The sequence below is a fragment of the Mesoplodon densirostris genome, chromosome 16 (assembly GCF_025265405.1).
Source record: "Mesoplodon densirostris isolate mMesDen1 chromosome 16, mMesDen1 primary haplotype, whole genome shotgun sequence".
Lineage (NCBI taxonomy): Eukaryota > Metazoa > Chordata > Mammalia > Artiodactyla > Ziphiidae > Mesoplodon > Mesoplodon densirostris.
In genome coordinates this window covers 76848749-76992927 of record NC_082676.1, presented here as the reverse complement: position 1 = coordinate 76992927, position 144179 = coordinate 76848749, and the positions used below count along the sequence as shown (strand labels likewise).

Sequence of the window (144179 nt, the reverse complement as noted above, 5' to 3'; positions counted from 1 at the left end):
CAGGAAAGACTTCATAGAATAGGAGGATTTGAGATGCCTTTGAAGAAATGGGTGGGATTTAAATAGGCAGTAAGGAGAAAGGATGAGAATTCCATGTGAAAGAAGACATGAACTATTTTCCAGAGATTTGAGATGCAAAAAGTATGAGTATCTCTTAATAAGTAGGGCATTGCAGTACATTTTCAGGCCTTTCCTTGAACACAAGGATATTTTCCATATCTGTTTCCTTCATAGGTTATCCCAGTACCTGGCATAGAACAGAAATTAAATAAATGTCAGGTGGATTATTAGATGAGTGGATGGATGAATGGATGGATGGATGGATGAATGGATCAAAGGATGGATGAGTGCATAGGTGATACAGACTCATGGATCCAGATACTTTCTGTTTAAACAACATTGGATTCTGATGCGTTATAACCATAAAGATAATTCTTCACCTAGGGGATCAAAAACTGACTTAGTTTTGACCTACACAGGAAAGAACCTTTTAAAAAAGACTATACAAATTTTTTCATTGTACTAAAACATACACATTAAATTTACCGTCTTAAACATTTGTAAGTCTATACCCACCAAATAGTAATTACCCCACCTCCCTCCCTCTACCAGCTCACCTTTTTACTTTCTGTTTCTATGATTTTGACTATTTTAGATAATTCATATGAGTGGAATTATACAGTATTTGTCCTAAAAAGACTATAAGAAATTTAAACCTCCTTTTATGCTATTTTGAAAGGAGCAGTTATTGGAAGACATTCTATCAATACCTTGGAAGCTAAAGTTCCCTGCTGCGCAGTTCAAAACTAGATTGAGAAACAAGAGCTGATTATTAACTTCTCAGTCTGATCTTTATGTTTATTCAGTAGGAAAAATGATAATTATTCTTATTATATAAATGAGGTAAGTCAAAATATCATATTTTATCAATTCGAAGATACTCATTTTCCCCCACATTTTAATATTCCTGAAACAAAGATGTGTCTTATAATCAGTGGTGTTTTCACATTGCATCGTAGTTTAATTGGCAGCATTTTTTTCTTTCCTGATGTCATTTTTTACTGGTGTATTTTACAAGCATTTGTATCGTAGAGCTATGAAATAAGATAAATGATTAGCTCAGAACCTCACACCCCATCCATAGTGAGACGGGGATTGGAACTAAGGTTTCCTGAGATTTAAAGTAATGTTTTAATGGCTAGTAACATTTCCACTAGAAAATGGAGCCTTTCCCAGATTACTTTTATGCCATACCACATAAATTTAAGGAAACTATCATTCACCTCTAGATGGCTCCCATTTGATGTTAAAAGGGAAGAAATAATGAGTTTCAGAGACACTCTCTTAGGACAAGTTTCTTGCAGCTGGGACCTTACCTAATGATGTGAGACATAGCAAAAAACAATACAAGAATGTCTCAAACATTGCATTGGACATCTTCCACTAAAAAATAATTTATCAGAAATTCAAATTTAACTGGGCATCCTGAATATAATCTTGCAACCCTAACCTCACCTAATCTTTGAAAGAAGGGAGATCAATGGACTGGCTTTGACTTTCCACAAGATTCTCAGCAAGGGGAGCTGGGTGGGGAGATGTGAGATGATCCAGTTCATCAGGAATAGAAGCCCTCTGGACAGTGTCTGATCCAGGATCTTGGGAGCTCCCTTGATTCATCTCCTAAGATTCATGTTGGAAGTGTACCAAACCCTCAATTTGGCTGAATGCCAAATGACCTAGTGTTAAAATAAATAATAGGCTGAAGCCAAATATTGTCAACTTACGATGAAGTTCTATGGCAGGTTGTTTTCTTTAAAAACTTGAAGCCTAAATGGAATTAAATAGCAAAATAAAAATAAATATAGGTTTTGAAGGGTATTTTGTTTAATGCCATGAATGATAATAACCTAATAATTATGCAAAGACTACAAATATGATTTATATATAGTCTCTATTATTCTGCTTTCCATTCTTATCTAAAATTGTACAAACATTTGTTGGCTTAAGAAGGATAATGTGTTCTTCCTAAGTTATCTAACAGAGGCATTCTTGCTTAATATTCCTATTAAGCTGATTTTTTTCTTTAATGATTTAACTATTGGAAAGTTTTTAATCATTAATATTTTACATAAAATTAACACCACAATGGTTAATTATAATAGCATTTTATTCTTTCAGCAATAAATACAAATTCCAACCGAGTGATAGAAATTTAGCACATAAAGCTCACAGGGAGATTTTTATTCAACAGTATATCTAGATGATTACTTCAATTTGAAAATATGCAGATGTTAACAACAAATTCAAAAGAATAACATGTCTGTTTTATTTCACTGATTTTTTAAACGTAAAGTGTGGCCCTGCATCAGCAGCATCACCTGGGAGGAATGTGCAGGATTTCAGGTCCACACTAGACTTACAAAATCAGGATCTGAGGGTGGGGCTGCGTTTAACAAGCCCTCCATATGATTCCAATGCACAATGAAGTTTGAAATACTCTGGCCTTGAAAACCAATCTCCTGGCCACTGCCGGTATCTCAGACTCATCTCAGACCTAGGGAATTAGAATCTGCATCTCAACAAGATGCTGAAGTGATTTGTGTGCACATTAAAGCCTGAGCCACACTCTTTTAGAGTTTTAGTTTTAAAATATACCAAAACAGGACTTCCCTGGTGGCACAGTAGCTAAGAATCTGCCTGCCAATGCAGGGGACATGGGTTTGAGCCCTGGTCCGGGAAGATCCCACATGCCGTGGAGCAACTAAGCCTGTGCACCACAACTACTGAGCCTACGCTCTAGAGCCCGTGAGCCACAACTGCTGAGCCCACATGTCACAACAAACGAAACCCGCGCACCTAGGCCCATGCTCTGCAACAAAAGAAGCCCCTGCTCGCCGCAGCTAGAGAAAGCCTGAGCACAGCAACAAAGACCCAACGCAGCCAAAAATAAATAAATTAAAATTTAAAAATAAAATAAAATATACCAAAACTGAAAGTTGTGTTTCATCATGTCTCTAACCAGTTGATGCTGATGAAAACCCAGTGACTTTGAGTGGTCCATGTGCCCAGACTGACAACTAGACTGGATTCAAGACTTTCCTTATCAGTGAAATGTGGGGATTATTTCAACCAATGGTGAGCATATGTCAATATCATTCTATCCTTTTGTTCTATCCACAGTGTTCCTTTTCAATCCTTAATTAGCATAACCACCTCAAAAACCCTCTTACCTCCTGTCTAGTCCTTAGCCCTGGTTTTGTTACACAGTGATAACTAACTTATACAGTGTCCCTTAAAATAGCTTTATCAAAGTCATTATAAAGGCATACCCCCAAAATGTCTTGGGAGATGGTATATAAAGGTCTTCCAATTTGTGAAGAGGCTTCTTTTAAGCAGGATTCCCAGCTCTGGCTTGTAGTCAAATCACCCAGTAGCTTTAAAAATTCTGATATCCAAGGAGCCCTCCAGGCAAATCTGAATCTCCGGGGGTGAGATGCAGGCATTAACCTTTTTCTAAAAGCTGCCCCAAGTAGAGAACCAGCCATCTAAAGTTTGATGGAAAAAAAATTTTTTTTTAAATAAAGTTTGGTTGAATTACTGTACCTCCTCTATGCAACATGGCCTGTGCAGCTAAGCTTCATGTTTTGGAAGTTCAAGCAAATGAAACACAGAGGTTTCTCACTTTGGGAAGTCTCATAATCTCTTTATTATCACACAGAGGAGCCTTTTAAGTGGGAGGCAAGTAGGCTCTACCAAGACCATCACACTAAAAAACCCTCTCAATTGGGAAATTCACTAAATGCATTTGCAGAACTGAGTTTTTATCCCCTGCTTCAGACATATTAAAACGGGCACATCAAAAGTTTGCTGTAATAATCATATGTTATTCTCCCTTCTTCCTAATCGTGTGACTCCTTCCAAATGTGTTGAGTTGCATCCCATATCCACTTCCTTATCTTTTCAGTAGAAAAAAGATCTGAAATGTAAGGGCCAGAGTCCTGTAGTCAGTCCAGAATTAACATTTAAGTTTGAATTCCAAGTTAAATATTGGTTCTGATCTCTCAACTTAATATAGTCTTTTGGGAGAAAATATCCATTTTTAACAACTCTTCTGGCCATAAGACTATTGTTTAAATTTAACCTCAATCCCTCTAGTAACTGAACAAGTTCATTTCTACTCTTGGAGAGGACTTCTTGTTTACAGCTCCACAATCCCAGGTATGCTTTGGAACTGAAAATTTTTGGAGTGTAGAAAGGTAATGCGGTGCATATATGGCATACTGTATTACATCTCCAGGGAGGTCTAAAGCAGCTTCCTGTAACAAACACATTTAAATCTCTGCAATGAAACATAAAAATTCACAGTAAGAGATAAATAGACATTATAAACAGTTTTATGTGAGTTCTGGTTTTGTCATTAAATTTAAAAGAAACTTAGTTTTCAGAGCTTTCTCTATTTGGGCACTATGAATAAAAGATTGTAGATTGCAAGTTGCTATAAAAAAACTTAAAAAGAGCGAACTTAATTGAGAAAGCTGAAGGGAAACAAATGAACAACAACAGTGATGTACACTGGAAAAGCTCATCTAACAGATTTCTTCCCACAAACAAGCTGGATTTGGAATGAAAATTGTCTGGTTCCTCAGGGGCCAGGTTCAGATCCCCAGCCAGGAGAACTTGCAATAAAAAAGAGACTTATTTGGATTGGGAGATGGGTTTTAGGGAGAGATGGAATGAGGGGAATATTAAAAAGCCTTGTGAGCACCTAGAAATGGCATCTTGTATGTGGGCTAATTATTTTCAATGATGATTCATCCCCCCAGGCAGTTTACAGCTTTTATTTCTTCCTTTTCAAATTCATCTACATCAATGTGGTTAACGGTGGGCGGTTCAGGACAGATCCATTGTTCTTATAGCTTTTGAGAAATCTCAGGGTCTCTTTTCAGGTCTTTTGATTTTGCATCCCAAATCGTCAGGTCCTCTTTGCTCCTTGACTGTTTTTCTTGGCCCTTGGGTCTTTGGTTATTTAACTGGTTTTTGCTCAAGGAACATAACAGGTTAGTGAAAAGAAGATAGAAATTGGGAAGCTCTAGCTCTCCTTTAAGAAACATATGCTGCTTTTTTTTCTAAACACATTTCTGAAGAGTTTTCTTTTGGTAACATCTTTTAAAGAATGGATCTAAGCTGTGTCAGATCAAAGATAGATTAAAAATTCAAAAGCAAATAATTTCTTTTTCTCAAATACTTTACTGAATAGAATAATCAAGCACTTCAGAAGTGTAAGTCACTTTTCGGACAGTCTCGGGGTTTTTTGTAAGGTAAATTTTATCAATATATAGTGTAGATATAGAAAATTGCACAAATCATAAGTGAGCAGATAGATGACTTATCACAAAGCTTACATGCTTTGTAGCCAGTGCTCAGACCAAATAGAACATGACCAGCAAGCACTACAGAAGCCCATCCTATGGTCCCCACCTCAAGAGGTGCCAGCATCCAAACTTCTAAGACCATAGATTAATTTTGTTTGATTTTAATTTTACTTTTTTATTGAAGTATAGTTGATTTACAATGTTTGTACACTTTTATATTGTAAAATGATTACCATCAAGGTGTTACTAACACCTGCATCACATCACTTACAGTTTCATTTTTGTGGCGATCATTTAAGATCTACTCTCATTCTCTCAGCAACTTTCAAGTATATATATATATATATATATATATATATATATATATATATATAAAAGATCCTCTGCCTATTTTTTTATCAGATTTTTTTGTTTTGTTTTGCTATTGAGTTGTATGAGTTCTTTATATATTTTGGATGTCAATTCCTTATTAGAATCTGATTTACAAATATTTTCTTCTGTTCTGTAAGTTGCCTTTTCATTTTGTTGATGGTTTCCTTTGCTTGTGCAGAAGCTTTTTAGTTTGATGTAGTCCCATTTTATTTCTGCTTTGTTGTTATCTTTGCTTTTGGTGTCAAATCCAAAAAATTCATTACCGAGACCACTGTCAAGGATCTTACCTCCTTTATTTTCTTCTAGGAGTTTTATGGTTTGGGGATTGAAATAAAATGAATTTCCTTACTTGTTTGGTTTTTGTCTTGGACAGAGCTCATACTTTCATATCTTTAATGACTAAGGGTTGGTGGTTAAACTGGCAAAGATGAATCTTTATTACCTCTGAGTATGGTAGCATCAGAGGGAAGAAATGACTGTTCTTTTAAAGCCTGCAAGAATATCTTTTCCCCAAATTACTGCCTTCCTGCCCCTGGTTTGGTAGCTCTAATAAACTACTATCTTCTCAAAGATTCTCTGAGGCCCAGGACATCATGTGGGCATCAGCATCAGTCTATATTAAGTCCATCCTTAGCATGCTCAACAGCCTCTGAGTTTCTGCTAAGGTGCTGAAAATTTTTGAAAAGTGTGAGAATGTTTAAAGTGGAAATTCTCTAAATGCCTAAGTATCTATGAATGAGGTTGCAGAATTGATCTGACAAGCATTGGATGGCTTTGAACTAAGAAATATAATACAGATGCTCTTTCAAGAATTGCATTTTATTTAGCAGTATCATTTTGTCCCTCTAGAAGCCTGCTTAACTTTTGAGCACAAAAGGTATTATGGAAAAAAGTACGTATTTATTCAATTTCATTTGTCACAAGGAAGAAAAAGCAACCACTTTCCTATACTTTACTAAAACACATGCTTTCTACAAAATAGAATTCTAAAAGTAGCAGGGGACAGAAACTTTTATTTACTCTATTTTCCACTTTTGCCGTTATAGAAGCAATCCTGAGATTAATAATAAAAAAAACCTGAGCATCCTTCTTTGCATTGCATCTGCATTGTGGGTTCAGTATTACGTGATTAGAGAATAAAGAATAAATAAACAAAAAGACCTTATTAACCCTTATTTTAAAAATGGCTTTTGGCTTGAGGTTTTTTTGGTTTTTTGGTTTTGGTATTTTTTTAAGCTTGAGGTTTTTTTTAATGTTTTTAGTTCTTTTATTTATTTATTTATGGCTGCATTGGGTCTTTGTTGCTGTGTGTGGGCTTTCTCTAGTTGTGGCAAGTGGGGGCTACTCTTCGTTGTGGTGTGTGGACTTCTCATTGCAGTGGCTTCTCTTGTTGGACTTCTCATTGCAGTGGCTTCTCTTGTTGCAAAGCACAGACTCTAGGCACGCAAGCTTCAGTAGTTGTGGCATATGGGCTCAGTAGCTGTGGGTCACGGGCTTTAGAGCACAGGCTCAGTAGTTGTGGCACACGGACTTAGTTGCTCTGCGGCATTTGGGATCTTCCCAGACCAGGGCTCGAACCCGTGTCCCCGGCATTGGCAGGCAGATTTGTAACCACTGCGCCACCAGGGAAGCCCTAACTTGAATTTTTAAATCCTGGCAATTGAATGTACTATTTGATGGACTTTTCATAGAAAATGTAGAATGTATTTAATGAATTCAAATTAGAAATTTTGGTGAGGGGGCTCTCTTAAAATCTTGACTAAGGCATCAGCAGAAACTGAAATATAAAAATCTATTAATTGCTATTTGTGTAAAACTTTATGAAGCTATTATTAGAACTGTTATAATCAAAGGTGTCAATACAGAAAAGTTTATGGCTGTAGACATTTTTATTCTGCATATAGGCTATGCAGAAATGCCACCTACTTACTTCTCAGGAATTTTCACTACCCACCACCAACCTGTTTTCACTGAGATACCAAGCTTTATTTTCATGTCTGCATTTTTTGGTTTGCCTCTAGAGAATAATTAGGCAGAACCAACAACACTGAAGATAATTAAAATGTTGCAATAGATTTCAGAGGTAGCAAGAAATAACACCGAGCAAAGTATAGAGCTTTATGCACTATAGCAAAAAAGTGGCTGGATTTTGAACCTATAAACCAACAGGATTATTTTTGTAGTATGAATATACAGTTAGGTTATCATGAAGTTGTCTTAGTGTTTTCCCCAAATAATCTTTTTACCTTGAGTCAATGCATAGGACCTCAAGACCACTGTTCCTTACTCTTTCTAAATTAATTACAGACTGAGGTAATCTAAGGTCAAAATAGCAGTACCTATTTTATGGAGATTTAATTGACATATACATTGTATAAGTTTAAGATGTACAAGGTGATGATTTCATAAACGTATATATTGTGAAATGATTACCACAATAAGGTTAGTTAACACCTCCATAAGTTAATATACTTATCTTGTGGGGGGGGGGATAAGAATATTTAAGATTTAGTCCCTTAGCAACTTTCAAATATATAACATACTATTGTTAACTGTAGTCACTATGCTGTACATTAGATCCCCAGTATTTATTCACCTTAAAACTAGAAGTTTGTACTCTTTGTCCAACATCTCCCCATTTTCCCCATCCCCCAGCCCCTGGTGACTCCAGTCTAGAGTCTGTCTGTATGAAACATGTCTATTCACATCCTCTGAACTGGATTAAATTGTATTATTTAACTTATTTATTTATGTTTTTTGCTATCGAGTTGTATGAGTTCCTTATATATTTTGAATATTAGCCCCTTATCAGATAGATAATTTGCAAATATTCCTTAGATTGCCTTTTTATGTTGTTTGTTCTTTCTTTTGCTGTAAAGCAGCTGTTAGTTTCATGTAGTCACACTTGTTTATTTCTATTTTTATTGCTTGTGCTTTTGGTGTCATATCTAAAATATCATTGCAAAACCAATGTCAAGGAGTTTTTCCCATATGTTTTCTTCTAATAGTTTTACAGTTTCAGGTTTTAAATTTAAGTCTTTAATCCATTTGGAGCTGGAGTGAGTGGTGTAAGATAGGGGTCAGATTTCATTATTTTCCAGATGATTATTCATAAACTTCTCTCTTAGAACTACATTTACTGCATCCCATAAGTTTGGGTATGTTGTGTTTCCATTTTCATTTGTTTCAAGATATTTTTTTATTTCTCTTTGATTTCTTCTTTGACCTATTGTTTGTTTAGGAGTGTGTTGTATAATTTCCACATATTTGTGAATTTTTCAGTTGCTCTCCTGTTATTATTTCTAGTGTTACACCATTTTGATCAGAAGAGATCCTTGGTATGATTTCACTCTTCTTAAATTTTCTAAGACTTGTTTTGTGACATGATCTGCCCTGGAGAATGTTCCATGTGTACTTGAGATGAATGTGTATTCTGCTGCTATTGGATGAAATGTTCTGTGTGTATCTGTTAGGTTCATATGGTCTAAAGTACAGTTCAAGTCCAGTGTTTCCTTACTGATTTTCTGTCTGAATAATCTATCCATTGTTGAAAGTGGGCTATTGAAGACCTCTAATATTATGGGTTGTTGTCTATTTCTCCCTTCAGATCTGTTACTATTTGTGTAATATATTTAGGTCCTCTGATGTTGGGTGCATATATTGGGTTGGCCAAAAAGTTCATTCGGGCTTTTCTGTAACATCTTACGAAAAACCTGAACGAAATTTTTGGCCAACCCAACATACTTACAGTTGTTGTATCCTCTTGACGAAATGACCCTTTTATCATCATATAACAGCCTTCTTTGTTTCTTGTTACTGTTTTTGAGTCTATTTTGTTTGATATGAGTATAGCTACCTCTGTTCCCTTTTTTTGTTCCCATTTGCTTGGAAAATCTCTTTCAATCCCTCCACCTTGAACTTATGTGTGTCCTTAAAGCTGAAGAGAGTCTCTTGTAAGCAGCATATATTTGAGCATTGTTTTTTTAATCCATTCAGCCACTCTATGCCTTCTGATTGGAGAATTTAATCCTTTTACATTTAAAATAATTAATAGGTAAGGACTTATGATTTTTCTGAATTGTTTTCTGGCTCTTTTGTACTTTTCTTGTTCCTTTCTTCCTTTGATGTCTTCCTTTGTGAATTGATGATTTTCCATAGTGGTATTTTTTGATTCCCTTCTCTTTATCTTTTGTGTATCTACTGTAGGTTTTTGCTTTGTGGTCGCAATAAGACTTATAAAAAGCATCTTATAGATTTAACAGCCTATTTTACTCTAATAACACCTTAACTTCAATTGCATACAAAAATTCTACCCTTTTATTTACCACTCCCTCCACACACACATTTTGTTTTGGATGTCACAATTTACCTCTTTTTATATTGTGTATTCACTGACAAATTTTGTAGCTACACTTAATACTTTTGTCCTTTAGGCTTTATACTAGAGTTAAGTCCTTAGCACACAGCCATAATACAGTATTAGAGTTTTCTGGATTTGACTATATACTTATCTTTATAAGTGTGTTTTATATTTTCATATGTTTTCACGTTACCAATTAGCATCCCTTTATTTCAGCTTGAAAAGTTCCTTTCAGCATTTCTTAAAGGCAGGTCTAGTAGTGATGAACTTCCTCAGCTTTTGTTTGTTTGGGAAAGTCTTTACCACTTCTCCATTTCTGAAGGACACCTTTGTCAGGGAAAGTGTTCTTGGTTAGCAGTTTTTTTCTTTTAGCATTTTGAATATATCACCCAACTGTTTCCTGCTGAGAAATCTGCTGATAGACTTACAATGGTTCTCTCGTATATGATGATTTTTTTTCTCTCGCTACTTTTGAAATTCTCTCTTTGTCTTTGATTTTGGACAGTTTTATCATAATATGTCTTGGAAAAGATCTTTTGGGTTGAAATTTTAGAGGGGAACTTTGTGCTTCATGAACTTGGATGTCCAAATTTCTCCCCCGATCTTGGAATTTCTCAGCCATTATTTCTTAAAATAAGTACATTGCCACTTTCTCCCGTTCTTCTCCGGGACTCTGGTTATGATAATGGTAACTCAGTGGGGATTGTGATGTCATATTTGGCATAATTTTATCACTATCCCAAAGGATAAGTATTATTTTTTAAATTTATTTATTTTATTTATTTTTATTTTTGGCTGTGTGATGTCTTCATTGCTGCATGCAGGCTTTCTCTAGTTGTGACAAGCTAGGGTTACTCTTCGTTGTGGTGCGCAGGCTTCTCATTGTGGTGACTTCTCTTGTTGTGGAGCACAGGCTCTAGGCACGTGGGCTTCAGTAGTTGTAGCACACGGACTCTAGAGTGCAGGATCAGTTGTGGTGCACGTGCTTAGTTGCTCCACAGCATGTGGGATCTTCCCGGACCAGGGCTTGAACCCATGTCACCTGCATTGGAAGGCGGATTCTTAACCACTGCACCACCAGGGAAGCCCCAGGATAAGTATTATTATCCTCATTTTATTGAAGATGAAAGTAAGGTCCAGTGTCCTACCCAAAAACTTATGATTAGAAGCTGTAGAGATAAGACTCCAGTGAAAATCTTCCATTTAAATTATTAGTAGACTATATGATTTATGGCAATACACCTTGTATTGGCTTTTGTTTTTTCAGATTCCCAGAATGTTATAAAATTCCCCACATAGCAATTTCATTCTCTGTATCCCTTTACAGAATCTCTGCCCATAAAAATTATTGATTCAGGCTTCCCATTGTTTGGGAAGAAGAGTTATGTTTTATTAAGTTAGAAATGAGAAATGAATTATTTATTGAACAAAGCAAAATGAAACATTGACTAGAGGGAGCAAAAAGTATATTGAGCTTCCTGAGAGATGATTTGGGCCTCATTGTTCAAGTTCTAAACATACTAAATACAGAAAATAGAGTCAGCAAGCATATCGTGGAAACTATTCATGGACTAGACAGAAAAATATTAACTCATAGAAAGCTCACAGAGTTGATTCTTATAGTCAGAGCACCTGTGTGCTTTAGTTTCTAGAGGAGATATTACTATTAAAATTGTTTAATCTTTCTGGAGCTCAATTTCCTCATTGTAGAATAGGAATAATAAAGACCTATTCTTCTCTTGGGGTTGTGAAGCTCAAATGAAATAATAGCCATTACTCTTGACTTCTTTGCTCTTCCTAGGACCCTCTGTGGGCAGACTATATCTTCTTGAGTGAGAACAAGGGGCACATGTTGCTCCAGTTACTGTGAGCCTACAATTCTTCACCCAGTTCCAACATGTAAGTTTTTCCCCCATGCCACCAAGCTGGGTGTCCTATAATTCAACTCAATTCTGACACTGTTTACTTGGAGATAGTGTCAGATTCCACAGGTTAAAGGCTCAGTCCCCAAGACTAACCTCCACTTCAGATACCAATCATAGTCCAGGCTGTCGCCCATGACTCTGACCAACTGCCTATAAATTAGAGCATCCCACAACCCAATTCTTGGGTTTGATTAATTTGCTAGAGTGGATCACAGAACTCAGGCAAACAGTTTACTCACTGAATTACTGATTTATTACAAATGATTTTAAATGCAAATCAACAGTCAGATGAAGAGATTCATAGGGCAAGTGTGTGGGGAGGGGCACGAGGTGTCCATGCTCTCTGAGCATGTCATTCTCCCCAAATCTCTACTTGTTCACCAACCTAGAAGCTCTCTGAAACTCCTTCCTTCCTTTCCTTTTCTTTTTTTAATGCAGGTTTCATTACATATGCATGGTAGATTAAATTCTGGGCCATAGGCGATTAAACTCAATTTCCATCCCCTTTCCCCTCCTACAAGGTCCGGAGTGGTGGGTGGAGGGTGGAGGTGGGGGGAAATGAAAGTTCTGACCCTCCAACAGGCAAGGAGCCCCCATTCTTAGGTGACCTAAGAGCTTTCTGAAATTCACCTCATTAGCATCACAAAAGACACCATATGGCTCTCCACACTTAAGAAATTCCAAGCCTTGTAGGAGCTCTGTGCCAGGAAAGGGAAAAGAAGACCAAATGTACATTTCTTACTATAAATCACAATATCACATATCCTAAGCCAGCCTTCTCAGGAGAGAAGAATAAGCCCGTCATTTTTCAGCTTAAGGTTCCTTCCATGTAGCAATGCCAGTTGGAAAATAGTCAAGACCATGTGGATATGTCGTTACTTGATTTATTATAGACTGACAATGACCAAGGCCAGGGAAAGAAATACCACTTGTGCCCAGAAGGTCTCACACAAATAGGTTCAATTTAACCCCTTTATAAATAACTTAAGAGTGTTTCCCTCTCGACTTCATCCTTTGCAACCTAAATCCCAAGGTGGACCTAGAGGCCACTGCTAGCTCCACCTCTAATTGCTATATACTTCATTTGGGTATGTGTTGTTCTCATTAGCAGCTGGGCGAAGGCAGGTCCTCACCAAGGCAACCCGAAATGAGTATGTGTTCAGGCTCTGTGGGATTCCCTGTCCTACTGGGTCACATTCCACCTGGGTTCTTTGCTCAAATCACTGACATGATTTCAAGAATGTAAATAATTCGCACTTTTCTCCTCCTCGTGCTATTAGTTTCTTCACAAAGTCTTGGTGACCTGAACATTTCCCTTTCATAGTTTTCAGACATGCCATTTTTACAACTGACCTCAATATCTTTCCCTCCTTTGCTACAATAAACTTCCCAACAGATCCCCACAGGCTCCTCATAGTGAAAAGGCCATGGATAAACATGAGACCCTTCATAAACCTGACATTGCTATTGTTAGATTTGTGTTGCTCATTTGAAACCTAAACCATTAGCAAGGGTGAGCTAGTTATCCAGACAATAATTAGGACTACATTTTGTCTTTCTTGTTTCCACATTTTTGCTCCTGCCCTTCAAGGTCCTCTCGTCTTCCTCGGAAGGTTTAAATAAACACTATAAACACTTCCTTAATTGTTATAAATTGTCTCTGACATCTATTGTTTGTAGAATACATTTATTAATTTGCTCAAGAACTGCTTTGCAATATAACGTTGCTTGCTCTCTTTAGCACATATTTATTTTTCATACTCTTCAGTTTCATGTTAATCTCACTTCTCCCTGTCTAGAATTTTTTAAAAATATTTATTTATTTATTTATTTTGGCTGCACTGGGTCTCAGTTGCGGCACTCGGGATCTTCGTTGCGGCACGCGGGCTTCTTAGTTGTGGCATGAGTGGGGGATCTAGTTCCCCAACCAGGGAACGAACCCAGGCCCCCTGCATTGGGAGCACAGTCTTACCCACTGGACCACCAGGGAAGTCCCTCCCTGTCTAGTTTAACCTTGAAAACAGGTGTTGATTATACTCTAGGTAATACCACCTTACTCCACCTAACGCCTTCATTTAGGGGGTCTTTTAGGAATTATTGCTTGTATTTTTGTTTTAAACATATGCTTCCTGTATTTTGTCAAAGGAAATAAAATTGAGCTGGTACTTTAACCATTTCCAACTCTTTCACTCTGTGTGTGTGTATAAAATTTATACGTATATAGAATTTAAGATTTAATTTTTAATTGAAAAGTTAACAAAGCAAAGTTGTCATGGGGGTGGTGGTGATGACGGTGGTATCTGGCAGAGCTTCCACAAGTTAAGAATAATTATCGTCCATGTTCACTGAAAGCTACCTATGTATCATGCTGTAGTATAATTTTAAAAAATACATTTGATTTTTGTCCCTAGTTCCTGGCACAGAGATCCAAAAACCATTGGAATTTCCTCAGGATTATCTTTTGCTATTCATTTGAGCCCCTTTCCACCATACTTGAGTTTATGCTAATGAGGTGACTTAAGATGGAGTCCTTAAATAACTTCAAGAGGGGGGCTTGTGACCAGAAAAATCAACCACCTGATTGGAAGGTTGACTTTCAGCCCCATCTCCCAACCACTGAGGAGGGGAGAGCAGCTGAAGATGGAGTTTAATCATGTGCCTAATTATTTAATCAAGCATGCCTATGCAATAAAACCTCAATTAAAAAAATCAACGAGGCTCGGGGAGCTTTGTAGTTTGTGAACATGACGTGCTGGCAGTGTGGTAGACCCACTCCATGGGAATAGAAGCTCCTGTGCGCAGGACCCTGCCAGACCTTGCATCCTATGTGTCTCTTCATCTAGCTATTCATTTGTATACTTTCTAATAAAATAATTCTAAGTATAGTGTTTTGCTGAGTTCTGTGAGTTGTTTTAGTGAATTATCAAACTTGAGCAGGTATAAGAAGCCCTGAATTTGTAGCTCGCCAGCATAAGTGTGGGTGGCATGGGGACCCCTGGGACTTGCAGCTAGCATCTGAAGGGGGGGGGCAGTCTCATGGGACTGAGCCATTAACCTGTGAGGTCTGTGCTAACTCCAGGTAATTTGTGTCAGAATTGAATTGAATTATTGGACACCCAGCTGGTATCAGAAAGTGTCAGAACGTACATGTACTGGGCTAAGCAATTTCTATGTATTATCTCATCTCATCTTCACAGTAAACCCATGAGGTAAGTGTGGCTATGGTTATCCTCTTATGCAAATTAGGAGGTTAATGCATGCAGACAGTGACTTCTCCAAGACCAGAGGCCTGGTTTCTTGATGTCAAAGTCCAATGATGTAACATCATACTGCTTCCAAGGTTACAGTCTCATAAGATGAGGAAAACCCAGTTGGCAGTGGGGAAATAAAAGAATGCTGGACACCTCTTTTGCTCATCTGCAAATCCTTTGGGCTCCACCTCTTATTCTAGCTATTGCCACAGTGACTAGTTCAGGTCATGCCTTGCCCAGCTTTGAGGGTAATGTATCTCATTCAGACTGGCCACTCCCCTTTTATGCAAATACCTTTGGGAACAGCTCAGCAATTATACCCGTGCACCCAAATGAGAAGGGGTGTGGACTCTTAACCAATGAGGAATGGAAGCCAATAGATGGGTAAGTGCTTCCCTGTTTTGTCCCAGTGATATGTTTTTTAAGACTCTTCAAAAGTCTTACAGGGTCAAACATCAGTTGGTTGCCACATAGTGGTGTCTTACTTTACAACGTATTCCTATTTTGTTTCTATTTCCTGCCCTGATGTCCTCTCCCTAACCCATATTCCTGTTCCATGAGATTATTTTACAAATATACTATCTACATTTTTTCAGGCTCTGCTTTCCAAAGAAACTAGCTGAAGACAAAATACTGTTAACTTCAGCCAGAGAAATATTGATTTTTTTTTTTTTTTTTTTTTTTTTTTTTTGTGGTACGTGGGCCTCTCACTGTTGTGGCCTCTCCCGCTGCGGAGCATAGGCTCCGGACGCGCAGGCTCAGCGGCCATGGCTCACGGGCCCAGCCGCTCCACGGCATGTGGGATCTTCCTGGACCGGGGCACGAACCCGTGTCCCCTGCATCGGCAGGTGGACTCTCAACCACTGCACCACCAGGGAAGCCCTGATGATATTTTAATGACACAAAGGCACAGAGGTAAATGGGCTCTCACTGAATTTAATGCTCCTGCACAAACTCTGATTTGTGCTGAAACAAAGTATGTTGAAACTAATTAAAAGTGTCTCACATCATGGAATTTTTTGAAAGGGATTACCCTCAACTAATAACATCTGACATGATGAATGGTATGGCAATTGAAAAATTAATAGCCATGAAGCGTGCTCATTAGAACTCATGGAAAAATTAACATGAAAGGATTTCAGAGTAGATAAGACATTATTTTATGTGAGTTTAAATTGTGTTCTATTTTAAATAAATTTCAATTTTATTTTATTCTAAATCTGAGGGATTTAGAATAAAAATCTTTGAAAAGTTATTATCTGGCTGAAGAAGGCCAGTGGCTATATCATACTGATGTTTGCATCCTCACTTCATTTGGTGTCTGACACATATTAGACACTTAACAAAATGTGTACAGAATGAACAGAATTTTAAAATTGATGACCAGAGGTTGTAGTGGGTTGAGTTGGCCCACCGAAAACATATGTCCACATTCTCACCCCTGGGCACCTGTAAATGTGACCTTATTTGGAAAAGGGGTCTTTGTAGTAATTAAATGAAGGATCACAAGATGAGATCATCCTGGATTAATAGGGTAGACCCTAAATCTGATGACAAACGTCCCTAGAGGAAGGAGAAGAAGCAGCAGAGGGGAAGGCCATGTGAATTTGGAGGAAGAGATTGGAGTTATGCAGCCACAAACCAAGGAAGACTTGGAGCCACCAGAAACTGAAAGAGGCAAGAAAGGGATTCACCTCTAGATCCTCTGGAGGGAGTGTGACCCTGTCAACAGCTTGATTTCAGACTTCCGGCCTCCAGAGCTGTGAGAGAACACATTTCTTTTGTTTCAAGCCACTAAGTTTGTGGTAATTTGGTATGGCAGCCCTAGGAAACTAATATAGAGGGATTAAAATAAAATAAAACATGTGACAAAAGTTAATGGAACCTAAAAGATGGTTTCAACCATAAAATCATTCAACAAATATTTGTTGAGCATGTACTATGCACCAGGCATTTTTCTAGGAAAGCTTCAGTAAGCAAAATAGATGGAGACCACTGCAGTCATGGCACTTACATTTTAGCAATATTCTTTCTGATCAGAGGAGCTAATTTATTTAAAACTCCTTTACCCTTAACCAAGATGTGTTTGTGTCCATACCTACATATCAGAACCAATTATTAAACACAGCTAGTGGTAAAGACATCACTCAACGAATAGAGATTACACAACAACTTGGGAAGGACTTGCTTTCCACGGAGAATGCAAGCTCTAGATTTTCAGATAGGAGATATTATTATTATTATTATTATTTTGCGGTACGTGGGCCTTTCACTGTTGTGGCCTCTCCTGTTGCGGAGCACAGGCTCCGGACGTGCAGGCTCCGGACACGCAGGCTCAGCGGCCATGGCTCACAGGCCCAGCTGCTCCGAGGTATGTGGGATCTTCCCAGACTGGAGCACGAACCCGTGTCTCCTGCATCGGCAGGGGGACTCTCAACCACTGCGCCACCAGGGAAGCCCGAGATATTATTTTTTAACAATGATAATAAAAGAAAGACATTCAGGATTTTATGACCTCTAGATTTCTATTCAGCTGATGGGATAGACTGGGTTTGTCCACTCAGCAGCAGTGGAATGTTGACCTCCTGTGAACAAGGACAAGGGTTTCTTCTATAAAGAAACAGTATTCCAGTTTGGGGGGAAAAAAAGCAAGAAAATTTTTCTCAAATTTGTTTTTTTACAATGCTTTTAAAAATATAATGTTTCTTAAACTTTTGACAGGTGCCATTGATTATCTGCCAAGGAGGACCAGCCAACTACTAGAGCAATGAGCATAACAAACCAATACCAAGGGATAGGCTTAGTTCAAAAGCCTTTGTGTGTCTATTTGGATTTTATACTTGTGATTGTGATATACTATTGCCTTTCATACTATATAAATTTAATTAAATTAATTTAAAAATTAAGTTAAATTTAAGTTAATGATTTCAATCAAAATAAATGTAAAACAAACATATAATTTTGGGCTAAATTATTGTCTATATGATTGGAATAAAACATACCAGTAGTTCCTCATATTCTGGGGAAAGCACTTTGGTTTCCACGTACTTTAATACTAGAACAATTGAAGAGGAAGCAGAGCAAAGCTCTAAAATACTGGAAAGAAAACACATAAAATAAGATATCAAATCCTAGAAAACTAATAATTCAGTGCTTACAGATGAATCAGAAAATTTCTTTACATTTCAACATTCAGTATTGAACATAAATGTATTTAACTTCTATGAATTCAACTTGGCAAACACACACACCCTTTCCAATTAGCACTTGCCATTTCATTGATCGAGGGTAGACCCACAGTCAGTGTGAAATGGGAATCTTTTCCCTCAGCTTCCTAAGCCCCTGAATTCCGTGTGTGTGTGTGTGTGTGTGTGTGTGTGTGTAGCTGAGTTGAATATAATTCTTGTGTTTAAAGCTACATCATTTTTCATACAGCCTGTCTTCTGATGCCAAGCCAACAATTGTCACCAGCTTTATCCAGGCCTTTAACTGTATTAAATTCTTTGAAGAGGATACAGACTGTCTTTAGGGGTAATTTGAGGGTTTTTTTAAAAAGTAAATTGATGCTGGAATTTCTGTCTCATACAGAATCTAAACTCAAAAAGAAAAAGAAAGAAAGAGAATCTGTTTAACATGATACTGAACAAAGCTAAAAATATAAAAAGTGATGACTGTAGCCCTAGCAAACAGTTTGACTGCAATCTTATGGGAGAACCTGAGCCAGAATCACCCAGCTAAGCTACTTCTGGAGAAACACTGAGAAAATAAGTGTTTGCTGTTTTAGGCTGCTAAATTTTGGAGCAATATTTTTGTGCAGCAATAGATAACTAATAAGGTATATATTTAGATTTGAAGAAAATGTAGCTTTTGAATATTTTGAAATCCAGCGGGAAAAGATATGTGCAAAAAGCAACTGTAAATCAATGTGAGAAATGCTGTAATTGGGTAGCTCACTAGTGGGCCAAATAATATTCATGAGCAAAAATTCCATTCCATTGCAGATCACTAGAGGAGGACCACATATACTCCACTAGGCAAAGAATTATCTGCTCCCAGCAAAAAAAGTTCCCTACTTTAAGTTCAAGGCAAAAAAAGGAATAATTAGAGGAAGGAAGCATGAGGAAAGGCCACTGACTTTTATCGGTTACCTACTAGGTCCTGTGTGCTTTATGTACATGACCTTAGGTAGTCTTCATACCAGTTGGTTAGGTAGGTATAGATTTTTTAGTTTTATAGATGGGCAGTAAGTGGTGGTGCTGAGATCTGAGTATGTGGGCTGCTGGCTCCAAAAGCTTATGTTTGTTCTACTGCACCAAACTACTCTCTTCCTTACGCCTCAGGTTCTCATGATGCTCAGTGGAATATCAAGACGTGCAAAGCCTTTCCTTTTGGAGTATTCCACAGCATTTGGCAAAGGTAATCACTAAAACTATGCTGAAAGTCAGACTCTCTGGCCTGTAGTAGACAGTGGATTGAATTTTCTTACAAGTGAATTGCCATCAGACATGTGTTAAAATTTCATAGGAGTTGGGCAAATATTTCAGGAAGGTGGAAGAATTAAGCAGTGAGTAACTGTGATCTAACCAATAGGTTGTCTTCTTCTCAGTTCCTTAACTTTATAGACAAACAATTCTTTCCAGTCTTATTAACCTTCCCGAAGTAATCCAAATGGAAATGTTCCTGTCATCTTTACCTTGAGAGTTATCATTATGTTCAAATTTCTAAAAGCCTTTGAGTAATTAAGAATAAGCAAAATACATTTCTTTTCCAAGAAAAAAATATCGACAGCTGAAATTTCTTTGGGAACATAAACTTTAGCATCACTCTTATTGCTAATGATCTGTAATTCTGTGAAATTAGACTTGTAAAACTGAACTGAAAGGAAAATGGTTATTACCAAATGAGGAATGGTTCAGTTGGCCCAGATAATTATATAGGCAGGATAGTGAGCCATCTACTTCTGCACCTTGAGAGGTGCTCTAAAAGGTTACCTCACCAATGATTCCTTCATTGTTTTGTTAAAACACCTACAATTCCTATGATTAGAGTCATTCCTTTTGTGTTTCTTCAAGGCTTAATCCTAAACTTGGATGGGTAAGGGTCACATGTTCAGAAAACAAAACTACAGCAACAACAAAACAACACCAACCCAGGGACTTCCAGTATGAGCAAATCTTTATAAGTAAGCCTCTTTCTTCTTCAATTCCTGAAACTATATAATATTTTCAAGGAGAGTAAAAAAAGCACCCCCACTCCCCCATAGATTCCATCTTCTGTGAAAGTAGGAGACAAATATGATCCACAGACTGTGAAATAAATAAAGCAGCAGAGATGAGCAACAGCTGAAAGAAGAAAGGGAAGGAAAAAAGCAAGAGATTAGTAAACTAAAGACCCAGAGAAAAACAGATCTCAGAAAGCACTTTTAGGAATACACTTGCTGATCCCACTACTGGGTATATGCCCTGAGAAAACCATAATTCACAAAGAGTCATGTACCAAAATGTTCATTGCAGCAGCTCTATGTACAGTAGCCAGGACATGGAAGCAACCTAAGTGTCCATCGACAGATGAATGGATAAAGAAGATGTGGCACATATATACAATGCAATATTACTCAGCTATAAAAAGAAACGAAATTGAGTTATTTGTAGTGAGGTGGATGGACCTAGAGTCTGTCATACAGAGTGAAGTAAGTCAGAAAGAGAAAAACAAATACTGTATGCTAACATATGGAACCTAAAAAAAAAACAAAAGAAAGGTTCTGAAGAACCTAGGGGCAGGACAGGAATAAAGACGCAGACATAGAGAAAGGACTTGAGGACACAGGGAGGGGGAAGGGTAAGCTGGGACAAAGTGAGAGAGTGACATGGACTTATATATACTACCAAATGTAAAATTGATAGCTAGTGGAAAGCAGCCACATAGCACAGCGAGACCAGCTCGGTGCTTTGTTACCACCTAGAGGGGTGGGATAGGGAGGGTGGGAGGGATGGAGATGCAAAAGGGAAGAGATATGGGAACATATGTATATGTATAACTGATTCACTTTGTTATAAAGCAGAAACTAACACACCAGTGTGAAGCAATTATACTCCAATAAAGATGTTAAGAAAAAAAATACACTTGCTGAACGTGATGGGCTAATGTGAAGTGACTATGGTCAGTGAATATAGATATGTTACAAAGTACAAAAATTGGAGTGAAGCTAGTAGTTAGAATAGATGTGCTGATTGTCTCATCTATAGCAACTCTGATTTAAATGACATCATTAAAAGTTGACTAATCAAGCAATAGACATACACATTTTTAATAGTACAAATAAGAGTAAGAAACATAATATTATTGATTTAAGTTGAGTGGTAGAGGAGAGAAAGGGATGCAGAAGAAAGAGAAAACACTATTTTTATTATTTCTCATAGCAGAGGACTATTATGCACTGGCTAAATGCATTAATAAGGGTAATCACCAGAAAGTCTTTAAAATATATAAAAACAGAAAATATGAAACAGAATGACAGAACCAAGAGCAAACATATGCCATCTCAGTAAATATAAATGGGTTTAACCTACATATTAAAATAAGAATTTTAGATTAGACTGGATAATAAAACAAATGCAAATTCTATCAATATGTCATATATAAGGGACACACCAAACAAAGTGATTCAGGATGCTTAAAATAGAAGGATGGGCAAAATCTACCAAAAAAGGGCACATTTTATCAATAAAAAAATGGGGACTTATGATCATAACATCAGAAAAGTGTGACTCAGCCCCAAATGCAGTACTTTGTAGTTTTGAAGAATGCAAAAAATACATCATTTATAAATATATATGTATCAAATAACATAGCAACAACAATCATAGAGCAAAAATTATAGATGATAAAAAGAAAAATAGAAGCATGTTGTTGTAGAAGACTTCAAATCAACTGATAGTTTATCATAGTTTGAGTGGACAAAAAATATGAAAGGATATGGATGGTCTAAATAAAATAGTTATTTATGTATTTGGTATGTATCAAACCATATCCTGAAAATAGAGCACATGTATTTTTTTCAACAGCCCGTTAAATACTCATGAAAATTGACCACATTAAAAAAAATTAAGACACAAAAAAACTTCAGTAAATTCCAAAAGGTAGAAATACTTGAAAATCCTTTAATAAACCAGTTTCTTCAAAATCCCAAACAGCTTTGCATTATTAATTATTCTCATTTTAAAATGTAAAATATGAAATGCATAGTAGTAGAGGAACATACAACTCGACTGTACCATAAGCACAGCATTAGCTTGCATCCAAATGCTTTTTTTTTTTTTTTTTTTTTGCCGTGACACACAGCTTACGACATCTTAGTTCCCCGACCAGGAATTGAACCCGTGCCCTGAGCAGTGAAAGTGTGGATTCCTAACCACTGGGCCACCAAGGAATTCCCCCAAATGTATTTTTAAGGAGAAAAATGAAAGAAATCTAAGTGCAGGAGAATGCTGGGTTTGTATTTTGCTAGTTTTTCAGGGTAACATTTTTATATCTACAGGAATAGACTTAACATTATTCTAGAACTATTTACATAAATATTTATGGGGTTTAAAACATTTTGGAAGCCCTCTAAATTATCACCCAAAAAAGAACACAAACAGCAGCTTCATAATTACATCTAAAATTTACTGAATGGTACTGTGTCCCAGGCTTTATCTACTTCACTATATCTTTATTTCCATTTCTATCACATGTTTAAAAATTCCTCATTTAATCCCTATTACAACATTTAAAGGTATCTATTATGTCTCCATAGAGCAAAAAACTAAGGCTTAGAAAAATTAATTAACTTTGCAAATACCACACAAATAGTAAGCTATAGAACCAATATTTGTATGTAGATCTATACATTTCTAAGTATTTTCTTTTAAACAGTATCTACTATTAAAGTTAGATATACAACTAATCAAAATAAACACATATTTGTATCATAATTTGAGAAGGTTTGGGGTTCTAGAAAACACAGATTGGCATTAGTTACTTACCTGGCATAGTTATTTTATGTAGATAATCACAAAATTTTGCTTCCATACTTGCTTTCTTCTTAATGGTCTTCCTGCTGAAACAACCTCAGAATTTCCTGCATCACTGAAACTGAAGCAAAGAGAAGGCCTATTTTTAAGAAATTAATATCTAATGATTAGTATTATAACTTATATATGCTTATTGTGGATAACTTGGAAAAGACAGATTAAAAAAAAGTATAAGGTCAAAATTACCTAGTGCCATTTAGCTGTAATTCCTGTGTATATGTTGTTTATATAAACTTCCAAAAAAAAGTTGGGTTACAAAATCGGGCACCTTTGACAGGGTATGATGAACAGTTTTCTTTCTTTTTTTTTTTCCTGATAAAACATTCTTACAACATCAAAGAATTAAAGTGTTTAATATTATATTTATATCATAGTGAATGATACTAAATATCTGTGGTTTTAAGACATGTGAGTAAAATGTTTTGAGGTTGACCTTTTGTAAAACTTCACAGACTTGGATCATTTCAAAGACTATGTTGGAACTCTGCTAGGATCTCATTCAACTAAAGTTTTTATGTTGCATAGTTTAAACTGTTCATTTTCTGACATTATCAAACATGATAAATTAAAGATTATGTCTCAATGGTCAACTATAGATATTCTAAATTAAAGAGTGCCTTTATCACTGTAGTGAAAACCTTTTTAAGCACTTTGAAATTTTTGCAGGTATTATATAGATATTCTTGAAGTTTCAATAGTCAAGAATATACAAAAATATCTCGGTAAACATTTATTTCAGTTTATGTATTCAATTATGAGTAGCTTCTTAAGCAAGAATAAAGATTCTTTATTCCCTATTTTCTTTACAAATGTTTCATGTGACAACTTTTGTAAAAATCTTGTAGTAGGCTTAAAGAGTGTTAGTATTTCATATTTTAGTTTGTTGCCACTTAATTGAACAGACATGAATTTAAGAATAAAAAGCATATAATTATGAAAATAATCATCAGTTATGTTTTCCCAATACTGCTTTCTATACCTGACATGATTATTAAATTGTAAATTATTTTATTAAAAAAAAGAAATACTCAAAAATGTTCGATGAATGAATGAATATTCTTGAGCACTTATGTTTTATTTTGGGTTCTCCTAAAAAACAGGTCCTGAGACAAAGATTTGAGAGTAATTTGGGAACTAATTTGAGTGTAAATTGGGAAGGTTTCAAGATTATTTAGGAGGTGAAGTGAACACAGGTTGGGGATTTTCTAAGTGAGACAGGGGAGGAAAAAGGAACCAGTGACATGTGTCTCACTGAGCCAACTTCCGTTATGGATGACTGGAGCTTGATTCTGCTGGGGAAATTCTGTAAACTAGTGTAGGATACATCAGGGTCAAAGGAACTTTACCTACCTGAGTATCAAAGGAACTGGGACATTTATACACTGACTGGCAGAGGGGGCTCTGGAAGAGAGTGAAAACCCTGAAGGAAAGAAAGGCAGAGGCTGGCTGTTGAAAGTTGGGCCAGGGTGCACTGAACTACTAAGAGGAGTAGGGGGATGCAGGTGGGACAGGAGCAGCACCTGATTTTCGGTGTATAGAAGTATAGCATCAATAATTGAGGAAAGCTAAAATCAAAATGGATGAGTTTTTCTGAGCACACAAATTGGATTGAGCACAAGTATAAAATCAGAGTTTTTTTTTTTCTTCCAAAACTCCCTTGTCTTGTTTTTCTATTTTCTTTGTTCTTGCCCTACAGGTTTTCCCAACCAGAGCCCCCACTGCTAATGGGTGAATAAATATCCTAGTCACTTCCACTAGACTACGCTGTGCAGTTCTTCAATACTCAGTCTTGTCTCGATTGTGCCTAGAGCCCTCCCTTAGAATAGTTTGCACAATCTTTCCGCATTCAGAGAGGCTGGGATGTAGTATTAAGATTGGCTTCCATTTTAGGCTTGGTCCTCCTGTTTTTCTTTGTAATTTGTCCCTGCTGTTTTTAAAGAGATTTGCATTGATTGTGTGACGTGCTAGTGGATGCCTAGAGGAACTTAATTGAAAAGGGACTGTGAACAATTTGGTAAAGTGGGAAATGTAATGTAGGGGGTAAAATGAAAAATATTTAGCACACAACATAGTGAGGACACTTAACAATCACCATGGCCTCTTAACTGAAGTTTGGTTCTCTACTCTACCAGAGTTAATTTTCTGGTAGTTGGGTGATTCTGGGGCTTCAAGGAAGAGAGGCTGGGATGACTGGGATAACTTGAGGATTACCTAAGGGGCTCACAGCCATGGCTAACTACCAATTGGCACTTAAATATTATAATATTTTAACGGACTGTAAGTGCTGGCTGAAACTCAGCCCTGCGTATAACCTAGATAAAAACTTTATCAATATTTACTTATTTGAATTGGGTTTTTTGCCTGCACCTGTTTGCATATGGGAAAAGGGAGTCTACAGAATCTCCGAAAGGTCTGTAATTCACACTGGTTGTGGTCTAGTGACAGTAGGCGGTGTGACCTCTAAAGTGACAATATGGACTGGATTAGTCTAGATGGGTATCTTAAAAGCCTTGCTCCCATGTCATTTCCAAACAATAATCGGTTGTGTAAGTTTATTTATCTACTTTTGTATATAAGGTTATCAAGGAAAAGCTACAGGCTACTTTTTCCTCTATTTAAAAAAATATTATTTATTTTTGTCTGCATTGGGTCTTCGTTGCTGCTCACAGGGTTTCTCTAGCTGCGTCGAGTGGGGGCTACTCTTTGTTGCAGTGTTTGGGCTTCTCGTTGCGGAGCACGGGCTCTAAGCACAAGGGCTTCAGTAGTTGTGGCGCATGGGCTTAGTTGCTCCGAAGCACGTGGGATCTTCCCAGACCAGGGACTGAACTCATGTCCCCTGCCTTGGTAGGCTGATTCTTAACCACTGGTGCCACCAGGGAAGTCTACTTCTTCTTGAAAGTGTGATCCCCTGATGCCTGCTATACATAGCAAATTCCTGAAGGAAAATACCAGAATATGGATGAGCTGAATACCAAAATCTGGGTTGATTTTTCTCTTCTTTCTTTTTTCTTTGTTTTTGGCACCCAATCTCTTTTGTGGAGTGGGGGGAGTGGTGGGAGGCCCTGAGGGGGAGCTCTCACTGCTCAGCTTGTTCATTAGCGATGCTTCCTGGGTCCTGCGGCTTCATCACTTCCGGCAGCTCCGGTGGGCTGGAGAAGGGCTTGATGGGCAGGGTCTCAAATGCTTCACCTGCCTGTAAGGCTAGCCCCACCCGCGGCTGGGTCTGGCTGGTGAAGCCACACTCACCCAATATCTTGCCATTGTCCAGAAACCGGTGGTCCTTGTACAGCCGCTGCTCGTCTGGCAGCTGCTTGAGGATGCCCTCGACGATGCGCTTCAACAGGAACACGGTGCTGGACTCTTTGCCTTCCATGAAGATGATGGTATTTTGAGAAACACGTCCACACCGGCTACTGCCTCTCCCTTTCAACTAGCCGACAGCTCCGCCCCCTTCCTGGCAGCCCACACACCGGCCCCCAGGGTGCCCGAACCTGGCAGCCCCGCCCCGCCCCACCTCTACTGGGTTGATTTTTCTAATCAAGGGGAAGTGAGTAATTTGGAATGCTAAGGATTTAAATGGGTCATGAGCTTTCTCTTAGAAATAAAGAATTTGGTATTTCTCTGTTTTCAACATGTGCAATAGATTCTGAAGGAGATTCTGAGAATCTATGGTGCTGTTAAGCTGAATCCATTGTACAAATGAATAGTGTATAATTATTGCAAAATGTATAATTTTCAATTGTATATTCGTGGATTTAAATCACTTCTGATGTGACTTTCCCCTGAAGCGATGTTTCTGATTTCATGTTCATGTTTTTTTATTAATATTGTTGCAAAGAAAAAATATCCTCCAAAACTTGGAAGAAAAAAAAAAGATTGTGTCACCTTTGTTTTTATTTTTAGACAGTGTCCTGTTCCTAGGTCAAAGTTGGCAAGTTTTGTTTGTTTTCTGTAAAGGGCCAGATAGTAAATATTTTAGACTGTGTTCACCACCTGGTCTCTATTCAACTCTGCAACAAAAGCAGCCATGTATAATATGTAACAAATGGCTGTGGCAGTGTTCCAACAAAACTTTATTTACAAGAAACAAGTGGTCAGCTAAGCCCAACTATAGTCTGCTGACCCCTGCCCTAAAGTCACAAGATATACCAGTTTGTTTGATTTGCCATTTACTGTTGATTAAGGCCCAGACAACTCACAACTTTGTAAAGTTGGATGTTCCTTTATTGGAAACTGGTAAGATATAAATGATTTTGCCCAATATTAGGCAAGTAATTTTTGTGCAATGAAAATTATTTTTGCCTGATAATAACATGAATTATTTTTCTTACGTAGAAAAGTTAGTCCCAAACTCTGGTCTTATTTCTGGTAGGACAATGACCAATTTTGCATCTAACTTTGTGATTTATCACAGCATTCTTCCTTTTCTTCATTGATTATATAATCATTAGTTCTCTGTATTTTTTTTATAAAGTCAGAAATGGAATGATCCTTATTTATTTATTTAATATAAATTTATAAATTTATTTATTTTTGTCTGTGTTGGGTCTTCGTTGCTGTGTGTGGGCTTTCTCTAGTTGCGGCAAGCTGGGGCTACTCTGTTGCCGTGTGCAGGTTTCTCATTGCGGTGGCTTCTCTTGTTGCAGAGCACAGGCTCTAGATGCGTAGGCTTCAGTAGTTGTGGCACGCAGGCTCAGTAGTTGTGGCATGCATGCTCAGTAGTTGTGGTGCACAGGCTTAGTTGCTCCACGGCATGTGGGATCTTCCCAGACCAGAGACTGAACACCTGTCCCCTGCATTGGCAGGCAGATGCCTAACCACTGTGCCACCAGGGAAGTCCTCCCTGTATTTTTTTCTGAACCAACTTTGTCATCCTGCTGTCTCCCTCATTAATGAGTTTAATAAAACTTAGATTTCTGCTCATTATGGTTTTATATAAGAATTGTAATCTATGAAACACTTTGAAAATTATACTTTGGAAATCATTCTGTTAAGATATTTACCTAGATTAGACACCATGTTCTTGTCCTTCAATTTTATGACCTGGGAGAGGAAGAAAAAAATGTTCTCAACTTCAAAACCAACTGGCGATTCTAAAATAATGGAACTAAGAGCTAAAGATAAGTAAAAACTATCTGAATGTGATACAGAAGCCACGGGTGCCTTGGATGGAGCATCCATTTAATCTAAATGCTGGGATGTGGCTTCAAGTTTGGCGATAGTAGAAAGTGTAGGAGACCAGAATGTGCGACCCCAAAATATACCTCTTTAGCATAAATGTCAATATTTAAAATTGACTATTTTGAGAAACAGCAGACACAGGAGAAGTTCTGAAAACAGGGTATAAGTTGTCTTTTTGTAAGGGAAATTTCCATTTGTAGAGGAAATTTCCATTTGTGAAGGTGTCTTCCTCTCTGTACCAGGAAAAGAAGGATGACTCTAAATCACAAGAAACTCATCAATAGAGAAGGAACAGTCTTAAATCTGCATAACAAACCTTATGCTTCTTTACATACTTTTCCTGGTCACCTTCCCATAACTTACCTCCCCACCCCCCCACCCCACACCCTTCTTCTTTTGTTTTAAGTGAAGATGGCATTTAGGCCCAAGTTCTAGCCACCTCTTTGAGTTACTCATCTGTGAGTTTCTCCCATGTATATGTGAGATATACATGTTGATAAACTTCTGTTTGTTTTTCTCCTGTTAATCTGTCTTTCATTACAGGATCCCCAGTGGAGAGCCTAAAAGGAGAAGATATTTCTTCTCTCCTACAAAAGCGTAGGCATGTGTTTTAAGTTCTATTATAATTTGATAATGTGCACAGGATAAACCTCTCACATCAGTTTCTATTTTCTGGCAACATTTATCTCAAGATTGCAGGTATTTTACCCACTGGAAGTAATCAGCACACTTCTCTAATGTTACCTTTACTTCCATACATTGAAAGTGAAACAGAATTAAAGTAACTTTCAAGTGTATGCTAAAACCATTCATTTAATAATTTTTCCCAAAAAGCAACCCTCAGGGGAATTTGAAAATTCCACCTACAGTTCCCCCTTTGGCTCACAGCAATGACTGTACCTGCTTCCAGGAGAGGCTGAAGCTTTGAAGGACAGCTGAGTTCATGCCAATCAGCAGGCAGTGGCAAAATGAAATGAATTTTTTTTCACATTACACTAGATGGTGTAGTGCCAAGCTGAAAAATAGTCTGTTTCATTTTGGATTCATGTTTTTTTTTCCTAGTCTTTGATTTGACTTGAAAGTCAAACTGAATGTCTGAGATGAAAATGTCATGCAGATCATAACTCAGTTCTCCTGGGTTCATTGGAGATGGACACAGTTGAAACTCTTGACTGAGGTATAGAGAGGTCAGTTCAGCTATGCTGTTCCCCAGCCATCCCCTGCTATTCCTCACTCCAAAAGAGTAGTTCACTTTATTATGTCCAGTTGAACCTCAGGTAAAAGGTTCAGCTGGGATCCTAGAAGCTTAAAGACAGTCAATTCATGAAAGTATTAAAGGATAATTTTTTAGAAAAAATAAACCCACATACATATTTAAAATGGACACATGTCAAAGATTTTATTTAATTAATTAATTAATGAGGGAACCAGTTCAAAGGAGACTCCAAAAAGAATACACATATGCAGGCTATCAGAAATGATGCAATGAATTTGGATTTGCTTAACTTGTGCCAAAATAGCTTCTTCCACAGAGAGGAGGAAAATTAATTGAACCTCCTCCAAATTCATTTGCATATTTGTGGACAAGAATCATTTGTATCTCTTTCAGTTCTCTAAAACTTACAGATTTGTAGAAAACATTAATACAATGAAGGGTGTAAAGACCCCATAGAATCAGATAACTTGGAGGGGTATGCTAGACAATGCCTAGTTTTCCATTGAAAACATCAGGAATTTTTTAGCTGTATTTCAGTCCTTCATAATTTTTCCCTACAAAAGAAAACCTGACTAACATTATGTTTGTATCTCTAAGGTTATATACAACAAAAAAGGTGATAGTGTTCTCCTGCATCTGTTTGCCAAAAACAATCAAAATAAGACAACAAATGGATGGAGCAGCAGATACTTGACAGCTGGAGAAATCAAATGGAAGGAAAGTAAACTTTAAAATACCTTTTGCTTAATCACTGTCTTTATAGCACATTACTTTGTGTTTCACATTGTGGAAAATTTTAAGAGAAACACTACAGGGATGAGCTGTCCTTTAAGTTACACTGTTTTGATTTCACAACCTTTCAGCATTTTGGAATGTCAGGAAAAGCACCATGAATCTTTTAACCCTGAATCAAAAGCTTTGGAAAATAATATGAAAGTCTTATGACAATTTTTCATGGAAGAATTAGGAGACACCACCCTGCATTCAATCCAGCAAGCCTTCCTAACAACTCCTCTTATACACCTCTCCCCCCACCCCAAAATTCCACTCCTAATGGCTGTTCCTGAATCTCTTCTCTCTCACCTATGTTCCAAAGGCCTTTAGTTGTGCTAGCTTATCTCCGTATCATTTCTTTTTTTGTTTTTATAAAAAATAATTTCATCTTCTCATCTTCTTCAAGTTTTCTCCACTATGCCTTCTCTACTATTTCTTCTACTATGCCTCTCAGTACAATGTCCTGGTAAATGAACCAAGCAAATACTATATCCTTTGAGTGAATGAAGAGGGATACCACAAAAACTTGTAATTTGATATGTTCCTTCATGCCACACTTTATTTTCAACCTAAAGATTAAATCTCTTAGCTATATATCTTGGAATATAATAGCTGCCACATCATAATTTTAAGTAGGTACACCACACAAGATAATGATTTTTATAAAAATGATAACATTTATAAAAAAAGGATTCCTAAGCTTTTTCTGAATGTTAACTGGGTTCCTCCTGACACTCTCAAAATTCAGGCAGGCAAAAGGACTGTATTAGTTTTCTAGTGCTGCCATAACAGAGTACCCCAGAATGGATGGCATAAACAACAAAGATTTATTCTCTCACAATTCTGGAGGCTGGAAGTCCAAGATCAAGGTGTTGCCAGGGTTGGTTTCTTTTGAGGCCTCTCTCCTTGGGTAGCTATCTTCTCCCTGTGTCTTTGCATGGTCTTCCCTCCATGTGTATCTGTATTCCAATCTCCTCTTCATTTAAGGACACCAGTCACATTGGATTAGGGCCTACACTAATGACCTCATTTTAACTTAATTCCCTCTTTAAAGACCCCATTTAAAAACATAGTCACATTTTGAGGTACAGAAGGTTAAGATTTCAGCATATGAATATTGGAGGGCCATAATTCATCCCTCAACAAGGACTGTTCTTTCCATTTCAGTAGAAGAATGTCAGGTGTTCAGGGACTAAGTGACCTCTGAACAGTCTAAGGAACACAGCCAGCGCATCCAATTGATTTCTTTAAGTCATTCTTAGAAGAAAGAGTTGTTAGAATACAGACCTTCTTAGAGTTTCAGAGTTGGCGTTATAGAACAAGAAAACAATGTTTTTTTTGTCTTTAATTTAAAGATATAAATGATGGACATATGCCAACCTTATAAATATCCTTCAAGGTATCTAGGTTAGCTATTTCCATAGCTGGTCTAAATATTCATGCAAAAGTATTATAGGTATTTTTTTGTGTTTTTTAACAACTGTATTGAGATATAATTTACATAGTATAAAGTTCAGTAGTCTAAAGTGTACAATTATCATGAATATTTATGTGTGTAATTATGTGGGAAATTATTCTGCACTCTATGTAGATTAATTTTAATCTCTATGATAACTCTACAAGGTTGACATCACTGGCATTTATAGATGAGGACATGAAGCTTAGAAATGAAAATAACTTTCTCAGATTCTCCCAGGTAGTAAGTAGGAGAGTTGGTCATTCAAACCCAGGTCTGTGGGGTCTAAAACCTAGGCCCTATACACCACACCACTCAGCTAGTCCTTCCCCATTTTACCATATGTAACACATTCTCATTGTATGGAAATCAAAGAGCACAGCTAAATAAAAAGAAAATAAGAATCATTTGTAATCCTTACCCAGAGTTTACCATCTATAACCATTTTGATATGTACCCTTACAGTTGTTTTCCCATTCATATGTGTCAAGCACATATAACTTCATACACATAAACTCAGTTGTATCTTTATTTTCTTCAAATAAAATTAAGTGTATCTCTGACCTTCATCCTACAAGGTTGTCAGGAGATCCTGGTAAGTATTGAGGCTCCTGATCTTCCTTGAGGTCAAAGAGAAAATTGGGAGATTTGTGTACTACTGGGAGAGTAGAGGGAGGCCTCTGATCTTCAATCTAGCATGGCAGCCTTCATTATTGTCTATGGTTCAGCAGTTCAGGAGAACAGGAACTGTACTGCTTCAGGGCCCAGAGGAGCACAGAGAGCCTTGCTCCAATGGGAAGCTCAGTGCTAGTTTTAGCTTCCTTCTGAGGTCTTGCTACCACCTAAGGGTACTGAGAAACGTGGGGTCTGGGTCCTCCAGCTCACTGTGCACCCCGCTCTACTTTAAGGATTTTCCTTTATCTGCCTCTGACTGTCACTCTTTCTCCTGAAATTCCTTCTCCCATTGTATAATCCTTTTTTTTTAACATCTTTATTGGAGTATAATTGTTTTACAATGGTGTGTTAGTTTCTGCTGTATAACAAAGTGAATCAACTTTACGTATACATATATCCCCATATCCCCTCCCTCTTGCATCTCCCTCCCACCCTCCCTATCCCACCCCTCTAGGTGGTCACAAAACACCGAGCTGATCTCCCGGTGCTATGTGGCTGTTTCCCACTAGCTATCTATTCTACATTTGGTAGTGTATCTATGTCCATGCCTCTCTCACTTCGTCCCAGCTTACCCTTCTGCCTCCCCGTGCCCTCAAGTCCATTCTCTACGTCTGCGTCTTTATTCCTGTCTTGCCCCTAGGTTCTTCAGAAACCTTTTTTTTTTTTTTTTTTAGATTCTACATATATGCGTTAGCATACGGTATTTGTTTTTCTCTTTCTGACTTACTTCACTCTGTATGACAGACTCAAAGTCCATCCACCTCACTACAAATAACTCAATTTCATTTCTTTTTATGGCTGAATAATATTCCATTGTATATATGTGCCACATCTTCTTTATCCATTCATCTGTGGATGGACACTTAGGTTGTTTCCATGTCCTGGCTTTTGTAAATAATGAACATTGTGGTACATGAATCTTTTTGAGTTATGGTTTTCTCAGGGTATATGCCCAGTAGTGGGATTGCTGGGTCGTATGGTAGTTCTATTTTTAGTTCTTTAAGGAACCTCCGTACTGTTCTACATAGTGGCTGTATCAATTTACATTCCCACCAACAGTGCAAGAGTGTTCCCTTTTCTCCACACCCTCTCCACCTAAATAGACATTTCTCCAAAGAAGATATACAGATTGCCAACAAACACCTGAAAGGATGCTCAACATCACTAATCATTAGAGAAATGCAAATCAAAACTTCAGTGAGGTATCACCTCACACCAGTCAGAATGGCCATCATCAAAAAATATGTATAATCCCTTTTACTCAAGCTTAAAAAAACAAGAGCTAGGAAGGGAAATGTTTACAGTTCACAACCCACTTTTGAAAAAGGACTTAGCTATTGTGAAAAAAAAATTTAATGTATTTATTATGATTGTTATTTACAAAATCATATTCTACCTGCTGTTTTTATCTAATTTGACAATCTTTATTGTTTTTAATTTGATTTTTTCTTATTATTGAGCTTTAAGAATTTTTTGTGTATTTCAGATATAAGTTCTTTATCAGATATGTATTTTGCAATTATTTTCTTCCATTCTGTCTTTCATTTTCTTAAGTGTCTTTTATAGAACAGAAATTTTAAATTTTAATAAGATCCAACATATCAGTTTTTCCTTTCATATATTGTGCTTTTGGTATTGCGTCTAAACACTCAGTTTCTCAACCCATAGAGATTTTCCCCATTTTCTTCTAGATGTTTTATAGTTTTTCACCTTACCTTTAGGTCTATGATTCACTTTGAGTTAATTTTTGTAAAGTGTTAAGTCTATATCTAGTTTCCAATATCACTTATTGAAAATACTGTTCTTTATCCATTGAATTGCCTTTGAGCCTTTGTTAAAGATCAGTTTGACTTTGTGTGCTAGATATTTGGCTATATTTTGTGGGTCTATTTCTGGGCTCTTAATTCTATTTCTTTGATCTATGTGTCTATTTTTTTTTACTGATACCATGCTGTTTTGATTATGGTAGCTATATAGTAAGTCTTGAAATTGAGCAGTTTAAGTCCTCCAACTCTGTTATTCTTTTTCAGTATTGTGCTAGTTATTCTAGGTCTTTTCCTTTTTGATATACATGTTAGAATCAGTTTGTTTATATCTACAAAATAGTTGCTGGGATTTTGATTGAGATTACAGTACATCTATAGTTGAAGTTGGAAAGAATTGACATCTCTGACCAGGATTGTCCACCAACGACACATGGGAGTTGGTTGATGAATGCCCAAGCTTTCCCATTGCTCAGGTGTGACATCTCTGTGCATGTTCCACAGAGCATCCCAGAGGTCCCCAGAAGGATCAAGCACCAGTTGCCCACAGTGGCGACTTCTCATTAAGATAACCTTTATTGAATATCTACTCTTCCCTGTTCACTTTCCCATTCCCCTACCAGTTTTTCTTGTAATCACCTCCCAAATAAACTACTTTCCCTCAAAACCTCTTCTTAGGGTTTGTTTCTGGGAGATACAAACTACAACAAACCTGTGATAACACCAATATACTAAAAGGCAGGCTCAAATAAGACAAGTTCATTTTCTACATGCACCCAGTTTCCAAAGCAGTACCAGACCTAATCAATTTAGATAGAAATTGCACAGTCAGATAACTTAATGCCTACCCTGAGCATTCAAATTTATTCTGTAAGAGATAGAAAACAAGTGTCCCTCTCACGTCTGCTCTCTCTCCAGAAGGACAAAAGGATAAAAACACATTTAATTTCAACAAGCATGCATGTGTGAGAAAATCTACCTCAAAATAGCTAAAATGGTAAAATATATGTAGCTATTTTAAAGCCAGAAGATTTGGATTCTCCTCAGGCAGCTTTTAGCTTCTAGGGTTTTATGGCTCACTAGCTTTAGGTTAGAAGATTAGAATTGCAAAGTATGTTGTGGTTTTAGTCTCTGCCATTCTTTCATAGTTTTGTAATAGAAGGGTTTTGGGGGAGGCGGGATATGGGAGGGGGGGGGATAAAGTTAGGGAGGAAGGAATGAAATGTACCAGAAGAACTGGTCCAACTATCTGTCTTAATTTTTAACAGCCTTCAAAGCAAGTCATGCATGCTGAGCACTGCAGAAACACCAGACATTTGTTGGGGGAAAAAATGTCTTCTGGGAATGCACTCCTTGCGGGGAGAAAATGGCTTCATAAAGGAATGATGCAAACACTATACATTGCCCTGCCAGCAACTTCTCTCTTTATTTGCAATTGCAGAATGAAATATCCCCTACACCGAAGCCTCAGTCAGCTGCAAAAACAATGTGTTGTAATATGATATTTAGTTTTGCTGAAATGGAGCCACAGCCTTGCCATTCCAGATTCTGCAGCCTTGCAAAAGCACCCAGAGAGGCTTCGCTGACCTTGGGGGAGTGCAGAAGGCTAATGAAACATCCTCACTTTTGCAATTTAATTTTTCTTCAAGAACCCAAGCCAGAGCTAGATGAGTTTCCATCTAGCTTTTGGAGGGAAAAACAAAAATGAGTTAATTAAGATTATCAGACAGCTTTTACAAAATGTAATATCAGCCCTTTATTATGATATAATATCAGCCAACACTTGCTTCACTTTCCCTGCGAGGAATCGGATTGGAGCTGCTGATCATGGAAGAAGTACTCTGTTGTCTAAACTCACACATTCAAGCAATTTAAATCTAGTCTCCCAGAGACCTGACATCATAAAGGGAAATTATGTTCAGGTCTTCTAATCTATGAAAACATTACCTCAACACTGTTCAACTCAGTCACTATCATGATTTTGCTCTTTCCCTGAATCACCAAACTTCACAGAAGAGAAATTATTGCTCCATTATTTCACCACCTAATATATCCTTAATTCTAAGATCGGCTGCCATAGAACACTTGAATGATGCTGTTCTTTGGAAGGCCATCAGGACTTCACCTTCTCCAATCCAATAAGCAATTTTCTGTCCTGATGGACTGCACCATTGGATACTGCTTACCTACCTCTCCTTTCATAGTGAAGCCTTGTGTTTTCTTGCCTTTTGCTGACATGGTGCTTCTCTCTTCCTGCGCATCCCCCCAGCCCTCCCTTGTGGTCATTCTCCAAAGGCTCTTTCTTCCAAACTCCTATTCTTTATATTCGATAAGCATCCATTCTCATATTTTTAGTCATCACCTCCCTGATGGCTGGAGCTTAAGCAGCAATCTTGAATGATGAAATGCCCTTGAGGATGGAATTCCCTAGTAGAGGATGATGAAGAGCACATTAGAAGAAACTTGGCCCCCTGATGACTTTGTTGGAGGCACCATATTTGTTTAGCCTTGCATATCTCCTGATTTCTTCTACGTGCTAGAATAAACTCTATGTGTTTAAGTCATTGTTAATTTGGATTTTCTGTTATATGCCACAGAATCTAATTTAGGTAGTAAAAATGGGTGTAATAATACCTTCTCATAAAGTCAGTGTAAGGTTGATACGATATAATATAGGTCATATGCCTGGTTCTTGTGCTTAGCGAGGCAGAGCCCTATGCAGTCAAAACTTTGTAGATATTATTATTATAAACTCAATGCCTACACTAGCAACTTCATAATGACCATACCACAGAACATCAAGTACATTCAAAACAAATCCCTTTCAAATCCAACACCTCCTCCTGATTACTTTATTCTTTGGTTTATGAGACTACTAATTTTAGTTGTAAATCAAGGTTTTATTCTCTTCATTCTTTTCCTCCTAATGTAGAATTAATTGCTAATCTTATTTATCTAGTCCTTCAAATTTTCTCCAATTAATTTCCTCATTTTTCTATTTCCCCTGCAAACACCCTAAAAAGTTGAAGCTTTTTTTATCACTTACCCAAACCATTGCAATCATCAACTCAGTTGTTTCCCCACTTCTTTTTTAAAAAAATTATTTATTTATTCATTCATTCATTCATTCATTTATTCATGGCTGTGTTGGGTCTTCGTTTCTGTGCGTGGGCTTTCTCCAGTTGCGGCGAGCGGGGGCCACTCTTCATCGCGGTGCACGGGCCTCTCACTATTGCGGCCTCTCTTGTTGAGGAGCACAAGCTCCAGACGCGCAGGCTCAGCAGTTGTGGTGCACGGGCCCAGTTGCTCCATGGCATGTGGGATCTTCCCAGACCAGGGCTCGAACCCGTGTCCCCTGCATTGGCAGGCAGACTCCCAACCACTGCACCACCAGGGAAGCCCTCCCCACTTCTTGCATTATCTTCCTACTCCAAGTTATCCTGTGGAAACCCTGTGATGAATCTTCCAAAAGCACTGCTCTAATCTTGTTACTCCTCCAATGAAAAACCTGAATGGCTTGTCATTGCCCACTGTGTTAGACAACACACTCCTCAGACTGGTGTTTGAGACCTCAACCTATCTTCTGGTCCTCTTCTCCATCTCCTTCCATGCTCATCAATCTAGACTCTTTGATTTTCCTCTGCTATCTTAATTCTGTCCTTTGGTTCACACTTCACTCATGCAGAATGTCCTCTTCCTATTACACTCCCTACATTTCAATATCTTAGCTAACTTTCAAAACTTTATGGAAATACAGTAAATCCTGGAAGTCCTCCTTCCAAAATAAATGTGATTTTCCCTTTACTCAAAGCACTTTGTATCTCTCTTTGGTGCTTGTGCTCTATTGCTTTATAGCAGTGATTCTCAAAATTTAGAGAGCATCATAATCACCTGGAAGAACTGTGGAAATAGATTTCTGGGCCTGACTCCCAGAGATCCTGATTCAGAGGGTCTGGGGTGGAGTCTGAGAATCTGCATTTCTAACAAAGTCTCAGGTGATGCTACTGCTGCTGGTCTGGGGATCACACATTGAGAACTGCTTTCTCCTTATCTGTATCTCATTCTCTCTCTACACTGTAAACTTCTTGAAATCAGACAATATGGTTTATTCTAATCTAATATTTCCTGAGGTTCCCAGCACATGGTAGATAGTAACTTTATTTAAATGGAATCGAATAGAACAAGAAGCCAAGTTTCTGCTTTCGAAGTTGGCATTGTTTGGAGTTACATTCAATTGTTGGTGTCCATCATCTAGAAAGAACACATCTAAGTGCTTTTGCTGAGAGCATAGCCAAATTCTTCCTGGTCTTTACTTTTTTCTTGGTCTGGGCAAGTGTGCTCATAGCATGTGCTTGGAGGATTGTTAGGTATTAAAGGCAATGACATGACATGGGTTCAGGGGAAGCAGTAGTTGAAGGGCACCCTGAAAGGAATAGGATGACAGAAGTTCAATATTTGGGAAATTAAGTGTGAAGGTTGCCATGGTAAAGTAACAACAGATTTCAAATCTATAATTGTACTTGGAGAGAGGCGTGTTAGAGACCCCCTCCATATACTTTTGTTCCCTCTTATGTTTTTAATGTTTCAGGAGTCAGTCACTGTGAATTCAAGTTGCACTTCTAATTGCCCTTATTATTCTCAGAATGTTCTTTAGAACCAACATGATTTTTAGGAAAGGAAATTAATTGCAGCTTTTCTTGGTTTGGAAATGTATGTAACTGGGTATTTTGGCAAATTCATGTCCTGTTTTCCTCCTGTGTGTAGATAACAGACTGATAGTCTCCTTCTGCTGGTCTATCCAGTTATCCAGTTAAGGGCATTTTTTTGCAGGCGGGTGAGAGAAAATTTTGCATATGGAAAGTGTTTTTGAAATGACAAGAAAATAAAGGACAAGTCAGCCAAAGAAACAAAAATTCCACAGCCATCCCCCAAAGACCTCCGTCCTTAACTTTTAATATTTCATGTCATACTTCTCATGAAATAAGTCCTACAGAAAAAATGAAGGATGGATGGAGACCATTACAAGAAAGGATATATATTAAATAAGGATATTTTTTATTTTAAAGAGGCAATTCAGTTATACCCAGATGGAACATTAAAAAAGTCACAGCTATGCATCATCATTTTTCAGCAACTGAACAGATGGTAACTTTTCATTTGCACTGCTTGCGAACATAGTCAGTGCATTCAGCTGTCTGCCCCAACCCCATCATGACTGCAAGTTTGCATGTAAGAGTATCCTCTTATGTTGGTTAACATGTTGGTTAACTCAGAGACCGCTTGGGAGATTGCATTGCCTGGGGCTTTGACATTACTATTTTATAATATTTCCTTCTTCAAGGAAGCAGATGGGATAGTCAGACCGTGACTTTTATCTACTGTTCTTGAGCAAGGTGCCCCAAGGCTTTCTGCCCTTTCCCAGAGACAGACTACAGATCTACAGTGATGGAGAGAAGCAGTCAACATTGGCAGACCTTCTGTTAAAAGCTCTTGTTTACTTAAATGTCTTATTTCCTTGTTATTTTTGTTTCTAGAAATTAGGGAGGTACTTATCCTTTCTTGTCCCAATAAGGTTAAAATTACAACTGATGTCATTAAGGGCCCACAATTTATGTCCTAAGTAAAAAAAAAAAAATCCAAAAAAAAACCCCAGTGACAATACACCACCACCACCACCATCATCCCACCTGACTGTTGGAATGGTTTGCCTGGGGATAGTGGTAGAAATTCTGCTTCCTCTAGAGAAATTACTACAGTCTTTTGGGGGATGGGGGGGCCCAAGAAAATCCCACTCAGGGAAGGCACCAGGTAAATAATAACTGAGAAGAAACAAGGAGAATGAAATTATTTGCCAGGCTATCTCATGCTGTCCCTCAATTTCTGCTTCACTGTGATAAAATAAAACTGGCCAGAAAGCAGAGAATCCCGAATTTTAGCATACTCTTGGGTCCTAAGGCATTTCACAGTCTAGCATTTACTTATTCACTTTAATTCTTTACTTCCTAAGTGATAAGCACTTGTCATTTTCAACATTTCAGGACTATGTTAACCACCGTTGTCTCCTGTTTCCAGCTGTTAATGTAGAGCTGCCAGTCCTTTGAAAATCTCTGCCTTCCTATTCTTCAGCCCTTCCTGTGTCCCTGCCCTTGGCCCTGTGGCTTTATAGCTCCTTCCCTCTAGAGGCTGAGCTTGCTTCCCTGCCCTTTGATTCTGATTTATCCATGTGACCTGCCTTAGCCAATGGGATATTAGCAGTTGTGACTCAAGCGGAGGCTTGAGAAAGAGCTTCTTCCTTTCCATTGTGGTTTGTGTCTCTGCTGTCTCCATGAATGCGTGCCCAGGCTACCTTGCTGGAGAATGAGAGATGTATAGAGTAAAGTTAAGTTGTCCCATTTGTCCCAGATAAAGACGGTCTAGATCAACCAAGGGCCAGTGGACTCTAGTACCAATCCTTTATCTTTCAATCCATTGTCCAAGTCTGGTTTTACCTCCAACGTAATTCTCGAGTCTGCCCACTTTTCTCCACCTCCACAGTCGCTGCCCTAGTTTAAAGCATCTGTACCATATTTTACCTGGATTTTGTAATGGCCTCTTAGATAGGGCCCTGCTTTCTCTCATCCTTCCCCACGAGGCTGTTCCCACTCAGCAGCCAAGGGATGTTTTAAAAACACAAATCAGAGTGTGTTAGTCCCCTGGGTAAACCCTTTGATGGATTCTCCTTGCTCTTAGAACAAAATCCAATATGTTAACACAACTCTCAAGGTTTGCATACTGTGCTTCCTCATCTGAACTTATAAAACGCTCTTCCATCCTCTTACTAGACTCCTATTCTACTGATCTCTGATTTTTCACCCTCAAATGAGCCAAGCCCCTTCCCGTTTTAGAGTCTTTGCCCGTAATGCTCCCTCTGGAATGCCCTTTCCCCAACAATTCGAATCACCATGCCCTCCATCAGTTTCTGCTTAAACATACCTCCGCCTGCAGATCCTCACTGTCCTTTATCAAACAAGCCCCTCCTAAGTCACAATCAGACCATTTATATGGTTTCTTTCATAACATTAATCACAATCTATAATTATTCTATTTATATATTTGATTCTTTGTTGGCTGTCTTCTTCTTAGAATGTACATTTCTCATAGATAAGAATTTGATTTTCTTATTTTCACTGATATTTCCAGCATCTCACCTATAATCAGTGCTCTGTGTATGTGTGTATGAGAGGTTAAAACTGGAGGACTCTCTCTCATACACACACATACAATATACATGTAATAATTATTTGTGTGTATATGTTAATGAGTATTTTATCTTTAACTTCACACACATATGTAATGCCTATGTGGAGCACACATATGCAATGTATACATTTGGGTATAATGTACGTATCTACGTAATGAGTCCTTTGTTTTTAACCTGACACACACACACACAAAATTTACTCTTCAGAATCTTGAATTACATAAAAATATAAGTTGAACATCTTTTTATAGCATCAGATATAAGTCTACCTCATTCCTCAGGCTGCATACCATGGATGTACCACAATTTATTTAGCCAGTGTGAGCTAGTACTAAGATTGTTCCCATTTCAGTGATGAACAAACAGAGGCTGAGGGAAATCATTTGCTGAAGCAGCCTGTGTTAGACGTGGGGTCTGAATCCCAGTAGTGGAATGGGGAAGTGTGGGCCTTGGCCTAGCACTCCCAGGGCATGAACACAGTTGGAGGCAAGTTTGTTGGGGGTGGGGTCAGTTCCTGTTGCTGTTGCACTTCTTTGTGGCTTTCTGTTGACAGTCCTCTCTCCAATCAATCCATCCCAACAAGTTGAATGAGAGATATATGCCACTGGTTTCCAAATGTTAGTACCCATAAAATCACAAGGAGGTCATGTTAAAACACATATTGCTGGGCCTCACCCCAGAGATTCTCACTCAGCAGATCAGGGCTGTGGGCTGAAATTCTGCATTTCTAACAAGTTTTCAGGTAATGCTGATGCTACCAGTCCATGGACCACACTTTGGGTATGTGAAGTGCTCTGTGAACTCTAAAGCCCACACAAACTCAGGTGAATGTGAACTTTGAGTCTTTATTAAGCCCCTACTGAGTGCCAACTATGGTGACAGGCATTATGGGGAAGAAAACCCTACCATGTGGGGCCTCACCACAAAGACTTAAGAATTTAGTTGGTGAAATCAAAACGTGTTGCAAAAACATATATTTTCAGTGCAAGAAAGAGTGAGATAAGTGCCAAAGGAATAGTCTTTAATTAGAAACCAGTTCTGGAAAAAAGAAAAGACACTCTACTTTGTGCAGACATCCAATTTTTGGCATCTACTTACTGAATATCAATTTCAAAACTTTCTTCCCTCATTTTAGTGAGTGCAGAATTAGCATTCTCCCAGAAGTCATTGACAGCTGTTTTGAACTTCTGCTTGTTGACTTGTCTCTTAGCTAAGACTGTCCTAAGATCCACATCGCCACAAAGGGAAGCTGTCTTAGGTAGAGCCTGAGACGAGGATTCTTGTCCAGTGATTTATTTAGGGAGGGCACTTAGGAGGAAACTGTGACAGGGTGAGGGGAGCAGGACAAAGCCAGGCAGGAGTGGAATAAAGATGTCGTCTCATTTATAGCCTCAGCCTGACACTCTGAGGAGCTCTGGAGCATGAAAGGCACCAAGAGCTGTCCCACTTTGAGTCAGGGGTCCACCCTTAATACCCCAATGTCAGTCAGGCATTGGCGGTGGATTGCCCTGGGGTGGTGTGGCATCATCTCCTGGGTGGGGCACCTCCCATCAACACTTTCAGTAGGACACTGCAGGCCCAGGAGCCCCTCCGCTGAGGCTCACTGGCCACTAGACTTTCTCCAATTTCCACAGTCTTTGTAAATACATGCTTTTCTTGTCTTATTTCACAGGCATGTATTGCCCACATATTCCAGGCACTGGGTATTTGTGAGATCCTTTCAGGGCCTTAACTTCTCTGTTTCAAAGCCCACAGTGATGTTAATTGATAATGAAACCTGACCTGGTGGCTACAGGGAGAACCCTGGACCTCTCTCTCTCCAGGGCCAAACATCTGTAATTTAGCCAGTGTGGGATTTAATGGCCTGCCTTTAGTCTAGCATTCTCCTACCCTACTCCACACTGCTGTCTGGAGAATCCCCAGTAAAGAAAGTCAGACCACTCACATTCAAAATCTTTAAGGGTACCCTATCACCCTCAGAGTCAAGTCTAACTTCCCTGTTCTGGTCTGTAAGACCCTTCATGCTCAGATGTCTGCCTTTCTCATCTCTCATTCATTCTTAAGCTCAAGGAATGCAGAAATATCCACTTACCAGGGTCTTTGCATGTCCAGATACTAGGTTGTTGTACTACAGGCAATAATGGTTACTCAAAGATGTTAAGTACTAATCCTTGGAAATTGTTAGTCTTAGTTTATAAGGAAAAGTGTCTTTGCAGATATGATTGTTAAGGATCCTGACATGGAAAGATTATCTAGATTATTCAGGTGGGCCTTAAATGAAATTACAAGTGACTTTGTAAGACAGAGGCAGAGGGAAATTTGACACCGTGAAGACAGAGGCAAAGATTGATATGGCCCTAAGCCAAGGAATGCCAGCAGCCACCAAAAGCTGGAACATACTGTCCCCTAGAGCCTCCATAGGGAGTATGGCTCTGTCAACACCTTGATTTCAGACTTGTAACCTCCAGTACAGTGAGAGAATAAAATTCGGTTGTTTTAAGCCACCCAGTTGTGGTAACTTTTTAGAGCAGCCTGAGAAAACTATTACAACTGTAATATTACTTATTTATGGAATGACCTGCCCCCCACCGCCACTCTCTCCCATAACACATAATCCATCAGAATGATTCCTATCTCGGCAGCTCACATGCCACCTCTCCAGGTAGGCTCTTAGACCTCTCCTCCAGGCCCCATTCTGAGTAGACACATTTCCTCTATCTCCCACAGTTCCTTGAACAATCCCCTCTTATTGTTCTTGTCCTATTCTTTTGTATGACCATTCCTAGGTCAATCTCCCTGTTAAGTTCTGAATCCCCAGAGGCCTCATTAATTTTTGTATTCCCTGGGTTTGGTACAATGCTGAGTCAAAGTGGCATCTTGGTGAGTGTATGTTTCTTGGCATGAAGAGAGGGTAGATGCTGCTGTTCAGTGGCCGAAGGGGAGATTCGGGGATCCGCAAGGCCTCACATCATTGGCCAGAGCCTGCTGTACGTGGGTGGGTGACAGGTCCCCTGGTGGAGTCAGCCACACGCAGGTTCTCACCTGAGCACCTGCCTGTCAAGACCTCCAGCTCAGCCTGCTCGGATGCTCTCTGAGGCCTCTGGCCTGGGGTGTTCCCCTCAGCTTTGTGTCTGCAGAGCCTGTGTTTATTTTCTGCTTTGCTCTTTTTATATAATCCTCCTCGGTCCACTTACCTCTCCTGCCTCCCAAACAACTGACTCACAGGCACAAACGCTGCTCCCTTTTCCCATTATTTTTAGGAGTCTCACGATTTCCCTCATTATCACCTTTGGGCTAGAACAGGAGTTGGCCTGCAGTGTTTTCTGTCTCAGGGCCAAGCTGGGGAGAACAAAGCAAGTGATAGTTCAATAAACTGGGGGTCACGTTAGTGTTCTAGCAATCTAGTTGTTCTGAGGAGGTAGCAGCTAAATGTGGAACTTGAAAATTAGGAATTGGGCTTCAGCCAAAGGAATAATGTTAGAGTTTTTTCAATTCTTCTACAAATTCGCTGTCATACTCAGACTTCCTGGACAGCATTTGCAGTCAGACTTAACAGTTGCTCCTAAAACTTGATTGTTTTCTATTAGCCTCCAAGGAAGGTAGATAGTTATTTTGTCCTTTTTTTTTTCTTTTTTAAACATTAGGTAAAGGGCTTCCAAGGAGAGGGTTTCATTGTTGTATTTTCTCTCCTTTATGCTGTTTAGATGCCATTGTAATGTTACATTACATTCTCTTTGGGAGAAGGTTCAATAATTTATTCACAAGGTGGCTGAATTTGTTATCTGTTGCTGCATAACAAACTATCCCAAATTTAGCAGCTTAAAACAACAAGGGTTTATTACCTCACAAAGTTTCTGAAAATCAGGATATATTCTGGCTCAGGGTCTCTCATGCAGTTGCAGTCAAAATGTTGGTTGGGACTGCAACAGAGCAGGACCCTATGGGCCTTCCTGGGACAGACCCTACCCTCATATCTTCTGCTGTAGCTCCTCTCTGAAGTACCCATGTAATAGTATCTCATGCATATTTCTTGAGTTTTTCAGATGTTAAAAACCACCACCAAATGGAAGAAATTAACTACCTGATGATCATGAGCACATAACCCCCAGACCTTCTGGTGCCTAAGGATTAACAATGTTAACTGCTCTGTTACCACACCATCAACAATCAGAGAACTGTGCATGAGCAGATCACATACCCTGTGATGCCCGTCCCTCACCTGGCCTTTAAAAATGCTTTCCTGAAATCCTTTGGAGAGTTCGGTGTTTTGAGGGGCATGAGCCACCCATTTCTCCTGCAATAAACATTTCTCTGCTCCAAACTCCAATGTTTTGTTGTTTGGCCTCACGGTGCATCAGGCACATGAACTTGCAGTAGGTAACAGGACTACTGCAGTCTTCAGAAGGAGCTGGAGTATCTGCTTCCAAGCAGGCTTTTTCAGATGCCCATTGGCTGGAGGCCTCAGTTCCTTGTCATGTAGACCTCTCTATGTATAAGGTTGCTTGAGTGCCCTTATGACATGGCAGCTGGCTTCTGCTTCCAGAGCAAGTGTCCACTTAATGGGAAGAGAATTAGCCTTCACCTATTGGAGGGAGCATCAAAGAATTTACATATATATTTTAAACCACCAGAGTGGCTTTCCTTCAAATAGCTCCAGAGAAGGCAAACAAATCCTTGTTACCCTGTAGATAAAATACCACCTGGTATTTGAATGTTCTGCTGAGAGGTTGCAAGAGACATGGAAGTCTTACCTAATAATCATTGGAATAGTGAAAAAATAATACTTATGAGAACAGGTGAGAGGGTATTCTGTTCTTTTAGGTATGGATAACTGGAAGAACTTGGGAAGAGTAGGGGATGCCATTGGCTTCAATTTAGTACTTTCTGTTTAATATATTCAATATTAACTAGTTATCTCATTGTGGTCTTCCATTCAGCAATTCAATACCAAGGGCCATGATGAATGAAACAAAATCCCTGGCTTCAAGGATGAGATACAGATGGAGCAATGCTATCCCAGCTAAGCTGCCCAACCAAGCTCAGCCCAGATAGAACCCTATCAGACCCACAGATGCATGAGTGAGCCCAGCAGAAACCAGCAGAAACACCCAGCTCAGATCTGCTGAACCCGGAAGAAATGTGAGACATTAATATTTATTGTTGTATGTCACTGAGTTTGTGTGATTGTTTGTTACACAACAATAGTAATGGATACAAGTTTACAGTGTCATGAAAACAACAAACATAAAGGCAAACTTTGCAATGCAATGTGATGCATGTTATACTTGAAGATTTAATAGGGTGCTCTGAGAAGAGTGAGAAGGTAGTGCTTAAATCTACCTGAGTGGTCAAGGCAGTGGAAGACTTCAGCTGATGCCTGAATGAAGTTCTAAGGATAAGCAGGTGTTTGCTAGAGTGGGTTGGGAGACTGAGGTGGAGGTTGAGGAAGCACATACTTTCCCGGTAATTGCAAGCCTCTTAGTAACCTAAGGAGCAATAATAATAAATTGTTGCTAATTATTGGCAGCCACTGGATCATGAATAGCTTCATATGTCCTGCTAAAGAGTTTGTTCTTTATCTTAATGGTAACCAAACCACTGAAGGACTGAAAATGCATAACATGAATAAATTGATGGCTTTTTAAGCTCGCTCTGGGAGTGGTGTGGACCCAGGCAATTCTTGGGGAGGCTAGTCTTGAATCTGTGTTCTTCCACATGTGGCCATAGGAAAGAAGAGGCAGAGGAGGAAGATACTAGGAGGTGGTGCACACACGGCTTGGCAACTGATTTAATGAGGGCGTGGTGTCTGGCTTCAGTCCTGAGGCAGAAAAGTTTGGAAGCGGGGGCGGTAAGCAATTCAGTATGGGTCATGATGAATTTGAAGTGGCTGTGGGTGAGCTGGGAGGAGGTGTTTAGTAGGCAGGCAGAAATGTGATTTGGGGCATCAGAAAAGAAGCCTGGAGTTCTAGTTTTAGGCATCATCTGCATGGAGGCTGTAGCTGAAGCTAATATAGGCAAGGTTGGGTTTATGCAGAGTGAGAAGCAAAGCAAATTCAGTACTTCAGGGAAACACAAACACCTCAAAGATAGGCAGAGGAAGAGAAACCAAAGGAGACTGAGAAAGAGAAGATTCAGAGGCAAGAGGTTTCTTATAAAACAAGGAAGGAGTTTTGAAGTTGGAGGTCAACAGTATCAAATATCCCAGAGAGGCTGGGGCATGGAGGATTGGAAAGTTTTCTCTTTGTTTTGTGCCCAAAAACTATGATGAACTTCATGGTGACCTTACCAAGGGCTGAATCAAAGGTCATGAAGGGTGAGAGAGTAATAAGAAAATTGAGAAAACAATGGCTGTTAACTATTCCTTGGTGGAAGATCCATCCATGGTCTCTAGACCTCAGCTCTGATTTCAGTCATGGAGGGGTAGATAGTCCTGTGCAGTCTTTGACTCATTTCAAGCAGGCAGTGTCTTGAAAACTTTGAGTTTTCCCTTCTGTCCAGGGCTCCTCCAAGGCCATGAGCACCAGTGAGAGCTTGCTCAGCCCTGTACATGAAAGCTTGGAAGTATGGGGGAGTTAACACCTCTGTGGAGGAATCAACAATCCTCCACCCATGTGGATGTGAGCTAATGAATAAATGATTCTGTCTTGCATTATTCACAGTAGCCAAGATATGGAAACAACCCTAAGTGTCCATCAGCAGATGAATGGATAAAGTAAATGTATTGATAGTATTTACATACAATGGAATATTATTCAGTCATAAGAAGGAGGAAATCCTGCCATTTGTGACAACACAAATAAACCTTGAAGATATTCTGTTAAGTGAGATAAGTCCAACAGAGGAAGACAAATACTATGTGACTTCATTTATATGTGAAATCTGAAGAAAAGCTGAACTCATAGAAACAGGGAATAGAATGTTGGTTGCCAGGAGCTGTGGGTAGGGGTAATGGGGAGAAATTGGTCAAAGGGCACAAACTTCACAGTTATAAAATGAATATATTCTGGGGATTTAATATCCAGCATGGTGACTATAGTTAATAATACTGTATTATATATTTGAAAGTTGCTAAGAAAGTAAATCTAAAATGTTCTTAAACAAAAAAATTATAATTATGTGAGGTAATGGATGTGTTAATTAACCTTATTGTGGTAATCATTTTGCAATATAAACACATATCAAATATCACCTTGTACACTTTAAACTTACAAAAAATTTTGCATGTTAATTATACCTCAATAAAGCTGGAAAAAAAGAAAAGAAAAAAGAATGCTCTTGCCTTTCCTGTTATACTGGACAATTCTAAGAGGCATTCTGTAAAGTTTTCAGAGGTTCCCATGGAACTGAGCTCCATTGCCCAGAGCAGTGATCTTGACAACACATGCTTGTATTGGTTTTTCTTCCTTACCAGATCCCTCACTCCTGCACACTGGGATTACCTCCCAAATAAACTGTCTGAATCCAAATCCCTAACTCAGGCTCTGTTTTGGGAGAATGTAAATTAAAAAAGAAATCTTTTAGACTAAAGATTTAAGGTGAATATATAGATATCAATAGGTACTCACTCACTACACCCCCTTTCCCTAAAGCTCCTGCTGCTTAGGTGGCCATGTTTTGTGTCACATGACCTAACTCTCCATCAGTAGCTAATTGGAGCAAAAGTGAGCATGTGATGGAGCTCAGCCTATCCAAACCAACTTTCAAAGAGTCAGCAACCTATGATGTTGCTTTTTGTGAAAATAAGGGAGGAGCTAATTGGATTCCCTGTTTTGGGAAGCAGACTAAGAAAGATCTAGGGAATGAAGAAGTGATGAGAGCAGAAGCTGAAAGGTTGAGATGGATGAGTTGGACATGGTTGGTCCCCTGCAGCAGCATTATGAGAGTGCAAAAGCAGTGAGCTAATGAAAGAATATAAAGACAGACAGGAGGGAGCTTCCACAGGGCTCATAGCTATGCTCCTTCTGACAACTTCGAAACTGACAACTTCAGTTTTTCTCGTGAAATACAAGGTAAAATCATGCTAGGAGAGAGGAAACGAAAACGGTGGTTCAGAAGGGGTTCCTTTATATTTGAAAGACCCTTACAGCTGAAGGGAGAGCCAGATGAAGCTGGGGACTCTATTTTGTTGTTTTTATAACTCTTGTGAAACTTCTTGTTGAGGTATATAGCATACATCCAAAAAGGTGCACACATATCATATTCTACAGCTCAGTGAATTTTTGCAAACGGAATACACCCATGTAAGCAGCATTGATGTCAAGAAACAGGACATTATTAATGCCCCAGAAACTTCTCTGTGTCCTGGTTAAGTTACTAACTCTTCACTCTAAGGGTAATAACTATCTTAACTTCTAACCCTATGGATTGATTTATTCTGTTTTTGAACCTTATATATGTGGAATCAAACAAAGTGTTCTTTATATTTGACTTCTCTCATTCTGCATTGAATTAGTAAGGTCTATGCACCTTGCTTTAGCATGTAGTTGTAGTTTGTGCATTCCCATTGCTGGAAGAATTCCATGTGTAAACAACCATAATAGATTTCTCCATTCTATTATTGATGGGCATTTGAGCAAATCCCACTTTGAGGCTATAATGAATACTTTCTGCTATGAACATTCTAGTACATGTCTTTGATGAACGAAAGTACATATCTGATGGGTAGATACCTAGGAATGGAATTGCTGAATCATAGTGTATGCATATATTTAGCTTTTGTAGATACCGTGATCCCTTTGTTTCCCTGGGGGATGGGTACCAAGAACCCCTTCGGATACCAGAATCTGCGGATGGTCAAGTCCCTTACTGATAGATCTGTGGTCGGTTGAATCTGCAGATGCAGGATCCCAGATATGGAGGGCCAAATGTACCGCCAAATAGTTTTCTAAAGTGGTTGTACCAATTTACACTGTCACCTGCTGGGCATTAGAGTTCCAGTGGGACCATGTGTTTTTATTGACACCAATCCAGGTATTTGCGTGATTTTACCCTGTGTTCCAAAGGATTTCATACAAGTGGGATCAGGCAGAGGGCTGCATTTATCCAGAGTTTGGGGTTTATAGTCCATGGTTGAAGGGCAGGAAGTTACAGATGTTGGCACAAGAGTGGAGGAAGTTGTTGACTAGGTCTCTTGGTGACATGAGGAGGTTGGACTCTGAAAAAATGTAGGAGAAACAGCTAGAAGTTTAGATGAGTTTGAAGGACATGTACAGATATGTAAGAACACAAGAGAATGGAAGTGTAAAATTTTTAGTCAGAGATGAATTTTTTTCTCTGAACTTTGGAGCAATATTGGATGAGACTGAGGATGAGAGAAGCTTTGCAGTGTAGAAGCTTATAATCAAGGTCACCTTGATCGCTGTGAGAATAAAGGTAGAGAGAAGGACCAACGACTGCAGGTGGGGTTATTTCCAGAAGATGAAAGAGAAATAGTAACAAGGAACTGAGTCCATAACCAGCCCTTATCCTCCAATCCTTCGGGTAGTATTTTTATCTAAAAGTTCTCTTTTATATTTCTTTCTTATTTCCTTTTAACTAGTTATGTCATTCTCTGCTCCCCCACCCCCATTCCCTCAATCTCTTCTGTGTTGTCATTTTGCCAGAATCGCTCAACACTATCTTCTTTGGTGTTCCTCTTCCTTATCTCCCTCCTAATGCTAAACTTTCTGCCCTTTTGCCTTTGGGTTTCCAGGACTCAAAAAACAAAAACAAAAAACAAGCCTTCCCTGTTACTTTTCTGTTAACATCCAAAACCTTTGATCCATCACTAATGTATAGAACTTTTATTTTTTTCCATCTATTCTTCAGTTTGTCCCTTCTGTTCGTCCTCCAAATTATTCTAAAACAGAAGCTTTTAAAGGTTTCATCTTATGTTGTTTTTACATTTTCTTTTTTAGCAGTGGAATCTCTTTCAAACAAAATCCATTTGAGACCTTATATATAAAGCAGGGAAAATACGGAGCTGCTATTATGCTGTGAATGGCACCCTCTAGAGTTGAGCAGTATGCAAACCGCACAACTGTATGAATTGCACATCAGATGCTTCTTAAACATACCTTCCAACTCTCTTGTCCCTGTCTCTTATCCCAGCCACAGCAGTAGTGACCAGTTTCATGCAGATTCCAACCAGCCTCATACAAGGATGAACTGACAGTACCCACCTCAGCCCCACCTCTCACTTCTGCCTGGAGGTCTTTGATCTTCTAGGGCAGGACATCCTTGAAAAGAGCCCCTTGACATTCAGGTGCCTCACCCAGAAGTATAAGGGAGTTGATGCCCTGCCCTGTGGGTATCCTTACCTAAAGGCAGATGGAAGCTGATGGGTAAATCTCCACAGCTTGCCCCAGGAAGATGGTCCTGATGTGCATTTCACAGGGCTTCTCAGCTGCCCCATGAGAATCAACACCCAGATGCCTGTAGCTTGGCTAATTCCATATGGCTCCCCCTCCTTTGCTATTTCACTCTCTTATCCCTCTTTCCTGCTCTGTGAAATCACACTCCCAGATAAACTAGTTAGACTTATGCATCTATCTCAGCTTTGTTTTCTGAGGAACCAACCTGGAATGCCTCCTAATTCAGTCCCTGGAGGTTGGGGACAGCATTTCCAAGGCACTCCCTTGTTTCTTCTTGGCTTCAAGTCACTGCTCTGGAATAAGATTATGTTGAGCTAGTTGGTCAGGATATCTTGACTGAAGAATTAATTGTTCATTGTTCTCAGAGCTGAGTGGGCTCTTCATATTTAAGGTACAGAAATGAAATTTCGGAAGCCAGGAATTCCAGTAGGCCATGGTCATGGTCAAATCCATAGGTATGGAAGGTAAAGTGGATTTTCAGTGCAGACATATAAAAACTCTAGCCCCTTAGAGAATCCCTTTGTCCTAGTTGGGGGTTTTGCCTTTAATAACAAATGAGGGTATGGGTTTAGCTCTCTAGGGTTTTCTGTCCCCCCACAGCCTCTGAAAGTTTAAAAACACACACCGTTAGCATTTTCTCATCTTTCTAAACTGGTGGTTGTCTCGGTTCCTTTAAAGAAGTTAAGACAGTGCCTGGGAAGACAGTAGTCACCTCCCACACCCTCATTCCTCAGACAACCAGGATACATCTTGTGTGTACTTAAGCTGTCTCTGACACACATAATTTCTTTTTCATCCCTGAGTAATCAGTCTTTTTTATCCTTTTAGCAAAGAGAATGGTATATTTTTGTGCAGAAAAGATTGGGAGGAAAGGAAAATTAAAGAAAGCTCTTGCCCTCCTCCTGAGAAATTTCTGTGTAAATTCCCACAAAATAGCAACAAATAAAAGATGGCAGGGAAAAAACCACAGAAGTTTCTAGAATAAGGATATTTGTCAGGTGCTGTTTGAGGATCCAGTTCTATTTTGAACATTTTAAAATGTTTTCTTTCCAGTTCTGGTGTTTAGGGGTTAATGATGGTGCTGAAACCCCATTGCTTTGAATAGGAGGGATTAGTTTCGTTATTTTGGGATTAAGGTCAGTCTTATCGACTGGCTGCCACATCCTGTCAGCAGTGCCCAGTCCTACAATCACTCTGCTCGGGTTCTCAAATCCTCGCTTGGGCTTCTGCCTACTGAGCCCTACAGTTTTTCTTTTGAATATGACTAAAGGGGAAGAATATTCGGGTGTGCTTACTCTAAGGCACACAGAGGATCTACCCTGATCTTTTGTTTCTTTGAGACGATAAGGACACAGAGGACAGAAGGAGAATTCCATAGGCCTCTTGGTGGGTGTGGTGGATTGATGGCCAAGATAGCCATATAGTTCACCTCTCTCTGCATCCCTGTCCTTTGTAATACGACTTTATGCCTTTCCCAATAAGAAGTGTATTTCCCTATCTTTATTTGTCATCTTGTGGCACATAAAATTTACAAGGCATTTTAATGAACATGATCCCACTTGATAGTGTCAACCATCCTGTGAAATAAGTAGGGCAAGCATCATTATATCTGTTTTGCTTAGACATATATCCAGACTAAGGCCCAGGCTAGTCTTAAGACTCCTGATTGAATTCTCTTTCCATAGCACATCCAAGCTACCCTTCAGTTTATAACTTTGTGAGAGGGAGCACATTGTCTTTTACTATAAGTTTTCATCCCTCCAACCCTTGTTTGGGGAAGGTGGGTGCTACATTAGGGGCAGAAGCCGGATTTCACAAACGCAGAGCCATGAGTTCAGACAATAATTGGTACTGCTTTGCATGCAGCTCCTTGCTCACCACTGAGGAACGCCAGTTTCTAGACACATGCAGTAGGAATTAAGGGGCATTTTATTGAAGAAGGATGGATCCAAAGAACAGTGGCAAGTAAAGAATGCTGGCAAGTGGGTGGTAGGCAGTGCATTTCTCTATGGCAGTGTTTTGGAGGAGATGATCAGAAGATGGTATGAATCTCATAAAAACGTGTTGTCTTAGGTAGGGCTTCCCCAGAAGGGGACCCTGAGGCAAAGATTTGGGGACAAATAGTTTATTTGAGAAGGGATTTCAGGAAATACAAGTAGGAAGGTGGCAAAGAGGCAGAGAAGAGAAGACAGCCAATAAAGAAAGTGACAATTACCAGGCAAGATGTCATGTGAGGAAGTTGAGATTGGTTCTACTGATGAGCTCTGGGAGACAATATATTGGGAACACATGCCTCAGAGCCATCCCAACCTGGGGCCGAAGAAGCTGGGGAAACCACTCACCCAGCCCCATCCATCCTTGGTTGAGGACCACTTCCAGGGGCTTTAAAACTTCAGCACTTCTGGAGAGGGTGTGGAGAAAAAAGAACCCTCCTACACTGTTGGTGAGAATGTAAACTGGTACAGCCACTATGGAGGTTCCTTAAAAAAATAAAAGTAGAGCTACCATATGATCCAACAATTCTACTCCTGGGCGTATATCCAGAGAAAACCATAATTCAAAAAGATATATGCACCCCAATGTTCATTGCAGCACTATTTACAATAGTCAGGAAATGGAAGCAACTTAAATGTCCATCGACAGATGATGAATGGATAAAGAAGATGTGGTACACATGTACAATGGAATATTACTCAGCCATAAAAAAGAACTAAATAATACTGCATTTGCTGCAACATAAATGGATCTAGAGATTGTCACACTGAGTGAAGCAAGTCAGACAGAGAAAGACAAATATTATATGATATAGCTTATATGTGGAATCTAAAAAAATGGTATAAATCAACTTATTTACAAAACAGAAATAGAGTCACAGATGTAGAAAACAAACTTATGGTTACCAACAGGGAAAGCGGCAGAGGGATAAATTGAGAGATTGGGACTGACATATACACACTACCATATATAAAATAGATAACAAATAAGAGACTACTGTATAGCACTAAAAAAGGAGGAGCTAAGGACTATGTGGTGGGTGGGAACATTAGCTGGTGGCGCCCTGCCTGGGAGTGAGGCTCTAGAACAGCCAGATACCTAGGATGTTTTGGCAACTTGTTTTGGAAATAACTGAGAGTACTAGAGTTAAATGACTTGTTCATGGTTTAGTTTTTCTTAATTTCCTTGTTTCTCCTATATTCTAGGAGATGTATTTGAGTCTCCAAAACCTAGTTGGAGAGCCTGAGGTATATGACTAATGTACTTGAAGGTAAATTAATAAGTTGATGATTGGATGATGACCACTTAGAGCAAGAATTCCCAAATCTTGGATCATGAAGTCAACACTTTTTACTCTTCGAATAACATTTGACTTAATACTCATCCTTTGCACACTGTTTGTTGCATCCTTTGAACTTGCCTTCTTGCTCATAGGCCCAAGGATTTCACAAGTTTCTTCTGGACAATGTAGGAAATACTTAAAACCAGTATTGATTGAGTGGTAGAGGAGGTACGCCAGTACTACGAAATGAAAAGATACAGGTAGTTTGTACGTTTCCTCTATCACTCCCAACCTCTGCTTCCCAAATGGGTTCACTCTGGACATATCATTTTAGTTAGTCCCAACATTGAACTTCACTTTTTCTTCCTGGATCACTCTATTTTAAAATAACACCTTCTCTCCCACCTCCTACACTCTTTATCCCCCTCACTGCTTTATATTTTTCTGGGGAAGTTACCATCTGATACACTTCATATTTTAGTTGTTGGTTTATCTGGATAGATAAAACCCCCAGCTTGAGTGTAAGTTCAATGAATCGAGGGAATTGTCCCTGCCCCTCCCACTCCCAATACTCAGAACAGGACCTGGAATAGAGGCTCAATAATCATTTCACGAATGAATGAATGAATGAAAGGTGGGTTTACCAAGACCTTCTACTAAGAAGCCCAACACATTTGTCTTTACTGTTCTTTGTGAAGCCAAATGTCTCTCAGAGTTTCCTGACTGGCTGAATTGAGAGAAGCACAATCCTGGATTTATCTTCCAGGCTTCTCTACAGCTTTGGAGACACACACATCTGGCTTGAATCATGCCTCTGTCACTTATTAGCTTGAACAAGAGAAATCTGGTTCAAATAATCTATTAATTTCTTCTTCTGCAAAATGGGGCTAATAATGTCAAGTTTGCAGAGTTTTTAAGAGTGTTTAATAAGTCAACATAAATGAGGCACTTCACACAGCACTTGGAATGTACTAGCTGACCACAAGTATGATTTTTCTTCCCTTTCTCTCAATTTCCAGTGCCTTTATCAATGTGCTGACAAATCAGTGACACAAAGATTGGGGCAAGGTGGTCGAAGCAGATGCTGGGGGAGGATGTGGAAAAAGGAAAACCGGAACTAGAAATGGAGAGGCAGACAAGAGGAAAGGACTCTGTCACTAAGACACAGGACCACCTCTCACTTTCTGGAGTTCTGTCGAAGGCTCACAGACGAGAGGGATAGAAGACTTAGGCTTCATGGTGTTCCACCTTGCTCCAGTAATTATATTTCTACTGTACTTCCTGAGTTGGTGCATTCCACAGATCTGATTCATCCCTGGGGAATATGTCTTCCTTTAGCCAAATGAAGCTGACTGCATTAAAGCTGAGGCTAGACAAGCTCAATTATCAAAGGAAATATTCTTCAGAATGAATTATGTGATGGACCCTAAAGCAGGATACCCATGTCTTACTTTTCATGTATCCAGTGTGGGATTTTAATTACTCAAACAATGTGGAACCACACTCACTCACCTCACTGAGAACAGATGGAGTTTGGAAAATAATTTTCTAACTCGGCCCATACATCGACCCCTTAGCAGATTCGACATACATGGTATATTTATTCATCTTCTCCATCTTTGAGCATCCTCTCTACTACCTTAATTTTAAGGAATAAATGTATTGCTAGAGTTGGTCCCTAGAATAACTTCTTGAGCACCTGGGTATCTCTAGAACCTGTTCTGAGGTTTGGGAACAGGGTAAAGAACTGCAAACATTTCCTGAGAATGATGAGTTTGTCATCACTGTTTTAACTTCTTAGCTGGTCTCACCAAACCTCCAGAGTTACTGGTGAGATGATCTGGCAGCCAACCAGAGCAATCAGGATACATTTGTCTGCATTGCTGTTATGGGGTAGGAGAGAGAGAGAGAGAGGAGGTGGCAGAGGTGAGAGAGATAATGGTGGTGTTAGTGAAGGTGGTGGAGGAGATGGAGGTGGAGGCAACTGTGGTGGTGGCAGTGGTGATGAAGGAGATGGTCGTGTCTGGGAAGGTAGCAGTGATAAAGATGGAGGTGCTAGTTAAGATGGTTAGAGAGGTGGCAGAGGCAGTGGAAAGGTCAAGGTGGTGGTAGTTGAAGCAGTGGTCATGGAGGAGGTAGGAGGGTATAGGTGATTGTGGAGGTGATGGTGGGAGAAGTGTTGGTGGCAGAGGAAATGATGGTGGTGAAGGTGGTAATATCAAGAGCAATGAAAACTTATGTCTGCACAAAAACTTGAGCACGAACGTTCATAGCAGCATAACTATTCATAGCCCAAAAGTGAAAGCAATGCAAATGGCCATCAGTGGATGAATGGATAAACAGAATGTGTTTTCCATACAATGGATATCATTTGGCCATAAAAAGGAATGAAGCTCTGTTAGATGCTACAACATGGATGAACGTTGAAAACATGATGCTAAATAAAAGAAACCAGTCGCAAAGGATCACCATCATATTGTATAATTCCATTTATAGGAAATGTTCAGAATAGGCAAGTCTATAGACAGAACTTAAATGAGTGGTTGTCTATGGCTGAGGGAAGTAGAATGGGAGTGATTACTAATAGGTATGGGCTTTTTTGGGGGGATGATAAAAATAGTCTAAAATTAGATTGCACAACTCTGTGAATATACTAAAAACTATTGGATTATACACTTTAAATGGGTGAATTTTATGACACGTCAATAAAGCTGCTAAATAAAGTGGGGGCAGCAGTGGTGGTGGTTGTGGAGGGCTAAGTTTGGTGGGGATACTGGAGAGAGGAAGGAAAATGAGAGTTGATTGACACCTGATATACCTCAATCAATGTATGGCCAAGTCTGAGTACCACAGATATTTTTCCCATGGAATTTTTTCCTATGTCTTCTGGCTGAACTACATTTCCCCCACAGACAACACTGAATCTACACACAAGCATTTCTGAAACAGATTATAAAAGTCAAGACAAGTTTCAGCTGTCATTGGATTGTGTCTAGAAGGGACACCTTTGCTTTTTCCATGCAGTGTCCTCAGCACACAGAAGTGACTTCTTAGGAGCAATGGGATAGTAGCCAGATTTCTTCCTCTCATGTGAGTGCAAACTCAGATGGGGGTCCGTGAAGAAATTAAAACAGACATCTGGAGTCTATAATTTTTAATAATTTTAAACTAGCTACAAAATGTCAATCACATCACAAACTGACAGAGGAGACAAGGGGGAATTTAATATTACATGCTGTAATGATATTTATCTCACAGTTTATCTATATTTCATTCATTTATATTATTTTTTAAAGGTTTCTTTATTAGCTACTAAACATCTCAGCAATTTGGTGTGCATAGCTCTAGATTAAGCAACAGAGAATTGTACTGATAACAAACCACAGGGGAAATGGTGATTAATAAGAGTCAGCCTTATAAAATTTACATCTCCACACTGTTTCACAGCAAGGTTGCTTCCTCCAAAACAGAGCCTTCAAAAGCAGCAAACAAACCCTATATTACATCCATTTGACATAGTTTCAGCCAAACATATATTTTGCTGGAAATGGTTAAATGGTGAGCGTGTTTAACCCATCTTTTAAAAAAATTTTTTTAAAAAAAGGATGATTATGATTAATAAGTCTAAATATTGACAGAAAGAAAGTGACACTATTGCAGTTTTGCTGGTATAACTTAATCTTGACAGTGTCTCAATACTGAGCATGCTTTGTTGTTGTTTTGCTGTTGTTGCTGTTGTTTTATGTGTGTGTTTTCTCATCAGTATGCTACTGTCATGGAAATATTTTGTTTAAGTAGGAATCTAAAAATCTATTTAGTTCTCATGCATAAATGCATAAATCACATCACTTTGAGTGCAATGCCTGTTATGTAATTCCACATTGTCTAATCATGAAATCATAAAGACAGATGACAGCCGTGAGGAACCAAAGACAGCAAATTTTGAGAGTTTCAGAGCCTGACACCCAAAGAAATGACAGTGGCAGTAGCTCTGTGGAATGTCACAGTTTTACAAAAACAATACTGTGTATTGAAAGAATCAACAGCACATTGAGCATTCCTAAATTGTTGTCATTCAGCAAATGCCACTGAGGAGAGAAAAGGAAAAAATGGAACCCAAGACATCTTACGTAGGGAGTTAGAGCCACCAAATGACCACTATATACAGCCTTTGGAACGAAAGAGACCCAGAAAGAACAAAAGACACATAGTATTGTGGGCTGATGGATGACACAAGACAACATTCACAATGGGGGTGGATTGATGTGTGCATGTGTGCAGACCTACTAGGTAATAACATGAGAAAAGCATGAAGGTGCCATCTTGCCCGACAGCATTTGGAAGAGGACACAAGTGGGCACATTTAACCACTCCCCAGCATCTTTGTTGCACGTTGGTTGGCCTCATCAATTCTGGTTTTGTTGGAATCAGCCTGGAGAAAGGGGAAAGAAAACAGAACTCAGTTTACCCATTCACATTCCATTCATCCTTCTGGGTCTACTTCAAATTCCTTCTGTTGGGTGAAGGCATCTTGAGACTTCCCTGATCAGAATGAACCATGCCTTCTTTTGTGTTCCCAGAACCATTGCTTATGGCTGGACTTGGACGTGATCACAGAAGCTTGATCTTAGTTCTCATGACTCTTTTCCCTACTATGGAGAGCAGAGTTATATCATTTATCTTTCTCTTCTGGAATGACACCCAGTGACTTCTATGGCAGGCATTCACATCCGTTGGATTGAGTTGAATTCCTGCCATTTGTACAGTTATTAGCAGTGTCACTTTGGGAAAATTACTTAACGTTTCAGGGCCTCAGCTTTCTCATTTATAAGCTGGGGATAATAAAGAACACTGCTCATGAGCACAGTTCCACTCATTCAACTTTGACAACATCAAGACTGACATCAACTATGAGGTATATCCTGTTATTAACTCCTTTTTCCAAGTGAGGAAACTAAGCAGAGGGGATTTAGGCAATTTGTCTAATGTCACAGAACTAATAAATGAGGAAACCAGAGTCAGAAGGCCAGCACCCTGGAGTCAGCGTCCACACTGGTAGTCACTATGTTAGTCGTTTTACTATTTAAGTTTGCTATGAGGATGAAATGAGTTTATACACATAATATGCTTAGAATAACGTTTTGCAAAGATTAAGGGTTCAACATATCTTATCTTGTAATTATTGTTATTGGGTGAAAACGTGGTTTGCTTTTAAGGATGTTTAATAATTGTTTAGTCCCATTTCTGAAGACTTACTCTTATGAGTTATAACTGGCTTGTTTTAGCAGGGGAACATTTACTATCATTTTGTCCCTTAACTGACCACTTCGCTGCTTGAGTTACCTTTTGCTCTGCATTCATAATGAAACCCAGGTCTGCTACCTGGATATACCTTTAAACTCCAGAAAATAAACTATTCCTGACACCACTGAGAAACGTATGAGTCAGCAAGTAGAAGGGAAGACGAAAGTTCTTTTTAAGCTGTTGTTTTGCTCTATTATGATTGGTAATGTTATCTGTCCCTCTCCAGCCTGGGAAGAGGGGAAGGAAGCTGAGAGGCAGTGTAGGGAAACTGAACTGTTTTTATATCAACCAGTATTTACTCAACGGTTACTGATTTTGCATCTATGACTGTCCTTGGTACTTTCCAATCTCCACCAAGTTGTGTCTTCTTTATTCAGTTTAATTGTGAATTCCCAGGACACTAGACTTATCAATATTCAAATAGAAATTTGCCAAGTTAAAATAAAAAATAGGGCTTCCCTGGTGGCGCAGTGGTTGAGAGTCCGCCTGCCGATGCAGGGGACACGGGTTCGTGCCCCGATCCCGGAAGATCCCACATGCCGCGGAGTGGCTGGGCCCGCGAGCCATGGCCGCGGAGCCTGTGTGTCCGGAGCCTGTGCTCCGCAACGGGAGAGGCCACAGCAGTGAGAGGCCCGCGTACAGCAAAAAAAAAAAAAAAAAAAAAAAAAAAAAAAATTCTAGATTATTCATAACTCTGAATTATCTGGCAATGGCTCCCTACCAGCTGTTTGGATAATTAAGAGTTGACTTCAAAACAGATAAGATAGAACACTAATTATCCTTGATTGCCTTGATCTATAGATTCATATTTTTGACCTTAGGTTCCTAATTTGGGAAATGGGTATTCTCTCCAATTTTACTTGGCCCTTAAGTATTCCCTCTTCAGCTACAGAAATAATGACACTTTGGTACAAAGGAAAATTAGAGGCTCAGACCGGTGTGAAATGCTCCTGAAGATTGGATTATTCTATTTTTCCAGACTTAACTTTGAAAACTGTTCAAATGAGAAAAATCATCCATTTTAAAATGGATAGCATTTATGGAGGCAAACATTCTAGGATTTCTTACATTAAGAATGCACTGGTGAGTCTTCACATGATGGTACAAGAGGATATTTTGAAGTAGAGCATGAGGTTACTCTTTGGATATCCTCAAAGGATCTGGGAGGAGCTGGAACAGACCTATCTTTAACAACCATCTGTGATGTCCACCTGAATTATTTCTGAAGCATATCAAAATTCCAGCCCATACAATACAAAAGTGCCATATCTTTATTATATTATATAACAGTAGTGCTTTTAGAAAAAACTCCTGAGATAATCTTATTTTAGATGTCTTCCTGGTATTTGGAGAATGTGTCTGTGTTTATTCTATTTATATGCTTTTTAGGACTTTATTTATGCAACATATCCCATTCCAACTTTCATATTTCTATGTAGAGAATCCTAAACTTGCTAATATACTCAAGATATGGTACATGATTTGCCCTTGTGAGAAACCCAGGATGCCTACCAAAAAAGCCAGTAAGAGAGGTAGAAGGAGCTGTTTAGTTCACCCTTCTGAACACTCTGGAAATCTCAACTTCAGACCATGACAGGTAGATTTTAGGCCACAGCTCAGACTTCCAGAAGTGGATACTCACTACCCCACATGGCAGCCTGTTCTGACCTCGACCCCAGATTTGCACTGTTCTCTTATTATCTTTCAGGTGAGAAACCAGGTCATGAAGCTGGTGAGCAGGAAAACCTTGTGGTACTCAAGATCTTAGTTTTCAAATTCCGTGCTTCCTTGTTGATGAGAGAATGTGAGCAAAGCTAAAGCTTCAACTTCACTGTATTTCAATGTGTGCATAGCATCTTCCACTGACAACTTTAAGTCCAAGTTTGAACATCACTAAGTTGTTTCCTTAGCAACAGTTCCCATAAAGATCTGATATAAACTTGCCACATTTTAATAGTTTTCTAAGAGAATCATAGCTTTTTAACCTTAGAAGATTGTCTATATATAAATATCCTAAATCAGAAAACAAGGTTTTTAAATAGACGAAGTAATTTCTTGACAGTCCATAAGGATGTATTGAAAAATGGGTTGTTTTGGACTCCCAAAACTTCACTGCTAACTGAAGTGATGAGAAAGGATCATGACTGATGAAGTTGGGTGAAGACTGCTGTTGGGGTCACGAGAGAATATGGGAGAAACATCAGAAGATTATCTTTTGTTCTACAGTGTGATTTAATCTTAGATATGCAGGAGATCTTTGCACACCATTTCCTCTTATCAGAAGTAAGAACTTGCACAAGAAGGTAGAAGTCTACTAATAATTGTGTAGCTCATGTAACATGTATCATTTGGAGCAATGCTGAGTTGAAATGGGCTTTATCTCACTCATATCCACATTGTTATTTTGAGGGGAAAAAAAGGCTAGTTACTCAATGGCAACTAGACCCTTACCTTACTTCTTAAGCAATTCAGCATTCAAGGATGATATAAACTCTAATGACTATTTCCTATCCACTTGTCTGACTTTTGATTAAACCTTATAGCTGCACATGTCTTTGCTCTTGTAGCAAACTTGGCCCATAATGAAAGATATTCTCCTAAAGAAGAGAACTAGAAATACAAAGTGGCAGAATTAAGATGTCACTTGCCTTTCCAGGAAAACAGCTTGCTTAAAGCCCAGCTCTATCAATAAAGATTTGACCCCTCTTTTTTAGTAGAACTTCTCCTTCTAAGACTCTAAGTGAGTTAGAGATACATTATCTCCCTACATCTGAGTCAATTGGGTCCTTTGATAGAAAATGATTACTCTTCATTTTTTAAAAATCATTTTCCTGTTGGAAGGTAGTTCAGCAATTATTTCTTAGTTCATTTTTCTGGGCTGTAATGGTTAGGTCTATTTCTGTTTGGCTCCAGTGCTTTATGAAACTCTCAATATTGTTCTGAAAATCTATTGATTTGCCTTAAAAGCTTTAAAAGCTTTAGCGTATCAAAGGCTCTTAACAATAATAAGCATGTCATGACTTGTAAAGTAGGCAGAGCGCAAGTATTTTGTCAACTCACATTGACATCTGTGTAGCTTAATATTGATTAACCAAAGTGTAATGCAATCAAATATTTTTAATATGAAGTGCACAGAACACAATAGGGCAAAGCATTCCCTTTATGTCTACTCATTGCTTTCTCAAGTCAGTGGAGAATGCTTAGGTACTAAGAAACTGAGTATTTAGCCTTATGATTCAAGAGACCTCAAAAACCATCCTTCTTCCCCCTACCAAAGTGGAATGAGTTGTTGAAAAGAAACTCAGGGTTTCAGGCTCAAAACTTCAATATCTTCCAAGGAATAAACTCACACAATATAAGATTAGCCAAGTAGAATCGATTATAGATGCACAATTACCATTAAACCCATAATGTGTCTATTTCTCCCTGTTGGCATTTGGACACCTTTAAGAGATTATAAGCAATATTTAGGAGTCTACTTATTGGGGAGGGGGTGGAATACAAAGACATAGCGACTGAATCAGATTTGCATAGTGTAGAATACCAGGTTTGGGTGCCCCAGATCTTTATATGAGCTTTCCAGTGTTTGTTTCCTCCTAATCTCAAGCCCAAACCGACCCTTTTCCATTCTACTGTCTCCACTCTTCCTTATGTCTCTTGTTGACACTAGGGGGCTCAGTCTTAGCATGACACCTGGTGTCCTTATGTGAACGCAGCTTTATCAGATTATGTTCCCTACTTTGAGATCTGGACATGTGCACTGTTGAACTGGAAATGGAATCTGGGACTTTTTGAACTGTCATTAAAGCTCTGGCACTTATAAAATCAAAGCTCATATTCATCATCTGGCTAACTTAAAATAACTATTCTTTTGCCAATTTCCTGATTCTGTTCCTACATCATCTCCACTTGACAAGCTCCTAACCATCCTTTAAGACTCAATTCAATTTCAACCGTTTTTTTTAGAGATTTTCCCATCCCCTGACCCTTGAAATCTTTCCTCATCTAACCTGATTTAGCAGTTGATGTGTGGCTTTCTTGGCAAATTATATTTTTTTCTGAAGCTCAGTGCCTTCTGTAGGCTGTGAGTTTCTTGGCGGTTGGGATGATGTCTTTCTCATCTTCATATGTCCTTTGATTCCTAGCACAATGCCTGAAGTAAAGGTGCCTCTGAGGAATATCTGCTAGATTAAATTCTACCCTGTTATTTACTTACCTGTTGCTGGATTTTTGTTTTAGAAAATTAAGGGGAAAATGTCTATCTACCAATGTCTGAATCCAAAGTCATGGATTGAGGGTCTTGTTATGCCCTTTGCACTTCCTCGGTGGTTATTTCAGAGGAAGTGATAAGCAATGGAAACTTGCTGAATGCCACATGCTCACCTTCTCCATGATCCTGTCGATCTGGCGGTTCTGTGTATCGATCTCATTGCCCATATCCAGGGCCATGTGACGGAGGTTTCCAATGATGCCGCTCACCTGCTCCAGGTTTTCATCCATTTCATTTTCTCGGGCATCATTTGTTACCCTGGGCACCAAAGAGAAGTTTTTAGAAGATAGGAAAAAACTCAAATACCAAGGACCCAAAGTTTAGGGAAAACCTGTAGACCTCTAGGTAGCAATCCTATCCTTTTAAAATTTCTATTCTATACAAGAACACATGTTAGCTTTTGTACATTGGAAAATGATGTTTTAAAGTGCATTATTGAACACTCACATTTCTATTTTTAAAGAAGGCATATTAAATAGATTAATTTATCTTCTTCTCTTGCTTTCACCAACACATCATTTCCTCCCTTCATATGTTTATGCCAATTTTCATTTTTTAAGGGTAAAATCAGCTGGGAGGATTAGTTGGGAGGATTCCAGGTCAGAGAATGGAACTAGTTAGAAACTGTATTTTTCTTTCTGAAATGTCAGTCAAAATCTCCAAGACTCAAATTTAGAATGAAATAAAAGCTACTGTACTAAGTGAGAGAATTTCTCCACTCATCTTCTTCCCCATTTGGGACCAACATCAATGGGAAGAGTAATGAGAATTACAGTCTTCCCCTTAATCCTGTTTGCTCTCAAGAATTCCAAAGGGAGTTACTTGTTCAAGATGAGTTTTACTTGCTCAGATTTCAATGCTATGGGGTTTTTGGTGGCATTGTGAATGGGTGATTTCAAGGAAGAAAACTGTGATAAAAGTTTATTGTTTCTGTTTGAATGGGGAGGAAGGAGTTGGCTCTCAAAGTGCCTTCCCATTTTTTTCATAGCTCAGCTTGAAAGTTAAGAAGGCACAAACTCTTTACTATAAATGGTAGGTACTTATTCCAGAATGTCTGGCTAACTAATATCTTTCTACAACAGATGGTGATGGGCTAAAATATGTTCAGAGAGGTTAAAATCCATCCTCCATGGTAAATCCCAATGCAGACTGCCCCTCTAAGGTTTTTAAAGCAGTCCAGGCCAGATAAAATTAAAGGGGAACTTCCTAGATTTCTTCTGTAGAAAAGAAGCTTATTTAAATCATCTTCAGCAGCTAAGGCATACTTCTGGTTCCAGGCTTCCCAGCCCTATTTGCACATTAGAATCACCTGAGGAGCTTTAAGAACTACTGATACCTGGATCTCATTTCTAGAAATTCTGATTCAATTGGTGTGGATTAAGTCCAGGCACTGATACTTTTTAAAAATTGCTCAGGTTATTCTAATGTCCAGCCAGGACTGAGGACCCCTGGTCTGGTTTCCCTTGGAGCAAATAGAAACATGAATAGAATTGTCATCTGTTATTTCTAGGTAGATATCTAGACCTTTATACACAAATGGCAGTGACTCATTTGAATCTGGGTTATTGGTTGGCAGTCTCAGCTACAAAGGCCTGGGTACAGATGGCTGTACAAACAGCAGCCCTAGTCACTGCTGAGTCCTAGTGTAGTAACCTGTAAAAAGTTATAGTTTTTTCCTTTTCTTTTTAACAACAGGGATATTTGTTCTTCTTATCATTTTCTGATCTCTTGAGAGCTTAGTTCTGAGTTGGCAGATCTGTGTGACTTGAGATTTTTTAATAGATATTTAAGTTAGCTTTTGCTTCCAGATCTCAAAAGAAATGATTAATAAGAACTCAGGTCTGCTCATTATTCTCTATTTGTACCCCCAGGTCTGTTCTCTGGCCTTCTTTGCTCTCTGCCCAGAGAGGCTGACCTTTCTACAACCTTATCACCCAGGTTCTCTTACTCTGCCTTCCAGTAGGCTTTGTCCAATGGCCAGTGAGAGACTGGAGAACAAGAGACTGAGGAGTTGGGGCATTTATTTCCCTTTCTAGTTTCCTGTTGGGTTTGACAGTGGCTGCATCTCAACCCACAGCCCCTGCCCATAGCCATAACTACAGTTGGGTTCTGGTGACAGCTCTCTCCTGTCCCTTCAGGATTCTTCCTGCTATTCCTAGTTCATAAGTGCTTTGCCATTCCTTATTATTGACCCTGCCCACACCTCTGTAAATAATCTCTTTCATAAGTTCTGTCCAATTAAACTCACGGAATGAGACACCTGTTTACTGCCACACTGATGCTGGATGTGGTCATGTGACTTGCTTTGTCCAGTGTAATGTGGGCAAAGGCTTGATAAGTGCTTGCTCATCAGAGCCTGCCCCTTGGGTTGATGCCACCACCATGCAAGAAACCTTGGCTCTCCTGCTGGAGAGGCCACATAGAAAAGAATGGATGCCCCTTACCCACAGCCCCAGCCAACCACCAGACAAGCAAGGAGGGCCATCTTGGATCATCCCTCACCGAGGTGCATGTAATGAGTGAGCCCAGGAGAGGCTCTTGGAAGACCTACTCAGCCAACGTACAGGTTCAGAAGTAGAACAATGATTTTTTTTTTTTTTTTGGCCTCAACACGCAGCCTGCGGGATCTTAGTTCCCCGACCAGGGATTGAAAGCAAGGAGTCCTAACCACTGGACCGCCAAGGAACTCCCTAGTTATTTTAAGAACCACTCAGGTTGGGGTGGTTCGTCACTCAAAAGTAGATAACTTACACAGCACCGGCTGCACAAGGCTCACCTGCGGATGAAGCCACCACTGATGGCCATCTGCTCCCGTTCGTCCACCACACGAGCAGGCTGGCTGGCCACAACTCCATCCTGATTATTGCCCCAGGCTTTTTTGTAAGCGTCGCTTGATTTAAGCCTATGCAAAAGAGAGGGTGAGTAACAAGCAAAGGGGGCAGAGCATCAAGCTCACAACAACGGTTACCTCTTCAAGCTAAGAACTGAACCAAGCAAATGAGTTCTAATTTGAGGCATTAGAGAATACCGATATATCATAATCTGGACCCATAGAGTTGGCCACCACCATGCCTCAGCTACTCAGGATTTCATTTCCAATCAAGTCAATTGCAGTTGTCAAGATGGCAACCTTTGCCCATGGGTTGTTGTTGTTTTGGTTTGGTTTTGTAGTTTAGTTGGATTTAAGACAAGGATTAAGGTAGTTAGAGGACATTCAGTTCTATTTCAATGACACGGTTATATTTTGAGACACAAAACACACAGAAAAAAACATACTGGCAGACAGACACAAAACAAGACTGCCAAGTAGAGTGCGTACATCACACCACAGGAACACACTGTCATCAAGAAAAACATACTGGACCAAGTTTTTACACACCATCATGCAAAGATTCCCTGCTTAATTGTTTTCCCCCAACGCCTGTGTGGAAACAAGCATTCCCACTCTGCATGGAGAACATAAAGGATTGGTGGTTGGCCAACCGTGATGGTCTGTGAGTTGCCTCTAGAGTGATTTGAATTAGATAATATATCGGTACTTCCAAACAGTTACCATACATCCAGAATCGATGTACAAACCTTTGTCCACAGAGACAAAAAGTAAAAGAAGCGTAGTGAAATGAATGCAGGAAAACAGAAGAGAGAACAAGCCATCTAGCACCAGAAAGGGAAATCCGTCTACATCTTCTTCATGCACCAGCTACAGGCATGAGTAGAAAGTGAAGCATTCTCATTTAAGCCAAACTACTTCAGAAGTTGACCATTCTCAAAAAAGGCACCAGCAGGACAGTAATAGCCTTCATGAGGATTTGAAACGCAGTTCATTAGCTTCTTTGTTGGGCTGAGGGGCAGGATGGGAGTGGTTACAGACTCCTATTTCAAACTGTCCTGGGATGTGGTGGGGGAGAGTGGTCTGGAACTGGTGTGGTCTCCGTAGGCCATATTTCACTGAGCTGCCTTGGAGAAAAACTTAAAATCCAGGCATACCTGTTGTGCCCAATAGAAACATGTGCAGCATATTTTGGTGGGTGTGTTGTAATTGAGCAATCAAAGATGTTTTTAGGTTCTTTGCATAGTAGAAACCACATGCTTTTTAGTCCAAGAACAGAACTTCCTTTGGCCCCATTTTTACATTTTCTATTATAAGACACCAGAATTTAACCTTTTTTTTCTTTTAGTGGAGGACCATAGCCATTTATTAAAACTGGCTCTAATACTAATACTTGAAGATTAGGGACAAAGAAACCTTGGAGACAAATTGGAAAATTGTACAAATGGAATTTCAGCAACTCCCACAATCTAGTGTATAATACCACAGCCTTAGAGCAGTCAGAATTCACTGCTCTAAAGAGCCAGGGGCCCACATAGTGGGATAGGATCCAAAAACTAATTTAATGGAGCTTAGAGTCTGGTTTTTTTTTTTCCCAATCCCCAGCTCCTCCCTCCACACAGTAACAGAAGTTATATGGACCTTGTGATGCTTTCTGCTATGTAAAATGTCTGGTATACCATCTTTGGCAGAGTCAAGGGGGTAGGAAAGTTTGCGTTTCTGAACGAAGGCGAATCACTGCACCCACAAGGCTGCACATAGACTCACATAACTGCCGGACATCTACCATAGTCCTTCGAAACATGCCGAGACAGGGCGAAGCCCTCAGAGAGTCCAGGGCACCACCAGCCACTGCGTTGTGACACATGGTTTTTAAAGCATTATTTACACACAATACGGAACACTTCAGTCAAGCTTTGAAGCTCAGTTAGGGTCTCTTGTGCAATAAGGAATTACTGCCAACTGGTATGTGGAATTCATAGGGGTTCGTCATTTCATCTGAACATTAGAATCCATCCCAGGGAGGGAAGGGGGCCTGCCTCCACCTTTTCTCCACACACAGTTGATGGATGGGGAAAATGTACCTGTGAAATTCATCACAAAGCAGGTAGACATCTCACCTGGGGGCAAGTGGCCACTGAAAAGGATATACAGTTAAATCTTGACTAACTGGAATGCTTAGCCATGTCATTTTGGTGAATTATTGGACTTTCTTAATTAGCAGTGGGCCATGGAGGTACATTTTATTTCAAGGGTGATGGTTGAATATCTGTTAGATTCTTGAGCTACTTTCCTGCCTCAGAGTCTTAGGGCAGTGAACATGATCAAATCATTCCTTGGTTATGGTTTCTCTTGATGTGTCTGATGGCCTTTCCTCTGCAGCTCAGCTCTTACTGTTTGGTCCTATTGGATGTAGAAGTTATACAGAATGGAGACTGAGTGAAAGAATGCAGACTGCCTAGATTGACCTTAAAGAGAAACACTTTAAAATCCTTGATGGGATTTGTTCTCTCCTTGTTCATTTGTCTCTTCTTGCTAAAAGTGGAAAGGAGCAGAAGTATAAATATACTCAAGGGTTCCAGTTAGCTAGATTCCAGTTAATCAGGCTTTACTGTAGATCATTCTTAAAAAAAAAAAAGAAAAAAGAAAAGTTTAAATGTATTTGTAAATTGAGCCCCTCCCCCTCCTAAACAGGAAGTGGGATATTTTAAATCAGCCTCAAAGTTTAAAGGATGTGAATGGTCATATAATCAGCTAGAAATGACATCAATTTCTATGCTAAAAGCTAGGATCAGGAGAGCTTTTAGGAAAAAGGCTTCTGTTCAAAGGGAAGTGGGAGGGGTGAACAGGATCGGGTAACGGGTTTAATTTTCCAAATGCATGTTGAACAATCCGCTCATGCATTTTTTTTTCACTGCTAGTCAAAGGAGACTACCTTCCAGAACCCTTATTTTCAGGTTCCTTCTGTTGCAAACCTTTATAACCACATGTCACATTTCTGCTACATTCCAAAAAAGCATTGCAGAACCTTAATAGTTGAATGTTTTGTGATGTTGTGCATGCAAAATCTACACATTTCAACATTTCGGCCAGTGTACAGGGAGGTCTTCCAAGAGGAAGAATTGGAGAGGGATGGGTCCAATTTGGCTAAGCCTTGAGCACTTCTTGTGGAAGGACTCATTGCCTCTGCGTTGGGTGCAGCTGCGGCATCTACGATCTAACCACTGACACGATTTGGCAACTGGTGGGCAGTTGAAAGGGTGAATCGCTGTCATACTCTCTAACTTATGAAATGCTTGTTTGGGCCAAATTAACTGTTATTTTTTTCCTGAAAAATCAAACCCTGATACGTGTTTCTTATCTTCCCAACTTACCCACAGTCTTTTCTAGATCTGCAATTTGGGCTTTTGGGATTTAGAGAACATAAAATCCCTCTTTTATGGGATTTTATGTTCTCTAAAGCACCTCTTTCTTGAGATTAGTCTCTGTTTCGAGGTACACTTTCTGGAAAATGTTGAAACGTTCATCAATAAAAGTTGCTGACAGTGAAGTTTTCACTGTAGTATGCCTGATTTTTAATGCATCAACAGTAACTCCCACTAATATCATCTATGCTATGAGATGAATGCATTGGAGACGGTATTGATCTGTTCTGCATGCCACATACTCATCCTGCCTTTGCACCCAGCAGGAATGAGCTTGTCAAGGCTTGGAGATGGGCCTTGGGAAACCAAAGCTTCAGGCAGGCAGGCAGCACCTACTTGTTACAGGGACACACACAAAGCCCGCAGAATTTTCCTAGATCCGTCAAATTCTTTTCTGCTTCTTTCATGTCCTTATTGATTTGGTCCATCCCTTCCTCAATGCGTTCCAGTTGTTCTGATTAAACACAAGTATTTTATCCCCACAGAATGAAGCAGATGAAAAAGGACAAAGAAAAAAAAGACAAAACTTCAGACATTCACTTTGACATTAAAAAAGAAAAAAAAAAAGAAAGAAAGAAAACTGGACGCCACAGATTAGAGCTGGTACCCAGTACCTACTTGTTACAAGGACATATGAAAAGGCCACAGCATTTCCCTAAATCTTTTAAATTTTTCTCAGCCTCCTTCATGTCTTGGTTGATATGGTTCATGCCTTCTTCGACACGATCGAGTTGTTCTGGTTAGGACAAAGGGATGACAGTGTGGAATGAATTTTTTGGGGGTTTCCAACAGAACATGAGAAATGTCTATGTGAAACGGAATTTGAAAAAGAAGGAGAGCTATTATAATGCATTGTTTGAGAGGATGCATTGCTGGAGTCGGCTGTTGCTCCCCTATGCAGCCAGGGGTGGAAGGAAATGAACAAAAATGATGCTCAAATCGTTTATAGTGCAGACATGATGGGATGGGGTAGGTAGGCCTGTTAGATTCTGAGGGTCCAGGAAAACAGCACAGCATATTCACTTACTCAGACACCAGTGAAACCCAAGAGAAAGAAAACAGCATGTTAGTTTATGTTTTAGGCATTCAGATGTAATGCTACTAGAGAAAGTGTCTGCTTCAACTTTAACATGACTCAGTCTTTTGGTTTTTAAGCATCCTCAACCAGCTAAGGGTAGAAAATAATCCACCTTCTTCTTTGGGAAAAATAACACTACAGTGATAACTATCAATGGATACCATATATTATTTCCCCCTAGCAGTGGCTCTCTAGTCAAAAGCAGGCCATGGACAGCTCTTGGTTTTGAATACTCAATTAACACAAGCTCTAAGAAAAGCAACATCAGCACAGCAATGTTATAGGCAGTGGAACATTTAAATTCCTTTTATCCTATGACTTCCTTGTAATGAAAGCTTTGGAAGGCATTTCACTTCTCTGCCCCTGATTTCCCATTTTCCACAATGGGAAATGCTAGACCCCAACCCCAGGCAGAGCATGGGAAAAATGAATGCCTGGGTCTCTGGAGGAAGGTGATGGATTGGAACATTAAACAGTACCAAGTCATCACTGCCAGGAAAGCTGACCTTAGTATACCTAAGACATAGATCAATACCCATAAAAATGAATCATACTTCTAGGTCACCAGGGTAACATACACCAACTTGATTAATTTTTCAAAAGTTGTGTCATCAAATTGAGTAAACTATAAGTTCCATGAAGGGATTTTTAAAACAGCTTTTAAGACCATTAAGACAGCAATGGGATGTCTTGGCTGTCTATTTACAAAAGCTAATTACATTTCTATTCCTCCTTTCATCTATATTTTCATGCATGCATGTCTACGCCTCTTGGAAGGAAGGCATGATTAGAATAAATCTGGTAAATACATTTCCAGTCTAAGGGCATACATAATCACTTAAAAACAATTTCACATTAAATTGTCATTCCAGTAGAAATTGTCATTCCAGAAAACTAAGCTAGGTTCACTAGTGGCCCAAACTGGAGAGACTATCCATTTGGAAAATAAAAGCCTATTATGTTCTCTTTTGTGGGGCTGAGGAATAGAATTCAGCTTATTAGGAATCTGCTATCTCTGCTCTGCTTTTCAAATGACAGGGGAAAACAAAATGTTTATCCAGCATAGGCTAGCCAGAGGAAATAAGGGTGTAGTGCTGGCAAACTTTTGCTGAATAAATATAGGTACAGTAATAGCTTAAGAAAAATCTCTAAAGGGTCTAAAAAACAAATGGATGACAATTCTTTACGATCCAGAGAATTCTGTACTTTTCTGAAGACTTCATTCCAGTTTCCTTTAAGGAATGCAATAAATTAGTCTGTAGATCAAATTAACTATCAAATGAGGGGATTGGTTGGGGAGAAAGGAGCCCAATATCCTCAAAACAAGAACTATGTTAAGTACAGACAGAATAGGGACACCAAATTCCAATCGAGGAATTGCTAATGGCTTCCTGGAGAGCTGGGTTGAGATGAAATTGAAGCATCTGGGTTCAGAGGGAAAACTTGTTGGACTCAACTATCACAGCTGACATATGCACAGGTTATGGCATGGGGACACACATTCAGGTGTTTGCCTTTCCTAAGGAATTTCTCTTGAGTTAATATTTTCAGCTAAGATAACTTTCTGACATTTCAGGATCCCCACTCACTGTGTCTCCAGGGATTAGAAAATAACATAAATAAAAGTGAACTGGCCCACAAATGTTGAATTTCTTAACCAGAGAATTCAAATTAAAAGATAAAAACAAACAAACAGGTTCAAATCCCTATTTCTGAGAGCAGGGTTTGGCCATGGTTTGCCAGTTTGTTCAGCAAAGATCATAGCAAAGAGGAATTCTGGAGTTCTTTCAGAAAAGTTGATTCAGAAAACTATTTTATTGCTCCAATATTGGTTGAATGTTTCTTTATACACAATTATAAGTCAAATCCTTAATTTAAAAAATATTGTGGGACTTCCCTGGGGGTCCAGTGGTTAAGACTCCACCGCTTCCACTGCAGGGGACACAGGTTCGATTCCTGGTCAGGGAACTAAGATCCAGCATGCCGCATGGCATGGCCATAAGTAAAAAAATAAACAAAAATTTAAAAAATAAATAAAAATATTAAAAAAGAAATTAAAAAATATTGTGGAACCATTTTGTCACAGATATTCTGACAATAATATTAATTTTTTTCTTTTTTTTTTTGCTTCCCTCTTTGAATGTAAATGCTATAAAACAGGGATTTTTGCCTGTTTTGTTCAGTGCTATGGCACATAGCAGGTGCTCACAATAATGCCAATTTTAAGAGTGTTACTGAGTTACGTTTGTGGATATGTTTGATGTATTGGGACTTCACAGCACTTAAATGATTTCTGTGAAGATTTTTCTCAGGAAATGCTTAAAAGCAATCAATATCCTCATTCCATTCTGGTGTAGACAGCAGCATCTGAGAAGCTGATGCAATGCAGTGTCTAGGGTTGACTGCTCCTTACCTCCCTAAACTTACTTTCTGGTTGTTTTCTGTTTACTCTTGGAGACTGGGAGGGGAATAAGATTTTGGATTGGGGAGGTATTCCAGTACATCACACTATATGTTGGGGCAAGAGATTGTTCTTTCTTTTTTTTTTCTTTCTTTTTGCGGTATGCGGGCCTCTCACTGTTGTGGCCTCTCCCGTTGCGGAGCACAGGCTCCGGATGCGCAGGCCCAGCGGCCATGGCTCACGGGCCCAGCCGCTCCGCGGCATATGGGATCCTCCCAGACCGGGGCACGAACCCGTATCCCCTGCATCGGCAGGCGGACTCTCAACCACTGCGCCACCAGGGAGGCCCTGTTCTTTCTTTTGCTATGATATTTGGATGATTGGTTATTTGTAATGGATCCACCAATGGCAGGATGCTCAGGGATCTAAGTTTAGACATCTTTTGTACTAATATTACATAAGTAAAGCAGCATGGGACCATTAGAATCCTCAATCTAGTAAAAAAAAGAAACAGTAGAAGAATAGCAAGAGGTCAATGCTATTGATTGACCCAATGTGCAAGCCTTCATGAGTGTAACCAATTACAAGATGCTGCCTACATGATTTTCATTTTCCTTAGAATTGATGAACATATGGAAATTCATTTAAATAAATTTAAATAGCCATGTGACTAGGGGCTGCCATATTGGGCAATGCAGCTTTAGTCATTCATAAGAGATATTGGTGAGTGGACTTTAGCAAGAGGGATGTTTTCACAAATGTTACCCTGTAGTGCCATGAACCCTTTAAGAAAGTTGGCAGGCTCTGTGGATGAGGGTTTACTTTGCCTTTACTCTGCCAGGCAGTGGTGAAAGATTTCACTGTTTAGTTTGTAGTCGTTCCCATGGGATTGTCCCAAGAGCAGCATTTTCAGCATCGAAACAAACATATAACCCAGCAAAGACCAACAAAGGGAACAAGAGATATGGAAGTGAAAGGTTAAATCATCCCACATTAGGGCTAGGGGTTTTTCATGGGGATTTCTCTTGGAGACAAGAAAAGTCCAAGGACGTAGGACATTTCAGGGCCATCTGTCATGCTCAGTGCTCCTTGGTGTCTCCTGACACGTGGGTGTAAAACAAGAATCCCATAAGGAATTTCCTAGCACAACCATTTAGCAGGACAACCTGGATTGGCTCTTTAGGCGGATGGCTGTTTCTTGAGACTTCTGTACAGTTGCAGTCAACACTTTTGGTGTTCAGGCAAAGACAAAATTAGTAGAGTATAACTGGAGAGAAATTTTAAAGCAGTTACTGATCTAAACAACTAAACACAGCATATGCAGTGTCAAAATGCATTTACAATGGCAGTAAAGATAGTTGTTGACTCATCAGTCATTTCAAAAGTTCTAATCTCTTCTTACAGTATAAATGGAACATGTAGCATTTAAGACCAGGCAGAAGCTACCCACTTTTGAGGGTTTACAGTTGCATGCTTCTCATCAGTATCAATTATTCACCACGCATCTGGTAAAACCCAGGTTATCCTAGGAAATATGTTCAACCAAGAAGTTAGCATTTACTGCTGTGTGGCCACATTTGAAATGTCTTAGCTGAGAACATTAACTATCTTGTGGGGGCAATCTGCAATTTTACTTCATTTCTCAGAGAATAATGTAAAGATGTTCCTGGGAATCATTTGTGTTTAAGAATAATATATTTTTGTATTATTTGGGAGATTTTGGCAAATTTTGCCTGTAGATTTTCTTCATCAAAGTACAATGAAATTTGAAACTCAATATCTTATTCACTTTCTTTTTGACTTCAGATTTGTATATATTATTTTTCATGTCAATGCTTTATAATTAGGGGAGAAAATGGTATTATCCTGAACCTTTCTCAAACTTTTTCTCCTATTGCAATGCTCCTTATCTACTCCCTTCACATGCAAATTATTAACTAAAAGAGTTAATAAGATAGAACTCCTTATTACCTGAGTATATATGTATCAATTTAGCTCTGGAAATGAGGTACCACTCTTCTCTATGGGCACCTGCTGCCTAATTAAATAATTTTTTTTAAAAAGCAATGATTTGCTGTGTCCTGAGTTTCAAAGTCTGGGACATTGTTATACACATCAAGCCAGCAAGTCTTATGATTTATAGCAAATTCATCTGGAGAGCTCTGAAGACTGCCACAGCTATTGTAATTCCTTCAAAATACAACTCCACTAGGCTCCATTATTTTTGTATTAATTTTGACAATTTATATTTTAAAAATGGGGGGAGAAGTGTTGGGATTGATGTTCAATTGTTTTTTTTAAATTTTCTTCTGATTTAAAAAAATTAGTTGGTGTATATTTATTGGAAAAGTTCAATACAAATAAATAATATAGAAACAAAAGTCTTTAAATAGCAGCCATGAGGGTGTACCCCTCAGATCTCCCTTCAAGAGGGACACTGTAGTTAGCTGACACCTCCAGCTGTTGCACCTATGGGATCCACCACATTTACATGGAAGCCATGCCCTCCCTGGGATGCTTCTAGCCAACAGCTGAGCACAATTTACTAGAGCGGAGGCATCACTGCTCGTCACAGGGCTGCTCCATTGGGTTGTCTTTGCTCCTGGGCTGCCTGTCAGTCTGGATGAGACTTTCTCAGAGCAGCACTACAGTATGAGACTTTTCCTACCCAATCCTCCTACTGCCCCCCTCTCCTCTCACAAGTGTCAAGCCCGCATCACAGTCCAAAGGCTCTCCCTGCTTACTCCTGCTTCCTCTCCCCTTCACCCATCACAGACATTTCCTTAAGAAGTCTCACACACTTCTAATTGATTCTTAGCAGTTGCTTCCCAGAGGACCCCAAATAATACACCTTCCTTCAGTCCCTCCCTGTTCCTGCTGTAACTCCTCAGAAGTCAGTAAAAATTGATCTCATATATTGTAAAGGTTGCAGAACATTTTATGCAGAATTTCTTTCCTGGCCATATCATAACTGATTTGGTCAGTCTCCCCACTGACAGACATTTAGTTTCCAGTTTTATACCATTACAGGTAAGGCATGTATGTTTTTCTTCATGGAGTTGTCAATGAATATCTGCAGCATATAATTCTATGAGTGGAATATCTTGGTCAAAGATGGGTGCGCATCAAAATTTGGAGGTATTATCAAATTACTCTGAAACTTTGTACTGATCATCAGTGCCCATCTGTAGACTGAGGGTTTCTGTTTTCCCAACATATTCACAGCATTGATTATTATCAATTAAAAGAAGCTGTGCCAATCTGCTAAAGAGTGGCATCTCATTACTGTTGTTGGGTGAAGCATGGTTTCATTTGTCTACTTGTAAACGGATGATTTACATATTACATCCATTTTTTCTTGTATGTTGTCCTTTTCTTTGATAAAATGCAAGGTCTCTCTGTATTTTAGGGAAATGCCTTATGTCTGTTATCTGTAAGGTAGTTTCCCACCCTGCCCCCCCATCCCCAGTTTGAGGTTTATTCTTGGAGTTTGTTTATGGTGTTCCATGTTGTAAAAAATTTTATATTTTTATCTTTTTTTTTTTTTTTTTTTTTTGCGGTATGCGGGCCTCTCACTGCTGTGGCCTCCCCCGTTGCGGAGCACAGGCTCCGGGCGCGCAGGCCCAGCGGCCATGGCCCACGGGCCCAGCCGCTCCACGGCATATGGGACCCCCCCAGACCGGGGCACGAACCCGTATCCCCTGCATCGGCAGGCGGACTCTCAACCACTTGCGCCACCAGGGAGGCCCTATATTTTTATCTTTGACAAAATATTTCTTGTGATTGCTAAGAGTCTTCTAATGTCTTTGTAAGATATACATAAAGAGAAAAAATTCTGCTAAATCTGATTATTATGATAAGAATTCAGAATGGAATCAGATAACTAACTTGTGGCTAGAATTAAATAAATCATTGCTGTATGACCGTATGTATAAATCAAAGAAAAAAATCTTGGTATTACCTTTCTAGGTTCCACTGTAGACTAAATATGCTATACTAAAATGTTGGCACTCTGATGTTCACTGCTTCTAGTATTTCCGTAATAATTAAAAGAAAAAGTTCAAATATTTTATGTGGTTCAATTTTCCAATGATTTCCCTCAGCTTATTTCCTGTTAAAAACAGCTTCCAGTTATTCAAGGAATTCCCATAATGACTTGGAAATCAATATTGCCAGATGCTGAATTAAGATGGTCAAAAGAAATGGACAATATGGTATACTATTCTCTCATTCTATTTAGGAATTATCACATCAAATTTATGGGAAAGATTGGGGATGAGGAGGAGAATTCTCAAACTCTCCAAAATCCTATCATTAAAAATTCAAACAAATGACTTCTGCCTTCAAAATTCTATTACCCCAACACATATAACAGGGTGCATAGTACCATTTATTCAACTGTGAAGATCTCAACATTTTCATACATTTACCAATCTTTTCAAAAGAAAAAGGAGAAAAAAAGCAAGATAAAAACTGTAGAACTCTTACACACATATATGTGCATAACACACATCAATGACCACCTGTAGATGCACAAATCATTTTTAATGGACTTTATTCAGATGAGGAATTGTTCTTACTGAAGAAATCTGAACTTACCTCCTTGTTCATCCAACATAACCAAAGTCCTGATACCAGCATCTTTACTCTACATTCCAATAATGGTAGCAAAGTGGAAAAAGAGTTAGAGAGAGAAAAGAGAGAAAGAGAAATCAGTAAGGGGACAATTAGCCCTAGATATGGAAAATGAGGAAGGACCAAAGGAAAAAGAGGGAGGAAATATGGCGAAGAGTATTAGGGGCTGGGGAGGAACTCAGAGAGGTGGGTCACCTGTGGACTTGCTTCATCAGTGATTCTCAGATAGAAGAGGGGGATGTTGCTCAGTCTCCATGGGGTGGGGCTCGGAATGGGGCTTGGCATGGACTTGAAATACACATACTTAATATTATAGCATGATTTTATATCTGGAAAATAAAAATGCCTATAGTTTTTGTAACACCAACCACAGAAAGCAAATCTTTCAAAATCTTCAAGACTAAATCTTCTCTGGCACGATAGATCAGAAAGTTTCCATAGGTGAATTGGGGAGTGGTGCTCTACTGAAAAGATGTGTAAGAATCTTGGGAGTGGTGATGAGATTTTTAGGTTTATCAAAAAAGATGACATCTTCACAAAGGTTGAGAAACATAGCTCAAAAGGAAATTCAATCTTCCATTTCTTTCTTTATGGAGAGAAGTTTTGCAAGATTTAGAAAAGGGAATGACAGATGAGAAATAGGGGCTTTTTCTAATGAAATCTGAAATTCTGCACAATAATATGGTGTGAGAAAATAATTCATCCACAAATTTTACTGCAGTTTTTTTGTTCACCCCTTATGATCTAAATAAACCAAACAGCCCTGAACTATTTGGTGGAGGGGAGTGGGAGTTTGTGGGTGGGAAAAAAGGAGCAGAGATATTTGCATTGCTCATAATCATCATTTCCAGGAACTAGTTATGTAAAGACCTTCCGTTTTATAGGGTGATTATTAATAGGTGTTAAATGGTAGTGCTTACAGTTTGGATTAATTGTTTTTTCAAGAAAACTCATGGTGGTACCTAGAATAAATTTTAAAATACGTCTCTCATGGCCCCATTTATTTTCAACTGACTTACATTAACCTAAGAGAGAGAGATGTTAGTGGAGGTCAACAAAAGTGTTTTGTTTTGTTTTTTTAACAGTATTTCAACAATTTAATTCCAGTAGTGCTTTTAAAAAATACAATAAGACACTGAAAATTATTTCTGTGAGCTTTTATCAACTCACCATTTCAGAGAATGTGTACAGTTAACTCTCCCAGACAGAAAAGCCTAATTTTCTTTTTTAAAAAAAATTGAATGAAAGATTCTTTAAATTCTATAGTGCTTTATAGTTTTCAAAACTTTCACATACATGATTTCATGTAATCACATAAGAACCCCTTTTTTACCCCTATACCTCTATGGCCCCTTCCCCCTTCCCTCTCCCCACTGGTAACAACTGGTTTGTTCTCTATATCTGTAAGTCTGCTTCTTTTCTGTTTTAGTCACTAGTTTGTTGTGTTGTTTTAGATTCCACAGATAAGATATCATACAGTATTTGTCTTTCTCTGTCTGACTTATTTCATTTGACATAATACCCTCCAAGTCCATCCATGTTGCTGCAAATGGCGAATTTTCATTCTTTTTTATGGGCTGAATAGTATTCCGTTGTATATATATACTACAGCTTCTTTATCCATTCATCTGTTGATGGACACTTAGGTCATTTCCATTCCTTAGCAATTGTAAATAATGCTGCTATGAACACTGGGGTGCATGTATCTTTTCAAATTAGCGGTTGAACACATTTTGACAAGGTTTAGTTGCAATGTCAGGATGTAGTTTGGAGAGTGAAGGCTGAGGATAACTTCAGGAGTCATTGACAGCACAGATTCTGGAGCTAGACTCTGCCTTGGAATGCTGGTGATTTTCTTTCCTGGCTGCAGGACCTCGGGCAAATGTCCTAATTGCTCTGTGCCTCAGTTCGCTCATTTGTAATAGAGCAATCATAATAGTTCATACCTCATTGAGTTCTTATGCAAATTCAATGAATTAATAGGTGGCACATGTTAGAATGGTGCCTATAGTTAGCCTTACATCAGGGTTAATAAAATAAATACCTTCACAAAATGCACCTATAGCAGGATATCTGGGCAAACTAAAATATCATCATTACAGACTACCACCAGAAGTTTCTAGACCACTGCTCAAACTTTAATGTGCATATGAATCCCCTGCATAGAAAACATCTTGTTAAAATATAGATCCTGATTCAGTAGGACTGGGGTAGAGCCTGAGATTTTTCATTTTGAACAAGATTGGCGATGCTGGCTGGTGCAGGGTCATACATTGAGCAGCAAGATTCTAGACCCCAGAAGACATTTCAAAATCTTCTTCTTCAATGTGTTATAAATGGACATTTGTCTACACGAGACTGCATTTTAACAATTTCTATGCCCCTTTTCTGCAAATTTTAACCATTGTTTATGAGAGGAAATTGTAAAAAGCAGATGGCTCATTCAGGCATGTGGATGAGACAATGCAAGTTCCAGTGAGGATGGAGTCATCTCAGAGAGCATCTTCTTCTCTAAGGACCCAACTCAAGGCCATGCATGAGATCTCTGTTCTGTTCTATTTGGGATAGAGGGTGGGAAACAGGTGAGTGACTTCAGTTTAGTCAGTTCAGCTCTCATCTGTTGACCCTTTCTGCTCTACCCATTTATTTTATATAATAAATAAAATAAAGTACAATTTCCTCTGCAAGTATAATTTCCTCTTTTTTTCAATTTGGTGCTAAATGTTTCAGTGCTGGAATGATTCACAGAACCACCAAGAGTTTGCCCCAATTTGGGAGAACAGAAGCAGTGAGCACAGGTCAGAGAGCCAGGAATGCTGGATTATGTTCTTAGCTCAGCCAGTTAATAGTCTTGAGATTGGGGAAGAGTCACTTGAACTTTCAGGATGCTTTCCTATATTTAAGATAAGGATAGAGATGCTAAATAAGATTGGGTAGTTGCTAGGTTGGTTCATTCACTCACTTGTTCATTAGTTTGTTCATTCATTCATTCATTCACTAAATGGTTATTGAGCTTCCACTCTGCCCCAGGCACTAAGGTAAGGGCCAGACAAATGCCTGGCTTCTAAACTGTGCTTCACAGAATGATAAACAGTTTGGTCAAGTGAACAGAGCTGGCATCTGGGAGTCAGTAATTCTGAATTCTAGACTTATCTTTACAGTTCCATTGCTCTAGAGTCATCTGTTCTGTGTCTCAGCTTTCCCAGCTATCAGATGGGGACAGAAACAGCTCCCTCACTTCCCAAGATTTATAAAGACAAAATAAGATACAGAACCTAAAAGCTTCTACAGGTTCAACACCACTGGAGGCCATGATTCAAAAACTGAGATAAAGGATTTAATTTGTGTGGAATCTGTCAGTTTAGGATGAGCTGCTATGTTTGTTTTCTTGGATCCTTTTGCTTTTTGTGGAATTCTCAAAAATTTTTTAAATATTGTGGGAGTTGCTGGTGTAAGGGAAATGCTGTAAGAATTCACATTCTGGAATCAGGTAGATCTGAGTTTGAATTTCATCTCCGTCTTTTGTGGCTGTGTGTCTCAAGCAAGTTCCTTAACCACTGTGGACTTCACTTTCCTCCTTGGTAAAATGGAGAGCAAAGCAGTAGAAAAAGTGACTGCAGGGATTAAATTAGATAATACACTCTGAGCACAGTCACTGGCATATAGTAGGTTCTCAATATATAGTAGAACTTATATTTGGCTCCACTTTTTGCTGACAACTTTTATCAAAACAACTGGGTCGTCCTTTGGAGGAACTAGGAGGGCAAGAGAGAAGGACAGGGATGGGACGATATCTTGGGGGAGGCAGAATATTACTTTCTCTGATTCCTTAATGAGTATTATGTTTTAATAGCTAGGAGGGAGAGGAGGTGGTTCTATTTTTGTCTTAGCTCAATTCCTGGTTCCTGTTCAAAATCCCTGGGAAACTTGTCTAACTGTGAACAGGGGGAGTTGGAGATGTCAGTGATTTTTTTAAAAAAAATATTTATTTATTTACTTATTTTGCTGCACTGGGTCTTAGTTGCGGTGCGTGGGATCTGTGTTGCAGCACGTGGGCTTGGGCTCTTCATTGTGGCACATGGGCTTCTCTCTAGTTGCCACACTCAGGCTCTCTAGTTGTGGTGTGTGGGCTCCAGAGTGCGTAGGCACGGTAGCTGCAGCACGTGGGCTTAGTTGCCCCGTGGCATGAGGCATCTTAGTTCCCCAACCAGCGATTGAACCCGCGTCCTCTTCATTGGAAGGCAGATTCTTAACCACTGGACCACCAGGGAAGTCCCTGATGTTTTTTTTATTTCTTTCTTTTTACTTTTAATTTCTCTATTCTTATTTTCTTTCTTGCTGATGATCTAAGACCATGTTTATAGAACATTTTAAAGTCTTTTGTCATCCTGAAATGCTTTTCCTGAAGTCCAATACACCTGAGCTAAAAGTAGGCCAGTCCAGACACTCTCTTAACTGAGAGAGTTCCAAAAGATGCCTACAACTGTCTACCTGAAAACAACTGCTCAGCCTGAATTTTCCACCTTTAGTACAAAGTCTGGCATAACAAAGACATAGCTTTAGAATGCTTATTTTCTTCTTGTGGCCAGCGTTTTGAAAGATTAGTTGGAATGAAAAGAAAAGATGCTGAAACACCCATAAATGTTGGGGAGTCCTCAGTAACCACCAGTGCATGAAAGCTCTGCGTGGGGCTTTTGGATCAGCCTGCCCTAGGGCAGTGTGGCTTTTCCTGGCTTTGTCCCATAGCCCAACGCATTAACGTGTAGAGCTCATTTCCTGCAGTTAGTATTAGCAGAGTTAACTTTTTTGTCTGGAATCAAATAGTATTCCTGACTCTCCCTCTAGAATTCATTGTCCCCTCCTCTATGCTCCTGAGGCAGGTGTGGCCTTGAATTTGGAGAGCTATTTTCATATCTGTTTTTCTACATGATATCAATATTGATCTTCCACCTCCAGCGTCAGGCATTCCATAAATATTTGCTGAAATGCATCCATCAAAAGAGCCAGTTCCTGGGCTTCCCTGGTGGCGCAGTGGTTGAGAGTCTGCCTGCCAGTGCAGGGGATACGGGTTCGAGCCCTGGTCTGGGAAGATCCCACATGCCGCGGAGCAACTAGGCCCGTGAGCCACAACTACTGAGCCTGCGCGTCTGGAGCCTGTGCTCCGCAACGGGAGAGGCCGCGACAGTGAGAGGCCCGCGCACCGCGATGAAGAGTGGCCCCCGCTCGCCGCAGCTAGAGAAAGCCCTCGCACGGAAACGAGGACCCAACACAGCCAAAAATAAATAAATAAATTTATTTAAAAAAAAGAGCCAGTTCCCAGCCCCAGGCTGGGAACCAAGTGCTATGTGATTTCTAATCTTTTTATGTGTGTATGGTATTCAGCTTTTCTGAACTTTATCTACTGATCTCTGTGTAACTTTACATTGTCCTTGATACACTGATGATGGCTTCTATTAAAAACCAAGCTTCCATGCTTTCCACTCTGTTACACCGTAAAGTCCATGAGGGATGGCACAAAGTCCTATATATTCCACTGAAAGTGTGATTGTTTGCCTCAGGGAAACTTCACAAGTTGAGTAACCTTTCCTGTCTTTGAGACTGAATTTCAATAAGCATTCAGCTCAATTCAAATTATATGGCACTGATGGACTTTGGGATCATGGGCAAGACCCTGGTATTTCAATGCTCAGATTTTCCAAATGATTTCTGCCCTTGATGAATATTTAATGCTGATTCTCTTTAAAGAGAATTTCCTTCTTGATTGAAAGCAGAATATCATGTGACTGGCCAATGCCCTAGACATAAGGGATGTTTGACCATCAATATAAGATAACCCAGGAGGATGTAAGAGCAATCAATCTAGTCTAATAATGCCTTGCTCATAATTTCCTAAGGATGGAAAGTCTAATAGCCTCCTCTTATTTATTAGAGGTAGGAGACAGCATCCATCTGTTTCACCCCCTGTTCTAAGATGCAACTTCATGCTTGATCGAGAAACACTTTAGGAAAAACAAAAATGTAATATTTGAGAATCCTACTTCAATTAATAGAGCTTTTGAGATTTTTTTTTTCCAGAATAAATTAGAGCAGACACTCCTTTTCCAAGACTGGCCAACATTGCCCGCAATTTAAGAAGACACAGAAAAAGAAGTCTCTGTGGCCCAAAGACTCTGATGGGGGAGGGGCTAGTTGGGAAAAATGTGTTGGATGCATTCCTCCATCACTTTACGTGTTCTAGGCAGTTTCAACATTGCACAGGTGGGCAAACTGGTGATAGATTTTGTAGTTTAGAAATTCCCTTCACATGAGCACACACACAAATGAAAATGAAATATGAGCTTGGAGGCCATGGTTGAAGGTCATAAACACGAATCAAGATAATGATGTCAGCTGACTTCTGGGCTCCCTTCTTTCCTGTCACGGTGAGAGCTCATGTGTGGATGTTACTCAGATTTGTTCCTTTTACTTGTTCTCATGACAAGATGAGGGGCAACATGTGGATTCTGAAAGCCTCACTGACACTAGTAGATTTAGAATATCTGCCTCCTTTTTGGTCCTCAAGTACTTCTGCGTGAGTGGTGTTCCCAGGACAGCACAAAGAAAACATTTCTCTTCATTAAGGGAGGGAAGGTTGCTTTCCTGTGCTGCCGAGGGCCTCTTGCTGGCCCACCTCCTGTGGGGGCCAATTTGTGCTACGCTGCAGGCTCAAACTGTCATTTTTCATGATAATAGATCTCCTTCAGTGGACCCCCTACCCTTCCCAGGAATCCTCTGAGCTCTTGGTTGCCGCCCTCTCCTCCCCCTCCCGTGGCAATTCACATTTAGCTATATTCCATTCTTAGCTGAGAAGCTGAAGCTGCAGAAGTACGGGAAAATGTTGGCTTCCATAGTGTGAGAGGAGGCTGCCCTTGCTTTTAGCCTTATATAATTGACCTTTTTCTCCTTTCATGTCATTGCAAAAGCAATTTACAGTAGCATGAGGCAAGTAGGCTCATTTGATCATTCTGTTAGAAAACCCCCAAGATCTCTAAAGATGATAACCACACATGAATTTATACATTGATAAGCATTTTCAAAGCGTAGATAAAACAGCATCTCACTGAATAAAAACGATTAGACTTGTTTTATTCAGTTAAGATAAATATAGCTCATCCCACTCTTTTTCCACTTCATCTCTCCCAACGGACAAGTTCAATTAATCCATTTATTCTTCCTGGTTGACTGCCGCTCTCCCAAATTGGAATAAATGAGGTTTATTGCAAATGCCCTTTTGATTCCATTATTGCTGTCTGCCCTATTTCACCCATTTAAAAATAGTCACGGATTCATTAACCGTGCCTTGCAAATGGATGTTAAATCCAGAGTCAGGAATATAAAAGAGCTTCTATATTTACATGACTAGACCTGATGTTTCCCTTTATTAAAAGATTTTCCTATTATTTCATGAATTTTAGTGCCTGACTATATATGTAACAATTTCTGAAAATTATGCCTCTATGGGTACATCTTTTTTAAAGTGATATATGTGGCTAAATTTAAAACAGTAGGCCAAGATTACATGTAATTTAGAGGCATCAAAATCAGTACAAATGAGGATTTTATGTAGGTAATTCTTTCGTATATTAAAAAATCGCTCTGATTTGTTTTTGTGATTTCTTGGGAGCATTTATTTACTTGGAAATACCACCCTCCTCTGCTTCCCAGACTAGGAAGATAGGCTGGGCTGGAGGGAGATTGAATACTTTGATGGCTACCTGGAAACTTAAATATAGCATCTCTCTCATTATGTGGCTTTCTGGTAGCTACATTCGCACTGGAATCAATGGGACGGTGGTCTAGGGAAAGGCAAAGGGTCTAGGCAAAGAATATGTCAGCCAAAGGGATTAGTTCATCTTAAAATATAGTCACTGCTTACCTCTTCAACCAGTTGTAGCATACGACGGGTGCTTTCCAGCGACTAAGATAAAAAACATAAATATTATGAGTGCAGGATCCAGAGTTCTTGGAATATCAGAAAAACTTTCTTCACTTGGGAAACATAAAGGGTTGTTATCACATGTTCTTTGAAGTTTGTAACTGAACCACAATTTCAATCTCTTTCCTATCGGGCTTTCTACATAATAAGATTCCCTAAAGCAATTACATTAAAGCTGATTGTCATAAAATCAAAACCAGACGAAGTTGATTTTGATATCAAAGACAAAGCTTGAAAAGGTAATTTTGCATGTGCAGGAGGCATGAAAAATTATCTCGAATACTCAGAGGACTAATTTGGCCTCCCTGGACCAGGAATATTGAAATTTAAAGGCAAATATCATTTGTCATGAATTGAGATGAATCTAACATCGATTTTCTTATAAAGCTCCTAGAAACACTATTGGAAGTTCTTATCACTGCAAATTAAGTTGTTGCCCTAGGGTGGAAAAAAAAATCAAGCGTGTTTGAAATAACTAGTCTATAGGAGACAGCTATAATAATTATCTTCATCCTTAGATAAGAAAAAATGAATTCAGCGCTGGCTCTTGGCATGTATTGTATCTGTAGTGTGAGGACACAGTGGGGTCACTTTTTTCTAAGTTACATTTAAATTACTAGAATTCAGCAACCAGTGTGATTTCTCAAAAGCTGTGCTTTTCAATGACAAACTTATTTTGGACAAGAGTTTGCAGGAACATGAAGCATGTTCACTTTCCTGGAAGCACTGTCATCAGGCTGCTTTTTGAAATAGAATGGCTGTAAGCAGAGGTATGCTGGTAAATGTTAACAATGGGCTCTCCAGAAAAAAGATGTGTGTGTGTGTCTATGTGTGTGTATTATTTTAATGATATAAAGGATGACTACCATAAAATTTATAAATAATAATAAAATATGCACCACTTTATTGCAAATTCTGTATAGCCAATTGATTTTCACAGAAAGCTTTTGTTGATTTTTGCTGAACTCTTGTGTCCACAGCTAAGCACGCATAAAACAAGTGCAGCTCTGTCATGAACGCTGGTTGATATTTTCATTTACCTGAGTGAATAAAAGGCAATTGAAAGAATGAAGACATGTTTTGGAACTTTATTCATTTGTCAATGATGCAAGTGGCTTCTCTGCTGAAGAGAATCATTGTTTTCAAATACTGGAAGATTTTCTCAATTCTTTTTTGTGTTGCTTATAGTGTAATGGCTGCGGATGTTCATACTTTGAAGTTTAATCTGCATCATTAATATTTTTCCACTTTCTTAAGTCTAGAGGATCAACAAAACAATAGTTCAAGCCCTGATTTGTAGTGTTTGCAGATTCGTGGTGTAAATACTTTTTCCCTCTCTGATTTCTAACTACACCATGGTGTCACTGAAGGTGAACTTGGGAAGGTTCACAGTAACACACCACTAGACGGTATCCTCACACTACAGATACAATACATGCCAACAACTTTGAAAGCATAGATAGTAGTAAAATCATTAGGACGTGATGAGATCTGAGTATTTATTACCTTTGATTTTAATATGATCTATTTAATTGTCAGTTTATATAATTCAATTTTAATACCACCTTGCAAAGTTCTGGACAATGTAACAACCAGCTCTCAGAATTGAGCCAACTCTGGCACAACACTGGCTGTAAGACACCCAAAGACAGTGCTTTTCTTAGAGGATCTTGACTTCTCTAGATTTCTAGGAGTTGGAAGTTTGGGCTCAGTCACTGATCTGCATGCAAGTTTTATAACCAACCCATTCCTGTGTGCAGAGCCCTTAGATATATAGGAAATCAAAGTAATACTCCTCCTGTTTTTTCTTCTTTTTTTCTGAGACATGAGAAGAAGCCCTTTTCCCACCTCAACCTGAATAAGACAAACTATGCAGCTCTCCATCTTTTGCTCCCTTCCCAGGTCTCCATCCCTCACCTCATCAGCCAGCTGGTCAGCCCTTCGCTGCATCTCCTCCAGCTCATTGCGCATGTCCGCGTCTTCAGCCATGGTAGGGGTGGGGGTTGGCGGGGTGCCTGGGCTGGGGCGTCAGTGATGGGTTTGGCCACGGAACCTGGAAAGAAGCAGATTTGAACATGTGAGAGCTTATATGTGTACAGGCAGGTGTGCTCAGCTAGGGGGAAGGTCTCAATGGTCCATACTCTGTCTCCGTGACTCATCTTCTGAGCTGGAAGCCATACCCAGACAGGAGTCCACAGAATTATGCTCTTTCTCCAAAAGCCACCATGAATACCTATTTGCCTACTTTACAGTGGAGATGGATACCTGTCTGCCTATGAAATAATTTTTAAGACACACACCACTCAAGTTTGAAATGTCAGTAGGGAAGGATGTGGTTCCAGGTTAGAATACCTTTAACCTCCCACTTATTTATTTCTATTTTATTTTTTAACAGCTTTATTGAGGTATAATTGGCATACAATAAATCCCATATCTTTGAAGTATACAATGAGAAGTTTTGACAGATGCATCCTCCCAGGAAACCATGACCACAATTAAGAAAATAAACATATCCATCACCCCCAGAATTTTCCTCATGCCTTTTATAATCCTACCCACCCACCCATCCCATCTCACTGTAGCCCCGTGCCAAGACAGCTGCTTATCTGCTTTCTGCCACTATAAATTAGTTTGCATTTCCTAGAATTTTATATAAATGGAAAGATACACTATGGATTATTTTTTTCTGGCTTCTTTCACTTAGCATAATCATTTTGAGATTCCTTCACGTTGTAGCATGTACTAATAGTGCATTCCTTCTTGCTGTTGAGTAGTATTCCATTGTATTTAGGGGCATTTAAAAGCAAAAGACAGAAAATCTTTCATCTCTTTCAGTTGTTATCAGAGGTTGCCAAGAGGGCTTATGTGGGTGTGCATAGGAATTTTTCTAAAGAATGGGTCCTTGGTCCTGAAATGTGACCTGTGCATTTTTCTGGCTGCTCTCTTGAAATCCTGTTTGGTGCAAATTACAGATAACCAGACTAGGTTCCTTCCAGAGCCAATCAGCCCCTTTCTTTCCCTACCCACCTCCTCCATTCTGGCCACCAGAATATGTACTCATGATATGATGTAAAGTTTTAAATGCTTTGCATTTTACTTAAACACAAGTCTTCATTTTAGAAATTAGGGATCTAGGAAACAGAATTTGGAAGGAATTTATACCAAGTCATTCCTAAACCTTGAGATGAGCAGAAACAAAATTCCTATATTCCTCTGAGTGACTGGGATCCGCCCTCCAGGATAAAATGGTGGACCAGAAATGCTGAGTAGATTGTGGGTCATAGCTTTGATATCAGGAAGACCTAGTTGGACTGCTGGTTCTGGCACTCAGTTGCTGGGTGACTCTGGACAAGTTTATCGCTGTCTCTGAGCCACAGCTTTCTCAACAGCGTAAATAATACCAGACTCATTGGCTTGTTGAGGGGCATATATTATAGAAAGTTCTGATCAATCTTGTTTGTCAGGATGTGGGAGCTTAATATTCAGAAAGCTTGCTCATTCAGGATAAGCCTGTACCCTTTGCTAAGAGTGAAACAAATCCGGTGTTTGTTAATTAGCTTTCATTTACTGATGGCTGGGCAAGAGGCATGTTGCTGCAGTGCTGATCACCCATGGAAGCCTGAAAACAGGGAAACCAGCCGAGTGCCTGAATCTCCAGTCTCCAAGCAGCACCTCTCAAAGGAGTTCCAGGTGGAGACAAACAAGAGTACCTTCTCACCCTGTTCTCCATCCTCATATTTTGCTGCTGGGTTCCTTGGCAGAACTTCTTCCTTCAGTCTAAGCCAGCAAGTGACCTTTCTTTTTAATAGGCCAGTTTGTTAGAAGATAGAGGTCTTTGTGCTTTCAGACCTGTAGTGCTGTTGCTATTTCCCACTTCTCTACATCTGTTTGCAGATGGATGTGCCCTTTCTCTCTCTCTCTGTTACACACACACACACACACACATGCACACACACAGGTCTCATGTGTTTCCTTGGCAATCTCCTCTCAAACTTGCTATTCTCATCACCTGAAGAACAGCTGTAGGGCCCCCTATGTTCAAGCTGATGTTCACCTATAAGGATCTGGTTGATGGGCAGTTGGTGCAGTGACAGTGAAGTCATGGGGTAGACACCTTGTTTTCATCACTTTCACGGCTCCCCCGGGGAGCTCCCACCCCTTGTCCTGCTCTAAAGGGTAGGGGTATGTCTGTGATTGGAAGGGCAGAGCAAGGAATATGACAAACCTCAAATGCATGGCATTTCAAAGCTGAAAAAGTAATGTCCACTCTCCTAAGAAGAATGGGGGGAGCAAAAGCATGGAATGCACCTTGAAATCTTCTGTTGGGATGTTTATTGCTGGTGTTAGATAAACTGCCCCTACAAGCTCCAAACCCAAGCATATTAGAATGCTGAGACAGCACTTGAAGAAGCATACTGATGGTGATTAACAGTAATTTCAGTGGCTGAAAGTGAAATGGCATTTATTATCTAGGTGACATGCAACATTTCACTTACATTAGCACATAACCTCCATCCTGTGTGTTGCCTGAGCTGGTAGTGTGGCCCCAGCCAGCAAAGCCTGATTGTTAAGTGAGGAGATTAGAAGCAGAACGACTCAAATCTATTCCCTGGGGCTCTGATGTAAGACTATCTCCCAGTCCATTAAGGGCCCAACAGTATCTATTAATTAGCTCAAATCACCAGTGTTTAGCAAAGTATCTGGCCCCTAGTAGGTGTTCAATTCATGGGAATTGACTTGTTGAATGAATGAATGGACTGTTCTGACAGCCCTAGGTAGCATCCGATGTTTCCAAGACAGTAGTTTTCCAGGTGTGGTCCATGGCAGTGCTTCTAAAACCTCAATGGCTTCAGAATCACCAGAAATCTTGTTGAAACAAATTGCTAGGTCTCACTCTCAGAGATTCTGAGTCAGTTGGTCTGAGATGGGGTCCGAGATTCCGCATTTCCAATGAGCCCCAAGGCGATGCTGATGTTGTTGGTCCACAGACCATAATTTGAGTAGCACTATCTATAGAATGCTCCCCTGGAACGTTAATAAGTGTCACCAGGTGAGGTAGGGCAAGGTCCTGTAGTTATTAGGTTGGGGGAAACAGTGGGCTCAATAAGGGCTGCAGGGAATTATGGCCAAATCCAGATCATTGCCTGTTTTTGTACTGGCTGTGAGCAAAGACGGCTTTTACGTTTGAAGATGGTTAAAAAGACTCAAAAGAAGAAAAAATATTTTGTACATGTGAAAAGTGTATAAAATTCAAGTGTCAGGGTCCATAAGTAAAGCTTTATTGAAGCACTCCCACACGCATTCACTTCCTTATTATCCGTGGTCCTTTGAGGTCACAATGGGAGAGCTGAGCGGTTGCTCTTTGAGGGCCACGTGGCCCTCAAAGCTGAAAATATTTACCCTCTGGTCCTGAACAGTTGCTGATCCCTGGGCTACATAAAGTTAAACAGAAATTCTTAAAGCATTTCCTGTCCACAGGGCACCGTATATTTGCTAGAGACAGATACAGGGTGTGGTGTGTTTTTCTGTCTGTAGTTGTTTGCAGAATTTCCTTTGCCTGGAGTTTCCTGTGATGGGGTTTGTGTTTCCTGGACCATACTTTAAAACAAGAAATGATGCATGGAGTACAATATAAAAGTGAATTTGCCTTTGATGGACAGAGTTTTAGGACTACAAGTCAGATTTAATCCATGTGATTAATCTGGGATGACCGTACAGCCCTCATAAAGATGCCTAATTTTCATGACCAGCTGGCCAAGGTTCCTAGACTCAGCATCAGCACCGGGCCGTTTGCATCAGAGACAGAGACATCTGAGGATGTGTCGCTGTCGAGGTATGCGGTACAGAATGGGTTGTCTGCAGTTATCCCTTGATGGCAGGTGTAAATTGTAAAGCTCTCATTCTCATTCTGCATCCAAGTCTATTTGAGACCCACATTGGACACACAGCAGACAGGCTCCAGAGAAAACCCTTTCTCCCACATCAAGGGGCTTACTTATTTACATGAATTAGCCTAAGACTGCTTTCTCATGTAGAATCTGGACTCACATATGGGGTTAGGGCTCAGGTACAGAAGGTGAGTGTGCGTATTTAAGTGTGCGCCTTTGATATATGAGGTTGACAGAGACATGGATGACTATTATGCTGGGGACATCGGCTGTTAGTTCAAGTGCCATAGGGCAGGAATGTCATGGAAAAAGTGTAAGCAGAGTACGCCCTGAGCTAACATCTATTTCTCTCCCTGTTTCACACTTTAATTAAAAGAACAAACCTATATACATCAACACCCATTGGCTGAATTATCATAGAAAGCTGAAACCTACATCTTCGTGTCTCCCCACACCGCTAATCATTTGAACAAGGTTTCTGTAGGATAGATACCTCTCTTCCTGTAGACCCTGCCTGCTTTCTGGTGGAGATATGCTTTCAAATTCAACAGAAGTTTATTAAAGACTCACTATGTTCAAAAAGCCCAAAGAAGAACACAGGGACTTTATAAACCAAGTCTGACAAGTCTCCTTAATTATTAATACAATCACACTAACACTTAATGAGGGCTACTCTTCGTAGGGCACTGTTTTCAATGTTTTCACGTAATAACTAATGTAAACCTTAAATGACATGTGGTATGCAACCTGTTAGTATCCCTACTTTGTAGATCAGGACACAGGCTTAGAGGTAACTCTCTACTGACACACAGATAAATTTCAGATCATGAGTTTGGGTCATTTTCAAAAACATATTTTCAAAGCATATTTATTCTCAAAGCAAGTTGTGTGGATATTTTGTCTTTTAATTAAAAACTGGAAGTGATTTTATTTTTAGTTTCATTTATATACCGGAAAATAATGTAGTGCTCTGACAGGTACATCTTTTTTTTAATTGAAGTATAGTTTATTTACAATGTTTCAAGTGTATAGCAAAGTGATTCAGAACATATATATATATATATATATATATATATATATATATATATATATATATACATATATTCTTTTTCAGATTCTTTTCCATTATAGGTTATTACAAGATATTGAATATAATTCCCTGTACTACACAGTGGGTCCTTGTTGCTTATCTACCTTATATATAGTAGCGTGTAACTGTTAATCACAAATTCCTAATTTATCCCTCACCCCCCTTCCCCTTTGGTAACCATAAGTTTGTTTTCTATGTCTGTGAGTCTATTTCTGTTTTGTAAATAAGTTCATTTGTATTATTTTTTTTAAGATCCCACATATAAGTGATATCATAGGATATTTGTCTTTCTCTGCCTGACATTTCACTTAGTATAATAATCTCTAGGTCCATTCATGTTACTGCAAATGGCATTATTTCATTCTTTTTTATGGCTGAGTAATATTCCACTGTGTGTGTGTGTGTGTGTGTGTGTGTGTGTGTGTGTATACACACCACATCTTTATCCATTCATCTGATGATGGACATTTAGGCTGCTTTCATGTCTTGGCTATTATAAATAGTGCTGCTATGAATGTTGGGGTGCAGGTATCTTTTTGAATTAGAGTTTGTGTCTTTTCTGGATATATGCCCAGGAGTGGGATTGCTGGATCATATGATAACTGTTTTTATTTTTTAAGGAACCTGACAAGTACATCTCAAGTATATCCCAACATTTGATATTATTTATCATCCCTACTTATGTTGTTAATTTCCAATTCTTTTTTTCCCTTGCATTTATTCTTACTTTATTTCTCTTTTCTTCCTAAGATGTGTTATCATATTGTTCCTTTTCTATCTTCTTAAATTGACAAAAGATTCATTTCACATTTTTTCTTATTTTTGGTACAGTATACTACTTACTGCTCTAAATTGTCCTCTGTGTGTTACTGTGGCCCTATCCTACATGTTTAGGCATATAGAATGGTCTTTGTTATTTATTTCTAAGTAGTTTTAGATTTCAGTTTTAATTTCTTCTATAACTCAGGAGTTATTTGAAAATATGATTTTAAAATTTAAATAAGAAGGGTTTTTTTTGGTAATTTCTGATTTTATTTTCATTATGGTCAGTGAAGGGGACCCACATGATTTTTGCTTTTTAAAATCTGGTGAGATTTCCTTTGCACCTTAATGTATGACCAATTTCTGAGAATGTCTGTGTTTGAAAAGACATTCTATTCCATATTTGACTCTGTCTAGCTACCTACCTACATCAAATCGAGCTGAAAAGGAAGGTGTGTTATTTAAACTCTCCGAAATCCTTACTCAACCTGATCTATTGATTTCTGTGTATTCAAATTCTCCATGGGAACTATAGTTTTATCGACTTCATCTTATATTTCAGCCCATTTTTTGTTTTTCTATTTTACAGCTAGGTTGTCATACTAATAGACCCCCAATGGCTACACATTCATGGTGGACTGTAACTTTTATCAATATTAAAGAATAGTATTGTATCTGTATACCCCATTTCATTATTTTATTTACATTACACAATTCTGGTCAAACTCAAGGGACTGGAGTGTATGTCTTAGCCTATCCCTTTCATCTTCACAAAACAAACCCAAACAGCAACAACAACACCAAACCAGTATCACACATATAAACTGTGGGAGTTCTCATTTGGTTCATGACTCAGAATCTAACAGAGGGGCAGCCACCTGTTTTCTTTGGGCTTTCATCCTCACCTGTAGAAGGAGCCAGCTCTTGGATGTGTTTGGAGGAAGGTCTCTTTCCCCAACTGTGATGGTACAAGAATGTGATCAAGGATGGGCCTAGTGCTATTATTTTCACTGGTGCAATTTCTCCTTGAGGTTAATGCAATTGTAAGACTCAAAGTGCTCATTCTTTTTTTTTAAAATTTTTATTAGAGTATAACTGATTTAAAATGTTGTGTTAGTTTCTGCTGTACAGCAAAGTGAATCAGTTATACATATACACATATCCACTCTTAAGATTCTTTTCCCATATAGGTCATTACAGAGTACTGAGAAGAGTTCCCTGTGCTATACAGTCGGTCCTTATTAGTTATCTATTTTATATATGGTAGTATGTATACGTCAATCCCAATCTCCCAATTTATCCCTCCCCACCCCCTTTTCCCCCTGGTAACCATAAGTTTTTCTACATCTGTGACTCTATTTCTGCTTTGTAAATAAGTTCATTTGTACCACTTTTTAAAGACCCAGGCTTCTTAAAGATTGCTCAGAATTACTCATTGATCAAAATCGATTAGGCAGATTGTTCCCAACCCTGGCTGCACAGTGGAATCAATCACAAAGTGCTCATTCTAAGGGAATGGTGAGCACAGTTACTACTGCTGAGACAAGTCCCTAAGTTTCCTCAAGCACATCGGAAGCATTATTTATTGTGAATTATACGAATTAGGCCTAGGTTTGAAGAAGCCTTTCTCAATTAAGATAAATCAGCTGCACTTATCCAACATTCTGTGTCACATAACTTGTCAAAATATTAGGTGTGGACTTCCCTGGTGACACAGTGGTTAGGAATCCACCTGCCAATACAGGGGACATGGGTTCGATCCCTGGTCCGGGAAGATCCCACATACTGTGGAGCAACTAAGCCCGTGCACCACAACTACTGAGGCTGTGCGCCTAGAACCCATGCTCCGCAACAAGAGAAGCCACCACAAGGAAAAGCCCATGCACCGCAACGACGAGTAGCCCCTGCTCGCCACAACTAGAGAAAGCCTACGTGCAGGAAAGAAGACCCAATACGGCCACATGTGTGTGTGTGTGTGTGTGTGTGTGTGTGTGTGTGTATTAGGCATAGTAATAGTCATTTATTGACAACTTGCTATGTGATAGGAATCAAACCAGGGACTTTATATAAAACTTGAGGGTTTATATAGGATCCCCCAAACCTTTGCTATTCCAAGTGTGGTCCTCAGACCAGCAGAATTAGCTTCACTTGGGAACTTGTTAGAGATGCAGAATCTTAGGCTCCACCCCAGACCTACTGAATCAGGTCATCTACTGCACAAGATCACTGAGTATCAGAAGTTTGAGAAGTGCTGCCCTAAACCACATTATCTCCATGTTAAACGAGGAGAATGAAGTAGAAGTTGATAACCAACCAAGATCACAGAGCTGCAGTGGAAGAGGCTGAGAGCCCCACCTCAGGAGCCTGACTCTGCCTGTCCCTCCACCCATCACTGCATGCTGGTACTTCACTCTGCCCCTTCTACACGACCTGCAGACTTCCAGCAGCATTTGCTTCCCATGAAGCTGAGAGCTCCATGGGGTCATGTGTTCTAAATGTCTCACAACAGAGTCTTGTACTCGGAGGGTGGACAAACTGGCTGATTTCCATGAGATTAAGTATTTCATTCAGAAAGCAAAGGGGAGATGCTTATCAGAAAAAGCACACTGGAGACTTTCCATCTTCCCCCAATAATAGAGTCTGTGAAGGCTAAGACTTATTATTTAAGATCATTAGAGCTCAAAAGGGAGAAAACATTGAGGATTTTGAATACTGGAGACTCTATGGATGGTCCTGATAAATTCTTCTTCTTCTTCTTCTGAAAATGATGATAATTAAAGTTCATGTCTTAATGCTAAAACTAAGGACCTGAGCAAAGAATAATTTTAGCAGGTAAGAGGTAGCAAGGTTCTGTTGGCACTTTATGGTTAAAAATGGCCATTTCTTAAATCTGCTGTGTTCATGGTTGTGCAAGTTCTTCACAGTGTGGACTGGACTTGGCTCCCTGTGACTCTACTTTGAACATTCTTGTGCATGAAATTCAACGTCCTCTTTTCACTACTGGTTTTAATAAATTTCTTAGTTGAATGAAAAGAGCATCTTTCAAATATAAAGAATAAGTGACTCATGAATGAACTGATTTACTATCTTACATACACTTTATGTCCATTATGTGGTTCACAGATAAATCTCAAGTGACTTCGGGCTTCTTGGTAGTGTGGTCTGAGGTCTCCTTGTATCTAAAGCTTTTTAGTTGCTTATTAAAATACAGATTCCCAGTCACACCACCAATGAAAAGAGATCTATGAAGGTGGGGTTGGAATTTGCATTTTTGACAAAACCACAGGTCCTTCTTATGTGCCCAGAATGGGAGAATCCATGTGCAGCATCACGTAAGGCCAAAGGGCTTTGCAAGTATCCAGTGGGCTGACGGTCCTATGATAAGGCCATCTAGAAATACAAGTACATGGTTGTCCAGCATTTAGGAGGCCATCTTGATCTGAGACGGCAGCCTTGTTTTCTCCCCACCATGTTCTCCTCAATATTTGATGGCATAGTATGTGCTGGGTTAAACACCATGAATGCATTCCCTATAAAAGAATTTTGCTTAAGAACGATCTCAAGTGACAAATATTTCAACCAGCTCACAGAATTGTCACTGTCTCCCTTAGTGTTTCTGAGGGATGGCACTGACCACCATTAGAGCCCAATTCTTTTCAAACTTGGCTTATTTATTTTCTAAACCATTGCACCCCACCCCATTCTTAAATAGGACTCTATATTTGTACATCTGGATATATAAACAGATACAGTCCTGATCTGGTTTCTTTTCGTAAGGTAAGTCCAGCTTCCCCAATGAGCCCCTTCCCTGGGCTATTCTGGGATTAATGACAGCATGGCTGACAGACAGCTTTGCCTTCGTTTTTGCTTTTTACTGACCTGGGTCAGGGGTGGCCTGGCATTTCAGTGCAGCCAGCTTTGGCATTTCTTTATTGCAACAGGGAAGCCAGCCACAAGCAACACTGATTATGCCTAAATTTCCCCTTTTCAGAAATTCCAAGGCTTCCTTTGTCTGTTTTACAAATGTGGCCAAATGGTTATTTAGCACTGAGGTTTGTATTACGCAGCAGTTCCTGATTGTTTACTTGGGAGCCAAGCACAGAGGACTCACTGACCAGAAGAGAGGGAAAGGCAGAACTGAACCTCATCTCATTTACCCTGATCATAGTCAAAGCCAGCCAGAGTAACGTGTTCATCCATTTAACCAATATTTACTGAGTGCTATGGGTTAGTGCAGCCACATTTGGCTTGCAGCTGGAGGGGAATGGCTGCCTCTAAAGGGTGGCTGTAGAAGCTTGAGCTGGAAGCCTTTGCTTTCAGTTCTCCTCCTCCATCTTGCCTTAAGAGAGAACTGATGAAAATGTTTGTATCCCAAGGTACCTGGCTAGGTTCCTGAGGGAAGAATGATATCCATGTAAGACTAACACTTGGCCACATGAAAAACAAAGTGCCCTAAATAAAATGATTCCACTCAGGAGTGCAAGAACATATAGAATCCAAGACCAGGCAGAAAAACCCTCCTTCTCATCGAAACAAATTCTTTTTGTGCCCCCATGACCAATCAACAGAAGGAAGCTGCTGTATGTTCTGGCTGCTGCTAACTTGCTTTCAGTTGTAGATGCTGTTGGTGCTCTGCTTGGCATCCCCAGGATTTCCCTCACTTGGTTCCATGTGGTCATCCCCCAATTTCTGCATATTTTACTCTGATTCATACATGTGACCCTCTTTGTAAAACTGCCTTAATGCTGCTTCACCTGATCCACTGAGAGCTGCAAGTCCCTGGGTCTCTCCAGGGCAGACCCATAGCTGGTGACCTGCTGGCCCAGGAGTACAGAAGCCCAGCTTTTTTTTTTTTTTTTTTTTTTTTTTTTTGCCTTAAGGTGAGACACACCATGAGATGCAGTGGACACTCCAAAAGTTCTCTCGAGGTCATGCCAAAGCTAGGACCTCGCCTGCCATTGCTCTACTGCCTGGCTTCCTCTCCGCCTCGCTGTCCTCTTCCTCCCTCTCCCTTTCTGGTTTCTCCTGGTAGCGCCTTCTTAATAAAACACTTGCACACAAATACTTGTCTAAGTGTTGGCTTCTCAAGAACCCAACCTAAGACAGCTTCCATTGGCTTGTGAGCTATACTTTATCAGGTACAGATGATTGCGAATCAGGTACTGAAAGAATTAACAAATCACTGCATTAGGAAAGGTTGGGGGAGAACAAAAATTCCCTGTGTTCCCAGCCCTGCCAAACAATATGGGAAGTCCTGGCTGGACTTCATTGGATTTGAACACTCCACATCCAAAATATCAGAGTGGTTAGATTTGAGGGTTATTGGAGCATCATCCTCACAGAGGGAAGGGAAACTCAAGGGTGGAGTAGTTTGTTGGTGGCTGCATCATCACCTGGAACCCACTTCTTTTAACTCAAGAGCTAGGGTTCATAGACCTAGAGTCTGTCATACAGAGTGAAGTAAGTCAGAAAGAGAAAGGCAAATACTGTATGCTAACACATGTATATGGAATTTAAGAAAAAAAATATGTCATGAAGAACCTAGGGGTAAAACAGGAATAAAGACACAGACCTACTTGAGAATGGACTTGAGGATATGGGGAGGGGGAAGGGTAAGCTGTGACAAAGCGAGAGAGAGGCATGGACATAATATACAGTACCAAACGTAAGGTAGATAGCTAGTGGGAAGCAGCTGCATAGCATAGGGAGATCAGCTCGGTGCTTTGTGACTGCCTGGAGGGGTGGGATAGGGAGGGTGGGAGGGAGGGAGACACAAGAGGGAAGGGATATGGGAACAGAAGTATATGTATAACTGATTCACTTTGTTATAAAGCAGAAACTAATAAAAAAAATTTAAAAAAAAGCGCTAGGGTTCATCTTAAGGTATCACTCACTGAAACAGGAAATATCAGAAAACTCAGGAGGGAGGAACCTGTCTTGTCTGTGCACATTGACTGTTTTCAGAACGTATAAACAATAGCATGACTAAGGCCAATATGCCCTGTGCTCTTTTCCCACTGTTGATTTGAGGCAACCACTCTTTATATCTGCCATGATATCATCCCTCCACTAACAAAACCCCAACTCTAGTTTCTTCTGGCTTAGGTCTTTTTGGTGGGTACTGGTCTTGGCATAGAATGTTTTCTTTCCTCAGTTGAAAGGAGGCATGTGAGCTGTATGCGGTTTATCAAATAATCAGTAGTGTTTGCATTGCTAAACTAATTGAGTTTTGGCATTTTCTGTTATTTTGCCTTCCTCCTGGAGACATGATGAATAGCTTAACAGGCAAATGATACTGGTTACCATGATCTCTGTTTTCCTAGGAAAGGTACTCATGGTGAAGACACCCAAGGCCAGGTCCTCCATATCACAGACCTATTATCCTTGTGAATAGTTTATCCAAAACCACAGGCTTCCTGTGCCTTCACAATTTAAGCAAAAATGCACACCAGGTTATTAACTTGATCTTTTTTAAAAATTGATTTTAATGGACTCACCTTTCAAACTTAGCCTTGTTCTAAGTAATAATGTCTCTAAAATCAGAAGTTTTATATTTTCTTTAATAGACATTAAAATAGACACATGACTATTAAAATCTTAAGGAACAAATGTTTTTCATCCTCCTCTTCAGCTCACTTGGAGAGCCATCAAGGGTGTGTGTGTGTTATATTTGAGAATTTACTCACCCACCCACATTCTTGTCTGTATTTCCACATGTCTGACCATGTAGAGAGGTCAGAGATAGGCAACAGAAGCTTGGAAAAAAGAGGTTCTGAGTTTGAGCAAAACCAGAGCATGGATGTAGAATATTTGGGGTGTGTGTGAGTGTGTGTATGTGTGTGTAAGTACCTTTATCCTGGAATCAGGGAGCCCACAGAACAAGAGATATCTACCACAATTCATACTCATTATTTTGTGGTTAACTTGAAGTTGGGAGGAGTACAAGGTGGTCAAGAGCTTTGACATATTACAAAGGAAGGTATGAGGATGTTTAGCTGGGAGAAAAGAAAGCAGAGCAAGACTTAATGGTTACCACAAGGAAGAGACATGATGACTGTTGTTGTGAACCCAGAGGCCCACCTTCCTGAAACAGCTACTACAAGTGTTTCAGTGTCCTTTATCTGTGATCTACTGGGAGGTTTGCTAATTAACATAATGGATGTTAGGGATGCTTTTTAATTGGTGAACTGAGTGTTCAAAATAGGGTAATTGGCTAGAAATGTAGGCACTAACATCCCACTTAATATGAGGGGTGTGTGTGTGTGTGTGTGTGTGTGTGTGTGTGTGTGTGAGTGTGTGTGTACTCACTCAGTCCAGACCTACATCATTGGCTTAAGGCTGCAGTTTGGTCCTTGATTCTGTTATGGTTAGGGAATTGTCTTGCCCACTGATTCTCATCTGGAGAGCTTACTAAAACTCAGCTTGCTGATGCAGTATGTGATTCCGGAACAGGGTCTGATAATTTATATTTCTAAGAAATTCTCAGGTGACAACTTGCTGATGGTTCATGGAACGCTCTTTGGGAATCACTGATGTGGTCTGACTATAAGGTCACCTGGATCCTCCTACTAGAATATTTTTGCAGCTTCCCTAATTAAGCCTTTTCTGCAAGGTTCTTAACTGGAGTGTCAAAAAGAACAGAAAGCTGGGACATTGTACTGGTAGAACAGGTTGTCCAACTAGGATTGTGTCTTCTTTCTAATAAATATTTGCATGCAGGGAAGACTTCATCCTGAATCTTGTTTTCCTTATAACATAATATCTAGTTTCAAAGTCATGGGAGAAGAGACCCACAAGCATCACCTACTCTAACTAGTAGAAGCTGTGGCTATCTATGAAATAATTACTGAGAGTTACCAAACTGTGAGAAGACAATTTGCAACAGACTCCAAGGAACAAAACCATCAGCACTGGGGGGAAGTTACAGGAAAGTAGAGTTTGGCTCAGTAAAGAACCTTGGAGCCATCTGTCCAAAGTCTGAGTTGGACGCCTTGAATGAAGTGAGTTCCTGTTCTTGGAAATATTCAGGAAAAAGCTGGTGGCCTATGGTCGATGGATTCAGTCAAGAGAGGGGACACTGGATCAAGCGATATGTAAATTCCTTTCCAAACCTGAGGTCTCCAGCTCTATAAAGGATGTCATGGTGGATTTATGATGTTGATGCTGCAAGGCCAGGCCCTTTGCAAGAGTGGGGTCTTTGCAGCCATGGCGACTGGGATTCGCTGAGTGGCAACACCATCGGCCTCTCTGTATTAAAGGATCCTTTGTGGGTAGAAACCAGGAACATATTTCCCAAGTGAACAAGCTCCCAGGAAGGGGCTGATTCATTTGCAAAGTCTGCTTTATGGAGGTAAGAACCAAAAATGCCAACCTAATGATTATTTCTTGAATTCATTGACAATCTCATATCAAACAACACAGGCATTCGCCCTGGGCTTTATAAGTTTCACCTCTGATGGAGATAATGTGTTTTTTGTTTTTGTTTTTTTCTTGGCCTTAGATAACAGTTCTGTTCTGTCTCTCCTTGAAGCAGCCAGCACCTTCAAAAACAATCCCGCTCCAAAACACACCCATCGCGGACCAAGCTACTGGGCAGTTAAGCTAAGAAACTCGCAGAAAATTACTTGCTCTAGAAATGAATTCACTGCAGGGTTTCTTTAAATAGCAAAGCTCCTAGCTTACATTCTAGCATTTTCCAGATCATTAAGTGTTTGACAGAGAGAGGGTGAACAAAAGATTAAAAAGTCTGGCCGAAGCATCAGGAATCTCAGCTAAAGGCAGAAAGGCTCCAAATGATGTGATTTGTAAAATGAGAATTTACTCAAATCTCCAGTTGCTTATGGTAAGTAACCAGTGTATAAATTTGATTTCTTCAATTACTCAATTTGGCATTCACTAACATTAATATGGAGTAGATTTAAAAGGCACTTTGGACTAAATCTTGTGGGCGGAGGGCCTGGGAATTTTTTTTTTTTTTTTTTTTTTTTGCATGTACTGAGACCATCGGAGGGAAGGAAGCTTCCTGTGACCAAGTGCTAAGATGTTCAGGCCGGATAAATCCCCACTCAATGTGTTTCCAATGTTCGCTTCTATCATTGTATCTGTGTTTAATCATGGACAGTTTCAATACACAATTCCAAAAAGTTAAAAACATGACTCTCATGAAATTATAGAGTGAACGTGTGTCAAAAATTTATTTAACTCATTAATGAGGGAACCAATTAGATGAAAAAGCTGGTTCACAGATAATTCGTATATAACGATGCTGGATTGAGATTGCTAATTGGATACAGAGCTGGTTTATATCTTACAGGGCAGTAAAACTGTAACTTTTCTACTAGACAGAAATCATTTAAATCTCTAGCACACAAAAATCTCCAAGTTAATGAACCGGTAACTTCACAGGGTCTGGACCCTGATCAGAAGTTAATAGTAAGTCAAACAAAGAGAATCAAGTAATCCTTGGGTGGGTCCCTTAGACTTGTATCCACCCTTTTGCCTTATTTCCAAGTTTTGGATAATTTTTCTTAATGATAGAAATAATAGAAAGATGTGAGTTTTGCCTTGGGCACTATGCCAGGAAATTTGTAGCAGCCACCAGATGTTTCTTTTGCTTTGGAAGGCTGAGTGCTTTCTCCTAGTGTGCTTAGTAAAGAGGATTAAAAAAAAAAGTTTCTCAAATCTGGGGTGGGTGGGGGAGCACATTAAAATCTCCTGGGGAGCTTTAAAAAAATCCAGGTGCCCAGGCAACACCCCAGAGTAATTCAGTGAAAATCTCTGAGAATGGATCCAGGCAGCAGGATACATTAAAGCTGTTTGGGTGATTCTAATTGCAGCAAGACTGAGAACCAGTGAACTACTTAGAGTCAATATATATTGTGTATGTCTAAAATAAATTTATCTTTAATTTAGGGTCATACTGATATATATATATTATCCAGTTTTTTCTTTAATTGTATTTTGAAAATTTTAATTAATCATTAAATGTTTCTCAAATACCATTTTAAAAGACTATACTGTGCTTCAGCATATAAATGTTATAATTTATTGGGTTTATTTCTGAACATTTAATGCTATTTTCTTTTTCTTTTCTCTATTATTATTATTATTATTATTATTTTGCCATTATAAGTTAGACTGCTATGGACATATTTATACAAAAACTTTATCTACTTCCTGGATTATTTTCTTCTAATGGATTTCTGGGAGTGGATTTACAGGTCAAAAAAAAATTGTTTTAAAGACCTTCAAGACATATTACCCAAATTGCTTCCTATAAAGTCTCATCAGTGTATACTTTTAAACAGATGAGTTCTTCAATTTTTTATTTACAAAATATTTACATATTCTAATAACAGTCAAAAATTTATTTTCTTTTAGTCTTTCTCAATGGTTATTTTTAATTTAACTTGGTACGCGGGCCTCCCACTGTCGTGGCCTCTCCCGTTGCAGAGCACAGGCTCCGGACGCGCAGGCTCAGCGGCCATGGCTCACGGGCACAGCCGTTCCGCAGCATGTGGGATCTTCCCGGACCGGGGCACGAACCCGTGTCCCCTGCATCGGCAGGCGGACTCTCAACCACTGCACCACCAGGGAAGCCCTAATTTAACTTTTTAATCTGGCTTAAATTTATGTTAGAGTGTATTCAGAAACAGTTAAAACTCTAATTTCATATTTTTTCCAAAACAGCCCCCTTTTTCAACATCCTTTGTGGAATAATTCATTCTTTTTCCATTAATTTACATAAAATAAAATATGTAGGTGAGTTAACTGTGCTTTGTAATGGTTGATAGACTCATAGATACACATGCCAGTTTAAACTACTAACAAGCTATTTTGAGTGTATTCTTGTCTCGATTTTAACCATCACTATTTCTTAGAGATGTCTAGTTCTGATTTTAACTCTCACTCAGAGAACTCTTAGGTGTTGAAAAGCAACACAGAGCTCATCCTCCCTAAGATGGCTTTAATCTGTCTGCAAGCAGCTTGTAGCTTCGCCAATAAGAAGCCTGCCTAAATCCATCTGTTCTACTTTAAATATTCTCCCTCTGTAATATTGGTTATACCCTTGCATTATCTATGAAGAAAGATTTTTCTACACTATATCCCAGACTGACTTATTACCAATTCTGAATTTAGTGGGATCTATTTTCATATATTTTTGTTTGCATATATTTAATATTACTTCTGTAATAATTATAGCCTTGTTGTTCTATGCTTAATAGCCCTATTTACAGTCATTAAATGAAGGCTGAAGTTATCAAGGCCACATCACACAAAAGAAAAGGAGGCCAGAATTTTTAATTATGCTCAAGAAAACAGAAACATTTTCGATGACTGCAGAACACACATCTCTCCCTTCTATTCCTCAAGATCCCTCTATTAAATCGCAGGAAAGGTAGACTCGCCTACTCAGTTTTTTAATGAGCTGTGCTTCACTAGCTTTATTACTCTTCGTTAGCTTTGCTGAGTCTGAGAAACCTTCACTGTGCATCTCTTATTTCCAGATGTTGAACAGACCCCTGGTGACTGTGGGTTGCAAAGAGGAACAGCTGACCTTGGTGGATTTCCATAACCCTGAGAAGGCAGAGGAAGTTGTATGTGTGTTAATTGTATGTAACCATTCCAGAAACTGAGAATAGGTTACCCTGACTCATTCACCCTCTCCCACCCAGCCTCTGTCTTGATCAAGGAGTTATTTGCTCCTCTGAAACGCACACGCAAGATGTTGGACAAGAATTAAAGGTGTTGTTTGTGGCCAGGGGAGCAAGTATCACTTAGAAGTGCTTCCCAGCACCAAAGAGTCCATGTGAGACCACCGAACTTTTGGAAACCTGGCAGGTTGGTGGACCCTTAGCTGGCAGATGGCTGGGCCGAGGAGTCCCACTGAGTCTCAGCAATCTTCTTACTTAAAATGAAGAAGCAGTTGGAAGCCCAGACCCCCTGCTGTGGCTGAGCTGAAGGAGGAAGTTGAACAAACCTTCCTGAGGTCAGTGAGGCGCAGAGCAGGCTGTACCTGTTTGGGGAGAAGTTCCTGAGGCTCTGAGACTGCCCAGTGCATGAGAAAAAGTGTCCAGTGACACAGGCCTGACTGGAAGGCATCTTGCCTTGGGGACACAATGTTCTTCCTTGGAGGATTCTGAATGCTGCTTTCTTCACCCACTGCGAGCCCCAAGCCTACCTATCCTGCTTCTCCTCCTGCCCCCAGAGTGCTTACAAAACAAGTAGCTCAGGGTGGGGCCAGTTGCTCAAAGCAAGCCCTGGCTTTGTGGGAACTTCAAGGTTGGAGCCTCCTCTTTTGGGGCTCCACAAGTTCTAGGCAGAGAGACACTTTTAGAGTTAAGAGTAAGAAGAAGAGGAGGTGGTCCTAGACTGTCTTCTCCTAGGAGTCAGCCCTACGCCAAGAATCTGTGTACCAGAACCTGGTTTACTGGGGGAAGTGCCTCAGCAGAGACCAGGGAGGGAATAGAGGAAGTAGACTGAGGAAAGGGAAGAAGGCAATCAAGACAAGATCATCCCACAGGGAGCCCTGGAGTGTAAGACGTACCTTAGAGTATGTGCTACGTCAAGGCCACGGAGCTGGGCTTTTGGACTCCCACACCAGTCAGTTATGGGTGAAAGCCACTGAGTAGGCCAGGGGCACAGAGAACCCCCAGGTATTTCTGAAACTCTATTCAGGGGAGGCAGTCCTTAAGGGGTTACACACAGGCAATCCTTTGCATGGGTGGAGTCGTAGGCTGTCTGTAGCAGCAAAACCTGCAGACTCTGGGCAAAAGGCTGGTGGAAGGGATCCAAAGAGATCTTATGGTGGACCCACAGTGCCTGCTATATGAGCCTCTGGGGACACATCTTCTTCCAGCTCTGAGTGGAGCGGTACCCCAGAACCAGAGAGAAGTCATCTTGCCAAAAGCAGGTGGTAAGACATCTGTGGGCTCTGTGGGAACACAAGGCACTTCCTGCTTAGGGAACCCTGCCAGTCAGCAGGGGGAAAGCCTAGCCAGGTTACCCTGAAACCTGCCTGGATGGGACCTTTGCACTGACAACACCTTTTCTCCAGTCCCAGGGGATGCGTGACATGTAGATCACAGAGCTTTTTGTGTCATTAGACTGTATGTGCAGCTGTCAGACAACCTGTGTTAGTAACACAAATACACCTTTGGAGTTATTATTGAATGACACCCCAAAGGGGAATTCTTCTGCATATACAAATTATGTATTCAGTCCTTATCACTCTGAGAAGTTCAACAACACTCATCAGTTCTGCTAAATGTCCAGGACCCTTGGCTTCCCAGCCATTCATTCAAAGGCCCTAATAATAAGGGAATGATCACTGAGCACTTAGTATCTGCCAAGCCCTGTTTAGATCCAGGGTAATAGTCCCAGCAACTCTGTGAGGTGGGTGCCTTTATTATCTCCATTTTACAGATAGGGAACCAAGGCACAGAGTGGTTGAGTGAATGGCCCAGTGTTCCCTAGCTGGTAAGTGGCAGAGTTGAGATTTGAAGTCAGAGAGTCTGAGTCCAGAGTCTTTGCCCGTGACCACTGGGCTACAGCATGGTGGACCGACAGCTCTGAGAGCTTATGAGTAGATGCTGGATGAGAAGAAGCCAGGATTCCACCACAATTTGGCTCAAGGCCCTGTAAGTCAACTCCACTTTAAAAGTTAGATCCTGCTCTGGCTCTCATCTGCTCTTCTCATAGTTTATAGCTGAGGAAAGAGAGATAAGGTAAAGGGAAGTGGTGTGGTCAAGATCACACAGTTCTTAGTATCCTTAGCACCTCATTCTTGGTCTGTAGTCTTTCCATCCACCTTATTGTCTTATTCAGATTCCTCAGCTCTTTTCTTCCTTAGAAACAATAATTAAGAACAGTGAACATTCACTAGGTCCTCAATATAATATGTACCAGGTGTTTTGCTAAGCGTTCCACATGGATTATTTTCTTTAATCTTAGTTATATGTCTATGACATAGGAGGCTATTTTTATCTTCATTTTTTCAGACGGAGAGCCTGAGACTTAGGGAGGTTTAAATATTTTGGCCAAGGTCACACAAGTAGCAGGTGACCAAAACCTAAATCCCTTTTATTCTAGAATCAGTTGCTCTAATTACTGTCAAGAAAAATTATCCAAAACTTGGAAATAAAGCAAAAGGATGATCACATCCTTTTATATCACACTGGGGAATTGTCTAATTGGCTCATGCAATGAGTATCTAATTTTCTAGGGGAATGTGCCTTTGTTTGGCTTTCTATTTTTTCTCTTTCTCTTTTAACAGCTGTATTGAGGCATAATTGATATACAATAAATACATATATTTAAAGTGTACAATCTGATCCACTTTAATGTCATATGTACATTGCCTGTGAAACCAGCACCATGATCAAGGTAATAAATATACCCATCACCCCCAGAAGTTTTTACTATTTCCTCTTAATTAGAGACCAGACTACCAAGTGAAATAGTACTTTATAGAAAATTGAGCAGATGACTTTTGTCCAATAGAGATGCAAATGATTCCTCTTTGATAGAAAAGATAACCCCAAGTGTTATAGTTTTATTGCCCTATAAGACATTAATCAGTTTCATACTTAACTGAACGAATTTATTCTAACATTCCTTTCCTGACTGTTTATATAAATCTTTGTTCCTCAAATGCTCTGTGAATGAGCTTTCCCAGCCTACTGGTTCTCTCACTAATGACATAAAGGAACTTTTGACATATACTCACTCTACATTGATAGGAGAGTCATGTTTTAACTCTTTGGACATTGCACTTTGCCACTACTGAGTTAGCATATGTGTGTCTCAGAATGTGTCAATGTATTCCTATATCCCCAGGCTCTTCCAGAGAGCAAATCAGGGCACATATTTTCTTATCCACCTAAGGATGGTAGAACTCTAGATGGTTCTAAATGGTCATGTCAGCCAAGGCAGAAAGCAAGCTTATGATCCTCACTCATTCTTATTTGGTGTGTGCTGGCGGAGTGCCCGGCAAACACAAGTGTACAGAGAATTTGTGCCTTGAATCTCTCCAGGTTCCTCTTCTTTCCATTTCCCGAGGTTTGAGATTTCTTTTCCTGTAGCTGCACAAATATCTAAAATTTCCATAAATTCACTTTCTAGGAGGCAGGTAATACAGGCGAAAGGGCTTTTCAGGGCCCACAGTTCACTAGAACCTCAAGGGGATGTGATGTGAAATTAACAATTTCATGAATAACAAAAAGGAAACACAAAAGCCACCCAGGAAAGGTTGGCCTGTTTTAATCACAAGTGCAAACATGGCTCCCTTCAAATAGATTTATGTGTTCCTTTTCAGAGGTAGCAGCAGGTTGGTTTAACATTTTCCAAGGAATCAGATCTCATGCTTATTAATCATTGCTCCCTCAGGAGCAAACCTGATGAAAATGCTTACCTACCTACTTACTTTTACTGTAATCCTCCAAACCCCTGTGATCTCATTTGCCATAATATCACCTCTCAACCCTGCTCTGCCTTCTTTATCTGGCCAGCTTCTACCCAGCCTTCAGAATTTAGCACAAGTGGCATCTCCTGGAGGAGGCTGGTGGCTTGGCCAAGGCCCCCTCTGGACTCCTGTGTGCTCTTAGGTGTCCTGTCCTAGTATTTCTCACTTCATGCTACATTGGTCTCTTTATGTTACCTACATCTCCCACTATCCTGTTACGGGTCCTCAAAAGCTACCCTTTTAGTCCCAGGGGCTAGCACACAAAAAATATCAAGTGACTGTTTTTGAGGACAAGGATCAGAGCTCACACTTTTTTTTTGATGTGGACCATTTTTTTTTGGGGGGGGGGTTATTGAATTTGTTACAATATTGCTTCTGTTTTTTATGTTTTTTGGTTTTTTGGCCCCGAGGCACGTGGGATCCTAGCTCCCCGACCCGGGATCGAACCCGCACCCCCTGCATTGGAAGGCGAAGTCTTAACCACTCACTGGACCACCAGGGAAGTCCCGGAGCTCACACTTCTTTGTAACAGTTTTTGTTTGACTTGATGCTGTGCTCTCAAACATGAGTAGACGCTCACATACATGTTGCTTGTTTCCTGCAGTTTTTTGGTACCAATCTTCCTTTGAGCATTGAAGGCAATATGTCCTCAATTAATTTGAGTATTTATTGGACAGTCCAATGAGCAATTTAAGAAATCACACACACACACACAAACACACACACACACTATCTGACCTCAGAATCATAGAAGGTTGAGGGAAGTATTAGGGGAACATGTTAAGGCTTCCTTTCCAAATGACACAGAGACCACTCTTGGCAATTGGGTGTCACTTTTGTGGGGCCTGGCTAATGAGCCCAGAAAATGTAGCCCCAGTGCTGTTTACCAGGGACTCTGGTTCTAATGGAACCAGATGGAAGGCCATCAAAGTCCCCCAAACATGAAATCATGAAGCTATACCTTACATAGCTTACACCCTTCTTCTCACTTAGACTCAGCTAGCTCTTTCAGAAATTCCCTGGACACCAGAACCAGCTCTATTTCAAAACAGTTTTTGTGAACTATGGTTAAAAAATAAGTTAAAAATAATTGGTTTCCTGAAGAAAATGAGTTCCCTAATTAAGAAAATATCATTTTAAAATGTAACTATAGAATCAGAAATCTTGAAAAGTTCTTGAAAATTGAGGTCAGTTTTTTTTTTGTTTTTGTTTTAGAAGGATGTTGGCTAAAGGAGTGCAAGTTGGAATGGGATCCAGCACTAGCACATCAGCAGCCCTAGGGAACTCACTGGGAATAGATTCATGAGCTCCACCCTAAACCAGCTGAATTGGAGCCTCTAAGGGTGCAGCCCAAGAATTGATGTTTTGCCAAGCTCTCCAGGTGATCCTGATGGTCACTAGAGGTGCTGACTTAAAACTCTCCAGAGGATCAGCTGTCCTCCTTGGGAAGCAAATCAATCCATTCTGCAGGGTTCTCAGTAGACCAGGGCTTCTAAAAATGTAGCTGCATCAAAATCACTAGGAGAGTTTGTTAAAACACCGATTCCTGGACTTCAACCCTGGGGATTCTAGTGCAGTAGGTTTGGGCTGGGGCTTCTGAAGTTTCATTTCTATCAAGCTGCACAGCGGTTCTGCTGGTCCATGGACCACACTTTGAGAAGCAAGGGCAGACATCCAGAGAGCAATGAGCTGATCATACATGGCTACAAAAGCTGTACTCCATGTAGTCAGGACATCATGAAGCCTTGGCAATCATGAGGAGGTTTTTGTTTTTTCCCTGTAAGAAACTCAGCGAAATATTACTGGGCTCTTTGTTGTTTAAAAATAGCATAGAAGACTTTGGAGCAGGCTCCTTTCTGTATCTTCAAAAGGCAACATCTTTGTGCAATGTTTTCCTTTCATATCTTTTTTGATGAGGACAGTCACTTAAGTATCAGTACTTAGAGGCTGCTGGGACAGGTCTCATAACACTACCCATCCCAGGGCTTCCCAGCTGAGCCCCTCACCAAGGAAAGGAATAAGTGAATAAATGAATGAAGAAGGAATGACTACAACCTCCACGTCTAACTGTAATGCCTGTTATCAGAGAGCCTGCATCTGAGTTCAGAACTGTCTCATTGAGCACCATAACGTCACCAGAAGAAAAGCATGGGCTATAAAATGAGGTGAAAATTACCCCTGCTTATTATTTTCAATGAGAGTGAACTGGAAAAGGGGTATAACATAGAACTGGCCAACTGTGTGTCCATTCACTGAACCTCTCTGAACTTCCATCCTTTCATCTGTGAAGCAGCATTAACAGAACATACCTCAATGTTGCTGTGAACAGAGCTTGTGGACCAGTGTGGTTCATGGACCAGTGGCATCAACATCACCTGGAGTCTGCTAGAAATGCAAATTCTTAAGCCCCATCCCAGGCTAACTGAATCATAATATCTGGAGCGGGGGCTCAGCAATCTGTGTTTTAACAAGTCCTCCAGGGGATTCTGATACACACTGCACACTGAAGTTCGAGTAACACTGGATATGAAGACCAACAGTAGATTCTCATGGTCAAGACTAGTTTAAGGAGGTTGCACTGCTGCAAATGCTGGCTCTACTACTTGCTGTGTGATCTCAGGCAAGATGTTTAGCCTCTCTGTGCCTCATTGTCCTCATTTTAAAATGGATTATTGTTGTAAGGATTAAATGAAGTAACACAGGTAAAGCAGTTAGCAAAAGGGCTGACACATAGGACTCAACAAATGGTATTACTGCATATTTAAGTATAGATAGAAGCAAAGCCAATGTTATACCATATATATAGTATAATAATTATTTATAATTATTGCTTCTGGACCATGATGTCACTGTTGACTTACTTTTTTATACTTTCCTTCACACTTTTTCTACAATTTATATGAATTTTTTAAAACATCTTTATTGGAGTATAATTGCTTTACAATGGTGTGTTCGTTTCTGCTTTATAACAAAGTGAATCAGCTATACATATACATATATCCCCATATCTCCTCCCTCTTGCGTCTCCCTCCCACCCTCCCTATCTCACTCCTCTAGGTGGTCACAAAGCATGGAGCTGATCTCCCTGTGCTGTGTGGCTGCTTCCCACTAGCTATCTATTTTACATTTGGTAGTATATATTAGTCCATGCCACTCTCTCGCATCGTCCCAGCTTACCCTTCCCCCACCCCTGTCCTCAAGTCTATTCTCTACATCTGCATCTTTATTCTTGTCCTGTCCCTAGGTTCTTCATAACCATTTTTTTTTTTAGATTCCATATATATGTGTTAGCATATGGTATTTGTTTTTCTCTTTTTGACTTACTTCACTCTGTAAGACAGACTCTGGGTCCATCCACCTCACTACAAATAACTCAATTTCATTTCTTTTTATGGCTGAGTAATACTCCATTGTATATATGTGCCACATCTGCTTTATCCATTCATCTGTCAATGGACACTTTGGTTGCTTCCATGTCCTGGCTATTGTAAATAGTGCTGCAATGAACACTGTGGTACATGACTCTTTTTGAATTATGGTTTTCTAAGGGTATATGCCCAGTAGTGAGATTGCTGGGTGGTACGGTAGAACCTCCATACTGTTCTCCATAGTGGATGTATCAATTTACATTCCCACCAACAGTGCAAGAGGGTTCCCTTTTCTCCACACCCTCTCCAGCATTTATTGTGTGTAGATTTTTTGAGGATGTCCATTCTGACTGGTGTGAGGTGATACCTCATTTTAGTTTTGATTTACATTTCTCTAATTGTTAATGATGTTGAGCATTCTTTCATGTGTTTGTTGGCAGTCTGTATATCTTCTTTGAGGAAATGTCTATTTAGATCTTCTGTCCATTTTTGGATTGGGTTGTTTGTTTTTTTGATATTGAGCTGCATGTGCTCCTTGTAAATTTTGGAGATTCATCCTTTGTCAGTTGCTTCATTTGCAAATATTTTCTCCCATTCTGAGGATTGTCTTTTCATCTTGTTCCTTTGCTGTGTAAAAGCTTTTAAGTTTCATTAGGTCCCATTTGTTTATTTTTGTTTTTATTTCCATTTCTCTAGGAGGTGGGTCAAAAAGGATCTTGCTGTGATTTATGCCATAGAGTGTTCTATGTTTTCCTCTAAGAGTTTTATAGTGTCTGGCCTTACTGAATTGTTTTTATAACCAGAAGAAACACTATAACAATGATGTACATTAAAGAAGGGAAAGTGTTAATAGCTGAGTTGGATGAGTTATTGGGTTGGCTATGGAATATCATCATATGGGTTCTCATGGGTCTCCCTCCATTCATGCCTTATTCTTAGAGCCAAGCGTATCTTTTATTGGCTTCTGTACATACATGTGTGAGTTTGATCATTCCTATGCAATCAATCAGGAAGAAAAACCTCTTAGGCCTCATTACCAATGGGCCTGGGCGCCAGATGATTGATTGGATTGAGGTGATTTCTATACCTGGTGGAACATAAGACAGACCATCTGGAACAGAGATAAGTCATCTCAGCTAAGGCCACTCTAGATCAGCTAGCTCCCAGCTGACCTAGCAACTGACCACAGATTGAGCCTAACCAAGATGAGAAAAACTGCCCAGCTGAACTCAGTCCAAATTACTGACTTAGAATCATAAGCTAAATAAATGAATATTGTTGAAGCCACTAAGTTGGGGGGGATTACTTGTTACCCAGGAAAAGCTAACTGATACACTGGGTGTACGCCAAGAGTTTGCTATTATGCCATCATCCTATTCTTCCCTCATTATCCAGCAGTCAAATTTCTTTTTACTCTTTTATGTTAAGAGTTTTACAGACAGTGGGACTATCAGGATAAGTAAGCAGCAGGCAGCAAGTAGAGCAGAAATAAAGCATGCTCGGAAGACATATCCGTAATGGAAGGTGCTGTCTTCACGTCCTTTAATAAAAGAAAATAGGCCAAGAGGAAAAAAAGAAGCCTGACTTAATATAAATTTTTCACTTGGCATCTCAGGAATAACCAGCCAGTCTATTCTTAGCCTTTTCCTCTATTGAAGCTGAAATTTATTTCCACTTTAATATCTATCTTGGTCTGAAAGGCAATACTGAAGTTATGGGCCAGGACAGGAAGAATGGAGTTGGGAAAATAAAGTGTTGGCATCTCATTTCTTTCAGGAGCCTGAAAACAAATCACTGTAGGGCTGGACCCAGATGTTACCAGCAATCTGTCTCTTTACTGCTCTGCTGATGGCCATTCATGAATGAGACCTCAGGTGCAGCATTCTGGGCAGGACCAGGGTGTCCTCTGCAGCTTCACCCATCCTTTAGGGAGTAAGAAAGCTCCTTGCTTACCTGTTGAGAAATTGCCTATTCTGTTCTAGCTTTTGGGTCATATGGATTTTTTTTTCTTGTGTTTATATCACATTTTCTGTTTTTTTATTAGTTTCTGCTTTATAACAAAGTGAATCAGTTATACATATACATATGTTCCCATATCCCCTACCTCTTGTGTCTCCCTCCCACCCTCCCTATCCCACCCCTCCAGGCGGTCACAAAGCACTGAGCTGATCTCCCTGTGCTATGTGGCTGCTTCCCACTATCTAACTACCTTACGTTTGGTAGAGTATATATGTCCATGCCTCTCTCTCGCTGTGTCACAGCCTACCCTTCCCCCTCCCCATATCCTCAAGTCCATTCTCAACATATGGATTTTAATAAGATGAATTTGGCCATCTTAAGTGCCTGGAAGCACCACAGTTGACACATAGTTGACTCACCACATGCCAGGTAGTGTCTGACCTCTTTGTGTGTGATAATCTCCACAACAACCTCATTATCATTTCTCTACCTTATACATGAAGAAACTGAGGAATAGGAAGGTTAAATAGCTTCCCTCAAATCTGAGGTTGGAGCACCCACCATTAATGCTTATGTTAGATCTCAGCCAGATGATAGGACGGTGCCTAGGATATAGTAGATGTTCAAAAAATACTGTGTCTGACTGACCATGTGAGCCCTAACAGAGATGTTGTACCGGACGCTGGCAAGCGCTCCTTGAGAATGACTATTAGTGATGGGTACTGATTAATTCTCCGCTTTTATCCCTACTTTTCCCTTTATAGGGCCACTCTTAGCACATCTATTCTTTATGGATTTCGAGGGGCCCATGAAATTCTTTATGGCTTAAAAGGTGGTGATTTGGTAGGAAGTTCAGGAGACTTGTCTGGAAAGTGAGATTTCCCAGCAAGCACACTGTTTTCACTCGGGTTCTGTGTGTGCTGTGGATGACAGGTGGGGTAGTGGTGGAGATTCTGGGCATGGTGGATAGCAAAAGCACCATCCCCCTACACACATCTGCCATTGTCAAGGTGGCTTGCCTCTTTCCTTTCTTGTCTATGTTTTAGCCAAACGTCAACATTTCTTGGGCTTCACTGATAAGGAGAACCTTGCAAGTACACTTTGCTCCCCTCTCAATAAATTGGTCAGCCCCTTTCATCTCTTTCCTTCCACTTTCTGTCCCCACCCCACAAACACATACAAATGTGCATGGAACACACACACCCACCATACTTTCTTTTGCTCTCAACCAGGAAAATTCAATGTGAGACTCTATCTTTGAAATACAACCACTCAGAATCAGCTTGGAGTCAACAGGGCCCCAGTGAAACCCCTGGAATTCTGAGTTTTCCCAGCAGGCTTCAGACAGAAGTGGAGTCAACATAGTCAAGCGTAAGATGAATTCCAATTAGCTCCACTAAATAATGCCAAACTCGAGGACACTAGCTACCTGGGCTGAAGGGCATACAGTTTTGAAGTCTCAGATGTCAGTAAAGGTGTGTTTAAAATTTCAGTCATGATGTGAATTAACATACTTTATTTCCTGCCAATTTTGGAAGCAGAAAGATGATTTTATATGGGGACAAGACAGGACAAGGGAAATGACATAGCTTATAATTTACATGTGCTCTTGAGGTTTCAAATATGGCTGCAGTGGTAAAAAAGCAAGCCACAGCACTTCATCATGAGTCTGCTTTATTATAAATTCATTTAAAAACACATATCAAGCACCTGCTGTGCTGGAATTGTCAGTGTGAGTGTGTGAAAGATGAATAAGATAGCATTCCTGTCACCAAGAAGTTTGCAGCTGAGTTCAGGTGCAGGAATATGGATCTAGAGACATACCCAGGCCGTGGACCTGGCAATACTTTGAAACCCACACTGACCAGAAAATAGTACTTATTTTTGACTCCCAAATTTAAATTAATATTCATTCTCCTGAAACATAATTTAATAGCTAATCTAAGTCTTCACAACCAGAAACTTCCTTTGCGTTACCAAACTCCTGACATAAAAATGAAGGACAGATTGATTCTCTTAAGTGTGGAAGACAAAGCACAAGGATCTGTTTTGAATGGTCCAGATTCTTTTATACTGACCATCAGTTTGAGTTATTGAAAGCGTCGTCCTCCCCACTCCTTTCTCCCTAAAATCAAAGACCTACTGAGTTTTCCCAAGGGCACATTCAAGAATTGAGAAAGCAAGGGAGAAGGTAAGAAAGCAAGAGAGAAGGAGACTTCCTGTGTAAAGGATACTTAATGTCGGATGGCTTTGGGGGGAGCCAAACCTTTCCATACATCCCTGACCTCCTTCCTCTAACCTACCCCCCAACACCCTTTTCTTGCCTGGTATAAATTTACCCAAGATTTCACAGATGCTTTCCCTGATGGGGTTCCCCTCCCTTGACCAGGCTATGCCCCATTTTAAACAGTCTCCCAACACTCTATAATTTTGTTTGTACCATTTAGCGTAGTGTAGTGGTTGCAAGCATGGACTCCAAAATGGGATTTCTTCAGTTCAGATCCTGCTTCTGCCGCTTTCTGGCTGTGTGCCTTTAGGCAAGCTGCTTAACCTCACTGTGCCTCAGTTTCCTTATCTGTAAAATGGGGCTGAGTAGTTCCTACCTCATAGGCTTTTTATGAAGACTAAATGAGTTAGTATTTATGAAAATGATGAGAACAGTGCCTGGCATATAGTAAGTGCTAAATAAGTGTTCATTTAATAAATAAACATAGTGGAATGAGTTGTTTAATATGTTCCTTTCAAATGTAAGTTCCAACTTATTGTTTTATGTCACTGAGGTTAATTATTGTGGCACTAGATGTCAGATGCACAAGACTGGAGTAAGGAACGTGTTACTATCCTACTGTTATTACTACTGTTGGTACCTAACATTTATGGACTATTTGCTCTGTGTCTGGCACTGTAGTCAAAACTTTATAGGCATTGTCTAATGTAATCTTTACAGCAAGTCTTAGAAATAGATACTCTATTCATACTCATTCCTCAGATGAGGAAAAGGAGGCTCAGAAGGGACTAAACAATCTGCCCAAGGTAACATAGCCAGGAAGTGCTGATTCAATCCCAGGAGATTTGAGGAGCATTCCAAGTTCTGGATCATTTGAGGAGTTCGCACGATAGTGACTGGGAACTAAGGCAAAGAGATGGGGATACTATGATGGCCATGAAAATGTGTCTCTCAGATTTTTGCCTATAGGTGGGGTTTGAGTACCACCTCCACCCACAAACACACACACACACACACACACACATACCCCTTGAGGGTGGGCTAGACTCAGTGACACATTTCCAAAGATAAGAGTATGGAAAGGGAAAAATAGTAACTCTACAGGGGAAAGACTTGGCAAGCACTACCTTGGGCAAGTAGTATAATATCACCAGTGATGTAATATGGATTTGCTGTCCCCCCTGACATAAGGTGATGAATAGGACACTTCACTTCTGCCATATTTTCCAAAAACCCATAACTCGAGTCTAATGGTAAGAACAACAGCACACAAACCCAGATTGTGGGACATTCTACAGGGTGCAGGGCACTGCTCCTCGAGACGGTCAAGGTCATAAAAAACAAAGAAAGATGGAGAAACTGTCATAGATCATAGGAGACAGGGAGAAATAACAACTAAATGCAATGTGGTACCTGGACTAGATCCTGGACCAGGAAGGGAACATTAATGGAAAATTAATGTACCATGTGTTCAAACGTACAAATGTGAAAATGTAAGGTGTTAACAATGGAGGAGATTGGGTGGGAGGTGTACTATCTTTGCAACTTTTCTGCAAATCTAAAATTATTCCTAAATAAAAAGTTTATTTATTTTTTATTCCTAAATTAAAAATGCCTTCAGAAATTGTGATTTGATTGGTCTAAGATATGGCCTGAGCTTTGGAATTTTTGTAAGATCCATGGGGATTCTGATGTGCAGACAAGTTTAGGAAACCATTGATCTACATTCTTAAGAGCTACTGAGTTGAGTGGTAAAGCCAGTTTCCTTTAGGTAAAGTCACAAGGCGCAGCTGCTTTAAGGTGGCTCTACCCCTGAGCTACTGGTTCCTTCTCTGTGATCACAGTACAGTGGTTCTTTCTGGAACAGCACTCCTTGCAAATTTACTCTCACATTTATCCTCAGAAACAGAATCTTATCTCTTTGGTGGGACACTCTAATGTACTGGTTAGATTAATCCTAATCTCCTATTATGCTGGCTAAGTGGGTATTCAGACCTACCTTTGGAGAACCAAACTAAATGGAGTCACTATTGTCAGGGACAAAATGTAGATGGTCAATACAGGCATATAAAGGAAACGTAAACTAGCCTTACAGGAATTTACAGCTCTTCTCAGAAATCAGCAGAGGACACTAGCCAATCCTCAAACTCCAGGTCTGTTCATGCCAGCTCTGGATTTCCTTGTTCCCCTCACTCAGCTCTCCTGATCCAAATGAGAAAGAAGACCACTGGGCAACCAATCAGCTGAAGAAGACAAATAACTTCCCTATGATCCCATAAAAATCCCTTAGTCTGTGAGCAACTCAGAACTCATTGCTCCCAGAGTCTTGAGTTTCCCAGTTTGCATGCAGGTCAAAAGCCTTGCAATAAACCCATCCTTCTGCTTTGTTTTATTCAGCGGGCAGAGTTTGGTTTTTGACACCTTCTAGCATGCAAGGAATTTATTCCTGAGGAGCTGGGTGAATGAAACAGCCATATATCAGTTAAGTGCCTAGTGGGAGCTGACTATTTAAAGGTTTTTTTGAAGAGGACCTGTGGGCAATGAGAGGTTTCTCCTGTAACAGACCTCCCAGGCTAGCTCATTTAATTTCTTTACATTTGGGTTTAGTGTTTTCTGGCAGCAGGGCGCTTCACAGACTAGCAATCTCCCTCCCTCACCCAGAAGCGTAATGGCTACCATAATGGATGCTGGAGGTGCCCTGCCCAGATCCCAGTTACTCTTTACTGGCAGGTGTACCAGTTTCCCAGATGCTGAGCTTGCTGTGGCTCACAGGTTACACCTGTGATTTCTCCTGAGCCCTGCTCTTGACTGACAGGGCCCACCTCCCCTGAGATGACTGGCAGTTTCCAGGCTGCCCAGTGACTGACTGATACAGAGCTACCTCCTTGCCTCAAGGCAGAATGAACTGTGATGCAACCCACACTCCAGAGCTGAGGATCGGGCTGAGGCTAGTCCACAGCAGAGATGGCATCCTTGCCGGGCTCTTTCCCTTGCCCCATCCTGCTCCCCTCGTGTTATTACAGGCTGAGCTGAAAATCCTTTCTCACTGAATCACTTGCACTCAAATTCCACTACAACCAGGGAATCAGACTTACATCAGCCCGCATCCTGTTCCAGGCAGTGACTGAGGGGACAACAGATAGGGTCCTCCAGTGGCCTCCCACTCTGAGGATGCTCACCAGCTGGCCATCCCTGTCTAGCTGGGAGCCCCTAGTAAGTCATGTCCTCTCACTGGGTCTCAATTTCTCCATCCACAGCTACCTCCTATTGGGCTCCCTGTTTCCGCTCGTTTCACCCCAATCCAGGGTGATGTTGGAAAATGATAAGGCACATCATGTCAATTCCCTTCATAGAACCCTCCAGAGGCTTCCAGTGCTCCTCCACCAAAAGCCAGACCCCTCACCAGGCTTTGTGGTCCTCGCTGATCTGGTGCTTCCTAACTCCCGGCCTCATTTCACACCCCACCCTCTCCAACAGCTTTGGCCACTTGCTTTTGAAAACACACCATCCTTCCTGAAATACTAGCCCCCACCAAGATGGTGCCTCCTTCTCCGGAGCTTGACTGCCATTCCCTCAGAGAGGCCCGCCCTCACCTAGTCTCACATTTCCACCTCACCCTATTTTAATCTCCTGTTTAGCCCCGGTTCCATCTGATGTGGTTCTTGTCTGTCTGCTTGTTTGTTGGATGTCTGTCTCCACCCACTAAAACGTTATCTCCACGTGAGATCTTGCCTGACTTGTTCACCCTGTTTCCCCAGTGCCTAGAGCAGCACTAGGCATGTAATAGATGCTCAGTAAATACATGGTGGTGACGCGAGGGAGGGAGGGAGAGTCGACGGTGCTTTGTACTGCAATGCCACAACACGAGGATCTGAACCCACTGATGACCTCGGAGGCCCAGGAGGCTTTGCCGGGCTGCCTATAAATCATAGCACAAAGAGACCACCCTTGCCCCACGATGGCACCCCCTCTGCCAGCATGCCCCCTCGAGCTATGTCCCAATTCCTGTCTTTCTGGCCAAGTCCTCACTGCTCTTTCTGGCTCAGGGCAGCCCAGCTTTGGCAGGACTGAGCATGCTGAGGGCCCTACAGTCCACACTGGCCTCTCTTGAGCAGGGTGGGCTGCCCTAGGTCTCTTGCTCAGCTCCATGGAAGCTCAGACAGGCCGCAGGGCATCCCCATTACCCCCAGCAGCTGCTTCACAGAGGCGTATCCATAGCTCATGTCAAGGACCCCCAGTGCCCACAGTGATTGCTGGCTCCACAGAGCGAATGAAGTCATTTGCATCAGTCTCCAGGGTTGCTAATGGCAAACTCTGCAAGTCGACTTCTCTAGAGGCCCCTGCCTGCTCTTCCAGGGCTCTGCGGGCCTTGCCTCTTCTGGAACAATGATTGTGGATTGAGGCAATCAAGGTCAGAAAAGTGTACGTGGGCCCCAACTCAGGCTGGCAGGCAGGTCTGCAAACAACCAAATTATCCAGTTCAGAGTGAGAGCTGGCTGCTGAGAAAGGGTCATTTGGGAGGCCGCTGACTGCGATGTGGATCCAGGTGTCCTCTAGGGTAGGAGCCTGTAGGAAAATGGCTGCAGGAAGCAGAACTGGCCTTTACCCCGGGGTGGGGGGCGGTCAGAACTCTAAGACAGCTGTCAAGATTCCCACATAGCTCTGTGTGTAATCTCCTCTCATTGAGTGTGGGCATTTGTGAATAGGACAGGGTGTCACTCTGTGACTAGCTTATGTTCAATGGAAAAGGGTAAAGGGATTCTGCAGGTGTAATTAAGGTCCCCCATCAGTTGATTTTAAGATCATCAAAAGGGAGATTTTCTGGGGTGGGCCTGACCTAATTAGGCAGAAGCCCTTAAACCAGGGAGCTGGCCCTCCCTGAAGAAATTCTCCTGCTGGCCTCGAAGAAGTAACCTGCAATGCTGTGAGAGGGTCTGCAAGGGGGCCGTGTGGCAAAAGGACCTGAGAATGGCTCCTGACAACCAGCGAGCCAGGAATCGGCCCTACAACACAAGAACTGAATCTGTCAACGACCTAAATGAGCTTGGAAGAGGACCTCAGGCTCCAGATGAGGATGTGGCCCAGCCGGCCCCTGGACGGCAGCTCTGAGACCCTGAGCAGAGAGCCCGGCCACATGGTGCCCAGACCCTTGACCCATGGAATGTGTGAGATGTTTTAAGCCACTACGTTTGAGGTAATATTGTTTCACAGCGATAGATAAGGAATACACCTGGGTTCCAGAGAGGCCCCTGTGGGTTCCTAGTGCTGCCTCCCCCAAGTCAGAGGGCTTCTAACCCCTCTTGTCTCCCTCCACTCCTCTGCTTAAGGAAGGCTCACGGGTATTGCAGTGTAGTGTGGAGGCTCCACTTAGCAAGCGTTATAACAAAGTCACAACAGTGTCCTTACCTGTGAGTGAGGGGGTTGAGTTGAACGTTTCTCAACATTTCTTACAGCTCAACATTCCATGATTCTACAATGTAACCCCACCCCTGGGGGCACAGGGGTGGCATGGCACATTGAGTGGTTCAAAAGGCCCCAGAGCTGGGATCTAAGATGGGATTCAAAACTAGGTGTGAATGACCCAAGGCACTCTAACCTTCATTCTCCATTAAAGCACTTTGGATTGTACCATGTAAATGGCCTCTTTGGACCCATGGCATGAAACTTACACTCACTGATCTGTACCAGGGCATTTTCCATCAAAGACCCCTTGTTTTGGTTCTTTCAAGTCCAACTTTAATTTGTTTTTGTCCCATGAGAGGTGTAGAGTTTCTGCCACTCACCAATACTGAGCAGAGCAGCAGAGTTCATACTGGCACTGATGCTCTATCGATAATGTTTTTCAAAGTAATAGCAGGGTTCCCATGAAGTCCGATATAATGGCTCTAAAATGGAGCTGTGCAGCATCACTTTGCACCCCACATGCTCCCCTTTATATTTTTTTGCCATCTGGAGGCTGAAGTTCTGTGTTGACTGCTGTGGTATCCTCCCTGGGACCGCAGGAGCTGCAGACTCCTTCCCACTCCCCTGCTGGCAGGCTGGAATTAATTATTCCCTCCTTGTTCCTCACCCCACGCCATTTTATTTTTAAAATACCAACAACGGTAAAGTGGGACTTACATTTTTGTCTGATGCTTAAAAACAAACCATTTGATCCTGTTTGCTTGGGGCTCATGGGTGAAATCAGCCTTAAAATCACAAGATGCCACAAAGAGATGATTCTCCGATTCCTTTAGTAGGAAACCAGAAGTAGCAGGACCTGCCAAAACCCCTGACAGACACTGGTTGGAGGAGCACAGATCATGGGTGGGTGTGAGTTGAAGGTGTTTAAGGGTCTGGAGATTCAAGGATGTAGTGAGCTTGGAAAAAGTGGTCACAGGGCCCAGGGTAAGGGGAGCCTGGAGGATGTGAGGGACAGTCCACTATCCTTAGAGAGGGTTTGCAACACTGAAGGGACAGGAGTTAACTCACTAGAGCCAACTTGAGAACTGGGCTGGGGTTACAGTGAATGGAGCTTAGACTTGAAAATGGACCTGGATGAGAATCTTAGCTCTGTCATTTTCAAGCTGAGGGACTAAGGTAATTTTACTTACCTTAAATTACTCACTGAATCTCAGTTTTCTCAGCTGTAAAATGAAACAAATAATACCTTGTAGGTTGTCATGGGAATCAAATGAGATGATGTATGCAAAAACCTTAGCTTAATGCCTAGTAGACGGGTGCTGAATAAATGGTACCCAGTTGGAGCCCAGTGAATACATATTGAATAAATGAAGGGCTGAAATATCAATGTGCCAAAGCTGGAGACTGCTTTTTTGATGCTTGGGGTGTCTGGAGATGACAAGCTGCAAAATCGTAGCAGCCATTCTTGATGCTCCACCTATATCACCTTGGTACTCACCTCTCCTGCATATTCTGAGAGCCTCTATGACAAGCATCTATGACTCGGTGCCTTAGGGATTTCTCCAGTCTCAGGAGTAGGCTTAGCCTCTTACAGGGCTGGGTGCAAGTTTACACTCCTGGGAAGAGCCCTTAGCCACTGAAGGATGGGAGTTGGTACATAAATACCCTAAATTCCTTGCCCTTCAGGTGGGGTAATTCAGGCATATTGTGCACTCCCTCTGAGAGAGGTCCTAGCAGGACTGAACCCCAGCAGGTGGTACCCTACACTCTGATGCCCCCTGTGTTTGCTTCTTTCCCATCCCATCTAGCTTCCCTGCTCACTGATCACCACTTCCTAGGATCATCTCCCAAATAAAGTATGTGCACTACATCCTTCTCTCAGGGTCTGCTTCTGGGAGGACCCAACTTAAGAGAGCATTCTGATTAAAGAATTTAGAAGCCTTTACATTTTTAGTTTCTTTTGTTTTTTTGCTTTGGGGGTTCAGTAACCTGAAGCCGGTAGAGGATTGAACAAGTGGACAGCCCTTCTGCCTAGGGTGTGATGCTAGGAGTCTGCCATCTGATATCTGAAGTGATTTGAGAAAATGAACAGCCAGGTCTCAGAATGCTCTTTGAGAGTGCCTGACTAGATACCTGGGTGAGCCGGGCATTCTCTGCTAATCTATGGAAGAGCTAAGACGAAGGCTCTAGTGGGTCTGCTGCGAGGCCCCAATGCAGGTGCCTGGTTTGTTTCCGTGACGCAGCAGCGCAGCTGAAAAGGCTTCAGGGCTTTTTCCACTGTCTCATCCCTTGGGTTCCCATTTCCAAAGCACTCATTGGATAAAGGGTTGGCTGAGGATTGTTTCTACCATTATGGGGAGATCTTGCAATTATAGGTGAAATCAGGGTTTTCTTAAACAGGAGGGACTTCTGGAAGGACAGAGAAAAAACTTCAAATACAACTGCTTTTACCAAGACAAGCTCAAGTGAAATTTCAGATAAAGAAACATCATCACAAAACAGTAGGAAACTGATATTTTTTTTTCCAGTTTGAGCCCAGAAAGGCTTACTCATCCTCAAAGTTCAGAGCAGAAAATTTACCCTTTGACTTCCTCCTGAATTTACCAGACATCTGGGTCTGTGATTGCTTAGTTGCCTTGGAGAGATGCAGTAAGGTGTTCCAGGTGCCCTCTTGACCCAAGGATATCCAAAACTTAAGCCCAAGGGCTCCAAATCTGGCTGAGGAAGGAATTGGAAGGCTGACAGTGGCAGGGTTATAATAACGCCTGCCCAGGTTTCGTGCTTTGTGGAATTTAGTGGAAGTTATGCAGCCCCAGGATGGACAGGTAGAGCCTAGAGCCAGCCTCGGGCAGATGGAGGGGCTTTCTGTGACTTACGCTCCCAAGATTGGGGGGTTGTGGTAGATATTTTTACAAAAATGGCTGTAATAATTCCTCTCTCAGTATCCATAATCTTGGGTGGCCCCTCCCACACTGATTCTGTACTTGGCCATGTGACTTACTTTGGCCAATGGGACAATAGCAAATATGGCCTCACCAGACTTGAGAAGTGCCTACACCTGGTGGCTTGCCCTCTTGTGCTGTTTTTGAATGGTATGTGGTCTAGTCACCCCTATTGCCCTAGCCAAGAGCCAGCACCAACTGTCACTCACGGAAGTGAGAATGTCGTGGACCAACAAGACTCCAGCCAATCGACCAGCTGAATAAAGAACCGCCTAGGTCACCCACAGACCCGTAAGCGGTAAGAAATAGTTGTTTCAAGCCGCTAAGTTTTAGGGTAAATTGTTACCTAACAAAGACCAACTGTTTCAGGGTCTCCTAGCTGTCACTGGTGCCTGAATGACATGAAGACACACCCCTCCCTCCACTCCATCGACTTCACCCCATCACGCCGCCACCGAGGGGGGTGGGAAGAGAGCTCAAACCCTGATGAGGCACCAGTAGAAATCTCAGGATGTTTTCATATCACTTTGTCGCTGTTGCAAAAACCTCAGAATATCATATTCTCAGCACCACTTTGAAATTATGGTAGTTATTGGACCAAATATTATTATTTAATGCTCAATTTTTAAAAGATTATATATTGCTAACCACAATTTAAATATTTTTATAACTATACTTTAATATAATTGGTTTCCTATGAAATCCTTTGTATTTTATTTTATACATTAAAAAGTACCACTCTGCAAAGGGATCCAAAGGCTTCCTCAGACTGCCAGGAGGGTCAGTGGGAAGAACAAAAAACTCTATTCAGATTAAAAAAAGAAAAAAACCCTGAAACTTGGTTGATCTATTTAAGGCAACCAATCTTGTCTCCAAATACTGACATAACTTAAGAAGACTAGGAAAAGTTGTGACAAAATAACCCAGGAAACTTCTAGCTGTATCTGATTCTGGCAGGATCACACAACCACCAAGAATGCCACAACTTTGGTAAGCAGTGGAAACAAACTCAAATGCCTACAGGTGTTGGGAAGATAATACAGATGTATGGACTGAAGCAGGTATATGAAGACATGTAGTGTTAGGCTCTGTGGCAAATTGGAGAAGCAATACTCTGCCTTAAGGCATTCAGATTTAAGATGTTTGCAAACTCAGCATTGGCCAAATGAAACAAATTTGTGGATCGTATTAAGCCTAGGGGTCATTAGCTTGTCATCCATGGATTAGGAGCAAAACTGAACATCTGTTCAATCTTCATCCTTTGAGCTGGCTCTGCCATCAACTTAAGTAGGTAGGTGATGTTTTCCAGGGCAATCAAATTTCTTAGGCCTCAGTTTATATATCCACAAAATGGTTACTTTAAAAAATATCATCTTCCTTTCCAGAGCTGTCATGAAGTTAAAAAATTAGATCATATTGGGGAAAAACTTGTAAAAAAAACCTTTAAACAAATACAAGTGTTTGGTAAATGACCTGATAAAAATTGTCTGTGTATATAGGACACATAATATGGCTTATTATGTCAACCTTAAACTTGGTTCTTCCCCAAACTGAATTGTGGCTCCAGCACATAAGACATACTGTTCCGTGATGCTCCACACCATTGGTGTGGAGATTGGCATTCATTCAATTCATTGGTGTAAGCTTGGCACCTGGCCCAAGCTGGACCAATCAGAGCCTTTCCCTGAGATTTTTTAACATGGGGTACAGAAAATGGCAGTCCCTTTTCTATAGTGGATGTGCAAGGGGTACAAATTAGGTGTCCATGTTTCTGATATATAGAGGGAGGAAATGACTTTTTAACAAGAGAAAATGAAGTCAGTGTATAGAAAGAAGCACAGGGAGGAGGCAACACAAGAGCCTTGGTGGTGCTTGACTCAACTCAACTCAACCCTGGGTTGTTCCTGAATTCCAGCAACCTCTCTGCCCTTCCCATGGTTTGACTGTTTAACATTTACTCAGATTCTTTGAGCAATCAAACATCTCCATTTTTGCCTAAATCACTTATAGTTGGGTTTTTCTGTCATGTGCAAAACCCAAATAGACATAAGCAATATAGCCAATCATTTCAGGCTGCTCTACCTGGCAGCTCAGAATCATGGGAATGTTCCTAAAATGCTTTTATAAATGTTGGGTTACCATTTGAGGCTGGAGACCTCTGAGGGGAACAGCAGACTGAGAGATTTCCTGAGCAGGGTGTGGGCCTGTGCTGGAAAGAAAATTTGGAAAAGATGAGGCAGAAGTGGCTAGAAAGCACAATGCAGTAAAAGCACTGAACTGTGAGTCAGGAGCCCTGGCTGTAATGCTCACACTGTGACTTTGGTAAGTAGTTTATCTCTGAGCCTAGTCATTTGTCATTTTCTAAAAAGTGCTAACTTGTATGTTCTGCCCTAGCAACCCAAATCTATAATTCTATGTAAGATGAGGGCAAAAAAGAAGGGTGATGTGAGCCATCAGGATCTTTTTCCCAAGGGCATTTGGTGCTCTGATCCAGAGCAGAAAACAAAAAAATTGCAGGATGAGTGGGAAAGGGTCAGGCCCCTTCTTGCACCTGTGGCAGTTTATTGAGGAGCCCAAAGCAAAAGCAATGGGAACTGCTTTATCCTTTGCACAGTGGGTATCATTTCCTCTCTGGTGTCCTTCAGAGGTTGCAGGCTCAGACTGCAGAAAGAAGGGACTCTCCTGTCATTTGGTGAGATTTTTATACTTTGTTAAGTTTTGGGAGCAAGATTCTGGGAGCCAGAGATTGAGTCATTGTTGCAGGGGAAAAAAGATAACAAAGGAGCCCTATGTCCCCCCCCCCACAACCCCCGTCTTCATTCTGTGGACACTAGTCTTCCTCATCCTTCAAACTCATTCTGATGGACAATAGCGTCCTTATAACTAGGTCAGAAGAGTGAGTGGAGACTTCTATCCAGTGCCCCAGGACAGCACTTCTCTCTCCAAATACCTAGTCACAGCCTTTGTAAGGCAGAGAAGAGGGGAAACGCCTCATCCTCATCAGACCCAGTTCAAGATCAATGTGAACACTTGAAGGAGCTACTAAAGATCTCTAGAATATTGGTTCTCAAACTTGAGCATGCATCAGAATCACCTGGAGGTGATGAAAACAGAAAACTCTTCCCCCATCCCTAGAGTTTCAGACAGTAGGATGGCGTGGGGTCTGAGAATTGCATTTCTAACAAACTTTTGGGTGATGCCGATGTTGCTGGTCCAAAGATCACAGTTTGAGAACCAGTGTCCTAGAGTAAGGAGCCACTGATTCTGAAGGGAAGGTAATATTGCACTTGGGATCTTAAATTCAAACTCAAGTTCCGTCTTTTATTCGCTGTGTGGAAGGAGGATCCATTCTCTGCCTCTCAGACTCATTAATTCCTCCCTTGTCCCTTAAAATAGGAACCTTCACTCTCTGGGAAGATTAGTATTAGGAAGATAGTTTCCACCATCCCTTCCACCCCTTCCTTTATTTGCACTTCTAACCCCCAGCTTAAGTGCTCTGTGAGATGGGAAGTGGGCAGTGAGCAAGCATACCTCAGTCCTCCACTTGGCTTTTTCTTTTTCTTACTCATAGCAAGGTTGCATTTTCTTCTCCTCCAAGCTGCAAATCTTCTGAGGCATGTTCTGCGCCTTGGGAGGGGTGCGTGGGGGAGTAGGGGCAGGACCTAAGGTATTCTAGCTGTGCCTGACTATACTTATCTCCATAGTTCTTCCTCCTTTGGTGGCTCTCCATGTCTAGACTTGGAGAAGGACTAGGAGTAGAACTAGTCTGATTCTGGCTGCTGGTTCTAACCATTTTCTCCCAATCAAGCTTTGACAAAAATCCTGATATTTTCATCACTAACGTATATATCAGTTGGTTCATGGAGGTGGAGAGAGGCAGCAATTAGCACCTTGGTAGGACCTTGATGAAACAGTATCCTCTCTGAGTCAAGTGTGGAAAATTATGTTCACCATTTAGGAGGTTGTGTAGAAATTAAATATAATACTACTAGCTACAATGGACAGTAATATAACAAGTAGAAGATAGTAGGTGCTCAAAAGACAGTGTGGATTTCAAAAATCTTTCCCAGCAAGCTCTCTTGTCCTGTAAGCCTAGATTTGCAGGAATTCTCCCAAAATTTGAGGTCATTGCTGCATAGAGACTTGTTTTGGGAGCATTTTCCAACTTTGGAGGGGAATCATTCTGTGAATGCAGCCTAGGATCATACATTTTGCAGTTCACATAACTTGCTCTGTTATATATATTTTATATTTATTGGTTTATATGAATATAGCTAAAGGTTTTGACAATGAGGTGATGCATGTAGGAATCTTGTACCTAAAGCTGGCTGCAAGCAAGAGTCTGTGTTTGCACCTCTCTGCCTATATGTTGTGTGCACATACAAAAACACACATGCAATATTTACTAAGGAACCCAACACTCCCCGACAAAAACCATTACACTCAATACAAAATGAAGCCAACAGACGCAGCTTCAATAAGGGTTCACTAAATAGCTCAGAGCAAAATTATTTTTCTTAAGCTAAAGAAGGGCAAGTTATTTTGCATATCATTTCTTTTTAACTCCTTAAGGGCCTTAACACCCAATGCATTAAGCAAGAGGGGACCAGTGTTTCATTAAAGCATAACCTGAGCTTCTTCATTTCCAAAAGTTATCCTGAAAGTCACAAAGCCAAAGCAGAGCTGCAATTCAAAGGCATTTTAAAAACCCTCCCACAAATAGAAAAATCCAAGACTGTTGACACATTTTCCCATTTTATCATCATGCTGCTCAAGCTAAAAAATAGTGTGATGGCAGGACCTGTTACTTCTTTAAGCAAAATCCACATTTTAAAGAGGAAAAGAAGCATATGGCCTGCAATAAGAACACTGGAAATCTGGCACAGCAAACAGCAGACAATGGAACATGATAACAACAGTTCATTCTTCTCTCCCAAGTGGAGGTAACAATACTTCACAAGCATTAGCTCAGAGTCACATAACAACTACAGGATGTATGCATGGCAGCTATTGCTTTCTTTGTACAGATATGAAAACTGAAGCTCAGTTCAAGTTAGGTAAGTTGGTCAGGGTGATACAACTGAAGTGGTAGAGATGGGCCAAGTATGCAGCCTTCTGACTCTTAATCCAGTGCTCCATGAGTTTGTCTGGATATTTAGTTTCTCCAGGTAGCTCATACCACCACATCTCACCTGACTTTTTAGCCCACAGGACTGAGTTCTTTGGATTTTGCTGACTTATGTTCTACATATCAGGAGCATACTTTCTATTAGAGGATCTCAACGGATTGTGTGCAACTCATGGGAAAATTCATGAGGTGGTGGGGAAAAACATGGGCTTTGCAGTCAGAGAGACAAGAATTCCAAATGCTTTTAAGGTTGCCATGGAAATTAAATGAGACAATGTATGCCAAGGGTCTAGCTCAGCATACTATGGGCATTCAATAAGTTAGTTGCTTTTTTCTTATGGTCAACAAGTGGTACCTTCATTCTCAGCTGGAGAATGTAGGGCACAGAGTAACTGACCAGTGGTTTTAAAGTTGTTTCATAAGAAAGACTGGGGGGAAAAGTGCAACATTCAATGCTCCATTGGTAATGGCTTCTCCTCAGTGATAAATGGGACTGATTTACCACATCATGCCTCAGTTTACTTTTCTCTCCTAGGCAAGAGGACACTGAATGTTTGAAAGGATAGGTTAGAAATTGATGTGTTTGGAGGACATTTTCTAGGAACCCAAATGAACATGGAGAGCTTGTATACACTATGCCGCCAATTCTAACAGAGGAGCAGCAAATATGTGGCCTCAATGACAAGAGATGGCTGAAGCCACCAATCTACTTCCTGGTTGACTATATGTCTCAGTGAACGTGTGAAGAGGGGCATCAAAAATATTCTTTCCATATTAATGAAAAGTAAAGAATTTTAACTGCATTATTTTATATACGTTAAACAGCTTTGTTTTATGTGTGAAATTGACCTAAATAGGTCATAGGCAATGGTTCTTCATTTCTTTATATAAACCTGCTTTTAGCAATGCTTTTCATGAGACTCTTCAGATTCTTCATTAGCATTTTAGCCCCTGATGCATAGGTGATAAAACAGCAGGTCAGAAAAACAAATTATTTGCCAAAGTTTGGCAGCTAGTTGGGATGAACAAAAGTGCTTCCTTGGGACATAATTTTATTCCAACATTTAGGGTGAATCTGTATTCCCAAGTTGTTCTGATCATAACATCTGACCAAAGAAGGAATTACTTACAGTGGTAGAATTCTTTTCTCTGCAAAGGGGTAGCTGGTATCCCCACTCACTCATTCTTTTCCTGTATAGCTGGTTTGTGACAGGAACTGTTATAGGTACTGAGGATTCAAAGATGGTTAAGATATTGCCCTTGCTCTCAAAGACTTTTATATTCTGTTAAGGAAGAGAAATGCATAAGTACAAAATTACAAAGCAATGTGATAAATGGGAGCATTGCTCATTGGTAAGAAGAGGTAAATTTTGAAAAGCAGGAGTTGGGAGACTAATACATTCTTCTATCTGATCCTGAATCTGTAAACTTGTTTAATGATAAGGAGTTTTCAGAGGAGGAACGTGGATTGGCTCGGGAGGTACTGTCATCCAAAAGATGCTGCCGTTTCTCTGTCATTCTATTCTTGCGTTGCTTCACGAATGTTAGAGTTGGGACTAGGTTTTCTAGACTAGGAGGTACCATGTTTCTTGAAGCTTGACCTGTTCTCCCCATGAGTGGTGGGGAATGGTCTATATAGGGAGAGACTGGGATACTGGAATATAACATGTACTGAAAGGAAATTTTAGCAATACTGCCACATAAATAGAGGCAAATTTATACAGGGGCATATCGTAGATATTCACTAAGTTCCTTGATGGCTGAGGCTGGTTCTTAATTTACATTCTGTTTATGACAGCAACCTTTCCATGGACACTGATCAGTCAGTAGAAACCTTTAGTCAATTGCATATTTTGGATAGACAGCCAAGTTCTTTTCTAAGTTGGGTTAATGTCTTAGAGTCTAAAAGGGATTCTATGTGAAACATGTCTTCTAAAATAATACCTCAAGAAGGGATGCCCATCAAAATACACTGAGGGCAGAATCATTCATGTTTTATTCACTGCTCTATCTTCAGTAACCAGTACTATGTTTTCCTGGTACAAGACAGATGCTCAATAAATATTTGTTGAATTAATTAATTAGTGAAGAGTGCCTTAATGACAGCTGATTTATGTTTGAGGAATACAGGAATAGTCATCTTGAAACTGGAAAAAGTAGATATATTCAGCAATTTCTCAGGCATAAATTAGGAACACTATCTTGATTTCTAGTGTTATAATGAAGTTATAATGGACTTTCCTATCAAAATAAAAAAAAAAATTCACTCTACAGGACTACTGCATATTGAAATCTTTTGCCAGTGTTCTTTCTAGCAGACTTAACTGGCATTTATTTCCTTCTACTTTCTGTTTATCAATGGAAAAGCTGCAGTGTGATTTACCTGTAACTAGCTGTCAGTCCAACGTCAGACTGACTTCAGGGAAATTTAAGAAATATACTGTTTTGCAATTTGTCAGTCACTATTCTATGAAATTGTACAAAACACGAATAAAGGTGATTAGCAATTTGGTCTGAGATTTCCCATGGAAGGGAATTCTGTTCAACTTGCAGGACTCTATGAGCTGAAATGAGAGATTTCTCTAGAATAGGAATGAGGCAGGAGTACAGGGTGACTCTAGCCTCGGGGGGCACCTAAGAGGCTTCCACTTTCTTACATGTTGTCATCAGTAAAGGAGAGAAACCACTCATTCAAGCCTGCAGGCATGAAAAGTCAGCTCCTAAGTTCAAAATCTACAACTAGGGTCATTTGGATATAGGAAGTGATAGGGAAGCCAGGACCAGCTGGTCATTTTGTCAGACCTACCACTCTAGCAGGAAAATAACATTGCTCTTCAAGTATAAAATGGACCATCTTCAAGTATAAAATGAGGTGGGTCAGCAGAAAGTGCAAACAGTCTCAATTTAAGACATGAGAATTAGCCACCTTTGGGTGATAGGAACCAAATCAAATCAACAACAACAACCCCCAAATAGAATAAAAGATAAGTAAGTTCTTTTCATTTTCCCTTCACAGGGATCATAATTCAGCTTCTTTTACAAGCTAAGAGGATCAAATTTATTTTTCCATGACCACAGAAAGCAGTTCATAAACCTAGCACAGCTGTCATTCAGTACCAATCCGGTGTGAGCATTGTTAGTTCACTTTGAGTTTCTCCAGAATGGTTGTTAGGCATTTAAAAGGAAACATTAACCCTTAAACAGGATTTTCCCCATCTCTTTTTGGGAATACAGATTTGTTCTTCTCATCAGTTAATCACTACTGAAGCTAACCTCTGTGAGTCAGCAATAAGAAACTCAGTTAGCAACTCCTCTTGTCAATGCTTTACCGTGATGGAAAGATGCTGAAACCTGCAGCAAGAATGAGTTTATAGCAACAAGGAGAACATGGCTTTTCTGGAACTTGTGAATTTAATTAATAAATATTGTACCGCCAACTGCTAGCCTCCGAACTTTATATCTCATAGGCTTTAAAGCTTCCTCCTCTCCTAGTCCCTTGTCCTTGAAGATTTTTTGTAATGTTATTTTACCACCACCTCTCCATCCTCCAGATTTTATTAGTTTTTGAGCTGGCTACTTAAATCATGTAACTCAGGTCATATGGAAATGTTACTTTTTAAGTACTTAAGAGCTCACAGACTCTTTAAAAGCTTCTGTTTCCCCTTTTCTAAGAGGCAGAGGAAAAAAGAGGAATGAAGAAATAGCTAATAAATTGCTTTAAGTCAGACATAAAGACATGATCAAAAGGGGGTCTAGAAAGAAATTTTTTATAACAGTTAATTAGGTTGAAAAGAGAATTATAGAAAGTTTAGGCAGGTTGTAGAAAATAGTCTGTTCCAGACAGCAATAAATCTGATTGAGAAGGAGGGGAGATCCCCATAGCAGTGATGATTTAGATCAGGGCTTTGAGAAAAAAGTCAGGATTTCTTAAGTCTGACCAGAAAGACTTCAGAAAGATGATGTCAAAGAAATTACTGAGGGAAAAAAAGAGAGAGATTGCAGAGGGTGCTGTGGATATAATTAATCTTAGAATGAGGGAGGGAGTCAGGTCAGTTACTGAAGCAGTATTAAGGCAGTGCCATCTGAGACCACCAGGTCACTGGCCTCAGACTTACTACCTAGTTTTCACCACTGATATCATTGACTTCTGAATGGCATATTGGAAAACATTAGTTCAATTCTGCTGTCATTCTACAGATGAAGAAACTGAGTTCAATAGTGGTTGAATGACTTATTTAAAGAAAATGACAAGCAATTGCTTCAGGGCTAGATCCAGGTCTCCTGGCTCCTGATCAGCATCCTTGCCATCATGCTCAGCTGTCCAACTGAAAGGGAAAAGAGATTGCACAAAAAAAAAGAAAAAAAAATCATATACATTCTCTGTGCCTTATTTAGCCAGTATGAAAAATGTAGATGATGCAAGAGGTAGCAGAGTATATAATTAAGAGCTTAGACCCTGGAGTCAGACTGATTGCATTTAAATCCTGGCTCTGTTCTGTGATGTAAGTCAAGTTATTTAGGCTTTCTTTGCCTCAGTTTCCTCATCTGTAAAATGGAAATAATAATAGCACCCTGATTATAGGATTGTTATGAGGATTCAGTGAGCTAGTACAGGTAAAAACTTTTAGAATTAGCGGTTCTCTCTTCTCTCCCACAGACCTATTCTGATTACTCACTGCTTTGGGTATCTCTGTTCTAAATCAGATTTATGGCTTACTAAATGTTACTTAAATATCCTATATGAAATGTTATCTAATATCATATATGACTATGGTTTGTATCATTCACTTGGAAATCAGAAACTGCTTGCACTTTTATAGTGGGTGAAGTGCTTTGAGATCCTTGTGAAGAAAATTATGTAGAAACAAGTAGCTATTATTACAGCAATGACAGTAATTCTGAAGAGTTCATAGTGCAGACAGGGTTCTCTGGAAATTTCTCTGAAGCTTCCTTCCTCTTGAAAGAATAATTGTTTAAAACCTCTTTCTCCACTCATCATGTCCTGCTTCCTCAATGCTCTGTCATATCTCCTCCTTCCTACTTAATAACTTGGAAGGCCTTCTGCACTTGGTTTAATAACCACCAGTCTGACCTCCTAAAGCATCAAACGTCGCTACCTCCAATTTTGCTCCAGGGAGTCAGCTTAGAAATCAACAAGTTATCCTAAGGATGTCTCTCCTGCCAGTGTTTTGGTGAAGAACAGATGAGAATAGTCCCTTGACACTTCAGAGTGAGAATTGAAATAGCAACAAGATCTATGTCTGCAACTGCCATTTAGTCCTCCACATGAAGCCATTGACTCTTTCAGTTCAGCAGTTCTGTCAGGATTTGGAATTGTGAAGCTCTGCTGTGAGAGTAGTAACCACAAGATTAAAAATGAAATGGGTATAGTTCAGACCTCAAGCAAACCCTGGAGTGACGGTAATCAGCAAAAGTCAGCTAGCATGCTAGGATGGTAGGGAAAGAAATATGATATACTGCCCACCTCACCTCAGTTTTTCAAAATTTTACCATAGTATCTTTTTCTTTCTTTCTTTCTCTTTCTTTCTTTTTCTTTCTTTCTTTCTTTCCTTTTCTCTCTCTTTCTTTTTTCTTCCTTCCTTCCTTCCTTTTTTTTTTCCAGTTTTAGCCACTTGAAGCTGGTTCTATGTATCATGCTGCCTGAAACATGAACAGAAAACCTGGCATCTTTTTTCATCTATCTAGTCAGTGTGTTTGACAGTGAAGAATACTCAGTGGGTCCAAGAGAGTGTTCTGCATGTTTATTGTTCAAGTGTACCTGCAGGACACCTCTCATCCCCAGATGCCTGATCCGATTTTCAATCTTCTTGGTAGGCACTCATCTTGAATAATTTGTTCTAGTCAATAATGCAAATTTGAAACTTACAATTAACTTCTGGGTAGGACTTAGAAGCCCATGTACATACTGAAAGGTGGTCTTAATAGATGATTAAATGAAGACTGGTTACTAGTTTTTAAATTAATCATCCTTTCTGATAACAGTCTGCTCCCCTCTATTTCTGGAAGAATGTAAATTTAATTCCACTCAGTCAACAGCAATTCCAAGATACTAAAAAAGACATGGTTACTTTGTTATATCAGCTTCTGCTCAGAAATTAACTTTAGAGGATAAAGCACTAAGTCCTCAGTGTGGCATTCAAGGCCTTTCATAGACGGCTCCAACTCACAGTTGCAGCATACTCCCCTTTATAAGCGTCCCACTTCACCCAAATGGATGGGCAGTTTTATGGTTTGCTGACCATACCTTGGGCTTGCCTAACGTGCAGTTCTGCCTATGCTATAACTTTTACTTAGCAGAGTCCCCTCACCTCTCTCCAACCTCCAAAACCAGCTCAGGTCCTGCTTCCTGTCTCGGATCATTCTAGTCCACTGAAATATTGTCCTTCTCAGAATTTGCATTCCTTACTTTTGGTCGCATTGACTTGGCAGGAATTACACACTCCCTCATGATTCTTCTTCTACTGTTTTATTGCACTTTCCTTCTGGTATTATTAATTTTTATTGTTTGTTGTTTTCATTAAGAGTACTAGATGTTAGGGCTTCCCTGGTGGTGCAGTGGTTGAGAGTCCGCCTGCCGATGCAGGGGACACGGGTTCGTGCCCCGGTCCGGGAAGATCCCACATGCTGTACAGCGGCTGGGCACGTGAGCCATGGCCGCTGAGCCTGTGCGTCTGGAGCCTGTGCTCCGCAACGGGAGAGGCCACAACAGTGAGAGGCCCGCGTACCGCAAAAAAAAAAAAAAAAAAAAAAAAAAAAGAGTACTAGATGTTAAACTTATTGAGGTCAAAGACTATATAAGCATGAGGTTTTACATCCTCAGTGAGGCTCATTTATGTATCTGGTGCTCACTGATTGAGCAATATCTTCCAATCAGGTTGGTCCCTGCTGACAAGGGATGACACTGCAGAAATATATTTAGCACTGAGGTTGAAAACACCAATTGCCTTGTCTTTATAGAATTGTAAAGTAGTTCCATGATGTGAGAAAAATAGTTTATTCATAGTGCATCATATAAAAAGCAGATTTATCTATTTTTATCCTTCATGTCTCCTTTGTCAACCTCTTTCTCAAATTATCTCTCATTTCTCCTAATCGTCAAAACCCACACGCTCTGCTGAAGGCTGGCTGCTATGAGAAGAGGTGCTACTGGAAGACACATCAATCTTCTGGTTGATAACCATCACTCTGGACTCAACACCTAGAGTTTAGAAATGTCTTTATATAAGCTAATTCAGAGGCAGTTTGTATTGTGTTTGTGCATGTGTGGCCGTGCATGTTTAACGAAGTAAAAATAAAATTGTGAATCCTTGGGAGATTTACCATGGAGAGGTTAATAAGATTACAAATTGTTTCATATTCTGAATGCCAAGGTGGTAAAGCAGAAAATGTCAATGAGCAAACAAGCAGGTACCATTGGAGGGTCTGTGTGAGTGTTTCCTGGCACATCTCTATGTCCATCTGCTCCTGCCTCTGCTCACCATATTGCCCTGGATTGTTAAAATTTGAAACTTAAAATAGGAAATCTCTTGATTTTTTTCCTGAAGCTTATCAATAATGTAAATGTTAAATTCATGTTTCAATTACATTTTTAAAAAAACTTTTCAGTAAGCTATTAGCTCCATAATTGTGCACATCACCACTTCCTCCCAGATTTGTACCCTTTGCCAGCTTCACTGCAGTCCTCTACCTCTGCCCCCACTACCCCAGTCTTCCACTAGCAAACAAACCCAGCAGTAATTACTAATGTCCAAGCACATAATTCCGGCAGTGTTAGGCTTTTTCATTTGTCGCAACTACACAGAGAGCTGTCTGGACATGCAGCATGAAGTCAAAGCATTTTTCAAGACTCCTACCCATCTTGTCTCCCCTCCTCCTATCACTGAAACACAGTTATTTATTTCATCTGCAGATTGCACAGTTGTAAAATTCTTCCATGCAGTTACATACTCTTGAATAATAATTTTACCTCCATATCCAGCAACAGATCTGTATATACTTATATGGAACCACATGGTTATCCGTAAAAAAACACTAGGAAATAAATAGCTGGGAATGAAAGTACCTTCTCTATGTGGACAGGGCATTGGAGCACCTCTAATATATAAATGATTGGAGTTAATGACTAACTAAACCCAATCCAAGATCTTACTTTAAGGCTTTTCAGGGGATCATGACAGCATTTCTTTAATGTGCTATATAAACATTCTTACATATGATGCTATTACTCTTATTTAACAACTACTCAAATAGCACAGTTTTGTTCCTGGTCATTTTATGTTGATTTTATCTATATCAAACAGCTGGAAATATCCTTGTGATAATTTTTGTTCACTCAGAGGCTCCAAACGTCAGAGTAGAAAATGGTTAAAGTACTTATTACTGCCTCAGCAAAATCCCGCAATGCTGTAATGGAAATTGCAGTAGATCTTTAGGTCAGAGTCCAGTTTCAGTCTAACACCATGGTCCTTTCATCTGCATCACCCTGAAGGACACAGTTAGATTCCCCTGAGGAAAGCCAGTCTTAATGTTGTCAAAATCAGAAACTATCCTGAGATAACAAATGTCCATAGGAAATATTTCCCCTCACTGTGAAACTATGGCCAAAGAGGTTAAATCTATACCCTGTAAGATCTGTAATATTTCTTAGAGATGTATTTTTATGGGTATGTGCTTGTGTCAATGCCTAATTACAAGGATGGGAGAGAGGAAGAAGGATTCATTGTTAAAGTTGGTTCTGCTTAGTTCAACTACCCCTACATTTTTTATCAAACAGAAACATGTAGAAAGGTATATCACTCCTATAAACAGATTGTGTTGGCATCTTCATATATACCTCATTCATGACCACCCTGGATCTGTAGACAGATCTGTTCTGTGTTAAAATAAATAAATAAATAAAAATAAATAAACAAAACCCTTGATTTCTGACTGGAGGATAAATGCAGATTTTTAAAAATGTGTTTGTTTTTTACCTAAAAGGGGGGGGCGGGGAGGGGAGAGGGCAACACAGAAAATTTCCACAAGTAGACTTTTTTTTTTTTTTTAGGCTATGCAGGAGCTAAGGATGGGAACTGGTAATTGCTTCCAAAGGAGTCCTGTAGGCAGGATTTTGTTTTCTTTCTTTTTTTCTTTTAACCTACTACACCTGCTCCATTAGGGGTCTCCGTGAGACCTAAGTCTCAGAGAAGCAATTTGGCCTGCAGCCCTGGAACATCTAGCCCCGGCCAGGCATCTCTGCAGCAGGTAGGTGCGCCGGCGCGGCCGGACCGCTATCCGCGGTGCTGAAAGGTCGCGGGCGCCAGCGCAGTCCCTTGGCATTGCTGTCCAGGGTGCTGAGCGCTGGCCGCCGCAGTACGGAGGCGAGCCCGAGCCCCCGCCCCCCACCCCCAGCTTTCCGCAGAGCCCTCCCACCCAGCACTACCCGCCCGCCTCCCGCCAGCCTGCAGTTGACGTGGAGCAGGCGGCATAAATCAAGTCCGTGGGGCATGGAGGCTGCTGTGGCGGCTGCAGCTCAGCTTGCCCGGGGCGGGAACTCCCCCTTCTTTCGCCTCCCCAGCGCCCACACCCTGCCTTCTCCCTAATTCTTCCCTAGATAATAGCGCCCTAACGACAAGTCATAATCGGGTCAGAACCACAGGGTTTGTTTGTCTTGATCTACAGAAACAAAACAAAACAAAACAAAAAAACAAAACAAAAAACCCAGCAGCCTAAACACCTCTTAAAACTGCATCGCAAAATGGAAGAGACAGACGGTCCCACTACTGTTTCAAGAGAGTAAGTTATTATTCCGCACGTATTCTTGCGCTTCCTCCCCATCGCTCCACCTGCACTGTTTCCATTCATCCCTTCCCCAAGCAGCTCACCTCGAAAATACTTTATAAAGCCCCGGGCGGGAGTCTAGCCAGACGCGCACACACGGAATACCGCACCCTAGGTGCACAAATTCTTGTATTTGCCCAAGCTCACTTGGTCTGCCCAGCTGTGGTCCCCTCTGGGTATGTAGCCATCTAGAGCCAGAACCACGACCTGGGGAGGGGGGCTCCTTACCTTGGCTTCTCCAGAAGGTGGTGTTCGCCCGGTCCGTGCAGGTTCCAAGTGTGGAGGAGCCGCCGAGCAGGGAGGGAAGGAAAGACAGCGCCTGACCTCCTCGAGGTTTCGTCTTCAATGCAACGTGAGCTCTGCCCTCATCAAAGATGGCCGTCCCTTTTGACGTCAGCAGCTTTTAATAGCCCTCTCCTGGAGAGGCGGGGAGGAAGTGTGTTGAGGGGAGGGCGGAGGGAGGATGGGGGCGGGCGGTGGGAGGGGAGGAGCCGCGAGGGGCCGAGCGCTTGACTCAGCTCCCAGTTCGCTGTACTGCAAACCTTTGTATTTTAGTCTTTTATAAACACCAGAACGGGACGATTCTTATGACTCCATTTTAATACCCGGTCACGGGCAAACTCATTTATCTCGCGACTGGTCATCTGATATTCTGTTTTTTTGTGTGTACGTGTGTATGTATGTGTATATGTGTGTGTGTGTGTGTGTAGTGATATATATGCAATATATTTGCGATTATATATACAAAAATTTTCCTCTGCTGAGTTCGTCTTTGGTTGAGTCATAGAAGGGGAAGGGAAGGCAGAGGAGGAGTAGACGGTAAGGGGGTGGGGGGGGGGAGATTTCAGCTACGATTTGCTTTTTCTAAAAAAGATAGTCCAAAGGGGCATCCCTGTCAACTCTCACCAGCTCCATATATGGCCAAGCTACGTGGGCTGCTATTTTTATGAGTGATTTCTTCATTTTATCAAAGTAGCATCGAGGCTTGGCGTTCGCCTTAATGCGGTCAGTTGGGGAGAGAGATTAGTACACGTTATTTTAAAGTACGTCAGAGCAATTATCGCTGAGCGATTTCAAAGGAATTGGGGGAAAGGGGAGGGAAGGGTAGTTAACCCAACCAGCGTGGGTTTGCTGGAGTTCAGAGCTTGGGGTTGAGAGTTGTTTGCGGAGGGCGAAATAGCTGACGCTGTTTGGGTTGAATCTGCAATCGGAGCCTGGGCTTTTATGTTGGGTTTCTTAGGAGTAGTTCACAGAGGCACGTACACGCCTCCTAGGACTGACCAGACTTCGGGGGTGGGGGTGGGGGTGGGATAATGTGGGGGGCTGCGGCTTCAAGGATTGCTGGGACGCTACAAAATTCTGGTGCTTCATTCAGTGCACACACCCTGGGTACCAGTCGAGGCTGGCTTGGGGGCCCTCTGATGCTCAAAACAGGACGTGGGCGAGAAGCTACTAGTGCTGGTCATAGGAGAGATTAAAAAGAATAATCATAAAGCAATAATCCTGTCCTCCTTTGCTGTGTGCGTTAGGCGCCAAGGAAGGGGGGTCATATGCAAATGGTAGCAGCCTCTCGGATGATTCACAGGTGTTGGGGAGGCTGTCGCGGGGCACTCCGCGGGGAGGGCGGGCTGGGAGCGCGTGGGACGTGGGGGACCTCGGCTGAGGAGCTGTTTGTACTTTTCCGGGAAGGATGCCTCTCAAGTCGTGCCTCTCAATGTTAAAACTTGATGGCTTCTTTTAGGCAATGGAAAATCCTTGCCTGGGGCGGGGGAAACGAACATCACCTCCCCGACCCCAACACACACCCCTGCTCTGTGGGCTGAGAGCAAGCTTAGGTTTTTAACTGCACGCGATGAGAGAGAGAGAGAGAGAGAGAGAGAGAGAGAGAGAGAGAGAGAGAGAGAAGGGAATGGAGAATGAATCCCAGGAAAGAAAGGAGGAAAACAGAGTTTTAATGGGGGCATTTATAGCAAGCAGAGCTGTAAGAATTTAATAAACAATGCCTTTAATTGAAATAAGTAGAAGTCACTGTTTCTTTAAAGATTCCTTCTTGACCCAAAGGGTATTTTGAAATATTAATGTTTTCAATAATAATTAATGAATAGTGTTTGGATTTTTATTAAAGATGGATTCTTAAAACATGGCATGTTGCTGAAATTTGTTTACTTCATTAAACATTTAAGATTCATATACAATAAAGAAGAAGAAAATCTGCCTGATCCTCCGATACTTGACAATAAAACTTAGTTATGGTTCTCACTTTCATTATAGAGCAAGCTGGAATGGGCTGGGAGAAGTGACAGTGAATGCGGTGATGTCACTACAAAATCCTTTATAGTCAGGATTTTTTCCCCCAAAATGTGACCATTTTTCAGCATGTAGAAGTCTTGGGGGGGAAGCCTGAAGTAGAGAGAAACGAAATATGTGTTTGGCCCTCAGTCTGAAAGTCATTCAGGCAGAAAGTTTTGTGCAGGAATAGAGGAGGTGGGGGATTTTCCAGATTAAAAATAATAATAAAACTAAAAAAGTAACTACGTCAGTGATGTAGGCTCAACTGTAGGCAACAGCTCTGTGGCAGTCACAGGGGAGGACTGGCTTGGTATTCTGAATTTTCAGCTGCTGATGCCCCACATTGACATCTTTAAAAATTACATAGTAGAGGAGAGAGTCAGACTGATTCAAAGCATTACAGAAAATACCACAGGCTCTACAGGATTATGCTGTGGTGGCGGTAGCATTTCTCATTCTCCTGTGCTTATGTTAAAAAGATGCTGTTTGAGAGGTTCTTCATCTTGCTCTGGGAAAGGTAGCAGAGTCTAATTTAGAAAACATAAACATTGGATAAATGTAAGTCTACTCAGGAAAACCAGACATCCTTAAATGTATTTTAATAGGATAATGAGAT

At 40.3% G+C, this 144179-nt stretch overlaps 2 protein-coding genes across 3 annotated transcripts; both read right to left on the bottom strand.

The window, feature by feature from the left end:
• Positions 1 to 26428: 26428 nt before the first annotated feature.
• Positions 26429 to 29478, bottom strand: LOC132477009 (elongin-B-like). Its single transcript, XM_060079264.1, has 2 exons — positions 29434 to 29478; positions 26429 to 26782 (listed from the first exon to the last, which is right to left on the bottom strand). The coding sequence occupies exons 1-2, from the start codon at positions 29476 to 29478 to the stop codon at positions 26429 to 26431; spliced, it is 399 nt and encodes a 132-aa protein (XP_059935247.1).
• A 29866-nt stretch (positions 29479 to 59344) lies between these two features.
• SNAP25 (synaptosome associated protein 25) lies at positions 59345 to 141627 on the bottom strand. 2 transcript variants are annotated; one of them, XM_060120406.1, is made up of 8 exons: positions 141503 to 141627; positions 89122 to 89257; positions 87145 to 87186; positions 79194 to 79242; positions 71734 to 71851; positions 67637 to 67762; positions 64974 to 65118; positions 59345 to 59718 (listed from the first exon to the last, which is right to left on the bottom strand). In XM_060120406.1, the coding sequence occupies exons 2-8, from the start codon at positions 89191 to 89193 to the stop codon at positions 59650 to 59652; spliced, it is 621 nt and encodes a 206-aa protein (XP_059976389.1). In that variant the 5' UTR covers positions 89194 to 89257; positions 141503 to 141627; the 3' UTR covers positions 59345 to 59649. The 2 variants fall into 2 exon arrangements, with proteins under 2 accessions (XP_059976389.1, XP_059976390.1); XM_060120407.1 differs by lacking the exon at positions 71734 to 71851 and adding an exon at positions 71452 to 71569.
• Positions 141628 to 144179: the final 2552 nt, after the last annotated feature.

What these genes read in the sequence shown, in the direction of transcription:
- SNAP25 (XM_060120406.1), bottom strand. Translation starts at nt 89,193, where the DNA reads ATGGCTGAAGACGCGGACATGCGCAATGAGCTGGAGGAGATGCAGCGA. An exon ending in TATGTTGGATGAACAAGGAG is followed by an intron (nt 71,852 to 79,193) that starts GTAAGTTCAGAT and finishes TGTCCTAACCAG; the next exon opens with AACAACTCGATCGTGTCGAA. An exon ending in AGTGGTGGCTTCATCCGCAG is followed by an intron (nt 65,119 to 67,636) that starts GTGAGCCTTGTG and finishes TTTGGTGCCCAG; the next exon opens with GGTAACAAATGATGCCCGAG.
- LOC132477009 (XM_060079264.1), bottom strand. Translation starts at nt 29,478, where the DNA reads ATGAACTCAGCTGTCCTTCAAAGCTTCAGCCTCTCCTGGAAGCAG. An exon ending in TCAGCCTCTCCTGGAAGCAG is followed by an intron (nt 26,783 to 29,433) that starts GTACAGTCATTG and finishes GCTGTCGGCTAG; the next exon opens with TTGAAAGGGAGAGGCAGTAG.